At 32.8% G+C, this 144,179-nt stretch overlaps 11 protein-coding genes, 1 non-coding gene and 1 pseudogene across 28 annotated transcripts in view; 6 read left to right on the plus strand and 7 right to left on the minus strand.

Annotated features, from left to right (window-relative positions):
- Positions 1 to 2,082: 2,082 nt before the first annotated feature.
- LOC107950205 (laccase-4) lies at positions 2,083 to 5,193 on the minus strand. The gene is made up of 5 exons (XM_016885014.2): positions 5,004 to 5,193; positions 4,461 to 4,612; positions 3,994 to 4,367; positions 2,639 to 3,556; positions 2,083 to 2,509 (listed from the first exon to the last, which is right to left on the minus strand). Exons 1-5 carry the CDS (start codon positions 5,097 to 5,099, stop codon positions 2,379 to 2,381), a joined length of 1,671 nt encoding a protein of 556 aa, XP_016740503.2. The 5' UTR covers positions 5,100 to 5,193; the 3' UTR covers positions 2,083 to 2,378.
- A 24,331-nt stretch (positions 5,194 to 29,524) lies between these two features.
- Positions 29,525 to 31,610, minus strand: LOC107950206 (thylakoid lumenal 17.4 kDa protein, chloroplastic). Of its 6 annotated transcripts, none has more exons than XM_016885017.2 (4): positions 31,107 to 31,610; positions 30,709 to 30,827; positions 30,161 to 30,407; positions 29,525 to 29,850 (listed from the first exon to the last, which is right to left on the minus strand). In XM_016885017.2, exons 1-4 carry the CDS (start codon positions 31,189 to 31,191, stop codon positions 29,825 to 29,827), a joined length of 477 nt encoding a protein of 158 aa, XP_016740506.2. In that variant the 5' UTR covers positions 31,192 to 31,610; the 3' UTR covers positions 29,525 to 29,824. The 6 variants fall into 6 exon arrangements, with proteins under 6 accessions (XP_016740506.2, XP_016740504.2, XP_040946184.1 ...); XM_016885015.2 differs by having other exon boundaries at positions 29,525 to 29,856; positions 31,107 to 31,577; XM_041090250.1 differs by having other exon boundaries at positions 30,709 to 30,820; positions 31,107 to 31,575.
- A 7,383-nt stretch (positions 31,611 to 38,993) lies between these two features.
- LOC121215522 (protein NRT1/ PTR FAMILY 8.1) lies at positions 38,994 to 42,316 on the plus strand. Of its 3 annotated transcripts, XM_041090253.1 has the most exons (6): positions 39,022 to 39,359; positions 39,555 to 39,676; positions 39,758 to 39,975; positions 40,534 to 41,087; positions 41,267 to 41,892; positions 42,019 to 42,316. In XM_041090253.1, the coding sequence occupies exons 2-6, from the start codon at positions 39,571 to 39,573 to the stop codon at positions 42,099 to 42,101; spliced, it is 1,587 nt and encodes a 528-aa protein (XP_040946187.1). In that variant the 5' UTR covers positions 39,022 to 39,359; positions 39,555 to 39,570; the 3' UTR covers positions 42,102 to 42,316. The 3 variants fall into 3 exon arrangements, with proteins under 3 accessions (XP_040946186.1, XP_040946187.1, XP_040946185.1); XM_041090252.1 differs by having other exon boundaries at positions 38,994 to 39,359; positions 41,267 to 42,316; XM_041090251.1 differs by having other exon boundaries at positions 39,042 to 39,479; positions 41,267 to 42,316.
- A 1,983-nt stretch (positions 42,317 to 44,299) lies between these two features.
- Positions 44,300 to 45,918, minus strand: LOC107950209 (acyl-coenzyme A thioesterase 13). The gene is made up of 3 exons (XM_016885020.2): positions 45,510 to 45,918; positions 45,270 to 45,410; positions 44,300 to 44,668 (listed from the first exon to the last, which is right to left on the minus strand). Exons 1-3 carry the CDS (start codon positions 45,699 to 45,701, stop codon positions 44,498 to 44,500), a joined length of 504 nt encoding a protein of 167 aa, XP_016740509.1. The 5' UTR covers positions 45,702 to 45,918; the 3' UTR covers positions 44,300 to 44,497.
- Positions 45,919 to 65,133: 19,215 nt separating this feature from the next.
- LOC107950210 (probable anion transporter 4, chloroplastic) lies at positions 65,134 to 70,160 on the plus strand. 7 transcript variants are annotated; one of them, XR_001697966.2, is made up of 10 exons: positions 65,134 to 65,626; positions 66,012 to 66,238; positions 66,385 to 66,748; positions 67,076 to 67,120; positions 67,220 to 67,366; positions 67,532 to 67,669; positions 67,764 to 67,797; positions 68,339 to 68,518; positions 68,787 to 68,889; positions 69,527 to 70,160. XR_001697966.2 is itself a non-coding variant. In XM_016885022.2 (9 exons), exons 1-9 carry the CDS (start codon positions 65,174 to 65,176, stop codon positions 68,795 to 68,797), a joined length of 1,599 nt encoding a protein of 532 aa, XP_016740511.1. In that variant the 5' UTR covers positions 65,134 to 65,173; the 3' UTR covers positions 68,798 to 69,211. The 7 variants fall into 7 exon arrangements, 3 of the variants coding, with proteins under 3 accessions (XP_016740511.1, XP_016740510.1, XP_016740513.1); XR_001697965.2 differs by lacking the exon at positions 69,527 to 70,160 and adding an exon at positions 69,094 to 69,211; XR_001697968.2 differs by having other exon boundaries at positions 65,135 to 65,626; positions 68,790 to 68,889.
- An 8,822-nt stretch (positions 70,161 to 78,982) lies between these two features.
- Positions 78,983 to 81,592, plus strand: LOC107950211 (peptidyl-tRNA hydrolase, chloroplastic). 2 transcript variants are annotated; one of them, XM_016885026.2, is made up of 5 exons: positions 78,983 to 79,406; positions 79,518 to 79,602; positions 80,928 to 80,986; positions 81,103 to 81,153; positions 81,230 to 81,592. In XM_016885026.2, the coding sequence occupies exons 1-5, from the start codon at positions 79,326 to 79,328 to the stop codon at positions 81,245 to 81,247; spliced, it is 294 nt and encodes a 97-aa protein (XP_016740515.1). In that variant the 5' UTR covers positions 78,983 to 79,325; the 3' UTR covers positions 81,248 to 81,592. The 2 variants fall into 2 exon arrangements, with proteins under 2 accessions (XP_016740515.1, XP_016740514.1); XM_016885025.2 differs by having other exon boundaries at positions 80,928 to 80,978.
- Positions 81,593 to 83,188: 1,596 nt separating this feature from the next.
- Positions 83,189 to 86,108, minus strand: LOC121215523 (serine/arginine-rich splicing factor SR45a). The gene is made up of 6 exons (XM_041090254.1): positions 85,912 to 86,108; positions 85,144 to 85,247; positions 84,944 to 85,040; positions 84,670 to 84,819; positions 84,168 to 84,231; positions 83,189 to 84,071 (listed from the first exon to the last, which is right to left on the minus strand). The coding sequence occupies exons 2-6, from the start codon at positions 85,245 to 85,247 to the stop codon at positions 83,320 to 83,322; spliced, it is 1,167 nt and encodes a 388-aa protein (XP_040946188.1). The 5' UTR covers positions 85,912 to 86,108; the 3' UTR covers positions 83,189 to 83,319.
- Positions 86,109 to 86,946: 838 nt separating this feature from the next.
- Positions 86,947 to 89,345, minus strand: LOC107949953 (zinc finger CCCH domain-containing protein 40-like; annotated as a pseudogene).
- Positions 89,346 to 97,533: 8,188 nt separating this feature from the next.
- On the plus strand, positions 97,534 to 109,851 carry LOC121215524 (DExH-box ATP-dependent RNA helicase DExH11). Of its 2 annotated transcripts, none has more exons than XM_041090256.1 (23): positions 97,534 to 97,895; positions 98,053 to 98,310; positions 98,500 to 98,760; positions 98,856 to 98,924; positions 99,157 to 99,232; positions 100,098 to 100,249; positions 100,374 to 100,481; positions 101,145 to 101,246; positions 101,437 to 101,637; positions 101,779 to 101,889; positions 102,263 to 102,330; positions 102,538 to 102,919; positions 103,702 to 103,857; positions 103,938 to 104,048; positions 104,262 to 104,315; positions 104,657 to 104,914; positions 105,675 to 105,784; positions 106,401 to 106,554; positions 107,226 to 107,688; positions 108,184 to 108,398; positions 108,513 to 108,751; positions 109,205 to 109,331; positions 109,417 to 109,851. In XM_041090256.1, exons 1-23 carry the CDS (start codon positions 97,761 to 97,763, stop codon positions 109,627 to 109,629), a joined length of 4,023 nt encoding a protein of 1,340 aa, XP_040946190.1. In that variant the 5' UTR covers positions 97,534 to 97,760; the 3' UTR covers positions 109,630 to 109,851. The 2 variants fall into 2 exon arrangements, with proteins under 2 accessions (XP_040946190.1, XP_040946189.1); XM_041090255.1 differs by having other exon boundaries at positions 97,535 to 97,895; positions 100,083 to 100,249.
- A 351-nt stretch (positions 109,852 to 110,202) lies between these two features.
- Positions 110,203 to 112,002, minus strand: LOC107950213 (uncharacterized). The gene is made up of 4 exons (XM_016885029.2): positions 111,480 to 112,002; positions 110,787 to 110,879; positions 110,537 to 110,674; positions 110,203 to 110,436 (listed from the first exon to the last, which is right to left on the minus strand). The coding sequence occupies exons 1-4, from the start codon at positions 111,702 to 111,704 to the stop codon at positions 110,395 to 110,397; spliced, it is 498 nt and encodes a 165-aa protein (XP_016740518.2). The 5' UTR covers positions 111,705 to 112,002; the 3' UTR covers positions 110,203 to 110,394.
- On the plus strand, positions 111,368 to 111,439 carry TRNAG-UCC (transfer RNA glycine (anticodon UCC)). Its single transcript has one exon. It is a non-coding gene; the product is annotated as a tRNA-Gly (tRNA).
- A 20,969-nt stretch (positions 112,003 to 132,971) lies between the features above and the next one.
- Positions 132,972 to 134,763, plus strand: LOC121215525 (proliferating cell nuclear antigen). Its single transcript, XM_041090257.1, has 4 exons — positions 132,972 to 133,491; positions 133,855 to 134,007; positions 134,154 to 134,251; positions 134,353 to 134,763. The coding sequence occupies exons 1-4, from the start codon at positions 133,173 to 133,175 to the stop codon at positions 134,581 to 134,583; spliced, it is 801 nt and encodes a 266-aa protein (XP_040946191.1). The 5' UTR covers positions 132,972 to 133,172; the 3' UTR covers positions 134,584 to 134,763.
- Positions 134,764 to 143,397: 8,634 nt separating this feature from the next.
- Positions 143,398 to 144,179, minus strand: part of LOC107950216 (neutral ceramidase 1) — a 5,525-nt gene continuing 4,743 nt past the window's right edge. For both annotated transcript variants that reach the window (XM_016885031.2, XM_041090258.1), the window contains exon 10: positions 143,398 to 144,138. In XM_016885031.2, coding sequence (XP_016740520.2) covers positions 143,590 to 144,138 — 549 coding nt within the window. In that variant the 3' untranslated portion in view covers positions 143,398 to 143,589. The remainder of the gene's footprint in view (positions 144,139 to 144,179) is intronic.

The raw sequence follows: 144,179 nt of genomic DNA on the forward strand, positions 1-144,179 counted from the left end.
ATTAGTCCATGACACTATGCATCAACAAGCTCCCCTTTGGTATTTTTACAAAATCACTGTAGTAGCAAAATAATTTCATAACAACACAATAACTGAATCAACCGAGAAAAAAATATTTAAACAAGCAAATATAACATTACACAATTTAAAATAGAAATAATTATAACAAGACTCCCCCTAACAAGCACCATACCAAGCATCGTACCAAGAAGTCTACCTCCCCTTAAATGAATACTCTTTCTCCCTATATTGACAAAACTCCAAAAGGAGAAGAGACACATAAATACTCCTATCATAGTGCTTTAAACAAATTATCAATTCATCAACAAGAGCTGTAAACACCATCATGTTAGTTCCAAGCACTATCATGTTAAAGTCTCAATCTGCAATCAAATAAGAGACATAACAAACATAAAACTTATTAGCTTTATCCCTATTGTAGCAATAATAATGCACTCTCCCTTACTCAATTATCAAGTTCATTAAAGGATGTGATAAGGTGCTATGTCATTAACAAAAGTCGTAGCTAATGGAACAACCGAGATCCTTTCAACCTTTGTGATATTAGCTAATCTGCACTATTTTATTCTTACAAGACTTTGATGGAGTATTCATTCCAATCCTTTTATCTTTAATATGATCTATAAAAGCAACTTCATGTTTAATTCGAGCGCCAATCGCTCGTTGATCTTCATAATTGACACGAGGTTAAACTTTTCTCACCCGCACTTTCTTATAAAGTCTATGTGTTGCTTGTCTTACTAAAATTATGCATGCAACATCTTATTTTTCTTCCTTCTAAAGATCTAATGTGACTTGCAACACCACAATAATGACACATCGATCAATGGGTGAATTCCACATTTGTCAATGCAATTGATTTCAACTTGTGGCAATGTGTATTAGCACATGATTTTTTTCTCCTTAAGCTCTTCATCAACCTTTCCTTTTCTCCTACCATAAAATTGATTAGTATCTAAATTCTTACCATTCTTAGAGAACTTCTTGAAAGTTTTGCTAAAACTTTTGGCAAGATGTGCAAGTTCTCTTTCTTAACTCTATCTCTTGGTCTTCTTCAAGGTTCATCTTAAACATCTGTAATGAGACATTCAACTCATTTATTTCCATATTGTTGATCTATTTTGCTTCTTCTAAAAGTAACCTTGATAGCAAATATTTTCGGCAAGGATCTCAGCACCTTCATATCAAATTCATCTTAGAATATTGTTTACGAAAAGCAAAAGCTTCATTAATGATTTCACAAAATCTAACATAAAAATCAAATAAGGTTTCATCATTTGGAATTCTAAGGTTTTCAAACTTGCTTGTGAGCATTTGTAGTTTTGACAATTTCACCCTAAGAGTACCTTTATGAGTTGTTTTAAGAATGCCTCATACTTCTTTTGCAAAAACACATTTAAAAATTCGCCTAAATTCTTTACTATCTACACTATTATAAATATAACTTTAAGGGCTCTGGAATTGCAATTAATAACCTTTTCTTCCTTGGTAGTCCAAGTTGTTTCTAGTTTTACTTCTCAACTTTCACCACATTTTCTAGTGTTGGATCGCTTCAAACCAATCAAAACAACCTTATATGTCCTTTCATCCATTACCTTGATGAATGCTTTCATATGAGGTTTCCAACAAGCATAGTTTGATTAGTGGAGCAGTGGTGGTCATATTGTTAAGCTTCTGTTTTTCACGAAGTCCATAGCTATCAACCAAACATTTGGATCACACCAAGTATGTTATGCGGTAGGTTATGATAACAATTGAAAAATCCAGAGTCTAGTAGTGAAGTGTGGTAAGTGAAGTAGGCACACCTTGGCACAAACAAAGCTTAAACGATTGTACAGTTTAATCATGATTTTTGTATAGATTATTTTTCTTATTTTTAATATATTATGACTTTTACTTAATAATTATTCATTTATATGTATTTTTTAAATTAGATAATTAAAAAGTTGAGTTCAACTGAACTTGAAACTAAAGGTTGAACCAATTTGATTTTCCATCAGTTTTTCAACCATGAATTATAGCATGTAGTTCAATATAGCTAATAGTTTTAGCAATGAAAAATGAACAATACTTAATCTTCACTTCAAATTGTCATTGTCAATACAACGATGATTTGGAACCTTCAAATTAGATTTGTAGACCATATTATAAGGAAACCAAATTTAAGAGAAAAAGTAATAAAAAGAAAAAACAAATCCAGCTCTCTTTTATTCCATATGGAGCAAACTTTCCTTGGCTTGCTCAAAATAAACTCTTCTTATTAGTTATTATAGCTTTAAGCCGTTGTATAAAAATTCCATTTCCTTTTGTTTCCTTTTAGCTACTTCTCCATTCCTCAGCATTTTGGTTTGGTTAATTCAGCACTTGGGGAAATCACTTGGAGGTGGTAGAAGAGACTCATTTGGGCCTTCTCCATTGTCCACAACAAACGCCATCTTAAGCCCCCATGTTGTATGCACTTCCAAATGGCAATGCATGAACCAAACCCCTGCAAACCAAGGAGTAATCAATTATACATATATTTAAATATAAATAAGAGAAAGTTATCGGTCTAATTTAAAGTCTAAGATTTAATAGTCCAAACTGATAGTACTATTAAATGTCTTCATGGCCTTACCTGGATTATCTGCCCTGAACCTTATGGCAGTCCATCCACCAGATGGAACCCCAATGGTGTTCCTCTCAACAGGGTCAACGAGATTGAACTTTTTAGGATCCTCTTTGGGGTTGAAATTCCCCAATCCCCTCCCAACCTCAAAGAAGTTGAATCCATGCAAATGAAGAGGGTGATTCTCTGGGGTAATCATCCCAGTATCTTGCAAGACCAGCTGGACGGTGTCGTTATACGCAAGCCTATACAGTCTTGTCCCTTGTTTGGTAGCAAAGTTCGTTACTTGTGTGCTTGTGTAGTTGAATGAAACAGGCGGATTCCCGGGAAAATCACTGGTGAAAACGCCACTTATGTTGAAGAAATGGGCTTGAAGCAATGAAATCTTTGGCATAACAAAGGTAACATTGTTGATGGAAGCCACAACACGGCTTCCGTTAACGCAGGTAGGACAAGGGTTAATGCCAAGTCCAACGGTGAAAAGCAGGGAATGATCGATCTTCAAAGGGACATTAGCTGGATATTGTTTGGAATTCAAGCTTCGTAATGAACTGATGAAATTTGTTGCCACTGAGGTAGCGTTTTTCGGTGGGGTTGACGTGAGGGTGGTGGCGGCACTGGTGAGAGAGCCGGAGTAATGTAAGGTGGCGGTGGCGGTCACGTTGTCGATGGCGATCGGTGCGTCCATGAAAGGTGAGGCTGCTACCATGTACTTTCCTCCGCCGCGGTGGGTGGTAACGAGGACGTTTGTGGTCTGCCCTGGGGCTATAACGATGGTGTCTGTTTTGAAAGGTTTCACGTACGTGGCATCAACTTCGACTACGGTGAGTTGATGGCCGGCGATTTTGAAAAAGAGTTCTTCATTCAGTGCAGCGTTGATGATTCGAAGCATGTACGTCTTCCCTGGTTTAACTGGCAACGTATACCCTGCAAAAAAAAAAACACAACACAACACAAAACAAAAACGAGAGATTATTCATGTTGTTGACTTGGTGAAATTGTTATTTTGATCCTTCTACTATATTCATGTTTGAGATTTAGTATGTAATTTAATTTGACACAACTTCTTTTTATTAGTTAGTCCAAAATAGGTAAAAGGTTTAACTATTCAACTTAAAATAATGAAGCGAAGTTTTTAGAAAAACATCCTCCAACACAAAAATTTCATGTCAAAATCATGAGTTAAAATGAGTGTCTTTAAGAAAAAAAATCTACATTCGTATTTTAATTGATAATATTATAAAAATAGATGATTAAATTATGACATTAAATTATAGGAATTAAATCTTAAATATATTAGAAGGACCAAAACTATAATTTGTCCGGGAATTATCTTTTTAATAGCAGAGGTTTTGTCTATTTACCCTTTGAAGGGCAGCCGGGGACAGGTCCAGGGTGACCATTGATGGTGTGAGCATCAGAGACATTAGGAGCCAAACCAGATTTCAAAGCCTCATTAATGACGGCTTCAACATCCGATTTCCACCATTCACCTAACACAACAATCTCTTCCTTGTGGGGTTTGGGGAAAGGATAAGGAACATCACGCTTGGGCAAGATAACAATTGCACCGTGCACGGTGGCTCTTAGCCATAGGATATGTGCATGATACCAAAGGGTGCCCCTTTGGCCAGTGAGGGTGAAGGTGTACACATAGTTCTGCCCCGGTTGAATCGGGCATTGGGTTATATATGCCGGTCCATCTGCCCAACCCGTACGTATTTGCCTAATCCCATGCCTTCACCACACCCCCAAAAGAAAAAAACAAAGTTATATAAGTACTATTAATCTTCAAGAATTGATATCAATGGTGGGCAGCTTGGAGTCTCACCAGTGGATGGAGAGATTGTATTTGACATGGTTGACCACTTTGACAAGAATGGTATCATCTTCTCTAGCAACTAAAGTGGGTCCAGGATAACGTCCATTCACAGTGACAATAGGCTTGGTTGAGCATAATCTTGTTGTATTTTTCAACACCACCTGCAATTATTTTAGAAAACCTTTTTACAATAGTTTATAATTTTGTTTTTTTTAAGTTATTAATAATTTTTTTGTATTTTAATTTTTGAATTATAAATGGATAGTTTTTATCCAGTTAAAAATACATTAAAAAGGATCGAAATTGATCATTGAAGAACAATACGTGCATGAACATGCAATGTATATAGGATTACAAAACATACGAAAATGAGTGAAGTTGACAAGACTTTCGAATGTGAAAGATATACCAATTTAGTTGCTAATTAAACAAATTAAGGAACTCGACCAGCTAGCCAACACCATGTCAATGAACCAGCAAGGAACTCGACTATGGACATTGATGGAGGAAAGTGAGCATTATAGCACCCATTTTGAGCAAAGTATAACTTACATTGAACTTGTAGTGGCGAACCATGCACTCCACCGAAGCTGGAAACCATAAGCAAGCTAAAAGCATTAGGACTCGAATCCATGGTGCCATCTCCATGAATTTGTCTCTATAGCTGATCTCTCACTCAAAGCCAAACCCAAATTAAAATGTTCTACTCTAGAAATTTGGCTCTTTCTTGGTGTACTGATGGGGGTGTTAAAAGACCAACCCAAACTTATAAGAAGCAAAAGCTTATGTTTGGCCTCCGCTGCCAAGTCGTTTTTGCTTAGTTAGGTGGAATGTAAGAAGGTTAAATTCTATTTTTAGTCCCTCTACTATGCTTAAATTTGAAAACTAGTCTTTATATTTTAATTTGGCATAATTTAGTCCTCTACTTTTATAACATTGTTAGGTAGTCCAAATATTAATAGTGCAAACTAAAATTAAACACTTCTTCCAACAACAACAGCAATAACAACAAAAAAGACTCATGTCAATGGGTGGTTTTCAGAAAGAATTGACAACATTTTAACTGAAATAATTAAAGGTGTAAATTATTTGGATTAACTAATTGTATTATTAAAGTAAATAGACCCAAATATGTCAAACTAAAGTGCATATGGACTAGCTCTAAAGTTTTACAATAGTATAAGGACCAAAACCAGAATTTGACCATGTAAGAATACTTGAAATTGGAAATTGGAGAAATAGAGGGAGAAAAAGGTAAAGAGAGATTTCTTGTGTATCACACAAAGTAGTTATCTATCAAACTAAAACACATTTGGAAGCTAAGCTAGTTGATATGGTGATGCCATTTTTCAATTGACAAAGTGGTCAGCCATTGGGTTGGTCCAACCGTATTGGGGTAAAGTACACCCGACCTCAACCACAATGTTGATAGATTTACAAACCCCTCAATCAAGTCAAGCTGGTGACAAGAGCAACAACAGACGAAATCAAAGAAAGAAAGAGAAACTGCCAGTTCTTTTCACTTTGTTTTTTACCCTTTTTTGGGCATTAGTCGTTAATCTAATTGACAATTAATTAGGGTTATGATCAAAGCATTTTATTGGCAGATTAGTACAACTAAAATCTCCCTAGAAAGTAGATGGATTGGTTATCTTTTAAACCATTATGATGACAAACTTTTACTAAAAGAGACTGTTAATTATGAGCCTCATAATTCCGGTTTAAAATATTTATAAAAATAAAATTGCTACTAATATAATTTTAAAGAATTTGCATTCGGGTATAATTTTTTTAAGGGTAAATTCATTGATAAAATTGGATAAACAGAACAAAAACAAATCAATAATTGAGAGTCGTCTAAATTTTAAGCTAAAAGATTTACCTTCTACGTCCGAACTTATGTCCTCATTATTATTGGGGATAAATAAAAAAGGACCTAAATTTAAGATAGAGGAGCCTCCCATGTTTGATGACCAGCATAGGATAAGGGCGCTTGAGCAAGCTTTTGAGCTGCATTATTAGCAATTCATCGTGCTCAATGGGAGGACAAATATTGAAAAGATGAGCTTAACACGATAGAGTCTTGAAGAACTACACCAAACTTGAAAAGATTCAGAATTGACGAACTAAAAGTCATAATGACAACCTTACACTCATTTGAATATAAATTCATACATTAATAAGAAGTACCATACTCTAAAATCTCATATTCTCATTACAGAAAATTGAAATTTTAAAATATAATTTTTTAAAATTTATTAAAAAAGAATCATTATAATAATTAAATATTTTTTATTGAATACTAAAAAGCATTCCGAACCCTATTATGATGGGATTACTGCCATAGAATTGAGATTTCTTTGGAATTTTCTTCCATGGCGGTAATACTAAATAATATATAGGCAAAAGTTTACTCTAAAACCACAACATTGAATATCTTTATGACATTTTCACTTTATAATAATTGAAATCAAACATTTTATTTTTCATGTTAAAATTATTGTTAGTATCAGTTATGTCTTAGGGCATGGATTTAATAATATGCATAATAATTGTTCTACTTTTAACATAAAAAGTTTAAATATCATTTAATATTCTTTTTAATATTTATTATAGATTTTGATCATTTTTTTAACACAATACTTAAAACTATTCATAGCTTTTCTCCTATGTACGTACTCAAACTTACATTCTCTTATATTAACAGCAAGACTTATACCAATCAAATTAAGACTCAATCTTATTAAATAAAGGACAACATGTACTCTCTTCCTTTTCTCATTTATGGGAAGAGCAAGTGGGCAACATATTTTTGAACTATATGGTGATGGATATAAGAAATTTTAAGGGCAAACATAGTGATCAAATTAAATTGGAAAAGGAAACATATATATAGTGGAAATTAATATGAGTTAGGTTTAAAATATTAATTAACTATATCTTCAAGGTTTAGTGTCTATATGGTTTTAATTTTAGAATGAGGGTTTTAACTTTTATTGTTTTTTAGCTTAAATGTTAAAATTTTTTATGTAATATCTTTTTTTTAAAATTAAATAACTCTTAATTGAAAACTATAATCAAGTGAGTTCTTAATCAAAAGTTAAAAACCAATCAAGCTTTTCAAATATAGTTTTCCATCAAAATCCATAACAGACCATTAAATGATAATGTGGTGGTTAATGTAGTGGATCATTAAATTTTATATAATTTTTAAATATACTTTATATTTTTATCATTTTAATATTTTTTTATACTTTTATATTTTTAAATTTTTAATAAATTTTCTTCAATTTCAAATATTTAATAATATTTTTTATAATTCTTTTATATTTTTCATAATATATTAATAATATTTTATAACATTTCATGAATTTAATACATTTTTATAATTTTTCTATAATTTCTAAATTTTATAATATGTTTTATATTTTTTTTCATATGTTTCATAATATATTTAATAATTTTTTTTCTAAGTTTCCTATAATATTTTAACAAATTTAGGCTTAAATAATTAAAAATAATTAAATCGTTGTAAATAATTTAAAAATCAATCAAGGTCTCGTAAAAAAATTAAAAAACCAATTAAGCTTTCCACTTTAGCATTTTTTTTACATTAAGGGTCCGTTTGTTTACATGTAAAAAGTTTTACGGAAAATATTTTCTGCATTTTCCTGTGTTTGTTTCACAGAAAACAGCTTGGTCAACGGAAAATGACTTACAGGTCAACAGAAAATAAGCTTTTTTCCTTGTAAAATGACTTACCATTTTAAAAAGCGTAAGTCATTTTTCGGAAAAGAGCTCTTCAATAGATAATTTTACTTTTATATAAAAATTAACTTAAATCAAGTTTAATATTATTATATTGATAATAAATTTTATTTTTATTTTTAAAAATATTTAAAATATAAATATAAAATATTATATTTTTTAATATTATTAAACATACGTATTTAGTTATTTATATTTAGTCATATAATAAATTATTAATATAATTAATATAATTTATTATTTTTAATAAATTATTTAATATTTAAATTTTATTTTAATAGTAAATTTTAAAAATAATAATTTTAAATAATATTATTCACATATTATTGAAAATATTAATATTAATATTTTAATACTAAATATTTATTACAATTATAAATATATTAATAATAAATATTTTGTAGTATAAATGTTAAAATATGTCATAAGTCTATATACTCTTCACAAATTTGCAATTTAGTTTATGTACTTTTATTTTCAAGAATTTAGTCCATCTACTTTCCAGATTTGAAAATCAAGTCCAACAGCTGACATTGTTGATTTTTTTGTCAATTTTGTTAAAGTCACATTTTTAAATAAAAAAATACTCAGTTGGTAGTCATGTAACTAAAAAATAATCATTGCAATGAACCTAAATTTAACAAAATATTTTTAATATATGTAAAAACAATGTAAAATATAAAATTATAGATATAAAATAAACTCAATTAAATAATGAAAAAATGAAAAAATCCCAAATGTATGTTTGTTTAATTGAAAACAACTTTTATGAAATATTTTTAAAGTACTTGCGAAACAAAAGAAAATATTTTATACAGATTCATCCAAACACCAAAAAAATATTAACTTTTTCAGAAAAGTAAGTCATTTTCCAGAAATTATTTTCCGAAAGCTATTTTCAATGAAACAAACGGAGCTTAAATGTCACATCAATATTTTTTCACATCAATCATCATATCAATTGTCATGTTATTACTTAAAAACCCATAATAAATTTCAATTGCTAATTTTTTATTAAAAATTCAGTTTTTAATTAATTTTTAAATTATTTTACAGCGACTTTTATAGGATTTTTTTTTTTCGAATTTGATTTAAATCTTACTTAAAACTGTATGTCAATGAGATGCCAAATTAATACACATGACATGAAGAGCTATGCAATATCTAAATAAACCATTTGCTGTGTATATGATTATTACATCTCGTTGGCATTGCACCCCGTAAACTAGATTGAAAGCTAGAGCTAGATAAGATTTTGACTGAGACGTGTTGGTAATGGAAAGAAATTAAAATATATATTTTTAAACGATTTGATAAGATCAGAATTTAGCTTTTAAACAGTTACGATTTAATAGAATTAGAATTTAGTTAGTGAGATATTTTAAGAAATTGACTCTGTAAATTTATAGTTTTACCCTTATAGAAAATAATTTAAATTTTGGTGTTTTGTGAAATTACATGAGAAAGAAATTTTGTTTAGGTGATTATGTTTTAAACTGGACCGTATGTGGCCCCTCCAGTCTTTCCTGAGAATTGAACCTAGTGTGATTTTATCTGTTTTCTTTCATTTTATTTTCCGATCAGATTTCTGACCCTTTTGTTTTTTCAGTTTCTCTTCCTTTTGAAAAGAACAATATCAATTGTGTTCCATCTTCTTTATTCGAGTGAACAAATAATAAATAAACATGTATATTAATTAATATATTGTTTTATGAAAAAAAAACATTGAATATTGGATAATTGGTCACTTCGCTTTACTTTCTTTAAATCCCAATTGGGTCCAAGAATCTGTTGAAACCCTTCGAGAAGGAAAGGAGTGGAAATGGGTGGGTAGATGATAGATGCAAAGAATGGTTAACCCAACAAAATGTTTTTAGTTGAGAGATACCTTTCATGGATATACCTTTATATGCACACATATTATTTATAACATATATAAATTTATATAAATGTATAGTGGAGTTTGTTTCTGAAAGCTAAAGCTTCTTCGGGGTTAGAGGGATATCAATAACAACAGCTCATCCAACTTCTCTTCACTTTAAAATATATGCCACCAAAAATATGTATTAATCAAATTTTGGGTACATGTATACATATATTCTTTAAATAAGGCAAAAAAAAAACACTTAATTATTGTTATACCCATACAAAAATATCAAAATCCAAATAATTCTAAGAGAAGTATCAAAAAGTCTAGTAGTTCACATAATAAAACATTAAGTATCAAAAAGCATCTCAAAACATTAACTTTGACCCTTAATTTCCTTGTATTGCAGATAATCTAGCTAACAATCCAACCTAGCAAACCCAGGCATCAACAATTTTATTTTTATTAGTATGGATCCTACCACTCTTTGCATTGGGTTATTTATTAATTTTTTTGAATCAAATTATAGAGTAAATATTTGAATATTAAAATATAATTTAAGTCTCTCTAAAGAGATGCCACTTCCCCATGATTTATCTTGAATCATGATCTTTTGGCTCAACTTTATCCCAATTTTGTCGAGAGAGCAACCCCATTTTTTTACCTTGAATTGGTGAAAATATGCAGAATTTCTTACTTTTCGTGGAGGATTAGATTCAGTGACAGGGGGTCTATGGTTGATTGATATTGCACACCATCATTTAGCTATTACAATTATTTTTCTAATATTGGATCACATGTATAAGACCAACTGGGGCATTGGGCATAGCCTAAAAGATATGTACTTTTTCTATATTTTGAAATTTAGTCTTCATGCATTTATTTTTAAAAAATTAGTCTCTCTAATTTTTAAAATTAAAATTTTAGATCCAATTGTTAACATCATTAAATTTTTTTGTTAAATTCGTTAGTATGACATTTTGAAATTAAAAAAAAAAAGCCCTCACTTAGTAGGCCATGTAACAAAAAGATGGCATTGCAATAGACTTAAATTTAACAAATAATTTTAATACTGTTAACAACTCTTAAAAGTCACATCAACATTTTAATCAAAATAAAGTATTAGGGCTAATCAATGAAAATATAAAAAATTGAGGTACCAAATTATATTAAAAAGTTGAAGTATAAAGATTAAATATAAATTTGAGTAGCATAGGGTTCAAAATTAAAAATTGACTATTATTATATAATTTTAAATTTGAGTGTAGCCTAGGGACTAAAACTCAAATTGACCATTTTGCTATATAATGCAAATAGAGAAAATCGAATATTTGATTTTTTTTTTCCCTTTTAAATTGTTTTCATATTAACAAAGGTTGTTGAATTGAACGAAGCCTTTTTCCTAAATCAACAAGCAATGTACGACCAATCCAAGTTGAAAGTCTAGAAAAAGCTTTTAAATATGTTAAAATATTTTATGGTTCTGTTAGACATTCAAGATCATTGAGGAAAAGTCCATTTTTATTTTTTTAAGTAACAGTAATTATGTATTTGAAAAGAAAGAGTAAATTATATTGGTAGTCACTTATTAGCGTATTTTAGTTTTGGTCATCCAGTTTTAAATTTTTTTTAATTTAATCATTAATATTATCAACATTTGATATTTTGATCACTCATTCATTAAATCATTAATGGAATGTCGGCGTGGCCTTTTTATATTGGTGTAATAGAAAATATAGCCCTCTAATATTTATAAATTCTATCAATTTAGTCTTGATTCTAAAAATTTCAACAAATTTAGCCCTCATTCTTACACATTTTGTTTATTTTAGTCATGATTCTAAAATTTCAAAAAGAAATATATAAATAAATTCAAAAAAATTTAAAGTGGAAAATTATTTAAAAATAATTTTTCAATAAAAATACATAAAATTTTAAATATATTTTTAAAATTATTATGGAATTGAACTTAATTACGGCCACCATGCCTGCATGTTTGATATTTTTGTTGGGTCTGGGAAACTGAGAGAGGCTCAAAAGTTTATGAAGAACGTGCCTATTGAACCTAATGCCTTCATTTGGGGAACACTATTGGCTACATGTAAAGCTGGCAGCCAAAAAGGTTATTAAGTTAGAAGGATTTTTTATACAAATGATCCTAAATTTTTGATTAATTATGAAAATGACTTTTTTTATTTTATACATAAATGATTTGAAATTTACAGTAAAAATTGATGGAGTCAATGTAACAGCCAGATTTTTCAGTGGTGTTGGAAACAGTGGTTTCGAGGCCACCAAATTCAGCGAGTAAGTTCATAAATATTATTATTTAATATTTATGAGTCAAATAGGGTTTTTTAAAAAAAAGGTTTTTGAATTGGTAATTTGTGTTTTATAATGATTTATTAGGTCAAGTGATTTTAAAAATTGAGGTATCAGGACCTCGTTTCTATAAACCGAACCGAACCGTAAATATTTTTATAAATATTTATGGAGTGTCATTAAGGTAGTATTAAAGTTTCGTTGAAAAATTTTAACGTTTTGATAGTTAATTAATTAAAAAGGACTAAATTGAAATAGGTGCAAAACTTGCTAATTATAATAATTAAGTGATTAAATGGCTTGATTAATAAAAGAGGAAGGACTTAAGTAAAAATAAACCTAAATTAAAAGATGAGGCGGCATATGAAGAGAAAATAATAAAATAAAATGATTCAATGGTAAAATAATAATTTTGATGAAATTAAAAATAAAACAAATTGAATTTAAAGGTTTTCTAGACATTTCTTCTTCAACTTTCAGCCAAAAAAGTCATAAGAGAGAGAGCTTAAGTTGTTTTCTCATACTTTTGCTTTATATGAGTTCAATTCTTACCCGTTTCTTATAATTTTATGTTTTTTAGATTGTTAAGTTCAACTAAACCATACTTTTGTTTTTTATTTTATTAAAAATTTTGGAAGTTTCCATTGATAAATATTAGATGTTTTTGATGAATAACATGGATTTAGAGTTTTAATTATGTTGTATGATGATTTTATAAAGTGATTTTGTTAAATATTGATTTTAGGATTAAATTGTGAAAAGGTTAAAATATTAGGGTTTAATAGTGAATTTTGGGTTTATTAGGGACTTTATGAAGGCCTAGAATATTTGGATAGATTATTGATTGAGAAAAATTAGTTAATTTGATAGATTAACTAATTAAGGGATTAAATTGCAAAAAATTATAAAAGTTTGGGCTAATTGTGTAAATTCAAAAAATAAAAGGGGATTAATTGTGAAATAAATTGGAAATGGAATATATGCTAATAATGAATAATTTTATATTTTAGATCAAGATTTCGTAGATATTCGTGAAAAAAATAGCGAAATAGTCCCTGAACTTCTACAATTACTACAATTCAATCCAGGTAAGTTCGTACGATTAAAATTTAATAATAGTATTAACTTAACGAATGGTATTATGCATTTATTTATTGTTAGAAATAAATTATTGTTGGAATTATAATATTAAATTGGATATTCGGTTTGAATGGAACGTGGGATTTAAGTACATTCTTGATTTGGTGTATGATGGTATTGGAGGGAGATATCAGCATTTTACCCAAGTAAACCGGGGTTCAACATTTGTTGCAAACTCTTGTGTTTTATTTTCTGTTTGACGTAATCGGGTGAATTAGCTCTTACGAGCTTCTGTTTAACTTTTGAGCTTCTGTTGGTGTATTCGGGAGGCCCAACTCTTATGAGTTTCTGTTGACGATGTACTCTTATCCGTAAGTCGTTCTTTGAATGGAAATATTTCAGTAAAGTGATTTATTTAATGAACTTGAAAGACATGTTATTTATTTCTGTATTGATTTGAATACAAATGTATTATTCAAATGAAGTTGTGAATGACAGGGAATTGACATAATGATTTTATTTATTTGATTTGTTATAGTAGGTTCAGTAAGATTTTTATTTAACCCGTCGAACTTACTAAGCTTCATTAAGCATATTTGTATTGTTTAATGTCACTGTAGATTTTTGGAAGGTTGGACGATCGGATCAGCACTCAAGCCACACTGTCCAGCTTATCTCGGTAGTTTTTAAAATATTAAATACGGTTTATATGGCATGTATAGACTTTCGTACAGACTTAGTCAAAGTTTAGCTTATGTAAATATTATGAATAATATTTTGTTTATATAACCAACTTACATATTAGTATGAAATTAAGGTATGATTTTGATGTTAGTATAAGTGATATATGTATGTATGTAATTGAGTTATAGTGAACTTTGGTAACTTGGTAAGGTTGGATACTTGGTTGACATTTTTCTAAGTTGTCATTTGAGGTGCCTAAGGGTTTATTAGTTGTATGTGGTGATAATACATGTTTAAGACTTGATTTTAGCTTGTGTTGAATGCCTTGTTATGGCTTGTTGATGTGCAATTTGTTGAGGCTAGGTTGGTGTCAATATGGGTGAGAAATGTGGCTTAGAAAATTGCCTATTTTCGTCCACACGGGTAGAGACATGGGCGTGTGTCTCAGCCGTGTGTGACACATGGCCAAGTGACATGGTCGTGCATCCCCTGCATCTACTTAAAAATGCAAGTCAGTATGCTCACACGGCCTAACACACGGGCGTGTGATTTGGCCCTGTGACCCAAGTCAGAGAGTTACACGGATATGGACATGGGTTGGACACGGCCATGTGTCCGTATTTCGAATGCCCACATAGCCTGAGACACGGGCATGTCTCCTGACCGTGTGAGTCACATGGCTTGGCCACACGGGCGTGTGACCCCTAGAGCTTTGAAAAATTTCAATGTTTTCTAAAAAATTCTTTGAGTACCCGATTTAATCCCGACTTGTTTCTAACACGTATTTTGGGCCTCGATGGCTTGTATAAGGGACAATATGTTTGATTTCGATTGGTTTCTGACATGAATGTTATATTATATGAAATATCTTTTTATTGATCTGTAAACTCCAATAATGCCTTTTAACCCTGTTCCAGTGATAGATATGGGTTAAGAGTGTTACATCCAAAGAGTTTGGCACCACCAAATTAAATATTATTTTTTATTCTTAAACTAAAATAATTTTATTTTAAATTAAAAAACTAAAAAATAATAACTATAATAAAACTTTAAAAAAACTATAATAAAAAAAACACTAATGTTGGGAGGTGGTGACGCCATTTTAAACAAGGGTGAGCAAAACTCGATTCGACTCAAAAAAATAAAAAAATTCGAATTTCGAGTTAAACGAATCGAGTTATTCGAATCAACTCGAATTTTTTTTCAAATTTCGAGTACGAATTGAGTTGAGTTTTCGAATTCGAATAACTCGAATAATTCGAATATCAAACTATAATATTTTACATTTTTACCCCAAACTCTCAAACCTTTTTACTTTTCCCTCAAAACTTTTACTCCTTCCCACTTTCCCCCCAAAACTTTTACTCCCCTCCCCTCCCAACCCCCCAATCTACCCAAAATCCATTTCCCACCAAAATTTTACTCTCTCATTTACTTTTTCTCAAAATTTTACTCCCAAAAACCCTCAAAACCTTTTATTTTCCCCCAAAATTTTTACTCCCTCCCACTTTCCCCCTAAAACTTTTATTCCCTTCCTATCCCACCTCTCATTTACCCCAAACCCTCCCCCCTCCTATTTTTTTTAATATTTTCCCTCCAAAATTTTACTCCCCCTATTTACTTTCCCTCAAACTTTTGTTCCCCAAAACTTTTTATTTTCTCCCTAAGCTTTTACTTCTCACCCTTTACTCTCAAATAAAAAATCAAAATTATCCAAAAAAATCAATAAACATAAATAGTAATAATTTTATTTATATCTACTATTTATATTATTAAATTAAATTTCACATTTTATATTATTTATATTATTGAATTGTTTATCCATATTGAATATTTATATTAAAATTGAATTATTAATTATGCCATAAAATATTCTTGTTAAAATTTTATACTGGTATCAATTTCACATTTTATTTTTAAAATAACTTTTATTAAAAAAATCATATTTTTACATTTAATATATTTTTTAATTCCAAAATACATAGTGACAAGAAATCTGAAGATAATTAAAACAACTAAGAAAGCAAAGAAGCTAACCAGTATATAAAAAATTAATAAATAAATTACGAGGTGATGAAAGTTAATAAAAAAATTGATTAAGGTGGACAAATTTTATTACGATGGGTGACAGTGGTTACAAGGACCCAAAATTATTTTTTAAAATTTAACTCGAACAAATATATTCGATTCGATTCGATTCGAATTCCATCTCACTCGACTTGATTCGAGAAAACTTCAAATAAAGTTAGGATGATAAAATGAGATTCGAAAACTCGATTAACTCGAAAATTTTCGATTCGATTGAATGCTCACCCCTAATTTTAAATAGAGCCATGCAATAAAATAATATATTTTTAAAAAAAATTTAAAAAAGAATTGCCTGTGAAAAAGTGGTGGTGCCAACCTTAATGGCTCCACCAAAGAAAGGATTATTTTTTAAAGCTCTCCAACTTTTTAAAAATAGCAGTATTTCTTTAGTTTTTATATAGATGACGCCATTCTACATGGCTCCATTAAAAAAAGAAATTTTTTTATTGGGTTTCTTGATGTGGCATGTTGGTGGTGCCAAACTCTTTGGCTCCACCAATTTTTACCTGAAATAATTTTTTTAAAAATAGCAGTATTTCTCTAGTATTTATATAGGTGACGCCATTCTACATGGCTCCACCAAAAAAATAATTTTTTTATTGGGTTTGTTGATGTGGGATGTTGGTGGTGCCAAATTCTATGGCTCCACCAATTTTCACTATAGATTTCAGGTTATTTACATGTATAATAAAAAAAAGTTGGTCATTTTCATAATTAATCAAAATTTTAATGTCATTTGAATAAAAAAAAAGCCTAAGTTAGAACTAGAGGTGCTCATGGGCCGGGCCGGGCCGGGTCGGGTTCGGGCCGGGCCCATAAAAATATTGGCCCGTGTCCTAGGCCCGGGCCCGGCCTGAAATATGGGCCTGAAATTTTGTCCAGCAAAGTATTGCACCGTTCACGCTGTAAATTTCTGACATCGCGCTATTGTGCAGATTTCATTATCAGCGGTTAACTCGAGCATATCCTGGTATGATCATACAAAGACATCTTTGAACTCTAGAGGTAACTCAACATGGCCTTGCTTCGTCTTTGCAGTCAGGTCAATTCTAATCTTCACCAAGCTCATAATTTCTAATGATTCCTTGAGAGGTAGGATCTGTTTCTCCTCTTGTTCTAACATCCTCAACAAGTTCGGAGATAAGCTACGATCTACGTCATTTCCAAAGTCATGAGATCCGTCTAAACACATGTCTCGCTCAAGAGGAAAATCTGAGTCTGTAGCAGTGTCACTCATGTCATTGATATCTAGGGACTCATAATAAGTATCAAAGAATATACAAAAGAAAGTATAAATTTATGAATAATTATTTATACAATATGATTATGAATGAATGAATGATGTGGAAGAAAATCTAAAAGAATGAAATAATCAGACATAATTATTCAAAAAGAATGAAAGAATATTGGCTCAAAAGTGAATGCAAAGATGTATTTTATTAGAATAATAACGTTCAGACATTAGCCTATTTCACAAAAGAATTTCTATCTCTTTAGGGTAAAAACAACAAAAATGTTCTGAACATTACTCTAAATAAGCTCTGATAACTACAGGGATTTCTTCCACAAGCTAATTGCTTAGAACACTCCAGATTTATAAGGGCGGATATCTACAAGGTCCCTTTTCCTTTGTGTCTTCATATATGCCATTGATGTGAACGCTTCCCCACATTTCTTCATACATCGCATTCATCCCGTTGTCAATATGATTGGGTAGATGGCTTTCTGCACTAGATGAGTCACCCAACTTGACAATACCCATGTTGATGAATTTTTCGACTAGCTTCTTGAAGGCAATGCAATTCTCTATTGAATGCCCCGTAATTCCCGCATGGTAGTCGCATTGTGTGTTCGTGTCATACCATTTGGGATACGAAGGTTGTATGGGTTTTAAGTAATGAGGAGCAACAACATACGCATCGAACAAGCTTTGATACAGCTCATTATATGACGTTGGAATTGGTGTGAACTGGAGCTTCTCGATACCTGGTTTCACTCCAGATTCTTGCTTTAAAGGACTCCGATGTCTGGTGGTTTCTGTCTTTGGCCAGCCCACAGTGATTGGTTTTGAGTGGCCCTTGTTATATCTGTTTGCATTATCCCCCATATTCCCCTTCTTCCTTGGAGCCTCTATAGTATCTGGGTACTCTGCCTTCACCTGCTTCATTTCTACTGGATCATCACGAGCAACAAGAAAATTGTTCCTCAAATTGGACCTTGGGCCCGTCAAGCCACTCTCTGGTGTTAATGTACCAGTCTGATAATGTTGGGATCTGATAGTAGAGAGTGCCCCTTATGGATGCCTATCTGGTTGGACTTGGACACTTATCGGAGTATAATCTGGGGAGTATGCAAGATCCTCTTTATCAACCCCAAAGTGGATCACCGAGTTTTTCACTTCTTCTAACTCTCCAGCTAGCAATCGGTTGAACTGGCTTATCATAGTTCTCTGCAATTCTAGCATCCGGTCTCTCATCTCCTGTTGAAATTTGGTCAATTGCTCATGCATCTGTATTTGCATTCGCTCTAATTTCTTTAACCTTTGTTCCATTTCTCTAGTCTTTGCTTGGATACCATAAGGGTGTTTGGTTGGTTGGTTTTCCAAATTAGCTGAAATAAATTGACTCAATTAGACTCTTTCAATGGATTTTAATGCATGTAATGCAGATGCATAAAATGAATGCCTAGAGAGACATTGATTTTGATTCAATTACATTTAGGAAACTTTTCTAGAAAGCAAATTCCTTTACATAAAGCAGATGCATGTACGGCCTCGCCCTTATATTCCAAGAGACAACATCGATCTTTTTCTTTATCCGCATGTTTGTGATAATCTCACCAATTTCCAATAGATGCCACTACTAGCTCCTTTTCTTGATCTTGATCGTGATCCATCATCTGCCGATCTTCATAAGGCTCGTCAACTTCTCTAAGGGAGTTGGAACGTCGAAGGCTCTTAGACAATCGCCTTGAATCTTAAGGCCACGAAGCAAGGTCACGAACTCTTCTATCGTCCTTCTTGTGTTTCTCAGAATATATTCAGGCAATCGTATTGTTTTCCACTTTATCAAGGAATTCGTATTCCATGACAAGCTTTCTAATTTAGTAATTGGATTTGAATCAATATCTCTTTCCTAATATGCAAATGCAATGCAATCATAATCAAAACAAAACAAGATGGGTTAGTACAAAACAGAAGTAAACAAGGAAAACAAAAGTACCTAGTCGGGTAACCACTAGGGATTTGGAGTGGCTCTACCTAGGTTAAGTTCCTAAGTCCACTATATGAGGTTTGGTTCTAAAGTCAAGGTACCCGAACCAGCAGATTCCTCGATCCTCACCCGTTATAGGCTCATACAGACCGAGTTCGGTTCAGGGGAATACATTTCCTTATGGCTGCACGGAGATGAAAATCTCACGAAGACATAGGTACGGATGTATCTCGAAAGTGATCCACTATCCTGCACGGAGGTGAAAACCTCACGAAGGAGTAGCTTCTCACTCCCACTTAAAAAGGGTAAGACTAAACAGTCTTTATGCAATATGATGACAAAATATAGAACTCAATCCATAGTAATCAATCACAAACAATGCAATGAGAGGATCGTAATTTTTTCAAATCAAATTTTTAATTTTCGACAATAAGACCAAAGACAATCAATTTTACAGCTTGACTCTCTAAGTCCCCAGTGGAGTCGCCAAGCTGTTGACACCATTTTTTGAGGAAAACGAGGTCGACTTGGATTTTGAAAATGAAAACAAAAACGGGAGTCGCCACCGATCCTTTTTTATAAGGTGTGATCGGATCACCTCGTAAAAATGGTTGTTTTTAATAAACAATTTAATTTTATTAAAACAACGAGTTTGGTCCACGAAATTCAGAAAACAGGTTCGTGAGTCGGTTACGCACGAGGAAGGATTAGCACCCTCGATACGCCCAAAATTGGTACCTAGTTGATTACTTAATGTCTTAGTGTCGAAAAAACTGAAAACTTTAGAGAGATTTAAAATACGATCCTAAAAAACACTTGAATGACATGGATTAAGATTTAAGAGGATATTTGGCTATTTGGTCGAACGAGAAATCGAAACCCAGCACATTAGGGCACATTTCCTCAAATTTCCAAACGCAAAATATTGTCTTACTTCGAAATTTTAAAAGGATATTTGGCTATTTGATCGAACGAGAAAAATCGAAACCTAGCACATTAGGGCACGTTTTCTCGAATCTCCAAACGCAAAACATTGCCTTTATTATTTTTTAGAAAAATCCTCATCTGGAGAAAACGACATGTCATATCCAATGCGTTAGGACACAACGTATCGAATTCCCGATACGAGAATACATGCCGAAAAATTTACTTTTTTAAAAAGACATTTAATTATCTCGGGTTTAGAAAAGGGATCATGCACAGTAAGTTAGGACACGATCTTTTCTTAATTCCTGAGATCGTTTAAAACTTGAGTTTGAAAAGATTCGTATATTTAGATTTATCGTGAAAATCGAAACCAGTAAGTTAAGGTACGACCTTCTCGAATCTAAACACGAGATTTTGCTTATTCAAAAATCATAATTTATGCATCGAATAAAATTAATCTAACATGAAGTAGTAGAAATGAAACTCGATATTAATACACGTAACAAGATAATGAATACAATAATGTAAGCATAAAGTTAAAACATTCATTCTAAATAATGAAAATGTAAATAAAGAAATAAACAAAGAAAATGTATAAAGCTATAAAAACATATAAAAAATGTGTATATACATAAAATTATGGAAATATGAAAAATATATGGGGACGTATATGTATATATAGATAGATCATAAAAATATGCATATTATATATATATATAACACATGTATGTATATATGTATGTAAATTATAAATTCAAAAATACATAGGGATATGTATATATAAATATAAATATGCATAACTTTATATATATATAATTTATAAGGTATGTAAACATAAGTACGTATATATAAATAAAAATACGCATGTGTATATGTATATCACATAAAAACAAAAGAGATACAAATATGTACATTATAAAATAAAACAATGTAAGTATATACATATATATATATATGCATATAAATAAAAAATAAAAATATGAATATGTACGGATTTATATATATATATGAATTATAAAATATAAAAAATGAGTAATTATATAATAATAATTACAAACGGGTTTAATCAAATTTTAGAATAAAAATTAGGGGTTTAAAACGAAAATAAACAAAAAAATGGGTCCCAAAGGACCAAAATATAATGCGCCCAAAGAATGGAGGGCTGATTGAGCAAATATTCCCAACCTTTAGCGCGTCATTTCGTTGAGGACCAAATTGGAATAAGCGCAAAAATCGAGGGGCCAAATTAAAAACAATAAAAGACTTTATTATAAAAACCATTAAAAAGCGGAAGGGCTAAAGGTGCAATTACCCCTTCCGTCAAAAACACGCGGATCCTCTTGGAGCGGGTCGGGTCGGCCAACGGGTCAAATCAAAACGGCGCCGTTTTGGTGCCTGAGAAGGCTGCTCAAAACGACGTCGTTTTGAAAGCCTATTTAAGCCAAGTTTTTTCTCAAAACACTTCACTTTCAGCCCTCTTTCTAAAAAAAATTTCTTTCTCTCAAAATCTCTCCCCTTCCCCTCTCTCAACCCAGAATCTGGCCAGAGGACGGGCCGACCACCGCCACGCCGGCCGCCGGTCACCGGCGACGACGCCGCCGTCCACGGTGGCCGGAAAGTTGAAAAGGTGCGTTTTTCTCCCTTTTTTTTCTTTTTTATAACTCTTTTTCAATATATATGTATAACAGTTAAAAAAGAAAACTAAAGAAATATATGTGTGTATATAAACAGTTTCAAAAGGAAGGAAAATAAAGAAAGAAAATAAATAAATAAATAAAAGGGAAATAGATCTTATACCGAAACAAAGAGTCCTTTAATCCGTTTTTTTTTCTACTTTTTATTTCTTGAAATCGTTCCCCCCTTTACAATGGTTTTTCAATCGGTTTTGTACCGAAAATAATACCCCCTTTTAGATCTGTTTGAATGGCTTTTAAATAGCCATTTTACAATTTTTCTATTATTTCTACTACTGTTTTGTCCTTCTTTGCTTGCGTGTAGGCCTTGATAGAGCAGGTGGCAGAGTAGGTGGGGCGGAGCAGTGGGCAAGTGGTGGCATCGGCGCGCAGAGGGCAAGTGGCTGAAGGGACGTGCGGCGCCTAGGTTAGGGGCTAGGGTTTAATTTTGGGCCTGTAATTTGGGTTTAGGTAGGTTTAATTGGTTTGGGTTTGTTTTAAGTGTACTGGGCTGATTTTTGGGTTAGGTTTAGGTGGGTATTGGGTTTTGGGTCTGCTGAAAATGGGCTGGGTAAAATTGGTCTGTACAAAAATATTTTAAAAATAAAAAATAAAAAAAAAAGTATTTTTAAAATATTTTTAAAAATAAAAAATAAAAAATATATATTTATTATATTCGGGCTGGGTCAAAAAAATGGTGCCCGAGGCCCAGCTCGTTTTCTAAACGGGCTTCATTTTTTTGCCAAGCCCATATTTTGGGCCTATATTTTTACTTAAACTCTCTCATATTTCGGGCCGGCCGCCCGGCCCATGAGCACCTCTAGTTAGAACCATGTGTTGCTGGAGCTTATGTTTCCTTGTCTAATAGGTCAATGGGAAGGAGCCCTAGTGATCAAAACCCTGATGGAGGGAGGAACCTGGCTGGAGTTGTACGTGAATTTCAAGTTTCCAATTATTCCTTGATTTGCAAGTTTGGTTTGATCTTTGCTTCAGAACTTGGGCTTCTTGATTGGGATTAGTCAGGCAGCTTTGTACCTAATCAGCAACCCTAATGGAATTCCTCCTCAGTGATGTATGCAACGAAGAATAATTAAGATTTATGCAAAGAAAATAAGTTTGAAATTGGAGAAATTTAGGGTTCTGGGGTTCACTGGTCTTATATGCAAATGTAGGGTGAAAAACAACTACAATTAAGCTTCAACTTTGGGGGAATTGGGAAATGAAAAAAAATGTTGAAGAAAAAACCAATGACTGAGAACATTCAATATTGGCGGCAGATAGTTATTAGTTAATGCATCAATTCAGCTATAATTGGACGTCTATTATTACTCCATCCTATTAATATTTTAACGATACAATTTTTATCAATATGTATCTAAAATATTGTTTATATTAATATATAGTTAAGAGTTAATAGTGGTTTTTTACATGAAATAAATAGACGAAAAATTTTTAATTTATGTTAAACTTAACATGCATGATCTATACAAATGAAGCATAAAATATAACTATTAGTTTGTTAAAATATTATTCATATAAACAATTACCGAAGGGTGAAAAATAATTTAAATTTTACACTGATGTAAGTGATCTATCCACTTACAACATACATCTATCATCACAATTTAATATACGGATAATATAATGCCCTTGAACATAACAACTAGGTCCACTTTAATACTTATACTTTTTTTTAGTTCACTATTTGTTCTTGAATTTGACAATTAAATCCATTTTGTTCATGAACTTAGATTCTGTCAAGATTTAATGATATGACCAATGCTATTGGAACAAGATCAGATTGAATGGACAGAGAATTGGTTGATATAACAGTCTGAACAAAGGGGTTGAATCAATTAACTCGGAAGCTACTTGAAATTGATAAAAGTAAAAAAAAAAACAACACAAAAATCAACAATTAAACAAGTTGAATTGGTTTTATAAAATTATTTATTTTCTAATTTTTTTTAGATTTTTATAAAATTTTAATTATTTATTTAATTATTATTGGTGTGGCGGTAGAACTAATCGAACTAGTTGAACCAGGAGCCAATGATCTGACTTATTTAACTACCAGTCCGGTTATTAAAACATTGAATGTGATACTCTGAGATTATACCACATCATCACTTGGAAATTTATATAAATTTTCTACTTTTCAAGTGATGATGTGGCACAATCTCATAGTGTCATATCATCAAATTTTTATATTTTTCAAGTCTAGGGACTAAAATGAACTTAATTATCAAGTTCAAGTGTCAAAGTAGATAAAAAAAGTACAAATACTAAATGAACCTAATTATCAAGTTTAGAGGCTAAAAATTATATTATTCTTATTATTTATTAGAAGTATAGAAATATATATTATTAATACATCAAATATAAATACTCTCACTATCCCAATAAAAATGTCACAAATTTAATTTTTTTTATAATAAATTATTTTAAATTTAATTAATTAAATTTTATAAAAATATATTTAAAATTTATTTCATTGAAAATTCTTGTAATATGCTTTTTCAATTTTTTATCCGTAATAAATCTTAAATAATAAAAGGTTAAAAGTTGAAATTTTTTTTACCACTAAAAATCAAAATGTGACAAGTTTAATGAGACAGAAAGAATATATGTTACTTATTTTAGGTTGATTAAGTTGATGTCACCCTTTAATCGAGTCCCAACTCAATTAAAAAATTACCAAAAGTCTATTTATTTTACAAAATAATAAATATTATCTTGAGGTTAGTTATATTTTGTTGTATTTTGATAAATTTTAAAAAAATACCTACACATAACAAGAATCATGAGATTTGAACACAAAAAAAATTATATTTTTCACTGTCTTAACTTTATCTTTTCAACTTTGCCGAAACAAAACTTTACCACTTCAATCAAAACTTCAATCAAAGTTACATTAGTTTTTACATAATTTTTTTTATAAACTTATTGCATAAATGTTTTTACTTATATGGTGAATGTGACAAAATCTATTATTATAATAAAACCTCTGGCTCACTCATTATAAAAATATTTTTTATCTCTAATAATATTAAACTCTTTACTGAGTTTGGCGTCACAAGTCAACTGAGTGCCAACTCAATTAGATAATGACAAAAATACCCTTATTTTACCAAGTAAATTATATTATTTGAGAGCGTTTTTTGTCATTTTATGTCTTTTACATAAAAAATGGAAATATAAATACTCATAATATGATTTGCACATTAGCCTTTAAAGTTTCAACATCCATACTTTGTCATCCAATCAAAACCTCATTTATTATTTATATCAATTTTTATAAATAATTTTATTTTTCACTTACCTCCTGAATATGCCATAATTTATTTTTATTAATATGGCTTATAGAATTTAAAAAGTTTATTAGCAATCTTAAATAGATCCATAAATCTTAAACAAATATGATTTGTTTTTTTTCAGTTCCAATAGTAAACCTAGTGCCAAGGGTCGCAGTTTAAAACCTGTGATCAAAGCATAAAGAGCATCCTATGGAGGTCTACATATTAAATGGGACTTATTTGACCCACGTGAACTAGCCTAATTCGAAGAACGAGTGATGTAGCCCATCTACTTGAAGCCTTGGCTGCCTAGCAAAACACTTATAAAAAATTAGAGCTACCTTGGTAAATAGGAAAAGTAATCCTAGAATATTTGTAATCTGATAAGATTTTTTTTTGTAATCTAGGGGAATATGTAAATCCCTTAATTGTAGATATGCTTCGATCTCGTCCGTCGATGTAAAGCTAGTTGTACCGTTGGATTGGGGGAGACCCTCTGAGAGCATTTACTCAAACACCTTGTGTGCTTTGCTTTTTTTGTGGTTATTCTATTCTTTCGAGATTTATTTTGTCTTGGAGTTGCTTCCGCTATATTCTCGATGCCTTGGAGAAATTCTACGAGAATTCTCACCTTACAAGAGTTAAGTTGGCTTAGGCGTATTTGAAGCGAAGTAATCGCCTAAGGCCACACGGATTGCAAGACAAAAAATCTAGCCCCATAACACTAGTAAATGATGAAAATCAAAATGGTAAATATTATTAGTTTATTTTTCAGAAAAATTCTACAGCAATTTAATTACTCTTATGATCAATGAGTATAAATAATTTATGGTGCATTTAAAAAGTCATTTGATAATTGAATTTAAATATAATTATGTGTGATTATACATGTAGCATATTTAGATAACCATCGTAATCAGTGGATTTTATAGAATTGAATATAATTAGAATATTTTAATTATGTTTTTCAATTTAAGAATTAGTCGAATTATATGGTAATTAACCTAGTGACTTTATAATTATTTTTCATTGAGAAAAGAGAAAATAACCATCAAACATGAGATAATAGAGATTTAAGAAGTAATCACATTTTAACACCTGAAACACATCTTAATAATAGACTTTCATATTATGATTCTATAGTGGACAAAAGAATTGGAGAAATATTGATTAGCTGAAGTAAGGATATTGGGTCTCTCACGTTTTGGGCAAATTAATCAAACTACTAACGCACTTGTTACTTAATAACTTGGATTGAGTCTAATTTCGTTATCATTATTTTATGGCCTTTAATTTATTGGCTAACTTTATGAATTATTAGTGACTAGCAAGAGGGAAAGGCATTTGAAAAAGGTAGTGGTCCAGCCTTCTCTTTTTAAAAGGGATTGTGATGATTTGTTGTTATAAGTTTTAATTATATATTTTTTTATACAATACCAATAACTATTTATAACTCTTCCCCAACCCTTAAATAGGAAGATAATGCGCTTCAACGCACTTAAACCTATGTCCTCCTGTACTGGCAACAATATCCATACCAGTCAAGCTAAAACTCAATCGGCAATTAACAATTTTTTTTTCATTTGTGTTGCAGGTAAAATCCACCTTTAGTTTTGTATAAAAATTATATATAATATTTAATTTAAGCTTAAGGGTGTAAAGAGTTCTCAAATTTTTTCAAAAAAAGCAATTGAGTACTTGAACTTTCAAAATGCATCAAAAAGGCCCTCAAACTTCTTCAAAAGAAAAGCAATTAAGCCCCTACTTTTTTTTTTCACTCAATTGGGTACTTGAACTTTCAAAATGCATAAAAAAATCCTCAAAATTTTTCAATAAAGCAAGTAAGTCCTGCTCTTATTAAAAATTAGAAAAATTATTAAATTTTAATAAAAATATGAAAAAAATTAAAATTTATTAAAAATTATAATTTTTTTTATAAAAATCATAAAAAAATTTAACAATTGTAAAATTTTATAAAAATCATAAAAAAAGTACCGACTCCTAGTTTTTTTTTTTCAATTAAAGTCATCACGTGTCGCAACACAGCACAACATGTGGCGAAAAATGATAAAGAAAAATAAAAATCAATAAAAGTTATAGAAAAATTATAAAATTCTTCTTTTGGAACGATAATTTTTATAATTTTTTATATTTTTTTATAATTTTCTTACAACTTTATAAAAATTTATATTTTTTATATTTCCATATATTTTATATTTTTTACGATTTTTATAAAATTTACAATTTTTTTTATATTTTTTACGGTTTTTATATTTTTTTTCTAATTTTTAATATTTAAATTTTTTATTAAAATTTAATAATATTTATAGCTTTTATTGATTTTAATTTTTTATATATTTTTCTAATTTTTAATAAAAGCAGGGGTTTAATTGCTTTTTTTGAAAAAGCTTGAGAGTTTTTTTGATGCATTTTAAAAGTTCAAGTACCCGATTGGGTGCAAAAAAAAGTAGGGGCTTAATTGCTTTTTCTGAAAATGTTTGACGGCCTTTTTGATACATTTTGAAAATTTAAGTACCTAAATGAGTGCAAAAAAAAATCAAGGGCTTAATTGGTTTTTTTTTTTAAATGGCGGGCTTTTTGCACCCTTTAATTTATTTAATATAAATAATTTTATATAAATAAAAGAAGTTTAAACCATAATTTAAGCAATGGTATAGAGGTGTTCATGGGCCAGGTGGCCCGGCCCGGCCATGAACACCTCTACAATGATACAATATATTAAATTTATATATATTTACCGGATGGACATAATGTAGACCATATTTTCTATTCTTCTATCTCTATTGTTTTGAAATGTACAAAATTGATATAAATAAATTAGTTATATTATAAATAAATTTAATATTATTATTATTTTCAATTATAAAATAAATTATTTATATGTACTTTCTTTTGCAATAAATCTTATTTTGTATACTATTTTTCTCGTGTACGTCTCTTCTTATATTAAATATTGAATTAATATATAAAACTATTTAAAAATAATATAGAAATTTGAAATATATAAAAAATAAATTATAATATTAAATAAAAATAAAGTAATATATAGCAATTATAATATTTCATGATAAATAATAAGTATATTTATATTAAATTATTAAACACATTTAATAATAATTAAAAAATAATGACTGAAAATGTTTCATACTTGCACCAAACAAATAAAAACGATTTTACTTTTTTTTTCTAACAAAAAATAAAATCATAATATTTTATTACCTTATCATCGGAGGGTGAGTTTGGATGGACGGTGTGTTTACCTCCGGTGAGGTTAAAAAAAGCGGTGGCGGTGATATTAGTTACTGTAGCAGTGAGATTGGATACTGTAGCGGTGAGATTAAAAACAATGGTGGAGTGTGTGTTTGGATTCAAACGCAGCTGTAGGGGTGAGATGAGAATAAAAAATGACTATTAAGGACATCAGATTAGAACTGATATATAATATAATTTTTTAAAATTATTTTAATTTTTTAAAATTATTAAAATATGTGAATTTATAAATTCATTTAATAAAATATTAAAATGTATCTTCTAATATTTTAATGAATTATATAATCAATTTAAATTATTTATTAGATAAACGCACCGCCTATCCAAAGGGAGCCTATGCAGTTAACGCCAATAATGCCTTAATCGACTTGTTTATTTTAGATGGCTTTTAATCCCTTTTCTCAAAATTTCCTAAGATGCAAGTATAAATTGATATATTTGCTATAGTTTATATAGGTATAAATTTCAAATTTATACACAAATTTTAATCCAATGTGCAATTTAATACATAAACTTTGATTCAATGTAATTAAATATATTTTTTATAATTTATAATGTATTTATTTTTTAAATATAGTTTTGAATTTTTTAAATTTAAAATTTTAATTAATTACTGGTATTACATCCACGTACATGCCCCATCAACAAAAGTAAATTTTTCTATCAATTTTGAGATTTTACCAAATAATGCAAGTTTAAGGGAGTAAAAATGAAAAATAGAAATTTTCTTTTAAATAGCCATTGTGCCTTTAAATAATAAAGCAAACTTTCAAATCAGACATCAGCCTGAGCGCCGATTGACCCAAATTCCTTTCCACAAATTTTTGATCTGTTTCATTTGCGGCCCAAAGTAGATAGAAGACGCAGCAAAACCAGAAATAACTGTTTTCCAGTACCATTTTTAATCTCAACATGAAAATTAAAAAAGAAAAAGAAAGTAAGAACATAGAATATATATGTGTATATAAATCAGTCATCGGCAACCCAACTCAACTCTTCCTTCAGCACTGATGCTTGTGTTGGTAAAAAGCTTCTGAAGATCAATGTAACCGATGATGGTATCTTCGAAAACTGCATCTTCAAGCTACGCATTGTCGAATGTTGAACCAGATAACACTGTGTTCTTGAATATAGCTCCTTGTAGATTCGCTTTTCCGAAATTAACTCAATCCAAAACCGCATTCGAGAAGTCTGTACTTGTGTTCATTATATTTTAGATCATTTCCCATTTTTATGCTAAACTTATTCACCATGATTTCCAATACTCAACTTGGATGTGTGTTGAATACACACATGTACTCGGTACGTGTATGCTTAATTTTTTCTAAATGTTTTCATGTATTTTGAGGATCATACTCGTATATCTGTATCTAAATATATACGAGTAATTGTGCCAAGTTTATCAAATAGATAATTTGCACAAAATTATAATTGTCTCAAAAACACTGAGTTACGATAAGATGTATGATTGTAGAAAATGCAAAACATAAAGAAGATTTACCTTTGAAGCTAGCTCCAACAGCATAAGCCTTTGACATCACAGCTTCAGACATGTCTGCACCATCAAACTTAGCATCCGACATAAGTGCAGCTGCAACAGATTTCCCCTTCAGGTTCGATTTCTCGTTAGTGTAATCGCAGAAGCGTAGATCGAGCGGCTTATTGTACACACCATTTGCCTGACATATGGTGTTACCAACGAATGCACGCTCGCATCGGTTTGGCTCCGTTGACAACGGAGGAAGCCTCTGCATGACAATGCTTTAGTAATTAGACATTTTTAGTAGCCTTTTGACAGTGTTAATTTGAATCGTCAGACGGATATAGGAACATTTATTCCCCAATCCCAATAGTCATCCTTACCCGAGCAAGCCAGTTACTAAATGACCTAAGGTAACTTGGATAGACAGTTTGATTGAATTAACTAGGCTAATTTACGTATGAATTCCATTATTTCTTCTTTCAGGCTAAGATACAAACAGCTACCGTGCAACAATTTATGTGTTCCTGGCAATTCTTAACCCAGAAGGAGTGGTGAAGGTTTTCAACCTGATTGGCAGCAATTACAAGCGAGGCAGTGGCAACGGTGCATACAGCAAGAAGGCTACAAGCTACAGTCCTCAGTGGAGACGAGCTTTCCTCGGATTTGGGAACACGTTTGCTAGTTGCTTCGATGGAAGAAAACATATCAGCGGTAGTAATTAAAGAGAAAACACAAAGCTAAACATGGCTTCCCCCATTAAAGTTCCAGACAATAACTCAACAACATAAACCCCAAAACATGACTTGAACTGAAGACATCACCGGCAATTGAGATTTACCCACATAATGGGAATTACTTTCAAGCTTGAATCCATATTCCAAACATTCAAAAAGAGGAAAAAAGGAAAAAGAATTTGGAAGCAGTTTAAGAAATAAAGAAAGAAAAAAAAAAGCAAGGGCCATACCAGAAGAAGAACAGGTGACTCTGAGAGGTACATGGGTTGATGAAGAGGACAACCATGGCATTTTGTTGATAATTCTGGAGAGCATAAAGAGTTATGGGAGAGTGGAGTTGAAAGGGTCACCATTTTTGAGGGTATATATTTTTTTTTGTCTCTTTTATCTCCATTTTGAGAGCTTATCCATTGACATGGTTCTAGTTGCAGCAGGGTATTTTTGTCGGTTAAAAATACCAACAGTTCAATTGATTTCAATTGCAGCTAAAATCTACAGTTGATTTTCAACTGAGCAGTGTGGTGGAGATGCAATCTCACTGCACTGATTTGCTGAACCAAACAGCATAGTAGTGAGATTGGTACCATTTCCCACCCCCCAACTGCACCTCACTGGCTTTTACAGCCAAACCAAAGGAAGCCTAAAATGATAATGAGAATAGAAAAACATTAAATCAATTGATGAACAATTTTGAAGCACATGGCATGTAGCTATGGCATATGACGTTATAATATAATAATTATCACTATGTAATCTACTTTTTAAAAAACTACCATAATCTATTTTTTTAAAAGATAATTTTTTTATTTATTTTTTATTTATTATAATTATTTTTAAATGTTTAATTATTCTCAAAAAAAATTTCAAACTCATGTTTTTGTATATATATTATAAATATAGATATAAAATTATATTTTTATAATTTTAACATTTTCTATAATTTTAATATTTTATTTTAATTTTTTTTATAATTGAAAAAATTTATAATTTTTTTGATTTTTTTATTTTTATTACACATACCCATATATATATATATATGTATATATGTTTGATATGTATTAAGCCTTTAAGTGAGATGGTGTCACGAATTGATCAGACACCGACTCAATTTGATAATGACTAAAATACTATTATTTTGCATAGTAAAATATGTTATTTTGAGGATTTTTTTTATCTTTTATACGAAAAAATAGAAAAATCCACACATATAAGATATTTAAACTTAAAACACTATAGTTTGAAACATCTTTATTTTATCATTTCAATTAAAGCATCGTTTATTATTTATATAATAAAATTATAAATATAAAAGGTTCTTTGGTGGAGAGAGGTAGTATTGCAAACAAATGAACATGATGTACAGGAAGAAGGCGAAGAGGAAGATTAGAGTAGATCCGATAACACTGAGCGCAATAACAAGTGGTGGTTAATAAGGTGGAGAAAGAGAAATGTGACAAATAATTAGGTTCAAAAAAGAAACAAGATAAGAGAAATTAAGAGAAAATGATTTGGGAGTTCAAAATGCCAAAAAGTCTTCACCAATTGTGAAAAACTCCTATTTATAGTGTCTCAAGAATGAGAGTTATAAAGCCGACAGTTAATAGGAGTAATAAATTAATATTTTCAGTTACAATGATACTAATGGTTAAAAAGGGATGGTGAAAAGTTTTGTTGGTGACGGTGATGATGAATAGGGAAGAAGAGTTCATCATGTTTCTAAAAGAAGGGAAATGCACTCAGGGGGAGTTTGGTTCGCCAAATCTTAGATTATGTATCGTAATAAGATTATGAGAATGTAACATTAGGGGTGAAATATGATATTGCCTTATTTGATTCATTTGGCAAGAATGCAAGATTCAAGTGTTTGATTGACCAAATGTAAGATTACATAGAAACACATTTTACTCAATTGTCCTTGTTATAGAATTTATTTTTTAACAAGTTTAGTTCCTTTAATATTTTTTTTAGTCTCAATTTCCATAAAGTTATGATAAATTATTACAATTCTTACTTTTTATTACAATTTATATATTAATAAGTAAATATACTATGTTGAAATAAATTTATAAATCATCATTATAAACATAATTAATAAATTACTAAATAAATTATTAAATAAAATATAATAATTATAAATGTAATGTGTGATATCTACTAGTTCACTATTAAGAAAAAAAAAATATTTTGATTTTAATTAGTCTTAAACTTTATTTAAGAAAAAGAAACCTAAATTGATTAGAATAATAAAAACAAAGGGTAAATTGGTCTAAAACTTAAGATTATGCTCATAATCTAAGATTACGTAAGGAATAGGCCATAATGAGATTACACCCTATATTATGGGATGACTAGAATGTTGAAATCCAAACATCGTAATCTCATTCCAGAATCTAACATTATGAGTCATAATATTACAATCGGCGAACCAAACGCCCTCTTAGTGTTACAGGAAAAGGTTAAGAGGAAACCTCTTAACTACCCTATATCTGATCCACCAAACCAAACTCTTCAGAACATTCCATGAATGCAGATAACCCAAGAACCCTGCCATATTCCGAGGTAACTTCAACTACTTCTACTTTGGTGAAGTGGTACCATGTGAAACATCTTTCACAGAACATCTCTTGGAACACAAAACATTTGTTTTCCTTGGATAAGAGTTGTTCCCAAATAATGGTTATTTTGACTTACTCTAAACGTAAGTTGTTCCCAAATAATGGTTATTTTGACTTATTCTAAACGTGAGTTGTTCCCAAATAATGGTTATTTTGACTTATTCTAAACGTGAGTTGTTCTCAATATAAAGGTCGAACAAAAGTTGTTTTGTGGTGATGCTTTTCTTGGTAGAGCTTGTTTTGAATAATGATTCTTTTGGAAAAATAAAATCGCTCTAAATACAAGTTTCTCCAAAAAATTGTTGTTCTAAATATAGTTATTCCTAAAATGTCATTATTCTAAACAATAGTTGTTCCAAACTTTAGCTTTTCTTGTTAAGCTCAATAATCACCAAGAGGGAGGTGAATTGATGTTTTAAAAAACTTTTAAAAAAATATGGCAAACAAAGGAGACTCAAGAATTTATAATGGTTTGTCTCCAATTGCCTACCTCTACTACCTTAGCTTACCAGAACTAAGGATTTCTCACATTCACTATATTTGAACCTTTCAAGGATAAGGTTTAACCTTTACAAAATACTATCTTTTCACTAGGCAAGATAGAGCCACTTCCCTAAAGGCTTTCTACCAAAAAACCTTAAGCAAACCCTTACAAATATGAGAAATAAGAATAAGGATTAAATACTCCTCTTAAGGGAAGATATTACAATGATAAAGCTCAATCAATAACAATACAACACTTGAAAAGAATAAGAAAGATTGTTACTCAAGTGTGTGTATAAAGAACAAAGAAAATATCAATGAAAATATTGGATTTTTGTGCAATTGACTTTACAAAATTGTTTCTTGTCTTCAATATGGAGTTATTAACTTGTATTTATGCCTTCTAACAACCTTGAGGGAGTTTGGAAGCATAGGGAGACAATTAGATTAGTTGTTGTAATTAATTCGAGCATTAATTGTAACCTACAAACCATTTATATCAGTAAAAATGGACTTCTGCTGGTAGAATTCTTCAAAATATGATCATTAGAGTCTGATGTATCGGTAGAAGTCCACTTGTAGAAGTCTGAGGGTTTTAAGGGTTTAGATTTATACAAATAGTTGTATCCGTGAAAGGTGTAGGGGAGACCAAAAATTGCTCACTGACTTACTTGTATCGGTAGAAGTCCCCCTAAGTATCGGTAGAAGTTTGATGCTTGACTTGGAATGCTCACTGACTGACTTCTACCGGCAGAACTCCTCCCAATTATCGACACAACTAAAATTTTATCAGTAGAAGGGCTCCCAATTATCACTGACTTACTTCTATACACTCGTATCGGTAGAAGTGTCCCATTAAGGTAAAATTTGACTTGAAACAATATTTTTCAAAGGCATTTTACGATTTTGAGTTTCTAAACACTTTGCAAATAATTTTAAGAGCTTTAAATCAATTTATTACTAATTTGACTGAGGAGAATTTATAATTTGATTTTGTTATAGCAAAACATTTGAAAAATTAGGGCTAACAATTTTGAAGAGGAGTTGTTATCTAATAACAACTGCACTGAATGACAGTTGTTCTAACTAAAACTTTATTCTGAACATAGCTATTCTCGAACAACAGTTGTTCTGAACAATAACTATTCTAAACAAGAGTTATTACTCCGGAAGATATATAAAATGTAAAGACAATATTAGTCATTTCTTGCTTGATAGCACAATTTCCTAAAATATAGTATTATTCAGTGTAAGAAAGAAATGAAATGTTAGTAACCAAAACCAAATATCTACAATAAATATATTTGTTACGCAATTTTATTTTTCACAAATGTGAGATAACTTAATATACTTTATTTTTTAAAATGAATTCACATTCATATTGGACTTTGATGTGTATTTTATACAAATATGATGCTTTTTCTAACTATATATTGCAAGTTCAATGGTTTTTTTTTAACATAAATAAATGATGGGGTAACGTGCACGACGAAATGAAAATTGACTGAAAATACCTTTTTTTTTGTACTTGTACAGGCCTCATGCGATACATTATGTTATATTATTTAATCATATTAGTAAGTTTGAATTAAGCGCCCCAGCGTTTCATACATTTTGCGGCACACTCCGACTTTTTTTAGTAAAGAAAGATTACAGTAAAATATTAAGATAAAATCATTCCAATTTTCCATCAATAAACTCAACACTGAAATTGGAGTCGTATCGTTGATACCAGCGATTGGGACCTTGGTCATGTAATCTGCTACACTGTTATGAAATCAAGGGATGTGTCGAACACGCACCATCCAATTGCGGCGAAGGAGTTGGTGAATGTTCCGCAACTCCTGTAATTTGCTTTTGGATGCACTTCCAGCAAGGATTGTTTTCACCAGCATAGCATTGTTGCACCACTTGCTAAAAGCCTGAATCCCAAGCAATAATGAGTTCCTCTACTCAACCTTAAAGACAGAATCATTAACAATACTCGTCAAGAAACCGCATATTCATTCCGCACGGGAGTCTCGAAAGACCCCCTCCCATCGAATTACCAACACCATGTGTCAAGGCACACTCTGACTTTAAAGGTAATGGATAAATCTCAACTAATAAATCATCTTTAATTAAATATTTAAGGTGAGAAATGAATTTTTATTTTGTGTAAATATATCTAAATTTGACTTATTGAATTTTTAGAAAAGCATTAATATTATTAGAGACGTAGTATTATTATTTGTATATTATATACGTAAATAATTGTGTTTAATTAATATAAAAATAAATGGATGTATTATTTTTTAAAACTTGTAAAGTTAAATCAAAATCAAAATTTTATGAATATGACATGAAACCAAAATTTATATATAAAATTAAGAATTATCCCTAAAATTAAGAATAATAAAATATTTCAAGCCTGACGGATTTGGGTATGATACAACATGATCGTATAAGGTGTTTGGCTTAAAATTGGTTAGTTTAGGTCAGGGTCGAATTTTGATTAAACCTTTTAATTGTATAACTAATTTCATATTTTTCAATTAATCTTTTTTTTGTAAGATTTTAGTTATTTTTTGTTTATTTTAAATTTTAATCAAATACTTTTTATTTTAATTAAATTTTATAAAATGTATTTTATTTAATCTTGAAATTTTAATATAATATAAAAAATATTTAATATTTTAAGGCAAGCGGATCAAAAATATAAATCTTTTTAAAACCAAATTCGAATACTAAAGTTCTAAATAATGTCAAAAAATTAAATTAATAATTTCAAATTGTGACTTATTGATCAGGTGTTCACTTTCTTAAGAATAGCCAAAGTCGAATTCAAACTTGAAACCCAATTCTCCAACCTAATATTATATAGCTTAAGGATGTAAAAAGCCCTCAAATTTTTTTAATAAAATAATTAAACCCCTATTTTTTCACTTAATTGGATACTTGAACTTTCAAAATACATCAAAAAGATCTTTTGACCATTAAAATTAACCACTCTTAATTTTTTTTAGTTAAATTCACCACGTATCACAACCACAATGATAAATAAAAATAAAATTCAATAAAAATTATAAAAATATTAAATTTTAATAAAAAATTAAAAATTTGAAAAAAATATAAAAAATTGTAAAATAATTATAATTTTTTTTATAAAAATCGTAAAAAAATATAAAATACATAGAAATATTAAAAAATTATAATTTTTTATAATTTTTATTGGTTTTTATTTTTTTATAATTTTTTGTCACATGTCAAGCTGTGGTTGTGATACGAGATTACTTTAACTGAAAAAATTAGGGGCAGTTAACTTTAATGGTCAACTGTTAAAGTTAACAGTCAAAGTACTCTTTTGATGCACTTTGACAGTTCAAGTGCCCAATTGAGTGCAAAAAAAATGACTTAATTGCTTTTTTTGAAAAAAAGTTTGAGAGTCTTTTTTATGCATTTTGAAAGTTCAAGCACCTAATTGAGTGAAAAAAATGAGCTTAATGGCTTTTATTTGAAAAAGCTTTAAGGCCTTTTTGATACATTTTGAAAATTCAAGTACCCAATTGAGTGTAAAAAAAACTTAATTGCTCTTTTTTTTTAAAGAATTTGAGAAATTTTTACACCCTCAACCTTAAAAAAAAGTTAATACAAACAAAAAACCTTCTAACTGCACTTTCTTGCATGCCATCCCTGCTTAAAACTTAGTTTTTTTCAGCTAAATTTTTTTTATATAATGAAATGATATTAGCTTAAAGGTGTAAAATACTCTCAAACTTTTTTAAAAAAGTAATTAAGCTTTTGTTTTTATTTTTTTTCACTTAATTTGGTACTTGAACTTTCAAAATACATCAAAAAGGCCCTCAAGATTTTAAAAAAACCAATTAAGCCCTTTTTTTTGCACTTAATTGAGTACTTGAACCGCCAAAATGTATCAAAAAAACCTTGAAACTTAAAAAAAAAAATTAAGCCATTGCTTTTGTTTTTTTTTTCACTCAATTGCCAAAATGCATTAAAAATGTTTTTTGATCATAAACTTTAATAGTTAACAGATAAAGCTAATTGCCCCTAATTTTTTCTAGCTAAAACCACCTGTTGTCACAACCACAGCGTAACATGTGACAAAAAATTTTAAAGATAAACATCAATAAAAATTATTAAAATTTAATAAAATTATAACAATATTTAAATTTTATTAAAAATTAGAAAAATATAAAAATTGTAAAAAAATATAAAAAAGTGTAAAATGTTATAAAAATTATAAAAAATTATAAAATGCATCAAAAAGGTCCTTTAACTATTAACGTTAATGACTCCCTGTTTTTCAATTAAAGTCATCACGTGTCGCAATACAATGTGACATGACATGTGGCGAAAATGATAAAAAATAAAAATCAACAAAAGTTAGAGAAAAATTATAAAATACTTCTTTTGGCATGATAATTTTTATAGTTTTTTTATGAATTTTATATTTCTTTATATTTTTATAATTTTCTTATGACTATAAAACTTTATAATTTTCTTTCTATTTTATATATATTTTGTAATTTTTTTAGTATTTTTATAAAAAAAATTATAATTATATATATTTTAAATTTAATATTTTTATAACTTTTATTAATTTTTATTTTTTTATCATTTTTTGGTACATGTTATGCCGTGGTTGTGACACGCGGTAGCTTTAACTGAAAAAATTAGGGGCAGTTAGCTTTGACGGTCAACCGTTAAAGCAAGCGGTAAAAGGGTCTTTTTGATGGATTTTGGCAATTGGGTGCAAAAAAGAAGTAGGATCTTAATTGTTTTTTTTAAATATTTTGAGGACCTTTTTAATATATTTTGACAGTTTAAATACCCAATTAAGTGTAAAAAATAGCAAGGGTTTAATTGTTTTTTTGAAAAAGATTGAGGATATTTTTTTTATGTATTTTGGTAGTTCAAATACACAATTAAATATATAAAAAAAAGGCTTGCTTTTTTTCAAAAAAATTTGAGGGTTCTTTTAATGTAATTTGAAAGTTTTAAGTAAAATTTTTATAACTTAAGTCAAAGATATTATACAAGGTGAATCTGCAAAAATCTCAATGATCATGTGCATATTCTCGCCATTGATCTTTTACGATTTTCTACTATTAAACAACTTCAAATCCAGCTTTCCCTTCATTACTATTCAAGTATACGCAGTTCTTTCTTTTTGTTTGTTTTGTTTCAGATTAAAGTATATACAGTTAATTAACTTATTATACACACCCTTTCACCGATCATCATTATGAACACAAATTCAACTATTAAAGTCAAGCTTCCTTCCAACCTTTCAACTCGTTGACTAAGAAAGCATAAACTCTAGCTGGATCCATCATCCACCTCAAGTGGCTTACGCAACTTGATGAAGATTGAATAACACCCCTGGTTTGTTCACACTCTAATTTTTAACTCTATTTTAGCTTCGGTACTGAGTGTGTTGTGTTTGAACAACTTTGTCTACCCTCGTTTATTAGTTTCAGAAACTCGGGTTTTGTCATATTCAAGGTGATTATGAGGTTGAATGGGTTTAATTGGTTTTAGATTCTTGATTACTGAATAAATTCATTGTTGAAAGTGCAGGTACTGGAAAAAATTCATGGCTGAAAGTGATTTTTACACGAAAGATGGAACAGTGGATCACAAGGGAAACCCTGCAAACATAAAGAAAACTGGAACCTGGAAAGCTTGCCCCTTTATTATTGGTAATTTTATGAAATTAACCACTGGTAATGTGTGAATCAAATTTGGATATGCTTATCGAGTTTGGTAATTTATTCAAACAGGAAATGAATGTTGTGAAAGATTGGCTTACTATGGGATGAGCAGCAATCTAGTGCGATACTTCAAGCACCGACTAAATCAGCATACTTCTGTTGCTACTAGAAATAACCAGAACTGGAGTGGGACATGCTACATCACACCGTTGATCGGAGCGTTTTTGGCTGATGCTTACCTGGGAAGATATTGGACGATTGCCCTTTTCTCAATCATTTATGTTTTTGTGAGTTCTAATCACATTAAAAAGAGAGAGTTTGTTTGCTTATAATTGCGTCACACAACCCAATAGACAAAGTATTATCTTTTCTTTAGGCTGTGTTGTGAGTCGAATATCGGTATTTTCCTCTTCTCACTGAATTATGCTCACAACGTTGGCACAATGCATCAAAGTTATTGTTGTCTTTTCGGGTACCCGTCGACCCTTGAACGATTTGTCACCTGAAGGTATGTCTCCCTTAGTTTGAACCGAGGATCTCTCCCATATGAGAGATCTTCCACAGCACAAATACTGATTGGAGGCACAACTTCAGATGACAAATCCTTGAGGGACTAACGGTTGCTCAAAAAAGACAGTACTTTTGATATAAATGCACTAGGTGATTGAAGTTTATTAGTTGAATGTTAAGGACTATGCTCAAAAAGTATAAATAATGGTACCCTGTATCAGCTTAGTCTAGTATCATCAATTTTTATCATACCGGAGTTAAGATTTTGAAATAAGCTTTTCATTAAAATCTGTATGTTCACAAATATTATAAAACCATTTATGATTCTCATACAGGGAATGACACTTTTGGCAATGTCTGCAACTGTACATGGCATCAAGCCAAGGTGCTACACAGAAGACAACTGCGACCCAACAGTGACTCAAAGTGCTGTGTTCTTTGTAGCACTTTACCTGGTAGCACTAGGAACAGGAGGAATTAAGCCTTGTGTCTCATCATATGGAGCGGATCAGTTCGATGACACCAACGAGACCGAGAAGAAACACAAGAGCTCTTTCTTCAACTGGTTTTATTTTTCCATTAATATCGGTGCTCTAATTGCTTCCTCTGTGCTGGTCTGGGTGCAGGATAATGTGAGTTGGGGATGGGGTTTTGGAATTCCAGCCATTGCTATGGCAATAGCTGTTGTATTTTTCTTTTCAGGTACTCGTTTGTACCGAAACCAAAAGCCTGGAGGCAGCCCTCTCACACGCCTCTGTCAGGTTGTGGTAGCCTCCTTCAGGAAATGCCGAGTGGCCGTCCCTGCTGATAAGTCTCTCCTGTATGAGACCATGGATGCTGAATCTAATATCAAGGGAAGCCGGAAGGTCGAGCACACAGAAGAGCTTAGGTTAGAGCCTGAACATCAATCTCAAACTTGAAAATTACAATACAGTCAAGTCTAAGATAACTGGAAAAATATTGTTCAGCATGCTCAGTGCGTGTAAATAGATAGACTCTACTGCCAAGTGCTTGTTTTTCTCTTGGTTTCCATGTTCAAGCTCTAAGTTAGCTGTTGTAATCTTTCAGTTTCTTTGACAAAGCGGCTGTGGAAACCGAATCAGACGACATAAAGGGTACAGTAAACTCATGGAGACTTTGCACAGTTACTCAAGTAGAGGAGCTAAAAGCTGTAATTCGCTTGCTTCCCATATGGGCCACCGGGATCATCTTTGCTGCAGTCTACAGTCAGATGAGCAATTTATTTGTGTTGCAAGGCGAAAGAATGAATACGCACGTTGGCAATTCTACGTTCAAGATCCCACCAGCATCGCTTTCGATATTCGACACCCTCAGTGTGATCTTTTGGGTGCCAATCTATGACAGAATCATTGTCCCAGTGACGAGAAAATTCACCGGTCACAAGAACGGCCTAACTCAACTTCAACGGATGGGCATTGGCCTCTTCATATCAATATTTGCCATGGTAGTTGCAGCGATTCTGGAACTCGAACGACTCCGGGAAGTGAGGAGGCACAATTACTATGAGGTTAAGGAAATGCCTATGACAATATTTTGGCAAGTCCCACAATATTTCCTCATAGGGTGTGCAGAGGTTTTCACACTCATCGGACAGTTGGAATTTTTCTACGAGCAAGCGCCTGATGCCATGAGGAGTTTCTGCTCGGCTCTGCAACTCACTACCATAGCACTTGGTAACTACTTGAGCTCTCTGCTTGTCACCATTGTCACTGCTATAACCGCTAGGAATGATAAGCTTGGGTGGATACCGGACAACTTAAATTATGGCCATATTCATTACTTCTTCTTTCTCTTAGCAGTGCTGAGTGTGCTTAACTTAGGAGCATTTCTCTTGATAGCAAAATGGTACACATACAAAAAGGCAGTGGGAACTCTTCGTTGATTCTGTACCTCTTTACCATGCCAAAGCAAATGTAAACAACTGTATATGTATCTCCACCACGCCCTCCCCTTTACACAGTTAAAACATGAAATGCTTCTCATGTCTGGTTTTAAATGAGTTAATAAACAATGAAACAAGGTGAGAAAGATATAGAGGATATAATGTCTTAGCTCCTTTTTCCTGACAAAGTGAAATCCCAATGCAACTTAGTAGCACCCAATTTTGTTTGGGATATTTTGAACTGTATGTATATAAATTGATTCGCATGGTGTGCCAAAGTGAATGTTGGAGTAATAATAAAATGAAAAAGAATGATGAGCTGTGGTGTGGTATAATGGTTGCTCATATTTCATGGTAAACTATTTATCTCTTTGAAAAGTACCTGCAACGAAAAGATTAGTCACTACTATTGATGATGGATACCTTAGTTGCGATAAAAAATAAAATAAAGAGTATCATATTAAAAGGAAAGGAAATTATATAATAAGATTAAATAAAAATATTTAAAATAATCTAATAAATAAAATCGAGCATTTGAACCTATCGCCTCAAGCATTTGAGCTCTCGTCAAAATCGAGAGAAAAAATTCTAATCAAGGATAATATTAAACTTGTTAAAAGGTTCATCGGCTTTCTAAAGAATTAACCTGGGTGAAACCAGATATTTAAAAAAATTTACTAGACAAAACTAAAACTTCAAAAATACACTCGAGCAAAACCAAAATTTGATAATGGACCTGGATGAAATCAAAACTTTTTAAATGAATATGAAAGAGAATACTTATTGGACGAAACCAGAACTTTGAAAATAGACTGTACAAAACCAAAACTTGGAAAAATTAACAGACAGTAAAAAAGAAAAAATCCTGAATTGTTGGCAATTGCACGTTCCCAATTATAAATGTACATACCTACCAATAATGCAAGAATGGTCACACGCTTCTAGAAGGATTGTTGTCAATTTATATCACTGCAACAATGCATATGCTCTTGAATGATGCAAATGTATAAGGCGACTGGTGCCTTGATCACTCTTCTCCAATACGCCTTCATCTTCTTGATTCATTTCTATTATAAATCAGAATGCATCATGAACCAAATTGGATACTTTTGTTGTGGCCGTTGTTTATATTTTTGAGGTGGTAGACAAAATAATAAAAATTGGGTTTTAGATTATTTAAAAAGTTAGAGAAACATTTTTTTAGGTCCCTTAAAAATTGAAAAATAATATTTTAGATCCCTTACAACTTTGGACTCTGGACAACTGCACCTTCAAACGACCTCCAAAGCACAACAACTTTTTATGCGGAATTTTCTTATTCTCTTTTCTTGACTTATGTCAACCATGGTCTTTTTTTGAGCAACATTCTAAAATTTCTAAAACAAATTTTTATCTAATGAAATAATTTAAATTAAAAATAAAATGGAGTCTCTCGAAAACATGTAATCTCTGTGTAGAAAAACTTTGGTCTCAATTGTAGACTTTTCAAAAGTGAGGACTTTAGTTGATTTTGGAAAAAGATAGTCAGAAAAATAGGTTCATATCCTAAACTAACAATAAAAACATGAATTTCTTTGAAACCAAGCAAATGAGAAGTTCTATTTTTCAAAGTCAAGACTTTTAATTGTCTTCAAAATTTTAAATTATTTTCATTGGCAATCAGAATCTACAATCAATTTCGTATACCAAAAAACCTATAATAAATTTTAAAGGGATCATGAATGGATATGGTGGGGATTTTTTTAAATATAAAATTTTACAAAAATATAAATTTTCTATAAAATTTAAATTTGTATTTTTTTTTGCTTTACAATTATACCTCCAATAAACGTTAAAAAAATAGTCAGTGATATCAGTTTTTCCTCCAAAAGAAAATGGAAGATTATTTTTCAAAAATAAAAATCTTAAAAAGGGTTTTTACAAATTGTTATATTTATAATAAAGAATTAATAAGTTCTTTATCGTCATTGGATGACTCTTCCAAGATCTGTTGTTTTTCGTTGAATCTGTGTTTCTCTTTTAAGAATTGAAAAGGGATGGAAAATTTTCAAGCTTTCTTTCTAAAATGGTGGGTACAAAGATATATGAATTTTCTGATCTTTAAATGTTAAGTAAAATAGGAGGATAATACATTTCAACACACTCAAACTCACGTCATTTCGTAAAAGTAACAATGCTCATGTCAGTCGAGCTAAACCTTAATCAACAAAATGTAATCTTTTTATAAATAAGTTTAGGATAATTCTAAATAAAATAAATTTACATATCTTTCTCATATAAAATTTTGCATATAATATATCGGATTGGCATCCAACAAGTTACAATAACTCATATCACATGCCATGCTTCCAAGAAAGCATTGAGTTTAGTAAAATAGTACGGCATCCAGCAGTGGACTAGAGTTTGCTAGATTGATTACCAAACAGGAGTTTGCTAGATTCATTACCATACAAGGAATGACGACCTTCGGCAATTAACTCCCCTGTTGCTTTGTTTCTGATATGAACAAGTGTTCCTGCATATCCTCCTCTTTCTCCTAATGCCTTTGAGGTAATCTCTAGCTCATCCTGCAAACCGGATTACAATCCTATTAAAACACCCACTAATTCTGCTTATCTGAATCCACAATATCTACGTAAAAAAGTTTGGATATCTACAAATATCCGAATCTGTATTATCCATTGTCATCCCTAGCTAAACCCAAAATGACTTGATCCCAAAGTGATTCACCCAAAAACTCATTTAACAAACCTAATGATATAAATCCCATATGACCAAACTTGAAACAACCCAAATTCAAAATGATCTAGAATCGAAATTAGTCAAAATACCTTATTAGAAACCTCTCAAATTCATCCAATCCAAAAACCAAAACAACCCGCTTTAGATAGATCCAATCTCACATCCTCTTTTACAACTTTTAACTAGCATACCTTTCTATTATTCCCAAGTCGGATAGTGAAAAAGTCAATCTGACTTAAATTCATCATCAAATTGGCTAACAGACTCAAGCCACAGAAATCAAGAAATAAGTAACAGAGTTGGATTACTTTCTGAAAACATTCAAATGCACTACTATATGAAATTATTAGTACTAAATCCAAAGCAACTCACAACATTAAAAGCCCTAGAAATTCTTGATTGAATTCATGAAAAAAGATTACTTACACCGAGCTTAGCAGCTCCCAGAAACGAAATGGACATATCCACTGAAACTTTCATAGGAACACCAATGACAAAGACCGCTGACCCACCGACTTCATCCACAATATTCGCAATTGCTCCCGTTGCTAAATTTCCATTTTTATCCTGCCAAAGTTCATTTATTCAACAAAAACAAAATCAAACCCAAATCATATGATTCTAATTCAACAGAATCTTAGATCGGGGGGTTTTTGGAAAGCTTACGGTGAGGCGAGGAGGAACTTTGAAAGTGCAGGAAACGAAGCCAGGCTCGACCTTGTCGACACGGATGCCGCGTAAGCCGAAATCGTTGTAGAAGCTACGCTCGTAACCGACTCGGTGGGGGTGAATAGTGAGTCGTGACACTGTCTCCTCTGCTTCTTTGTCTAGTTGCAGGAGTTCCTTCACCTTTTCCATGTCTGATTTCCCTTAGATCTCGTGCTGAGATTGTGAGAACTGAAAATCTGGAGATTCAACGGTTAAAGCTTAAAAAGTCGTTGCTCTGTTACCTGTAATTCAATTGGGGCTGGGTCAGTCGGATTGGACTTCACTTTTGTCCTTTATGCTGGTTTTTGAAGTCTTTTACTAGATTGGGCCAAGAGAAAACAACTTACCATTTACCAAATACTAATATGAGTCTAAGAAATATTTGAATATATTAATATAGATTTTATTGTTGGAATTTTTCTTTTCTTTTATTATTTATAAGACTTATGACTTTAATTTTACTAAAATATTTGGTTAAATAAATTTATTTTATAAAAAAATTTATCATACTTATAAATAAGAATTTTAATTCTATTAAAAATTTTATTAAATAATAAATAAATATTTTAAATTTCATATATTAAAATTTTTATATTTCCGTTAACTAAAAAATAAAAAAGAAAATTATATTACTTTTATTTTAAAAGGATTTTTTAATTATTTATATAATAAATAATTTATTTATATAATCTAATTTATATTATCTATCAACTATTATGGTCAATTTATTGACTATTAATAAAAGCAAACTTTGAACAGTGTAGTACAAATGTCATTTTTGAATGGTACAAAATAACTTTTATTATTTTGAATAATTTTATTTTTTATTAATTATGTGAAACAAAATTATATTCAACACTGAATATAATCAATATTCTTATTTATTATTTGATTTTTTTATATTATAACATTTGGATTTTTAAATAATATATTTTTAATTATTTCAACAATTCAAATAATGAATATTACTTTATATATATTAATTAGAGTATTTAAAAAAACTAATTAAATATTTAAACGTGCAAAATCATGTGCAACGCTGTATGGCATTAGAAACTAGTAAATTTATAAATTGATAATGAATTATATATAAATATCTTTATAAATTCAGATTTTTAAAGGCTTAATATATCATTTGGTATATAAATTTGATACTTTTATTCTGATGTAGTACCTATATTTTTTGAGATTCATTGTGGTACTTATGTTTGACAAAAATTATACATCAGTAAATAAAAGTAACGATGTTAGTTTATTAATATTTAATTTAAAATTTAAAATTAATTTAATCAAAATTTATAATTAATTAACAATAATAAGAATTAACTCTCTTCAAAATCTTGAAATTTAAAATAAATAAAAAATCACAACCACCAATGAATTCCTTGAAAAAGAGGAATAGACCTATATAAAAAAATGTTATAAAAGTCAATTCAATGTTATAAAGTTAATTCTGCAGTTTCTATTTGGATCTAAAAATTATATATTAATTTGGTATTTTTTTTAACTTGGTACTTATTCTTTTTACTACATACCAAAATGCAAGGTTGTATATCAAGTATTGGTTGTCAATGTCACATCAACATATTTTAATAATGTTACCCAGGTATCTAAAAATCGTATCGAGTTAATTTACGATTTTCAAGTTTAGGTACCAATTAAGTCAAAAAAAAGTTTAGATACCAAATAGGTATAAGTTACCCAAGTCTAGGTACCTTTATATATATTAAACTTTAAAAAAATTCACAATTAACACTAAATGTATTATATTAATAAAAAGGTAAACTACCAAAATAGTCACTTTTGTTTACCTTAAGTTACATTTTAGTCACTTATGTTTGAAATGTTACATTTTAGTCACATATGTTTGTGTGCTGTAATATTTTAGTAACTGAGCCGTTAATTGTCGTTAATAGTGTAACGATAAGTTGATGTGACATGTTAAATTATCATTTCAAACAAAAAATTTAGGTTAAATTATACAATTGGTCCCTATATATTTTTTTCTTTTTGAGCAATTTAATTTTTTCTTTTATGTTCTTTTAACTTTTCTTTTCTTTTTCTTTATTTTCCTTTCTCTTCTGCTTCTCTCTCTCTGTTTCCCTCCCTTCTCTATCTCTTTTAACGTAATTTTTTTATATTCTTCACTTGTTAAAACTTTTTTATACTTATGAAAAAAGAAAAGGCGAAAGTTGAAACCAAAATAAAACTTGCTTCGCATATTCTTACCCCCACAATTACAAACCCTCATCATCCCTTATCGCTTTAACAAACTAATTTTGATATCTCAATGACTTAGTCCACAAGCTCGCCTCACTAGAAGACCTCTCCAGTCATGGCTTATGGCAGTCCACCCTCAACAAAGTTTCCTGAGCTCATTCCCTTAACCTCCTAACCAACCCCATGACCATCTTATATATCTTACCTACAACACTCTCGCCCTCTCGAAATTAAATTGTTTTACAAATTCTTCAAATGAGCTCTACACTCTCAATGACTAAAATGACCATCATACGAAACTTATCCTAAACTTTACCTAAACCGGTTTGGTTCCATGCTCCATTTCTCTCTTCGGTTCATCCATGCCCGACTTCCAATCAAGTTTGCTTGGGAATATCTAAGAAGGTTTAGATCAAATTTATCGTTTGCTTAATTTTATTCATCAGAAAATAGAAGAAAAGGAAATAAATAATATACACAATTTTGTAAAATTTTGGAAACGAAAAAATTTTTGTTTTGAATATAAAGAATTCAATTTATGTTTAGATTTTATTAATGATATGGTTTTTTATATTGATTAATTAGATCCAATTTTATTTTCAAAATTAGGTTATATTCAAACAGAGATTTGATTAAGAATGATTGATATTTGGTTTTGAGTGAAATTCAATTTAGGAATCATGTGAAAAAAAATAAGGACTTGTTTATTTGGTGAGAAAAGATTATGTTTTTGCAGTGAATAATAAGAGAAGGGAGAAAAATAAAGAAAACAAAGGGGAAAGAAAAAAGGATAAGAAAAAATTAAATTGTTCAAAATAATAAAAGTATAAGAGCTGATTTTAACAAATGGAAAATATAGAAAAATTACGTTAAAAGAAATGATAAATGGAGGAAAATAGAGGGAGAAGGAGAAGAAAATGGAAAATAAAGAAAAAAAAATAGGGAAAGTTCAAAGAACATAAAATAGAAAAATTAAATTGCTCAACACGAAAAAAACATAGGGATCCATTGTATAATTTAACCTAAAATTTTTGTTTGAATGATGATTTAACGTGCCACGTTAGCTTACCGTTACACTGTTAATAACAATTAACACTTAGTGGCTAAAATGTTACAACACAATAAAGTAAGTGATTAAAACCTAACATTTCAAACATAAGTGACTAAAATGTAACATAAGACAAACAAAAATGACTATAGTTTTCCCTTAATAAAATCATGAGAATTCAAATATAATAATATTTCTAATTAACTTTTTCAGCCAATGAAGTTTTGGCTTGATGGTAAATTTAAGGCCTTTGGAACTTTGAGGTCTTAAATTTAAATTTCACCTTATGTAAATATGTGGATTCTCTTCTAAATTTATTTTAGGAGTCCCACCTTATGTAAATATTGATAATCTCGTACATGCATGCATCATTCACATAGACATTTAGTTGAGTTTCAGTTATCTTTGCTATAACTAAATACTAAGTGGTTATAGGTTGTTATGATTGGTTTATAGGAGTTGACTTGGTCAAATCAAGAAGCCAAGATGATTTGTGATAGGTTATAAATACTCTCTCTTCCTATGACTAAAGAACAATTTTTTAGAATAGAATAAATAAAACCATACAACATTTCTTATTCATCTTACCTTTTTACTCATCTTTTTTCTTCTACTTTCCTTTTATATTCAAACTTTCTTCTTTGTCAAACTTTGTACTAGACTGTATTATGGTATCAGAGCTTTAAGTTTTACAGCGTTAGTCTCGATCCATGATTTTTTTGTTCAAAGGTTCTCAAGCTATTTTTTTCATGAAGATTCTAAATCCTCCAATTGCAAATTTTAAAAATGAATATGTCGAACCTCAAGTACTCTAATCATTAAAGTCATTCTCCAACAAATCTATAATTCTTAACTTAGATTAAACAAATTACCTTTTGGCTTCAACAAGTGTTCTTTACGCAAGTCATTCTGTAACGCCCCAAAAATCCCTTATATATTTGTTTTCTTATGTTTATGACACAAATATATGCATGTTTCAGTTTATGTATTCTAGAAGTGTTTAAGAAGTATTGGGTTCAAGCCTTGGTTTGGGCAAAATTTTTGTTTTAATTGAATAAACCCCTATCTTTAGTCAATAGGCTTAAAAATAAATATTGAAAAAAAAGTGTAAGAATGGACCTACTGGTCTGGTGGTTAAGTGGTGTGATGTAGTGTTAGGGGTCTTGAGTTTGAATCTCTGTATGTGCAAGGAGGATTTTTTTTTGTACATGTGCGGTGAAGGAGTTTGAAATATGGTAAAATTCTAAGTATTTGAGGAGTGTGGGGATGTTGTGGCCGATTTTTAGGAGTTTGTTGAGGGAATTTTGATTTTTGAGGGATTTGGGGGATTGAGGGGAGTGTTTTGGGGAGATTTGGATGGAAGAATTTGGATAGAACCTAAACTAGTAGTGGTAATTTCAGTTACTCTCTCTTTCTCCCCAATTTTCTGATAGCTTTTGGTTTTTCTCTTTACTTCCATCTTTTATTTTTTCTTCTTATTTTTTTTTACTTTTACTGTCGTTCGGTTCTTCACAACCTCCACCTACTGCCGAAATTTTGAGATTTCCATGCTCTTTTTTTGTTCTCTCCAAACTGAATGATAACTACTTCTTTTCTAAATCTCGGTTGCTCCTAATCTTTGGACAATTTGAATTTATTCTCTTTGCTGCCGAATTGCTGCCAAAATTGCTACAGAAAGTTTTTTCCCATCATCTTATTCTTATTTTCTTTTCCTATTTGCTTCATTGTGTTCATTCGTTCCGTGAGTAAGCGTACGTTTTCGTGGTACAGTAAGTTTTGTTTCTAGTTCTTGATTAACTTTTGTTTGGTTAAGTGGTTTAAGGGGATTTTCTGTCAGTTGTTTAGGAGTTGACCAAAGGGCTGGAGGTCTCTGATTGACGTCTTAAGTGGGCGAAACCTCCCTCCTTACTCTAGTGAAGGTATTGTTGTTGTGAGTTTAACACTTGGTCAACTTTTATGTTTTTGATTGAGTAAATGTTTAAGTGAATAATTGGTGATTGATTGGTCAAATGTATGTTTCAAAGACTTGGGGCAGTTTTCTTAACAAATAGAAATCAGGTGTGTAAACCCTGCCTAAAACGTAAACCGGCAAAAGCCAAAAATTATGGCAATTGACGTTACACGAGCGTGCACTCGCTCGTGTGGTAAACCGAATGCATAAAATGTGGGCATTAGATTGTTGCGGTCCCCATGAGTGATTTCGTGTTCTTAGGTCGTTTTGGGCCACGATGAGCCGAAATGGGTTATGTGGGCCCAACAGGCTTGTAGACCCCATACGGGTAAACCACACGAACGTATGGAAAAAATTGGGCCAAACTGTGTAATTTCATGACCGTGACCAATTTTGGGCTTTGAGGCCCACACAAGTGTGTGGCCTATATGAGCCCACATATGGGCCTTGAGCCCAATTTCACTGTTTGACTGTTAAGGTTGCACGGGTCGCTTGAGACGACTGTGAATCTACTGATGGGTCAGTAAGTAAACCTAAACTCCCAAACTGATATGAAATGACTGTTATGCCCTCACGTGGTAAAATGCATGTTATGCCTTATGTTATAAAATGACTGTATGTTTTATGTTATGTATGATTGTATATAAGCATGCCACGATATATATATGTTGCATACAGGTATGTTATATTACATGGGAATGGGATTATTATGATTGGAGGAAGTGTACTGTACTGGCAGCTCTGCTGCAAATACTGTTTAGTGCCGCGACCGGTGCTAATTTTGGAGTGAAGGGATGGGTGGGTGATATTATCCCCACATGGAGTGCTGGGCTAGATGGAGTGGAGTGCAGAGGCTGGTTGGGTAAGATTTCTAATTGCATGTCTGAACTGTTACTATCACTGTAATGGGCTAAGGCCCACATTGATACTGATACTGTAATGGGCTAAGGCTCAACGGAACTAAACTGTTATTGAATTGGGCTTAGGCCCAAACTGCACTTGCTTAGGGCCTAATTGGCCATTTTTCTTATATGAGGTTACACACTGAGTGTTCATAAACTCACTCATTTGTTTATCTTACAGGTAATCCCCAGTCTTAGGGACCGGCATTGCGAGAGACTCGGAGGTGACCACACAACCGCACCTACTTCTATACTCGATTTTTACTGACAATAATTTAACTTGGGTATTTGTTGTAATAAGGCCTCTTTAAATTGTTAACTTTTAATTTGAGATTTTTTTTAAAAATCTTACTAATAGTAGTAGGACGCGGATTTTCAAAAGATGAATGCTTTTCAAGACACCACGTTTTCGTAAAATACTGTAAAAGCTTCCGCATCAAACAACGTTTTAAATATAGCAACAAACTAATATGATCAACAAACTGCTAAAAACAACTTGAGTTTTCAATAAACGAGGATTAATATAGAACGGGTTTTCTTTTCAGTGAAACTATATTTTCGAAAAAAAAACACTTCAATGTGATATCGCCAGATACTAACATAACGTCTAGGCCGATTTTGAAGTGTTACACATTCTTTTTAAAAGTATATTGAGAATGCTTGCACTTTTCAAAGTTCATTGTTGCTAAAATTGGAAATAAGGTGATGAATTCTGAATATATTACTTTTAAACAAGATAGTGCTTTAGCTTTGTGGTTACTTGTATCGATTAGCTCAAGTATATTGCTTGCACTTGTTAGATGCACATCCTCACATGAGATTTGGAAAAAAACTTCAACAAATATTTTCTACCTCATCCATGACATGAGTTATGCATCTTCATTGTATAATTAAAAAAGTCTAAGAAACCAGGATCAATCCATGCTTGAGTATCTTGCTGAAGTACAGACCATTTATGATAATATTGCAAGTTTTGGTCATCCCCATTTTAGACACCGCGTATTATTTAACTATCCTTATCGGATTACCTATTGACTATGAGTTTGGTTGTGGCGGTTATAACCTTTGGTATGCAACCATGTACCTTACAAGGAGTGAACGATGTTTTGATTGAATTTGAAGCTAGGCAAAAGATACTATTTTGCAACAAAGAGAAAAATATACGAGAGTGCAATGTTTACTTTTAGTTTATACTTTTGAAAGTTATGTTCCAATGATTAATGATTTAATTTTGTTTTAAATTTTTTATTTTAATTTCATTTTAACGTTTTAATTTTCTCTAATTTTTCATTTTAAATCAAGCCATATAATATCTAACGTGTTATTTAATGGTTAAATTTAATTTATATAACCTTGAAACATTTTAAAATTTGAAAACCAATTTAAAATAAGAGTCGTAATTTAAGGACAAATCATTTAATTACCTCTTATGAAATATAATTTGAATTAGAAAAGCATTAATCAATTTAATTGACCACCAATATTAAATTGTTTTAATTAAGTCGATTAAAATTTATATGAGTAGATTAATAGATTAAGTTAATTTGAAGTTGACCACCAATTGTTCTCTCCTAATCATCTATACCATACTTAAAATTTTTTATTAAAATGACATCAATAATTAACCGGATAACAACTAGTCCGTTTCTACTCACTTCTGGAAACCTATAACAACCCATTAACTGCCGTCGGACTTCCTTAAAGGACTCAATAATTACATCAATATAGTTGCTAGAGTAGACTGTGATAGTAGCGTTGACATTGGAATTCCATAAAAAAGCCAAGCTTCCATTACGACCAATTTTATCTACATAAAGGCAATTATCAGACTGAAGAGCAATACGAATTTCCTTTTTCTTTTTTTTTTTGTAATGAACTAAAGTTTCTATAAGAAAACCAAACTTGAGGTTTTTTACCCAAATAATATAAAAAAATGCCAAAATGGTATGTTGCAACAATTATGTACCAAAATGGTACATTTAGATGGATGGAGAGTGGTGCATAGGCAGCACCACCCTGATATTCTGACACAATACAGTTTAAAAAATAATAATAAAATAATGGTGGAGGCATGTAGATAGGCAGCACACATATAAAAATACGGGTCAAATATAGGTAGTATACAATAAAAATCAGACTCGAAAACCGACCCGCTGACACGATGGGACAAAATACTAGGTCACTCCTTGGGAAAAGGTGGCACCCAGTGGTGGAGGAGACGACACTGGTGGCACCTCGGTGGTAGGTGATGGGACGGCTGCATGTAACAGTTCATTTGTTTTTTTTTTTGTGTTTGGGGACCTTATAATGGTCTCTAAGGTTCATTTTTGCCCGGTGAGTGAAGGAGAAGAAAAGAAAAGAAGAAGAAGAAGGAGAATGGAAAAAGAAATAATAAAAAAAAGATGGAGAAAAGAGAGAGGGAAGGAGAAAGAGAAGGAAAAAAATAGAAAAGAAAAGGTAATTTTTTTTGTTATAAATTAATTGATTAATGAAACATTTAATTTGTTTTTGTTGTTATTATTGTTGATTTAATTCAAATATAATTTTTAAATTTATTTTTGTAAGGTATTATTTGGTTAAAAAAAGCTATTAAGGTATGTTTGTATTTATTTTATATTTTCATTCATTCATATTTTATTTTTAATGTTTATTGAAGTAAAAAAGCCTATTTATGTTATGTACAAAGAATATTTTATTATTTTATGTAATTTATTTGTTATGAGTGTTTTAGGTTGATTATATATATTTTTATGAAATTTATTTGGCATGTTATTTTGATTATTTTAATATTTTTTTATTTTTTATGTAGACAAAAGATGAGACCATTGATATGGAATTTGGAATTTATGAAATAAATTAGGAATTAGTTTGTATGTTCTAATTTTTTAAGATTTTATAATTGAGAATAAGAGTTTATGTTTTTAAATTTTATTTTATGTTTTTTATAAATATTTAAAATGAAATTTCTTTTGAAATTCTATGAAAAAATTATATTTTTTGACAATAATTAAGTTGGCATGTTATTATATATTATATGTTAAACCAAAACATTTTACTTATTATCATTTTAAAATAATAAGAATATTTTTATTTATTATGTATCGTTTATGTTATGTTTTCGTTATATTTTTTATTGGCATGTTATTTTTAGTATTTTAATATAAAATTTTTGTTTTTTATGTAGATAAAAGATTAAACCATTGAGATGAAATTTGTGAATGGGACCATTGAGTTGGAGTTTGAGTTGGAATTTATAAGATATATTTATTTTGTTAATGTAATATAGCAAAAAATATGATGTGGAAAAAACTGTATGGTATTTTTTTGTAATTAAAAGCAATATATAAAATTTAGGTATTTCGATAAATATTTAAAATCCATCAAACATTAAAATTAATAACAGAAATTTGTTTTGAAATTGCAGGTATGCAATGACTCCATTGATTAAGAATAATGGTCACATATTAAACACAGTTTAATATATTATTATTTGTTAATTACAGGTTCCCTTAAAAAAGATCTACGTAATTTACGGAAATAAATTATGTTATTATAACTATTTTCTGTAATTTATCACTATCAGGGCCTGTACTGTGCATTAAGGGGCCGGGTGAATGGTTTAGGATATTCCCCGGATGAACGATTGATGCCATACTTGGAGTTAGCTGGATTCAGGTCAGTAGTATTGATCTGGATGTTTGATTTGCGGTATGATTTAATATCCGCATTGGTTCATTTGCCGTGTAGGGAGTGCCGTAACGGGAGTAAGTGCGATAGCTGAGCCGGCTGCCCTTTGTTATAGCCTATTAGGAGTCTCGCCCGCCGATGTTAAGTCCAATTTTACGGGTTTGAAATTTTCATGGCTGAAAGCCAATTTTCAACATTTATCAATTAATGCCACTGAGCATGAGGTGATGTGCGCAGCTCGAGCGTACATTATGCATATTATAGGGGTGTACTGATGCCTGATGCAAACAACAACATGGTTCATTTGATGTATTTACCCTTATTAGCTGATTTGCAGAATGTTCGCTCGTATAGTTAGGGTTCCGTAGTTCTGGCTATGTTGTATTGTGAGTTTTATCGGACAACAAAGCCTGATGTCGTAGACATAGGCGGATGCCTTGTATTGCTGTTGTCATGGGCTCTTTATCAGATGTCATTCTTGGCATCGGTTAGGCACCAACCATCTGTATTTCCACTATTGAACAGGTGATAAAATTTAACTTCTTATTAATTGACATTTTTTTTTTATAATGATACTATTCTAACGATACTATATTTACTTGTAATTTGTTTTCGTAGATGGAGTTTTTATCCGAGTATCAGGAGGTCGTACACTGTCCCAATATATCGTCTGATGATTGAACAACATGCCGGGAAAGGGGTAAGCTATTCCAATATTCGTGACATGTAATTACTTTGTATATCTTACTCGAACCATGTTAAATTTTAACCATGTTATTAGTCATGCTATTTATCTGGATGTCGTATTAGAGACCAGAAATTGTGGTTGTTATACCCTCGTCTGCCCACATTTATTCTCACCTGTGGTGTATTAACGCACCAATTATCAATTTCTAGACAGTCGAGTGGTATAACGGGGATCGAGTACTCCGGCAGTTTGGTTACATCCAGTATATCCCAGATCCACCAATACAGTTGGGAAAGATTCACTTGATCAACAAGAGAGGAAAACATGGAAATAATTAGGGAGTTATGCACCGAAAATATATTGCAGTGTGGGATAATCAGATGGCGCGAAGACCTCAGATGGATATTTCTTCCGATTTGCAACCATAGTTAGAGTACATACAATTGTACTCTAGTACGGGAAAACCATATTTACTTAGTGGGCAGTCGACTGTAGTCCCCTCGCAGATTTATCGACCCGGGGCATACGAGCTAGTGCCCAATATAGAGGCTGAGCCAGAGCTCGAGCCCGAGCCCGAGCTACAACCGGAACCCGAGCCCGAGTGATCACATACACATTCGACTAATAGTTCTTATCATCCGGAGTTACGGGTCAATGACTATTTCCTGGGCTCGTTAGGACACGAATATCATTCCGGGTTTGATATCTTTGGGTCGTATCCATCACAATACAACACTCCTCCTGACTTGTATCCACTGCAGTACTCCACTCCTCTTGGGTTGTATCCACCATAGTATGGCACTCCTCCCAGCTCAAGTTCATCGACGACGTTCGGGGCATATAATTTTTCTTCCATATTTCGCGCACCCCCACCTGTGACTGAAGAGGATGTTGATCGCTGCAATCACCCACAACGTGAACATCGACCCCCGCAGAAATATACCCCTATGACCATACCATCAAACCATCAATTTTAGGGGTTTCTTGCAATTTAAATATTACAAAGTTTACACTTTTTTATTCTAAAAAAATATAAATCAAGAAAAAGACAATCTTTGTATTTATTTAATTATATTAATTCCAACGTTAAAACTTCGAACAAACTTTGTGGTCATAAATTAAATTAATTGCAACATTACAACATTAAACACTAAAACTTGTAACAAACTTTATAATATAAATTAGGTACATTGGATTACATAAGCTCAATTTTTACCTAATCGTGACGATTGTCCAACATGGTAGTTTTTTTGCTGGCATTTACTCTGATTATGACCAGCTAATCTGCATAATCCACAACTCTTACCGTTAGATTTCTCCCTAATGTTAATTTCATTAAGGATTCTTGATGATTGCGGATGACCTTTTAGATTCCTACGCAACCCTTTGTCTGGGACAAGCTCGAAAGTCATCGGAGGCACCTCTCACGTAGACAGGTCAGGTAGGATGGAGAACCCAATCTCCCAGACATGCAACGTGTGCTCGAGTGTGTACACATCATTGACAAATTGTTCAACATTGAGCGAGACTTTAGCACACGCTGCCACAACATGTGCATATGGATAATGAAGTGTTTAGAACCTCCTACAATCGCACCGTCTGTTTCAAAGATCAACTCCATAGGACTTAGGTGGTATACTGGGTCGACGACCGATGGTCTCCGTAACTCGAAACGTTCAAGACATCGTGAATATACTTCTACATTCATCGACCTCGTCATCCGATGATTTACAACCATTGCATCCTTGACATCTTCAACAAACATGTGTCCCGCCTCCATTTAGTTGACTTGTTGCTGACCCATTCTTGGCATCAAGGTAGTCAACCTGTAGAATATAGCCGAGAGAACAGATGAAATTAGAAGATGTCGTGTTTTTAACAACACAACGTTAATCCCCTCCACCAAGTTTGTGGTCATTTGACCATAACGAAAGCCCTCGTCAAAACTTTGAGCCCATTGCCACGGCTTTATGGTACCCAACCACTGTCGGAAAGATGTGTTCGTTTGATCCTCCATGTCACTATCAAGTCAAGTCATTCTTTGGTGGAAAATGTATGGTTCTAGCTTGTGCGCTGTATATGTATTAAGAAAAGATAAGTTACAATATTGCTTTAAAACATTAAAACTTATATTGAAAAGATAAGGTTACCCTTTACCCATTCTCACAACTTGTCTCCACCAGTCTGCATTCTTATAATCTCGATGGAAGTTAGACGCGATGTGCCAAATACAATAAAAGGATTTCTATGGCACATCGAGACACCTAATAGCGGCAATTAATCATTTCTTTCTATCGAAAATGATGTAAATATTATCATTGCTAATAACATACATTTGCAAGTTGGTAAGGAAAAATTCTCACGATTCCATGTTCTCCTTATCTACGATGATAAATGTTATCGAAAGCACGTTCTTGTTGTCGTCTTGAGCAATCGCAAGAAGAAAGATTTGTGTATATTTCCATATAGCTAGGCCTCATCTACTTGCATAAACGGCTTACAGTGGATCAAACGTCCAGAACATCCTATGGAAAAAAAAATTTTTGGTTGTAGATGGTCATCCGGGCCGTAATAAGGTCGTGTCTGTAACTCAATGACAGTCCCCAGTATGTACTCCCACATAGCGGCTATCCATCCTTATAGCTTATTATAAAACACATCGAAATCCCTATACAATTGCTTCATTGCCATTTATTTAACTATCGATGCCTTTCAGTATGATACTCGATATTGGAATTGTGTTTGCATTTCGGTAATTAGTGTCAAACTTTAATGGTAGGCATGTCCTTCACCATTGGCATGATATACGTACAGATAGTTTTGGAATCAAATTTTCGATAATCTTCTATCGTACGTGTTGATGTGCACGTGTGAGGCCCAACAAATTTTCGTATCTATAACAGCCCGATTTTGGGCCTAGTCGGAATAGTGGTTTCGGGACCACGAATTCGACGAATAAAAATTTATTTTTCTTATATTTTTATGGTATACGATTTCACGGAATGATTTTGTGAAAATTTCGACGTTTGGGCACTCAATTTAGTCAAAAGGACTAAATTGTAAAAAGTGCAAAAGTTGAGTTCTACATGTTAGATGTGTTCAATTGTTATGAAACTTTAAATTGGAGGTCCTTATATGGTAATTAGACCATTGGTTAAGTTGGTAGACAAAAATGGGCATGAGATAAGTGAAATAGGAAATTTTTAAGTTAGGGGCAATTTGGTAATTTAGTAATTAAAATGAATTAAAAGGGAAAAAGATGGCAAATTGGGCTCATATTCTTCATTGGGACGAAATCAGCAAGGGGGGAGCCATTGTTAGGGTTTTCAAGCTTCCAAGCTCCATAGTAAGTGATTCTAAGCCCCGTTTTTAATGTTCTTTACGTTTTTAGAGTCTCGGTAAATTGATTTTGCTTATTCTAGCAATAATTTAATCTAGGATTTATATTTGGAAAAATACCCATATGTGAAATGTGTTTATTTTGATGTTTTATGGTAGAATATGAAGCTAGAAATTATGTTAAGCAACTTTTGCTAAGCGATTTTGAGTGAAAACGAGTAAAACGACATAATCGATAAAAATACTAAATGTTCATAAGTAAGTGTTAGAATGGGAATTTGGTGTTGTCATAGAAGGGAAAAATGTTCAGCATGTCATAATACATAAGAATAAGGGATAAAGTTTAATTTCCGAGCCTAGGGGCAAAATTGTAATTTTGTGAAACTTTAAAGGCAAAAATGTAATTTTGCCAAAATGTGATTTTTGGACTGTATTGAATAATGTGAGTGTTAAATAAGTTAAATGTGTTATTATAAGTCAAGAAAGACAAGGAATTGACTTTGATTAGTGAAAAAAAATGAGAAAAAAGTGAGAAATTTCCCGATTGAACATTCGGAATAAAAAGGGATACGAATGAAGTGACAGAAATGATCACATATGTGGCATGGACTGTGTGTAGGCTACTATATGAAAGTGAAAGTGTTGGTCACGTGTGTAGTACTATGTGAAGGCTACTACGTGAATCGATAAATAATGGTCACATGTGTAGTACTAAGTGAAGGCTACAATGTGTACCGAGAAGCTTTGGTCACGTGTGTAGTATTGTGTGAAGGCTACTACGTGAATCGATAAATAATGGTCACATGTGTAGTACTAAGTGAAGGCTACAATATGTACCGAGAAGCTTTGGTCACGTGTGTAGTACTGTGTGAAGGCTACTACGTGAATTGATAAATGATGGTCACATGTGTAGTACTAAGTGAAGGCTACTATGTGTATCGAAAAGCTTTAGTCACATATGTAGTACTATGTGAAGGCTACTACGTGAATCGTAAAACTTGATCACGTGTATAGTACTATGTGAAGGTTATTACGTGAACCGTAAAAATTGATCACGTGTGTAGTACTATGTGAAGGCTACTACGTGTATCGAATGATAATAGTAACATGGGTGGTACTATGTGAAAACCTCAAAAATTTGTTGTTATATCGACATGTTTAACGAGATATGAGAATGTGATTGAAATGTGATAAGTTACGAAAGAGTGACTGAAGTGATGAAGTCTTGCATTGTGTTATAAAATAAATGGTTATAATGCTATGTGAATGAGAGATATTGGAATAGAATAGATTTGGACAGTGACGGTGACATTAGTTTGAAAAATCACCAAACATTGTAAAAATAGATTTAGTGGTTGAATAAGATATGAAATTAAAGCTTATTGAGTCTACTTTCATATAAAAGAAACAAAGAAAGCAAAAGAGTTGTATATTTTGAGATATTTGATTCTTAGTGAGACAGGATCAAAATGATTTCGGAATCCCCTGTTCTGACTTTGGAAAATCACTAAAAATTGTAAAAGAATAATTATGAGTTATAATTTATATTATTAGAATACTTGATGAGTCTATTTTCAAATGAAATAGATGAAATTACCATCCAAATTTTGTACAGTGAGATAATTCATTTTTAGTGAAGAGAGGTCAGTGATGTTGAGCAGTGAAACAGGGGTGAGTTTAAAGAATAAACTGTACTAATTGGCCGAGTCAAAAATTCTGAAAATTTTATGGTAAGAAGACATGTGAGTCTAGTTTCAGGGAAAATTAACGGATCTTAAGTTGGAGCTCTGTAGCTTCAGATAAAAATGATTTGGTGAAGCTAACTCAAATAGACAACTTTGAATTTAAATATAAGTGAATAGTGAAATTGTGTATAATGCTATTTAAGCATGTTTTATACATAAAGGATGTGGAATGGAGAGGAGGAGGACAATATAATGTATGAAAGAATTGTGTGTAATGGTCATATGCCCGATTATGATTGGTAAATGTTAAATTGAATGGTAAATACGTATTGGTACCGAAGGAACTATTGCGGTGTTGAAAAGCAATTGATCAAATATATATAAGAAATTTAGTCTTGATATATATATATGATAATAATGATATATGGATGATTATATCATTGAGTTGCATTGATTAATTCGGTTTATGTGATGGAAATGTCAAGAACATTTGTATTTAATATGTGATGATCATGGTTTAAGCTCATATGGGAAAATAATGTTTCATAGTATGAGAGTGTGGTATTGAAATATATATATATTGGATTGAGAAATTAATTTGAATTGTGAACACGAAATATTGTGAATTGAATAAAATAGAAATGGAGCTTTGAATTACATAAGTAAGAATCGGGTCTCGTAGGCCCTATTTGTTATGAATATAATATTTTGAGGATATGTTATAAAGAATTATAAAAGCATGTTAAAAATTTGAAGAGTTTAAATTTGAATGAAATTTTGTAACTCGGTTTAATACGTTTACATGTGTAAGTGTTCTAGTAATGCCTCATACCATATTCCGGAGTTGAATAAGGGTAAGGGGTGTTACAGTATCTCCCACATATGTGAATTTTGAATAAATACAGCTCGTGCCCACCAATTGCAGCTTTTCGTCGACTTCCAACACTCTCTAATATATAATGTCGGTTTAGACACTGCGACTTTGTAGTCCATTAATATATTCATGCTATACCGCTTCATAGCAAATACGCATTCTTCCTTACTTTTGAATCTCTGGCCTACGAACAACTCCTCAGGATCGGAATTTACGGCTAACTGGTGAGCAGGTAGTATTTCAGGGTACTCCAGAAACTCGGCTACGTGCGCTGCATAGGGGTCTATGAGTGACATTTGTGGCCTAAGATTATTTTGTATCACAATACGTCAAATCTGGTTCCCGACTGAAGACGCGTTAATGTTTTCATCGTCATTCACGTCTTCATCGTCAATATCATCGGGAACCTCGTTCACATCGGGATCACTATCACTATCGACCTCTTGATCACAATGATCACTATTATCGTATCCATCATCACCAACCACATCAATATCGGGTGCAACATTAAGATCGATATCGATCCCGCTTATAGTCAATTCACTATGAACGTACGACATTGGAGCCACCACGCACGATTCTTGAGCTCCATGTTCTTCACCATATGCAGTGTGATCTTCATTTTGCTCCACACCGGCTAACTCAGCAAATAAGTGAATCGTTGCATTTTGGTCACTCCGATTCCCACAATAAAGAGCGATCATTGTCTCTACGCTTCCATCGTCTACAAGTTTCATTTCGGTGAATTTGATGGGATCTGTCGAAACTGGAAACTTGTAGAAAAGTTTCGAGATCCTTCTCCCACAACGTCTAACAATTTTTGCGCTAATCATTTTCTTCATATCATCGAATGAGACATTTCTATTAAATCTCATTGCTATTTATTGCCGGCATTCAAATATACATCCAACGGTTATTATCAAGATGATTCCATCGAAATAAGCGCATACAAAAAATTGATTATCCATATTCAATACTCAATCTGTTAAAAAATAAACAAAAATTCTCAAAACAATTTCGAACAGCATAAAAATACTTACATAAAAAATTAATGAATGAAAAGAGTCTATTTCTAACTCTATCAAATTTATTGTCATTTCTAACAATATCTATGACAAAAATATTTTCAGTATTTATCTATTCTTTTCTATTGTTATCACTAACTAACAATTACTTTATAATAGTTAAACTTTCAAATACATTAAAAAATTTTACAACATAACATTGTCAATAATCTAAACACAAAATTTACTAACAAATCACAATAAACAAAATAACTTTAAAACAAAATATAAAAATAATACTAAACAAACTATATAATACTAACAGAATAATTTTTTCTTATCATAATCTATTATATTTGAAAATAACAATAAAAATAATAATACATTTTCTTTTTTCTCTTTTCTTTCTTTCTTCTCTTCTCCCTCTCTTGTTCTGCTAATTTTTTTTTCAAACTGATACGAACCGGATGGGAGAGTGGGGGGAGGAAATATACTAGGTGTGCCACCTATTAGATAGGCACCACCAGTGCCACCTATCAGATAGGGGTCACTCGTGCCGCCTATCAGATAGGCACCACACTCCCTTCGTATTTTTGTACCAGTGTATACCAGAAAGGAAAAGTGGTGTCGCCTATCCCTTTGGCACCACTACTAAATTATTATTATTATTATTATTATTATTTAAAGTGTATTGTGTCAGAATGAGGGTGGTGCCGCTTATGTACTACTCTCCACCCATCTAAATGTACCATTTTAGTACATAATTGTTGCAACATACCATTTTGATTATTTATTTATTTATTTATATTATTTGGGTAAAAAACCCACAAACTTGAGCTTATTAGAATTTATCACCTCCTTCAGAGATAAAATCGTACGCCAGTTGCCCAAACCTCGACAGTTCCAAGATAAACAATTCATGGCTCCTAGCAGGTCCCTTTTAAGAGACCGGCTGATAACGAATGAGCAGAGACAGAAGAGGGAGATAGATAGGCAGTTTCTCCAGACCCGCCCACCTTGCTATACTAACCTGTGATTGAGGAAAAGAAGACTAGTTAACTTAAACTCTAGAGTGACGTCTCTATTGCACCGATGATCCCCTCATCTTCCGACAAAACTCAGTTGTAATTTCTTCGGGCCATCCCCTAACAGCCACCCCATCCCACATATCCAAAAGTTTACGACAACTTGTTTCACTATGGCCTATTCGACAACACAGATAGCAAACCAATTCATAGCTAAAATAAATCGTCAAAACATTGTCCACTTGTCTTTGAATCTTTTTCTTTCTCATCAATGGTTCTCTTATGTCAAGCGGGACGTGAATATGCATAAAACTATTAAACACATTCCGTTTGTTACTTGCATCATAGTCTAGAGAAGTTCCTATAAGACCTCCTAGGCTTTTAGCAAGATTAATAGATGCTAACCTTGGGGGCAAGTCATGAACTTGGACCCAAAAATTAACAAATGAAAACTCAATATTTTCAGGATTCTCACCCTTAGCTAACTGATAAGTAATAAACAATTACTAAACAATCATGGACCTCTTGAAATCATCTTTTTAAGATCTACAAGATGATAGAACTTAATAAGATAAAGGCCCCCAAACCAATAGGTTAGATAATAGAGTATGCCTATCGTAGCAAAATTAGTGAACTGTTCCCCAAAACTTTGCCAACAAAAAAAAAAGATCATAGTTGATGTCATCCTCCAACACATTTTCCACGTTAATCACCAGTTCGACTTCTTCTTTTTCCTTCAAGGGAAGGATCTGAAAGTCGGACTCCATAACAAACAAAACAATGAAAACAACATAATAAGATAAAAGCAAACAATGAGAAGAAATTGACAAAGCAATACTAAACATGCACAAAGGCATGCTCCCGAAAAGAAGAAAATCAATTAGAAAAAATTAACAAAGCAATCCCAAACATGCACAAAAGGCATGACTTGCTCGCGAAAAAGAGGAGGAGAAAAACTACGGCAAGGCTTTAAAATCATATATAATTTTTTTTTTCATAAGGGTGGATATGAAACAATCTAATAAGGAATGAAGTTTTTATCTGAGGTCCAAATTTAGCCCTATAATTGCCAAAAGTTCACCAATAATCATTTATAGTTCACGGAAATAATAGGGGTAATTAAGTCATTTTGAAGGATTACTATATATAATCGAGGCAGCTGTTGCTTGTGAAGTCTGTGGTCGCCGTTCATTTCAACGATGAACTCAACACTCAGTTTAAACCGACCAGTTCGAAATTATACTCTCGGCAGCTTTAAAAACCCTAAATTGATCGAAGCTAGGCCTTCTAGACATCAGTTACGTTCTCATTTGATCGACTTTTCAAAGCTTAAATGGTTCGGAAATGTAAATTCGAGGACCGGTTCGAGTGTTCAGCAGCAGCTACGAGATTACTCGTGTGAATCGAGAAGAATCACGTCTCGTCGAATTAGGGTTTCGTCCAACGATGCTCAGTTCGGTTCGTTTCCTAACAAAGGCGGGGCTGAGTCATCGAGTTTTGCCGAGTTTATCACATCCGAGCGTGTTAAAGTGGTGGCGATGCTGGCTTTATCTCTGGCGCTTTGTAATGCAGATAGAGTCGTGATGTCAGTGGCGATTGTGCCGTTGTCACTTGCTCATGGGTGGAGTCGGTCGTTTTCCGGTATTGTTCAGGTCGGGTTGTTTTGCTTCTCTTGATTTTCATTAATTCGACAATGAAGAAAAGGAAGTTGTTTTTTATTGGAATTTAGTTGAATTTTGCGGAAAATGTAATTTTTGGAGCACAAAACGCATAATTTTGTATGCTTTTCTCTTCAATCATTTATGTTTTAGTTTTGAAGACTTTGTAGGAAACAAAGTGAATGTAGCAAAGGTAACGACCAAAGAGAGCCATAATTGCAGACGTGTTTGTTAGTTTAATTTCTCTAATTGGAAGAACAACTAAGCTCCTTGTCATTTGGGTTTTATGTGTGATCAATCTCGGGTTGCATGATTTTTTTAGAATAATGGTTTAAAATTAAGTGCCTGATTTCACTTGCTTATTTAAAATTTGTTGCAGTCATCCTTTCTGTGGGGTTACTTAATTTCACCAATAGCAGGAGGGACATTAGTGGACTATTATGGTGGTAAGGCTGTAATGGCATGTGGTGTGGCATTGTGGTCATTAGCTACATTTCTTACACCCTGGGCTGCTGAAAACTCTTTATTGGCATTACTTTTTGCAAGAGCTATGCTTGGTGTTGCAGAAGGTGTAGCTCTTCCTTGCATGAACAATATGATAGCAAGGTATTGGTGATCTGATTTTATTTACTGTTTGATGCTGATCACCTTAAATTGATGATTTAAATCATATGCCTTCAAGCAAGTTCATCTTTGTAGTAACAGTATGCGAGCCCAATTGTTGAAGTATTCTTCAAACTTTTTTCTTTTAGATGGTTTCCATCAACAGAACGTGCAAGGGCTGTTGCAATGGCAATGGCTGGGTTTCAGCTTGGAAATGCAATAGGACTCACTTTGTCCCCAATTCTCATGTCCCAAGGTGGTATATTCGGACCATTTGTGATATTCGGACTATGTGGATTTCTTTGGGTTTTAGTATGGTTATCTGCAACCTCAAGTACCCCTGATCGAAGTCCCCAGATCTCAAAATATGAGTTGGATTACATAATGAACAAGAGACAGAAATCCCATGCAGTGGAAAGCAAGCCTAAGACCAAAATGATCCCTCCATTCAGAAGATTGCTTTCTAAAATGCCAACATGGTCCCTAATTGTTGCAAATGCCATGCATAGCTGGGTAATGCATATTCCTTTCCCTGTAGCTTATTACATGATAATTTGGTAAATTTCAAAATGTGCTTATGCAGCTTGTGAGTACTTTCTGAATATCTTCTGTATGCTTCTTTCCAGGTAGAAGCAAGACGCTGTTGTCTTGCCTTTTTAGAATTTAGTAGTTTTTGGTCTTCTTTTTTTCAGCCAATGCACACTTTTTAAGAATTTCAACGCATCATACATTAATTGACAAGGAAAAGTAATTCAACAATGGGAAATTCTCATTGCAGTATCTATTTTCAGTCAGTTTTGCATCTCTCCTAAAACACTAACCTCTTTAAATATCATCCAGGGCTTCTTTGTTATTCTCTCATGGATGCCTATCTACTTTAACTCGGTAAGGGGAAAAAAACTTAACTACGAGCTGTTCATTCTGTGATGTGTGCAAGAATATAATCTTGTTTTAAGTTGCAAATAAGGAACATTTTGGCAATAGGTCCATCATGTTGATCTCAGACAAGCAGCATGGTTTAGTGCTGTTCCATGGTGCATGATGGCGCTAACAGGATACTTAGCTGGTTTATGGTCAGACACATTGATAAGGAATGGTACCAGCATCACTTTGACTCGCAAGATCATGCAGGTAAGGTTCAAAGAAAATGACGCTGTTGACTTTAAAAATTGAGTGTCTCATAATATGTTTCATTGTGTTTTTTGTTCATTTTCGTTTGGTTGTCATTTGCTTGTCTTCATTTGGTTCTGACTTCTTTTCTGCTCCGTAAGCACCCAATCTGTTTCTTATCTGCAGTCCATTGGTTTTGTTGGTCCTGCGGTTGCTCTTGTTGGCTTAACTGCAGCAAAAACTCCTTCAACTGCATCTGCTTGGCTTAGTCTAGCTGTTGGACTTAAAGCATTCAGTCATTGTGGTTTCCTTGTCAACCTTCAGGTCAGATTGCTGAGTAATCGTGAAATGTTAAATAATATGATTGAATGTCTTTTTTCCCCTTTTCTCACTGTCTCTCTTTTGTTTCCGTTACCAGGAGATTGCTCCACATTATTCTGGTGTTTTACACGGTATGATATTTTGCTTGCATCAAGTGTAATTTTTGTTTAATTTCTTTCTTCAATCGAAAAGATGGGTAGCAAACTTTGTTAAGCAATAGACTTCACGGTACAATGAAAAAGTCTGCATTAAATTTTCCACCAAAAGAGTAGTCTTTTGTTATTACTGCTTTCAACAATTGCGCTCTTAATATAGATGTTGATTCCTCTATGTGTTTTTTTTTCATTGCCTGGTATTTGTGTGTGTGTGTGTGCATTGCTTGTCTTTATTGACAAGAAAGTAAATTGTAGAGCACTTCAAACAATTATCTTGGTACATGAGACTTCCAGTACTATTTCTGAACAAATGGACCAGAGCATGACAATTAATTCTATTGAGTAAAAGCAAATTTATTAGGAGCATATTGCTTTTCCTGATTCTAGTTAAAAAAGAGAGGTTTCCCTTTTTTCTTTTTTTTTTTTCTTTTTTCTCGTTTTTGGGAAAGGGTTGGTGGAAGGAGAAAGATACAATTCGACTATGTTTAACTAACTATCCCTTTATTTCTGACCTTAGGATTGTCAAATACTGCCGGAACATTCGCTGCTATTATTGGAACGGTTGGAGCTGGTTTCTTTGTGGAGCTGGTGGGATCATTCCAAGGATTTTTGTTGCTTACATCGCTCTTATACTTCCTTGCTGCTCTATTCTACATTAAATTTTCCACTGGAGAGAGAGTCAACTTTGATGAATCTGGTCAGTATCATAGCCACCATATAAATACTTAAGTCTCTACCAGGCTTCAGATATGAATGAATGGTAATTTGTAATAACAGGGTGCTCAAACTCAAGGTATAAATACTTACCTGACTATTAGAAGGCTATAAAGAGAAAGATTATCCGTGTGAATCAGTTTTATAACCACTATAAGATGTGTGATTATTAGCTGATAGTTTCTTTGCTGACTTAACCCTGCACCATTGTTTTAATTTTCTAATCGGTTGCATGCATTATTCGTGATCAGCAGATTCATGAACAAGTTTTTAGACTTGTGGTACTAAACCTTAGTTGTTGAGGATGGCGTGTGGAGCGTGAAGTGTGAAATCATCTAGGGCAACAAGAGAAGGGTGAGCAGTAAATCTTGTAAATAATAATAATAATAATAATGGTGCTGTTAGTTTCTTGTATAAAGCCAGAGAAATGTATAGTACATGATTTTTACTATTCGAGTGTGCATCAAAATCTGATTATCTGAAAGATAAAATCTAGAAAGTTATAAATGCTGAAAGCTGTCATCAATCTCTCCACCTTGCTTTCTGATTGATTTGTAGGCTTTTCACAATGAGTTGCTGTAGATGAGCGCCATCAATGGAATAGGTGTAATATATACACTCAAATTTGTTAGTATTATGATATATGGAATATATAAGTTTAAATTATAAACAAAAATTATAATTGCTCGTATTATTATTTTTACATGTTATTGTTAGCCTAAACAAGGCATATATGTCGTTTTTTTTATTTAATTGGCTTTTTAGTCTTTTTTTTTAATTAGGGAAATAGGTTGTTTTCAGAGATACGCATTCACAGTCTCTCTCTTTGGATTTTTTAAGGTTTAGGTTTAGGGTTTTAGGATGAAACAGCGAAAGCATATAGGTAGATTTGAGGGGTCAGGGGTGCGATAAGGCTCTTCAGAGCACATACATTTCATATGTTTTGCCAAGATAGGACTATTAGCTCATAAATTCATCTTATGGAAGTCAGGTTTCGGGGTGACTGCTTGATACGATCACAAGTCGAAGTCTAAATGGAGGTTTCAGTCGACGATCGTGAAGTGGTCACGGGTTCGAGTATAACCGGGAGCCAGTTGACTGTCGTTATGCAGTCACAAGTTCAAGCTTTTTGGACACCCACAGTCATTATGTTTTTCGGTATAATCAACGTAATTGTTTTCTCTATTTTTAGGCATTTGGTTTTTTTAACCTTTCATTCTTATCCGAACGCTGACAACGAGGTGGACACAAGAGAGCTCTCAAAAGGAGAGCAGATATTTCGGCGGAAGTAGAGGTCAAACTCGGGTCAACGCGGCAACGATTGTAATTATTAGTGGGTTGTTTAATAACGGCAACTGTTGTCGCCCAAAAAAAGAGGATCACTTTTACTCTACCGAAATAGTCACTCCCCGCCTAAGAGTCCTCTTGAGTTCATAGTGGTGCCAACCTTCGGATAAGAAGGTTAAATATATTAGTTGTGTGGAAATGGAGAAAAAAATTACGCCGATTATAACGGGAAGCCTCACAGTTTTTCTCTATGATTATGCTTGTGTAACGATCGTCAACTAGTTCCGTTATTATACTCTGATCCATGATTACATAACGATCGTCGATTAAGACCTCTACGTAGACTTCCACCTGTAATCGTAAAAAATAAAATAACCATAGAACCCAACATCCACAGGATAGGATTTAGAGGTAATGATTTCATCTCCACGGGATATATGAAATGTGTTCGTTTTGGAGCGATATCGCATCACCGACGACTTAAGAATACTTCAAATCGGAAATTTTATTAGTGACGAAAATTTTTAACATTGAAGCGGGGAAGAAAATGAAAAGAAATATTGTAAAGTGTCAGGATGAAGGTTACGAGTGATGATGTTTTAGGGATGACGGAGTATGGAGGGAGAGCCTTCTTTTATAAACGCGGGAGAGGGTGAGATTGCAAAGAAAAATATCTTCATGGTCAAAAATACGTTGCAGTACCAATGTTTTCATTGAATATCTTCAAAACATGAGTCAAATTTGTAAAAAAGTTCTCGGGATCAGGTTTTTTTTTTTGCAGACTTAATGAAAATGTTTGTGAAAACTCATCCAATTGGGCGAGCTTCCCTGCTGACATGGCAAGAAAGCGCGTCTAGCTAGGTACGCTTTCCTGTCATGTCATTAAGGAAGCTCACCTAGCTGGATGAGTTTTCACTAACATTTTCATAAAGTGCAAAAAAAGTACTTGACCTCAGGGATCTCGGGTAAAATCTTTAGCACGTTTTGAAGCATTGAATATCCTCTGAAGCATGTGTCTGATGAAACTATTTGATTTGTGAAATGGGTTTTCAAGCACCGAAGAGCGTTTCATTATCATTATTAACAAAAGTGTGTCCTCAGAAACAGATTTTGAAGCACGCATTCCCTCTCTCTTTGTTCTATTTTGCTATTAAAATACTGAAATATTCAAAACTTAGGCACGCAACAATTCAATCAAATATCGAATAGTTGAGTTACGAGAGTTGTATGCATTTCTTTAAATAACTCGTCTAAAGATTTTTTAAATATCCAATTCATTTTAAATTGAAATGAGTCGATGAGTGAAATCCGTTGTTTACTACAACGATCAAATCTATAATACAAAAGCCCAAGTCATATTTGCAAGAGCCATATCTGTGGAATCGGCTTTTAAACGTACCATTCAATTACATAAGCTACGGACTAAAATCAGGAAAAAGTCGAGGGTTCGAGCCGATGAAGAATTTTGAGCTTACAATGTAGATATCTAACATTGATTGACCCCTTTAAGTATAAGTTATTTGATGTGAAAGGCGAGCTCGAGTTGGAGGTGATCATATTATCGCACTCCTCAAACGGAAATGTTGTAATGGAGTTATATGTCAAGTTTTCCAAGGCTGATAGAGCTGGTCAATCTTCAGTCACCATTGCGACTAATGTTGGAACCGAAGTTGAAGTAAAAAGCCTTAAACGGTTGTGCGGTGAGTTTACTGGTTTGTTACAAAGGTCCTATTATGATGTCCTCAAAACATTAATGGGTAAACATTCTTCGATTTTCGACGTCGATTTTAACTTCGACGGCCACTACCAATCGGGGTATGTGTAACCCGAACCTCGACACTTGGGCATGACATTAATTAGTACGTTCAATTTCAACTTCAGTTGATCAATGTCCTGGGGAATAAGCACTTATATATGGAGGCCATCAACCTAATACCAGTTTGCAATCTAGTGCAGATTTTGTCGGGCACATGGGGTATAGAAGAATCGATGACTTACTCTTTACGATCAGGTCCGGTGAGGGTATATCAAACCCTTTGGTTGAATACGACAATGAAAGCGTAGATGAGGAAAAAGAAGTAGCGAATGCAGTTGGTGGATCAAAATCAGACCCCTATCCAATTCGACAGTCCAGTCGACAATAACGGTTTGGATAATGCTCTAAATCCAAGGTCCGTGATTTAGGGCATATAAACTTCTACCCTACATGACCAATACCGACCTCTCTATTGAGAGTGGTTTAGAGTTTTAGAAGTTACTGCACAAAACACTTGGTAATGCAAGTTCATCGTCAGATATCCAAGTGTTGGAAGTTGGCATTGAATACCCCAACAAAAATATTTTTCTTGCTGCATTAAAGCGATACAGCTTTAAAAATAGCATAAACTATCACGCCACAAAATTTCGTTTAAAGAAATTTGATAAAAAGTGCGCAATGCATAATGAAAGGTGCAAATGAAAAATCATGGTATCTTTTTAAAAGAAGAAGGGCTTGTGGACGATTAAAAAGTATTTCGGTCTAATACTTGTGTTACATCAAGTGCATGATGCAATCACTCGATTTTCTGACATAATGTGACCTGATTGGGTCTTCATTTTTCCAAATAATGTAACTTTAACTTGCAATTTGCAGCTGTAAGTCAAGATCATCTGAGGCTAAACTCCAACATGATATTTGACATTATTCTACTTATAGTGAATACCAGTCCCAAGATTCTCGTCTCGATGTTGATTGCCAACATTTATAGCCAGCACGATTACACGTCATCGTACTACAAAGCATGGGTCGCAAAACAAAGGATTATAAATAAGTTGCATCACAAATGGGAAAGGTTTTACAATGATTTATGGAAATGGTGTTAGGTACTGGATCGGTACGTAGTAGGTTTCATAACCGATCTGGAAACACACTTAGCATACTTCAAGGATCGTCTAGTCCCTAGGAAAAGAGTAATCCATTGAATCTTTTAGACCTTTGATCAATGCAGGGAAGCTTTCTGACACTACAAACCTTTGGTGCAAATTGATTGTATCTGGCTGTATGAGAGGTATGAGCATCGATTGTTGATAGTCGTTGTCTAGGATAGTAATCAAAAAATTATGTCGATAGCGTTTGCAATAACTCCAAAAGAAAAGTCAAATGATTGGGATTTCTTCCTAAGTCGATTGTGTCGTCATGTTTGCCCCCAACCCAACATATGTGTCATCTTCGATAGGGGACCAGGAATTTTGGTCGTTATTGAACAACATGGTAACTTTTAGGATCACACACACCATAAGTATTGTATACAACATGTCAGCTACAACTATCACTCAAAATGGCCTTCGAAAAGTGAGCGAGATTAAGTTATTGACATGGGTATGTAGTTGTCATTATTTCCACAATCATGTTATACCATATTTTGTTTATTATTTGCATTCATGGGTATACTTCTCTCAACAGAGTACGAGTTTGTCCAACATTGTTTCCATGAAATGTTGGATAATTTGCGTGCCATCAACAATTACGATGTAGCATACCTTGCCAATATACCCTTCAAACAATAGATGTAATAGTATGACAGTGGTCTACGGTACGAGCATATGACGAACATAGTTGAATGCATCAATTCTATACTGAAAAGGACATGTCATTCTCTAATAATCTTGGTTGTCAAAGAAGTATACTTTTGTTTGGCTGTCTTATTTCCAAAGCGGGAGGTGGCATATGCTGGAAAAATAACGAGTGGTCATGTTCGGTACGAAGATGTCATAAAAGTAATTAGACGAAATACGAGAGTGAACACTATGTATGTAGTGTGTCATTCGCATTGAAAACTGTAATTTTAGGTCACGAAATATGCTAGGCCCAATTAAGGCATATCAGGGGCATCATATTGTATCGACCTACCAGAAGGGACTTGCGATTATGGGAGATTCCAGGCACTTCGATTCTCATGCGCACATGCAATTGTTGCATGTGCGAATGTACGAATTGAGTATACACCTTATATCAACAATGTGTACAGACTAGAACACATGCACAATGTATGGAGACCTAAATTCCCATTCGCCCCAGATGAGAGTGTGTGGCTGCTAGTGTCCAACGCCCCGTTTGAGTTGGCCCCAAACATGAACTTGCGTCGCATTTCGAGAGGTCGTCTGACTTTCACTTGGATACACACCAATATGGATGTTCGGGAGAGGGACAATCAACAGAGGTTATGCAAGTACTGTAGAAACTCAAGGCATACGAAGGAAAAAAGTTCTATATTGAGGGGTACATTAGGTCTTCAACATCGCTAACATTCATTTTTTTTTACGATAGAAAATTTATTACACTGCTACATTTTTTTCTATAATAAAATTGTTCTTTCTTTTTAACTTACATTTTAATTGTATTTATGTAGTGTAAGAATTGTTATTTTAAGTGTATATTCAAGTACCAATTATAATTTCTCGAGGAATTGAGCTTTTTCCATTTTTACGAGTTAGTCTCTGTACCTTTATTAATCACTAGTTCGATAAATGTGTCTATCCAAAGTTACTTATTTCATATTATATATTAAATATATGGAAATTTACGTATAACTTACGTTAGAATGGGTTGCAATAGAAATATACAAAAAAAAATATTGTGTATTTATTTATGTCATTCATACTTACATCGCAATAGGTAAATAGAAAATGCATCATCGGCGTCGTTGGGCCGAATGTGTGTTGTAAGGCGCTGGCTGACAGGTGCACACAGGATTTCTATATACAACTAGTGGTGTCGGCTCCTCCACTTGATCGTGATAATTATCATCATCTTCTTCGTCTTTATTTCTATTGTCGTCTTCATCATCTTCATCTTTATCTTCACATTCGGCTTCGTCTCCATCGCATTCCTCCGTGCTTGAGTGTGGTGTCGTCCTAGCCTCCTATCGTGTGCTCTCCACTCCACGAGAAGATTGTTACGCCGATGACCCACCTAAATAAAAAATGACACGATAAGTGTTTGTGACACTATCGGCGAATAATCGTACGATGTTGCAAAACTCGAATACGTTGGTATTGACCCTAGCATCAATATTGGCATCAATGACGACATCGGTGATGGTACTAGTGTTGAGATTTGGCTCAACGTTTGCATCAGCATGGGGGGCATGGGGGCATAAAATACTAAGGACAAAAGTTCCCGAAATATGTACCTACGGGAATAGCAGAAGCAAGGTGTTGCGATGGTGCACAATGTGGTGCTTGTGAAAAAAATAGGGTTAGTAAAATTAATATGAATAAGTGGAGTGGAGTGAACTAATCGGGATGTGGCTTAGATGTTGCTGGCGCTTATTGTGTCAAAGTCGGTGACGAACCCGTCGTGAAACCTCTTCTAGACCTACGATGTTAGGCCGCTCGTCATTACCTCTTCTGATGAAGTTTCCTACTCCTCGTCTCCAAATAGGCCGTTGTGTCTGATGAGAACAAGGGTTTGCGGATGGGTAAGACTTTCATCCTACGACTACAAATGTCTTTCATCCTACGACTACAAATGTCAATGTACTACTTTTGTTAATCTTGTCAATTCTCGTCGTTCTTCCTCCAAAGGTCTAGCTTGTGCAGTGTTTTCATATCTTGTGTGTTGGGAAATGTGTCCATATTGTAGTAAACTTGTAACTGCTTTCTATTTATTTAAACGATAGATAAATAAATAGAGTTAATTTCACATTTCACTATTATGTCTTTTGTATTTTCTGTCTTTTATATTTTGCATGCATAATGAAATTGTGACAAGCAAATTTAGCTCATTAATTATCCAAAGTTCAAAAGCTGAAGATAAGTAGCATTGTAAAAAATATTTACATTGCGAGAATGACAACTTAGTTCAGTATATAATCTAAATGAGTCTGTAATCCCGTAAAAGAATCAAAGTAAGTATTTGATTCAAATACTAAGAAGGATTATTATGTCATCGAGAATTCCAATTGGGGAGATGGCTAGTCTTGACTATTGGAGCAGTTGACTCAACGAGTAGAGACATAGATGTATTCATTGGTAGAATGATACATTAGACTAAACTCAAGATGAATTAATTTTAAATCCATTTGTGAATTAATTCACTTGTGACGTTCATAGTGTGATTTACCTAAATCCTAAGTTAGTCATTAACCATGCATATGCAACTCATGTGCTTTTATATAAGTGGAGGCTTATGCTCTAAAGATGATCGAGCTCATAGCCGGTATGTTAGGTACATAACTTGTGTATGGCATGGCTTTACTAGCAATAGTGAAATTCATAGCTCAATTAAAGAGTTAATGATATCTCTCATTGGCATTTTGTAGATTGATAAAAATGGAACATGGTCACTAGTTGCTAGTTCTCGAACGAGCAATTTATCATAGTCATTTGTTGATAGTGATCATATTAATCATTAAGAAGACACAATGGTGACAATGAGATAAAATAGGATTTTATTGAGCGAACGGATTTAACTCAAAAGAATCAAAGATATTATATGAGGGTAACACACATGATGAGGTCATGGTTCAAAGTAATTAGATGAATTACTTCCGTGAAGGGTATAAAATAAGGAATTTTCAATCATGGTACTTCTTGTGGACTGAATCCATGATTAAGTAATTACGAATTATCAAAATAATGCTTCTGGACATAATTGCAATCATTAGAGCCATAGGTCCGATTGGTCCATCCACTAGCTCAACAAAAGCTCGATCAGACTGTATTTGAATCAGAAGAAAATTCTACGACTTTGGGAATAATTTAATTGAGTCGATTTATTCGATGTGAAATTAAATTAGGTGGTCGTAAGGATTGTTCAACTAGATAATTTGATTAAAGAATTTTCTTGAAAAATTATTTTGGAAAAATTAATTTTGATGAAGTAAAATTAAATTAATCAAATCAATTAAAATTAATATGATATTTTTGGAAGTTAATTTTCATGTCAGTCATTGGCTAAATTGGTAATTGAACTTGAAAATTGGACTTGATATCATAAATTGGGCTTGGGAGCCCAAAATCGAGATCAAGACCTAAAAAACTGGTCAAATTGGGCCCTATATGTGAAATCGGGCCGATGGTCCAACCGGTGGCTAGACCGGACCGATCAGGTTGTCATTGACCCGGATCGAATCGGCTCGGGATGTCGTAAGGGTGTCGCACCTACACCAATGGACACGACGGTGCTGGCGGCAGGGATGACAGCATCTCAGTGGCCAACGGCGATTTGTTGTTTATGGTTGAGCAATGAAAGTGTTACACCCCTACTAGGATTCTACCAAAGAATTTGATTTCAGATTAACTATTCTAAAAATAATGTTATTTTAATAGTTTAATATTAAATTTAATTTAATATTTATCTTGATAAATATTATATTAATTTAATATTAAAGTGATTAAATTTAATCATAGTTGAACTCTCTAAACTCTCCCTGTAGAAAGAGAGTCTCTGGTCATTATTTATACATACTTGAATTTAAGATAAAGTTGTATAAAGAAAATTTTCTGAAGAGATTATTTTAGAAAATTTTTAGATATATTTTTCTGATTTATAACTTGATCCAAAAGTTCAAAAAAATTGCAAAATTACTCTATTGGTAATTTTTGTGAAATTTTTTTTTATTCGAAGTGAGCCCACACTCGGCAAACGTGAGCTTGAGGATAACGAAGAAGACTACTCGGTTGAAGCACTCATTCTAGATGAATCGAAAATGTACAATTTTGATTAAGATTTTGATTAAGTGTTTATCACTTTAGATATCACAACCAAGATATTGTTTTGGAAAAATTTTAAAACTCTGGTTTTTCCTTAAATTTTTTTTTCGCTGCGTTTTCCAAATCCGTTTTTCCAACATCGCAGTGGCGGCGGAATTTGTTGCCTCCACCTGAACTATTGTATCACTCGATCCGATTCGTGCATCTCCATCTTCGCGTCCCACATACTTCGATTGGCCAAAAATTTCGGCGAGACACATTTTATGATATCTAGCTCAACGTATGGTATCCATTCAAACTACAGTGTCCAATTGTAAATTTTGTTATGTACGGAATTTTATTTTACAAATCATTTCGTAATTATTATATGTTTGAAAAATAAGTAACTAACTTTGGCTTCCAAGCGTTGATCTAAAAGTAGCCGGATATCTTCGAGCTGCACGAGTAGTCCCACGTAACTCGGCTCATGGTTCCACATATACAAGCGATATGTTAATCCAAACATATAATAAATAAACAATATTTACCATACAAACTACATATATGAAAACATATGGGTCGTTCACTCGGGTACGAAAAGATGGTAGTTGCCACTAGGCCCATGACTACAGCAAGAGCAGGCAACCATCGATTGGCATCTTATCCGATTCTGTCTCCCGACACAAATCCCGGTACAACGTGGCCAACATGACGAATCCCTAACTCAGTCGTCTGCTTTCTTTGAAGTTGACTAGGTGTAGTAGCCACCTTATGTGTACTAAATTTTTAGATTTATCGGGCATTAGAATGTCCCTGATTAACCTCAGGATGAATGTCGAGCGTATTATTCTTTAATGACGCCGTGCGCGTCCTTAAGAAGATTTTTTTAAATTGATTTTCAATCACTTTATATTTATCCGACCACAATAAAACTTTTATTCGACATCTTCCCCAAAAACATCTCGCAAAAGACATCTTTACCAGGAACGACTGTTGACCCTGTGGCAACTAGCCCATTCATCGATAAACTAAGTTGTAAAGCTACATCCTCAAGTGTGATTGTACAATTGCAGTATGGAAGATGGAAAGTGTGTCTCGAGCCTCCATCTTTCCACCAACGTGCTGATGAGTATATGATCAAGTTTGCAGCCCCCAAGCATATAAGACACATGCAAGAATCTTATGTCTTACAAGTAACCACGAATTTTAATGTTTGGGCTCTTTAACAAGTTATGTATGAACCCCTTCAAAACATGATCATCCGTCTTATTTATATCGACAAAAAAATTTTAAAAATAAAATATTTTAAATTTAACTTAATTAAAAATAACAAAATTTAAAATTCTCGGAAATTTTAAACTTACATTTGTGTTTTGAAAATTACTTTAAATCGGTAATTTTAAACTCCCAACAGTGCCAAGAAGGCTATTGAATAATCTTAACTTTAACAGCATGTTTGGTTGGCATGAATAGCCATTCTATTCCTTGCCTATTCCGCGCGCTACAGTGATTACACCCCTATTACACTGTTTGGTTCACCGTTTACTATTCCACCGTTTTGCTATTACTTGTTTATTCCCTCAGCACCTGTAATAGGTATTCAGGGGTGGGGGTAAGGAATTGGTATTCACCGTTTACTGATTTCTTCTCCCCAAAATTTTGAGACCAAAATATCCTACTTTCTTCTACCCAAAAAGTTTGCTCCAGATTTCATATCCCCAGATCTCATCCTTCCTTCAAAATTTCTGCCGCTACCAAAAGAACCATGACTCAATTCCCTAATTTTTCCACGAAAATTTCAAATTCTTCTCTCGCCAATACGGCGGAAGATGCCCAGGTGTCGCTGCCCGAGCCCAGGCCGCAGTCTCTGCCTCGCAAGCCGTGGCTCATCGTCAGTCTCGGTAATCCCGGTAAGAAATTCAATGGCACCAGCCACAACGTATTAATACGTCCTCGTTTTAATTTTTTTAACGAATTTAATGTTCTTTTAATGATTTTTTGTTTCATTTTTTTACCAACAGGTGGTTTTTATGATGGTAGACGCTATAGCTAAGGCTAAAGGGATTTCTATTAACACAGTTAACTTTAAAGCTCAGATTGGAAAAGGTACCTTTTAAAAAAAAGTTCAATCTTCGAATGACTTTCACTATTGTTAAATTCAAGAACTTCAATATGCTTTGATGTATTGCATGCCTGTTGAAAATATAATAGCCATGGAACTTTGCTGGAATGGGTTATTGTTTCTTCATAAATTTATCATTTAGACATGATAGAGTCCCAAATTTCTAATTCTAGACTAGTATATTGCTTTGATATTAAGTTGATTCTACTTCTTCCAATTTTGAATAACTGTATGTAGTGTATTTGAAGGGTATATTTCGTAATGGGTACTTAATTATCTATCCATACTAATATAATGTCTTTGACTGAGTTGGTCTCACTTGTTAAACAGATTGTTTTATTGTTTTATTGTTTTATGGTTTTGGTGATTGAAGGATATATTTTGCAATTGAAACTTCTAACTGATTGTTTTATGGTTTTGGTGATGAGATGTGCTGTAAAACACTAATAATTATATATTCTTTGATGTTCATAATCTACCACTAGCCTCCCACATGTCATTAACGAACCTAAGGGAGACATTACCTGCCTGAGGCATCTTGAGAGTGTTTGTAACTTGTATGCCACTCATACCTTAAAAAGTTTTAACTGCAATTGTTTGCAACTTTATTCTTGATTTTGAATGCTTTAGATGAAGATACTGTTTTACATTGTAACCTTGAAGAGTGCATTTAGATTACTCATTGGGAAAAGATCCTCCCTTCTACTACAAAAATAATGGAAGTTTCAACTACTTTGTTTAAAGGGAGTAATTTACCCTCAATTAAAATTATGGCCGAAATTTTAATGATTTTTAAGATATATAAAATTTAACTAAAAAAATATCAACCTTAGATTTAGTTGAAAGTGGATTAGTGACCCTTGGATAATGGAAACTAATTAGATTAAACAGTAAAACAAACAAGAGTGTATTGGATAATGGAAACTGATTAGATTAGAATCCCACCTAAGTTTATCTTTGATTTGGATGATGGCAGACAATAGCAGCTGCAATTCTTAGTGACTTCACAATTTTCATATTTTTTGAGAAACTTATTTAATACGTGGCATAAACTATCCAAAAACCTTCTATACTTCATCTTCTTCCATATTAGTTTAAGCATCAAGATTGGTATTTCCTTATGCATAAAGATAATAAAACATAAGTTTTAGCCTGATAGATGGAAAATAAAAAGTAAAAGTTTATTCATTTCAATGAAAATTGTAGGTAAATTACAAATGAATTCATGTTCTAAAATTTTCTTAGGCAACTCAGAATGTCCCATTATGCAATATTTAATTTGAGATAGTTACTTTTTTCGGATTTATAGGAAATGTTCCTGTCATGCTTGCCAAACCGCAAACGTTTATGAACTCAAGTGGTGAGTCTGTAAGTGAGCTATCTCAAAGGGCCTATATAATGTTTTAGAGAGACTAAGATTCTCACCTGATTGAAATTACTATAGTTCTAATATCCATTGGATGGTTTCACTTTACATATTGAAGGTTGGGGCCATTGTATCATATTACAAGATTCCATTGAAGCAAGTTCTGGTGGTAATTTTCTTCCTTTATTATGACTTAATGATAATCTTTTCCCTCCCCCCTTCGCACTTACAGTTCCCTTCTACAGATTTTTGTGCATCCTTGATCCCAACCCACCGCATGAAAAAGTTCCAGATTTGAAGCTTAGAGATTTCTATTTTGTACTTTATATAATTGTTTTTTGATTTGTTGTCTTGCATGAAGTGATCTACTACACTTTCAATGGAGAGAATATTTGCTTAAAGTGTAGGACACAAATGATTAAATTGTGTTGTTTAAGATTCGAGAATCAAGAGGTCTTAGTCTCCCAATTGACTTCCTTGAGCTAGTTTGATAAGCATGCAAGTCCTATTGTTTCTTGATGATTAATGTGTTGTTTTTTAAGGATAATTGAATTTCTCAAACACTAGTAAACTGTTTTAATCGAGAATTATTATTTTTTCTGTTTTAACTATTATTTTTCATTTATTATTCAAGTTTTAATTTAATTTTTATGGATTGATGTAATAGATTTGTTTTAATTTAATTGTCTAAAATTCAGTACAATATTCAGAAGATAATAGTAATGGTTATTGAATTTATGTTTATTAAAAATTAATCAATAATTGAGTTGAAGTAAACCGGTGAAATGCTTACAAATAAATATTCTTTTAAGTTTGGATTCAATCTTTAAAATTGCATATAAAAATACCAAAAGATGAGAACACCGTTATATAAATATTTAATTATTTTATTAAAATAATTAACTTAGAAACAAATATTATATTTTTGTTCATGTAAATAATTCTTAAATTTGAATCTAGATAATTATTTTAAATTTTATTAAATCATATATTTTAATTAAAATATATTTAATATTAATTATTTCAAATTATATTTTATAGTATCATATATTATGATTTTAGTAAATTCATATAAGAATATTGATTATTAGAATTTTATTAAATTATATATTTTAATTAAAATATATTTAATAATTATTATTTTAATTTATATTTTACAGTATCATATATTATGATTTGAGTAAATTCATATAAGAATATTAATTATTAAGAATTTTATTAAATTATATATTTTAATTAAAATATATTTAATAATAATTATGTTTAAATATGAGTAAATTATTTATTATTGATATTAATAATCTTATTAAAATTTAAATAAAATAATTTACCAAAACAAATTTCTGCTAATTATTAAGAATTTTATTAAATTATATATTTTAATTAAAATATATTAAATAATAATTATGTTTAAATATGATTAAATTATTTATTTTTGATAATAAATAATCTTATTAAAATTTAAATAACAATAACAATAATCATTTACCAAAACAAATTTATGCTAAGGGTATTCTGGTCATTTTAGTTTTCTCCATTATGCTATTACACCTCTATTACATTCAACCAAACACAGTTTTACTATTACGCTTCTATTCCATTACATTCAACCAAACAGTTGATTTGCTATTACACATCTATTCCATTACACCTCTAATCCAATACACATCTAATCCAATACACCTCTAATCCAATACAGCGAACCAAACGTGCCCTAAGTAAAATGTTTAGTTTAAAACAACTTCATCTTTTACTTTAAAAATTTCTCCCGTTAAATCAGAAAGGAGAAAAAGGAACTTTGATTTCTTTGCTTCTTTCCCCTAAATTCGAATAAAACCAAGATTTCTAGTCAAATTAGCATGTGCTTATAATTTAAAAATTTATACACATAATAATTTTTATATAATGGACTTCTACTCAATACTTCATCATAGCTACCTTTCTTTCTTTCAATAAATAAATATATTTTGCAGGAAATATTATTTTACTAATTTATTCGTAAACTTCAAACATTCATAGAAAAAAATAAATTTGTATGCTAATAATGTTCAAAATTACTTCAATTAAGTAATCTTACATTTCATCAATAAAATAACAAAATCTTAATTCCAATCATCAAATCAAAAAGATCTTAATACGGAACGTTAAATTCCCACATCCAAAGTCCAAACAGGCAACTCAAAAATAAACGACAGTAAACAAAGTTGAGCAAATTTGTAGTCGTATTTAATTAAACCACTTCTTAAGTTCACAAACCAATTATTTAAAAGGTTCTATTGAAACTACAAGGACAACATCATTCATCCAAAATATACATCAACTAAAGCACTACCCTTCACGATGAAGAATCAGACCTGGGCGTCGCTGATCTTGAAAACGATCTGGAAGACGGGCTTGCACTTCTACTTCTAGAGTGGCTGTGAGGGGTAGTTTTCTTACGTGGTGTAATGCTCCTCCTTGACCTCCTCTCTACAGGTGATGCACTGCGCAAGTAACTCCGTCTTGAGCTGCTCCTTTGCTTGGGGCTCAAACTACGTGAGTAGCTCCTCCTAGAACTTTTCCTTAACCGAGATGGTGTAGGGCTTCCAGAAGCAGAGCGGTAACGATAACTTCTACAGTCAGCTGAATCATAGGACCGGTCACGCCTTCTATAGTATCGATCATCAGGTGAGTAGGAACGGTCCCGCCTTCTGTAGTATCGATCGTCAGGTGAGTAGGAACGATCCCACCTTCTGTAGTACCGATCATCAGGTGCATAAGAACGGTCCCGCCTTCTATAGTATCCATCATCAGGTGAGTAGGAACGGTTCTGCCTGCGGTAGTAACAGTCCTCGGGAGTGTAAGATCTATCACACCTTCTGTAGTATTGATCATCAGGAGAGTAGGAACGGTCCCATCTTCTATAGTAGCGATCATCTGACGATCCGCTGTAAGGGGAGGGAGCACGGGAGTACGACCTGTGCCGAGGGGAATAAGATCTACTCCTACCCTTACCAGATGAATAACGAGGAGACCGACTCTGACTTCTTGAATAAGAAGAATAACTTGGAGATCGACGAGGTGAGTTGCTTCGAGATCGATGACGAGCTGGATGCAGATGAGAAAATTAAAAACATAGTCTAGCATACTCTAAAATTTTAAATAATCCTGATAACAAGAATATTCATCAACTACAAAACATACCACGAGAAGTTCTCAACCCCAAATATCTTCCTGGAGTAGGAGTTCTCCCCCTCCGCCTCTTGGCCTGCAGTAAACACAAACTCAAAGAATGAGAAAGTGAAATTACAAGAAGTTCACAAATAATATATGATAGATGAGAGTATAGCTGTTTTTCACTTTTTCTCAGAAAAGGTGTCATAAATTTGAATCAACATGCAGAATAACTGAAACAGCAAAAGACATAACAGTTAAATAAAGAGAGAAATTCAGGGCATACAACCCTAACAGTCTGATTGTTGTTGTTGTATTTGAATTGTTTGTTTAGATGTAAGACTTTTGGAGTTTGGTGAAGAGCTGCAACACACAGCTAACCTGCTGCCACAAAAACTTCAAGTGGAAAGAAGCAAACAACTTTCAAACTATAATAACTGACCGTCCATAATTCTTATACGATTAAGCAAGGATCAATTACTACAATCAAAGCAGCTACTGATGAAGATAAACCGAATTATTGATCTTTTACCTTCTCCACTGTAATGACACGTCCTTCAAGAACAGAGCGGTTCAAATACTTAATGCAACGTTCAGCTTCTTCTATAGTCGACATTGTAACGAACCCAAAGCCACGAGATTCCCTTGTCCACGGATCAACCACAAGATGAACATCAACCACCTATACATTAAGTTCCCCATTGTAAGAACTTTGAAAGCACATACAGATATTGCTTAACCATACAGAAATTGTATACTCAAATTCAAACATAACAATAGACATGCAAAGTTATACTCAACCATACTTTTCCCTCACTGGAAAAATGCTTCTCCAGCTCTCTCTTGGTGATCCGATGTGACAAGCCTGTCACATACAAATTGTTCCCAGGATTTTCAACACTCCTACCAATAAAAAAACAAATGGGAAAATTAGGTATAAAATAATTGAGACAAAAAATAAAACCAATAACCAGCAGCAAAGCAGAACGAGATGACTAAACAATACCTTGAGCGACTCCTTGACCTTGACAAAGATCTCGAGACAGACCTCCTGTACCTCTTGTATGGGGAAGGAGAAGGAGAATAGCTTGACCTCCTAGAGTAGGACATCTGACAATATGAACACAATACACAGCTCAGTACTTACTTAATTCACAAACAGTAACTTTTCAGTTACAGCCTCTCTTTTATAATATAAATACATAATTTATTCATACTTAGAAGCATTTACACTAAGAAGAAACCCATTTTCTTAACTCAAAATAACAAAATTCACCACGTTCTGAAATAGTTCTTCATAATCAGATCTTCAAATTAATCTTTCTATAACCGATTGGTTAGAATTTTAAACGCTCAATTTCCTTTAATTTCACCTACCAGGTTAAATTAGAAAAGTACCAACATATAAAACAATCAGAATTGAAATATAATGAATATGCTATATAAAATTAGGCCTTCTAATGCAGCAACGGATCATAAATCAACATAATTGTTGCTACATATTATACAAACATTCAATTTTTTTTTTAAATTTAGTTCTTTAGAAAACAAAGATTCAAATTAACTTTCAATATAGCACAGTAATCGAAAATATTTTAATTTGATCACAGACCTATCTCTCTTATCATAAAACGAGGGCAAACTCAAACTCAAAATCAACAAACAAATAATTTTTTTTTTTAAAATCCCCTACCAAGAATTACAGATAAATTATGAAAACAGCGTATAAAAAATGAAAAAATTTATGAAAAAATTAATTGGAAGGATAAGTTACCTTAAACAAATGAACAGTTAAAGGTAGAGGATGGAGTGTTTTAGATCTATCGTAATTTTTTCTTAATAGCGAGGGTTTCTTACGTTACGCAGCGAAAGATGTAGAAGACATTAAAAAAAAGGCAGGTAAAGCATATAGGAACGAGGTTCTGAAGTTTCTAGAGAAGCGGGCGTGAGGAGTGCATTAAAATTCGGTTGAATCCTTCCCCTTTAAGGTCCGTGGGCCTTTTGGTCACTGCATAGCGTCTGTTTTAACGTTTCGGGTTAGGGCCGTTAACCGTTAGGCACTTAGGCTCTAGAGACTAGATGATAGGACAGTGAAAAAATCCATCAAGAAATCGAATCGATAATTTGGTTTGAGTTTTTTATACTTTAATTCGGTTTTAGTTAGATAATATCATTAAATTATATAATTCGGTTTGATTTCAATTTATTATCAGACATTGAAAAGTTCAAAAACAAATTTTTAATTTTTTTAAAAAATAATATTTTTTAAACATATAAACCTAATATATAAACTCATTTAAAACTCAAAACAAACCTTGGTTTTTTTTTTACTTCTAAACATAACTTTTACATATGCTATAATTAAATAAAAAATAAACCCTAAATCTAATTTTAATCTCATGATCCTCTCACAGTTTCATTGCTTATTTATTATTATTGTTAAAACTTTCAAGAATTCAAGTGTTCATATATTTTTTACTTATTATATATCATGTGATCTTTTTATTATTATCGTTGTTGTTAAAACTTTTATAATTTTGGTTATTATTATTAACATTTTCAAGTTACGTGCTTTTTTGCTATTATTATACGTTGTTTGGTTATTTGTGTAGTCATATGAGAAAAAAAACTTATTTATAATTAAGTATGTATTATAATAGTTACATATAATAAAATAAAGAATAGTTAGTACAAGTTAAACTTGAAATTCTAAGTATCTTAATAACTTATAGAAAAAATAAGATTTCTTCAAAATAAGTGAATAAATTTTCTTCTCTTTACTAAAAATAAGTTGTGAGAGTGGCTATATATTACTAATTAAATTAGTTTATTGAAAATAAAATAAAATTATTAAATAGTGTTTAAGAAACATAAAACAAAGATAATTTTAACTACTTAAGGGTTGATCAGTCGTAATCCAAAGACACTATCTTGGATGGAACAAGTGCGCCCATTCTTTGAGAATCCATGGAGGGGTAAAAGGCTCTCTCTTGCTGAAGTGGGGGTGGGATATTGAAGTAGTGCATTGGTTGTGGTTGACTGCCAGATGGTTGAAACTAGTTCTGCTGCTGAGATATAAGTGCTCGTGGTAACATTCCGCTATGAGCTACAGTTGCTGGCTGCTTTGCTCCTTCCGAAGTTTCTGACTCAAGTTTTGGAGCTTCTGGTTTACCCCACATAAGCTTCAGCCTCAAACCCTTAATAACCGGCTTATTAGAGAGCTCTTCTGCAACCTTCTCTGCACCTTCTCGGGTTGTATAGGTCACAAATGCACATGCTTTGTTAAGAACCATCTTTATGGACTCGATTTCACCATGGGCAAAGTTGTCTCTTAAATCCTGCTCATTGATCCTTTTATCAAGCTCACCCACGTAGGGGGTTCTTATGCTTTCATCCTAGGGAGGTTCCAAAGAAGGCATCTCACCAGCCTTGTTGAGTAGCTCCAGTGCCACCGGATCATTAACCTTGAGATGTTTAGAACAGAAAGGAAAGAAATGAATGGGTAAATAACGGGCTTTTAACCAATCAAGCATGCCAAGCACTAGAATATAGGTTGCTCAGTTGTGTAAGCTATGCTTTCTTGAGGTACCCATGTCCGACACATTGGGATATGACCTCCAAGAAGACTCCAAATACATGGAAACATTATAAGTCTAATCATAGCCAAGCCAGACCCATGCCTATTTCCGACACACCCATGTCCAAGGAACATAGGTTGTAAGCATAGGTCTTTAATAGGAAATGAAGTTTGTCTTCATGTCAAAACATCAGCAACAACATTTTTATAAAAAATTTCATTAAACTGAAGTTTACCTAATCACATGAAGGAAGACAGGTTGACTGGACTATCAGTTTATTTACTGGAAAGTACTATAAATAATTCTAATGTATTGCCATCCTGAGTGATTGGCCATAAAAAGGAGGGAAAAAATTCAAGAGGCATCTGCCAGTGCATTAGCATGCAACAAAAACTAGAACAAATGTCATGGATAATTAACTGAGCAAATCGGATAGCTACAGTCCACCTCAGTCATATATGAGTAATGCATTTTACTTATGTACGAATACTCTACTGATAGCCAATACATTGCAAGCACCTTTTATGCACTAGTCAACAAAAATATATAAATCACCAACAATCGGACTTACCCATAGTAACAATCTTTAATATTTTGCTAAGACAACTCCCCAGTTTCGGGCATCTCATGCCTGTAAATGCCTGTAAGGGCACTCAACACCTCTTGTGCACTCATCCCCCACATAGAAACTGCAAATATGCGCTCGATTTCTTTTGTAGTAAGATGATGTTCTTTGCAGTTTCAGGATCGTGTCACTTGGTCGTACTTTTCCATAAGAGGACTCATAATCTAAACCAGCTCTTGCCTGCACTCCATGAATTATTTAAGTTAGCATAAAACGAAATTATGAAGAGGAAAATGAAATAGAAGTGATTATGGTGATCAATTAAACAGACAAGTTTAACATATTGTGCTACATCGACAAGATATTTATATCTACGTACATATAGTATAAGGCTACAAGGTTCATACACATATGAATTGAGGCGGGGAAGGGTGCACAGATGGGTAAAAGGAGAAATGATGAAGCACTGGCTCCTTACTTTTGTCAAATACAATAAAGCTGAAATCGTACTGTTACTCCAATACTTGAATTCGTTTCAGTTTGCCACTAGATAATATACAAGGAAGCTTATTCTAAAAGTTGAATATGTCAAGAAATTAACCTCAAAAGGGGAAAAGAGCAAAAATTTCAATCACAAAGCAATCAAATGGAACAAAATCATACTCCCATTCAAACTTCAACAGTCATTGTTAATTTGACAAGAAATATACAAGTGAAACTATATATAAAAAGGAAAGGTAATCTCCTAATTTCCTAAATTTTAGCTTGTTGTAATCTTAAATCAATGTATAATCAATGTTTAAGATTTATACATATCTTAACACTCCCCCTCAAGCTATACGCTCTTAGCTTGTTACATATATATCCAATCTAAGGTTTCCTAAGAGCTTTAGTGAGGATATTTGCTAGCTGATCAATAGAATCAACGAATCTAGTTGCAATACACTTCGCCTCAATCTTCTGTCTAACGAAGTGATAATCAATCTCTATTTGTTTCGTCCTCTCAAGAAACACTGGATTTGCTGCAATATGTAAGGCAGCTTGATTATCACATATCAACTGCATTGGACTGACAATCTCACACTTTAATTCTTGAAAAAATTGTTTTAATCACAAGTGACTAAAGCCATGGCCCGATACTTCGGTTTTGCACTTGACCTTGCTACAACTTCTAGTTTTTACTTTTTCAGGATATTAGATTCCCGCCAAAGAAAACACAAGATCTTGAGGTAGATCTTCTATTAGAAGGATATCCTGCCTAGTTAGCATCAAAATATTCGACTATTTGTGTATTGCCCTTATCTTCGTATAACAAACCTTGTCTAGCTGCACCTTTGATGTATTGAAGGATACACATCACTGCATCCTAATGATTGTCATAGTGAGTTTGAAAATTTTACTTACTACACTTATTGAAAAAGAGATGTCCAATCATATGATAGTAAGATAGTTCAATTTTCCAACCAACCTTCAATATTGACTAAGGTCTCTAATCGAATCCCCCTGTCATGGAACAAGTTTAACATTAAGGTCTATAGGCGTATCAACAAGTTTACAATCCAACATCCCTGTTTCTTCCAAGATATCCAACTATGAGTACTGTTGGATCTAATGCCTTAAGTGTAGTATTTTCGTCTAGGTACACTTGTAATTTTTCGAACAGATTGGTTAATAAAATTATTCATGAATTACATTAATAATTTGTAGATTGTCCTCGTACGATTTTTGCACCCAAAGCAAAATGGAAGCAAATGTTATTCACTGGTTGTCTAATGTTTAACTAATATTAAGCGGTATTATGTGACTGAGTCATGATACAAAAAGATAACTTATATTAGTAGATGAACTTAAACATGTCCTTAGTCTAATCGAAAATGAGCAAACCGATTGAAAGACTAATATGTCGTCTATAAAGTCCAATCGGGGAGATGCCTTGTCTTTAGCATCGAAGCGAATGATTCCCAAAAGATAGAGACATAGATGTGATTGACTAGACTCAAAATACATCGAACTGGACCCAAATAGAATAGATTCTAAATTCGTTTATGGATTTTTTCACTTGTGACGTTCATAGTGTGGTATACCTAAATCTTGAGTGGATGGCGGACTATGTTTATGTGACTCGTACACTTTGATGTAAGTAAAAGCCTGAGTTCGAATAGATAAGGAACCAAAAGCTGGTGCGTTGCGTGTACGACTTCTGTCGTACGTAGCGGCATTCACAACAATGGAGTTCATAGCTCAAGACATGGTTAAATGATATCCTTTTATTGGCATTACATGATTGAATAAAAAGTAAACGTGGCCACAGGTTGTTCGTCTTTGTGATGAATGACTTGATTACTATTTAATAGTAGTTGATTTTTCATGAAGGAAAATGTAATGGTTACCATGAGATAAAATAAGATCATATTAGGAGAGCAGATATTATCTCAAAGAGATTAAGGATATCCTATAAGGGTAACACACTTATGACAAGGTCATTAGACGAGTACTAAATAGATGCTTTCATAATGACACGTCATTAAGGAGAGCTCAGTCATGATACTATAGTGGAATGACTTCATGACTAAATGAGTTTATAATAATAGGTAAAAAATTAAAAATTAATTATAAATCATTTGATCCCTAATTAAATATGTCCAATTGGTCCCTCCGCTAGCTTGTTGAAACCAAAAATGAATTGCACTTTTAAATCGAAATGTATAGAATGAATAGAAATAGATAAATGGGAAACATTCAAGAATAATTATGGTTTTCTCCGAAATAGAGAAATTGAATCATTTAAAAATAAATGTAAGTTTCTCAAAATGGAAATGAAAATGAAAATAAAAAAATGATACATTTGCAAATGTACATGGATTACTCAGAAATGGTCAAAAGAATGAGTTTATGTTTTTAAGCTATTTTGAAACCCAAAAATGAAAAATAAATCATTCGATGGCCACGTTCCATATTTATCAATTCACACAATGTCAATATGAGGATATCATTAACTCTTTAATTGAGCTATGAATTCCAATGTTGCTAGTAAAGCATGCCATACACAAGTCATGTACCCAACATACCGGCTATGTGCTCGATCATCTTTAAAGCATAAACATTTACTTATATTAAAGCACATGAGTTGCATACACATGGTCAGTTATTAACTCAAGATTTAGGTAAATCACACCATGAACGTCACAAGTGAATTAATTCACAAACAGAGTCAGAATCAATTCATCTTGGGTCTAGTCCAATGTATCATTCTACTAATTAATACATCTATGTCTCTACTCGTGGAGTCAACTGCTCTAATAACCAAGACTAGTTATCTTCCAGATTGGAATTGTAGACGACATAATAATCATTCTCAGTATTTAAATCAAATGCTCACTTTGATTCTTTTACGAGATTATGGATTCATTTAAATTATCTACTGAAGTAAGTTGTTTTTCTCGCAATGTAAACGTTTTTACAATGCAACTTATCTTCAGTTTGAACTTTAGACAATCAATGAGCTAATATTTGTTTGTCACAATTTTGCTATGTATGCAAAATATAAAAGATAGAAAATACAAAAGACATAATAGTGAAATGTGAAATTAACTTTATTTATTTATTCATCATTCAAATAAATATAAAACATATACATGATTACTAAAATATTGGCACATTTCCCAACACCAAAATCTACCATTTTACACCATTTCATGATGTCAAATACCAATGTTTCCATATCACTTATTAAGTCAAACAATATATCATCCCAAACACATTATTTCAACCTTTGAATCATTCAAATTTTGGCCATTCATTTGCCACAAATATAGCTTACCACGATGACCTTATACTTATTCACATATTAAACATCATACTAAAACATCCAAATCCAACATCAATATTGGTTCAAACTCATGAACCTACAAAGTAAACACATTTATGTTACAAGTTCCATATGTATATCATGAAAACATTCCAAGCAAGCATTGCATATATGAACCATTCTCCTTGACATTCAAAGATAGACTCTTTTATATATCAAAACCTATATACATGCCACATAACCCAGCCTAAAACGGTCAAAAGCCTACCGAGACTAAGCTGGATAATGTGAGCCTTGAAGATGATCCAATAGACACGTTTCACAAAATGCCAACAATAGAAAACATAGAATGAAACAGAGAAAGCATTAAATATGCTTAGTAAGTTCATATAATCTAAAACAATAAACTCACCTTAAATCACAATTAACATAACGAACTAGCTAATTATACAACTTTCTTGTCACCACATTTCACATATACAAGGTGAGTATACCACATTCCATCATATAATACTTCATTTCAGTTCATACTATATAATTCAATACCAATCCATCATAACATCCATTTAATTCAATTAAATGTTGTTTGATCAGTATCATCAAATTTTTATCTATTATAGTTACATTATTCAATCATCATATAACTTATCAATCTAGTTCATTGCCATTCATTTAGAATCATTCATTGTATCTTATTTATATCATTCCAACAACATATAACATTTCCAATTAAACACATATCACCATTATGTCATTTCCCTATTTCATTAATTGATTAACCCGTTAAACTATATCAAATGTAACTTGAATACTCGGGTACCTACACCACACCAAAGAGCATTGTAGTGCTAGCACCGAAGTGCAAATAGAGACACCAAAGTATAAATAGGGGCACCGAAGTGCAAACAGGGGCACCGAAGTGCAATCTCCTACGAGCGCGCAACTAACCCTATTGGCATGTAAGTCGTATCCTAACTGTTTACTAAGTTCAAACGAGCAATTATATAGAACTCAAAACCTTTACATTGCCGTAGCATTATCATGAACCATATCATATATCAACAGACTATATTCATTCAATATTTCACATTATTTGTAATTATCACATTCGTAGAACTTTGCAATTTAGTCCAAAACTCACCATATGTACCATTTTGCAAATAATTCAAAATATAATATATGTTCAAAAGTCTCTAATCGAGTAAATATCCATTAAAACATAAACTTCCCATATGAAATTACCTAATAAAATCAACTAGCAAATTGAATCGTACGGACTATTCAGCAACTTTTTGTTTTTCCCAATTATTCTCTCGTCGATCCAAATATTGATCTATAGGATAATTAATTTCAAATAATCAATTCAAATACCTTATATTGTCTAAATATATGCATATTCACTTTTAATTTCATATTACAAAATTTTCCTAAACTTTTACATTTTATTCAATTTAGTCCTTAAAATCGAAATTATCATGTCTTTCACATTTAAACCCTATTTTACAACCCTATTTCAATTAGATCCTTCTAAAACCCTCTAAATTTAATAATTATAGAAATTTCGAGACAATTTTGAAATAATTACATTTTAGTCCCTAAACCCAAAACTAACAAACTTTATTTTACAGTTTAGTCCATAATCAAATCTAAGCTTACAATCAAGCTATTTAACATCAAAAATGTAAAAAAAACCATCAATGGCAACATTTTAAAACTTTGATAGTTTTACGATTTAATACTTGGGTTAGCTAGATTAAGCTACAATGATTTCAAAAACATAAAATTTACGAAAAACGGGTTTCGTTTTAACTTACATGCAAGAACAAAAGCTTAGTCGAATTCTTTAAGTTTCAAAATTGGTGATTTCGGCAATGGAGAGAATAAAAGATGAAGATGGCTTGGTGTTTTCATATTTTTTTTTATGTTTAAACATATCTTAATTACTTAATAACTTATTTTTAACATATATCTTAATACAAAACCAAGCACTAACCTTCCCACTAACTTAAAAGTGGGTAATTTTTCACTTAAACCCTCAAACATTTATTAGTTAAGCATTTTAATTAATAAAAATTAATATAGATTAATTTTTATGATTTTTATAATTTAATCCTTATACCTTAATTAACCACTAATTCAGTAAGATTACCTAACCAAAATTCAATTCAATTATACAATCACTCAGTTAGGGGTGAGTATTCGACCGAGTCAAATCGAGTCAAAAAGTTTCAAGTTAGTTGAGTTGACAAATCCTATTTTAGCAACTGAACTCAATTTGAATTTTTTTCGAAGCAAATCAAATCAAGTCAAAAAATTTTGAGTCAAGTCGAGTCGAGTTAACGAATCCTATTATTTATACTCAATATTGTGTTTACATGGACTGATTATTTAACTAGTAGACAAAGTACAAGATTATTTAACTACATAAACAATATAATGGTTTTACCTTTTAACTTAATAGGTAAACATTTATCAAAACGATGTAGTTTTGCCTTTTAACTTAATGATTTTGACTTTTAACTTTAGAAAAGGTAAATATTTATCAAAACGACGTAGTTTTGCCTTTTCTTATTTAGATTTTCGGATAACTCGAATTGTGTAATTCATATTCGAGTTTACAATTCGAGTTAAACCGAAAAACTTGATTTTTTATTCGAGTTGATCCGAATAACTCAATTAACTCAAATAACTCAAACTAGTTAATTCAAAATTTGAATTTTTATCGAGTTTTTCGAAACGAATCGGATTTTGCTCACCCCTACACTTAGTAAGTATTTAATAAAAAATTTTACGAGCTTGGTTTATGGAAATGAGATCCTGATACCTCAATTTCCAAAATCACTGACTTTAGGATCAAACTACTTATACTTTAACTAATTGCCCAATTAACAAATTTACCAGATCAAAATCCAATATAACATTCTAGTAAACTAGTAAATATTATTAAATTATACTTACTGACTCGATCATCAAAATACGGGGTTTCAAAACTACCATTTTTGGTATCACTAAAAAAAAGAGTTGTTATAGTCCTCTTGTGGTTTCTTGTCTCCTTAATATTAACTATTGTCGCACTGTTATCACAATACAGAGTGATAGCTTTTCTTATACCAAAATCGAGTTCATGATCCGTAAGGAACTTTCGAAGCTATATTGCTTCTTTGGTAGCCTCAGAAGTAGCCACATATTTGGCCTCCATAGTGGAGTCAACATTACAACTTTGCTTTACACTTCTCCACATAATGGACCCACCGCCTAGGACAAAAACATAGTTTGATGTCGATTTCCTCAAATCCCGACACATTTTGAAGTTATAATCAAAATATCTGATAGGAGTAAGATCTCTTCCGAAATACATTATCATATAATCCCTCGTTCTCCGTAAATACTTGAGTATATGGTTATGTGTTTGTCAGTGTCTTGGTATTGGATTAGCCTGATATTGACTTACCAACCCTATTACAAAACAAATATTTGAGCGTGTGCATAACATAGCATAAGGAACATTGTGCCTGAGTTGGGAAATTTAATGCATGAGTTAATTACTAGAGGGCCAACCATATCCCAGTTGTGTTGTAAAAATATTGTCAAGTATCCATCAGAACTTGAAGCTTTAAGAGATCCTAATTCAAACATTGTTTTTTTTTTAAATCTCCTCATAAATGAATGGGGGATTTAACATATATTTTAAATTCTCCACTATCCTTGGAATCTCTAATCCATCTAAGAAGTTTTCAATGTCGTGTACACTATTTGGATCTAGTTGATTATAAATGCTTTTGAGATAACCTTTATAAGATTTTCCAATATTCTCTTGATTCTCACATAACTTACATTTATGGTCCCTAATTGTATATATCATATTCTTATTTCTTCTTTTATTAGCTATAAGATAGAAATATATGGTGTTCCTCTTTCCTTTAATGATCCAATTTGTTCTTGATTTTTGAAGTCACGGAATCTATTTTTCTTCCAGTACTTTCTCCAACTTTGATCTAATGTATCTTTCATCTTCAATGGATTTAAGGTCCTTGATACTAGCTTGGGCAATTTCCAATTTCTCCATTAAGGCTTGTTTTCTCTTATTCGTGTCTCCAAAACTTACCTTGTTCAATTCCCTCAGTTTATCCCTTGTAACTTCTAATTTGGATAGGAGTTTGTATGTCAAGAATGCATTTACTCTTACTTCTTAGGCTTTTTTTAATTATATCATTACAAGTGATTCGCATAACCATATTGCTTCAAAGTGGAATTTCATCTTTTGAAGCTTGTTCTTTTGTTCACGTCAAGTATTAGCATGCTATGGTATGATTCTGCGATGGGTAGATTGGCCAAGTGTGCTTTAGGGAGATTCTCCATCCACGCCACATGACATAAAGCTTGGTCCAATTTCTCTCATATAATGTCCTTTTCACTCCTATTGTTTGTCCATGTATCTGTTCCTCTATGCATTATGATTTCAATGAGGTTACTTTCATTTATGTATCCTGAAAAGCTCTCGTAACTCATGATCTCTTTATGGATCGTTGAAAATTTTTCTTCTTTCTCGACACTTGATTGAAGTCACCAATGATGATGGCACGAATTTGTGTTGACTAGTTTAGCTACCTACAAGATTTGGTTCCGAACTTGTCTCCTTTTTTGTAGTATTGGATGCCTATAACATTCGATGAACCAACATGGTTTAGAGTTTACATCGTAGACACAAACATAGATAATATTTTCAATAATGATTATAGGGCATGATGCAATAAATATATATTTTATTAATAAAGCATAATTTCTATAATTAATGTGATATTTATTTTTTATTACTTGGTATTAATTTTGTAATAAATTTATGTGTTTAATTACTAGATAAATTTTTTTATTGAAACTAAGATATTGCATCCAAATTCCATGAAATATTTTCTAAAAATTTCTATCTCACCATGGTAAATTAGAATTCAAAGGGACTCAGTATTCAAACTTGAAAACTTTTTTTTTGATTAATGAACTTAAATCTAATAGAATTTGATTTTACTATAGAAAGTCAACAATTTAATATTAAATAAACTAAAACTTAAACTAACTCAAACTTGAAAATTTGCACGAATTTAAAATAATTTGAATATAAACTTTTCAAACATGAAGTTATTAGAATTCAAAATCATTTGAATAAGTAATCCAAAATTACCAAGAATTGTAACCTAAAATATCTTTAATATAAAATAAATTAGTAATTCGAACTTGAATTAACCAAAAGTTGAACTAACCCAAACTTAAAACAGTATGAATTTTAAATAATTTGAACCCAAAATTATTCAAATACGAAATTAGTAACAACTAATCCAAATAAACTGAATAAGTAATAATTAATTGAAAAATCCAAACCCTAAATTCAAATAGCACAAAATCCAAAACAACTTCAAAGTTATCTGATTCATGAGATAACCAAAACTGAAATATTAATTTCACACCTAATAAGTTTTGAATTCATAGCAGCCAAACAAGGCCACAAGGTCCCAAACTCTGCTCAATGCACGCACACACACAAGCAAGCCTGCACTCAGAAAATTATGCTTTCCCTTGTCTGACTTTACTCAAAACCCGCGAAAAAGCTTTCGAATCAAAATCACACATTAAACCGCCCTACAAAACGTTCAATTCCCGGAACATCTCACCAACGGCAAATGAAACCGATCCAAGCAGCAAACGGGTTCAGTTTCCGAGTCGGATTCTCCGGCTACAGCGGCCACCTCAGAGTCGAGCCTCTCTACACCGAGGAGCGTGATAACCCTATCAAATCCCTCCCCGACTTTGTTCTTGTAAGTTCCTTCTTTTCACTTATATCATATTCAAACAGCTAACTATTGTTTGAATTTTACATTCCTTTAATTTTTGTCGAAGTTCAGAGTTGCTTTGCTGGTGTCTAGGGTTTCGTAGTAACTTCTTTAAATATATATATATATATTTGTGTTTCAGCCACCTGCGTTTCCGACGGAAACACCTGAATCGATTGAGGAGCACATAAAGGAGAAATATCTTTTGCCAAGATTAGACGAGGATGCTTTCTCTCCTGAAAAAGCTGGAAAGCAATGGGATTTTGACTGGTTTGCCAGGGCAAAAATACCATTGGAGCCATCAATGCCAAGAGCTATAATGGTTCCAGTTTGGGAATTACCTTTTAGACGGTGTAAGGAGGGATCAACTGAAGGAAAGTGGGAGCCTAATTCAATGCAGGTAGGATTTGCATTTGCTACTATTATATTTTGTATGCATTCCCTTGAGAAAGTAAAACCAAAAAAAGGGCTTATTCTACACTTCAGTTTTTGTCCCCTTTTTTATGGTTTTGAGACATTGACCAGTGGTATAGGATTATTTATTTATTTATTTCATTAATAAGTAGAGCTGGAATCTTATATTGTTTAGGTGGACGTATCAGACATAATAATTGGAGGTGAAACTCGTGGCTCTTTTCCACGAGCGTCTAATGGTGCAGCCAATGATATTGTGAGAGGAAGCATTAATAACCGCCCTTTTCGTCCAGGAGGCTTGGAGGATCAATCTTTAGAGAGGATATTTCCTGATGGTGCATCTAATGGTGAGTGGGTTCGTGAGGTGCTAAATGGTGGTCCTGCTCAGACAATTCCTCCAGGCTTTAAGCAAGGGTTAAAACTTGGTGATCTTATGGTGATCTTCTAATTAAACCATTGAACTTGAATTTATTTTCTTTTTAGATCATAACTTTTTCCTGTTCCTAATTCTTTTGCATCTCCAATTCGAAGTCACATCCTTGCTCATGGAATGTTTACAAGGACCAAAGTGCACCTGATGACACATCAGTTGGAAATTTGGTTAGTCTTCTGCATTGCTGTATTCTAATCCCCTTGAAACTACTACCAGTCGATTTGTTATTGGACTTTGTTTTGCATGTATAGTGTCTGGACTGAATGAATTTCAACCTGGTGTATCTCATGAAAATAATACAAGTATCATATATATGGTGTGAGTTTCCGAAAAACATTTATGAAAATCGTTACATGTCTTATGTATAATCCGTGCCTTGCATCTTCATGGTGTTTGCAGAGTGAGTTGTCTGTACAATTTGATGACTTGTTCAAGAAAGCTTGGGAAGAGGATGTTGCAGAACTTGACAAAGATGGTATGCATCACTCAAACTATCTTCTCTTCATTTGTGCAGATATTTGTAAAGTTGTGGTCTCATGGGCAAAAAAGTATGAAAGTACTTGAAGAGCTTTTTCTTGCTTTTGTTGGGCTAATGAAAAACAAACTGTATCTAACTATCTATGCATGATTGAGATTTAGTTGCCATTAGAGAAGCGTTCATGCATTATTCTTCTTTTATTTTTTCTGGGCTGCGGGTGGCAAAGTTAGCAGATGATAGTAATAGGTCTTTTCATGTTCTTGGAAACTGACTTGTGGTGCATCAGGGTTGTTCTAGATCTGGAGGTTGCCTACTTGCTAAAAAAGTTCTAACCCTTTTTGCAATTGTGGATTGTATATTCACTCGAATTCATTTGGGCAAATGTTTGAAAAAAAACCCTATATTGTTATCATGAGAGGAATTTTGCATATGTAATCAAGATATTTTTATTTTATTTTATTTGGAATGACATTAAGTTGCTTGTGGTTGTCACAATCCTTTGGATCCTTTTAACAGTTGGGTACTCTATTTGAATCTACCTTGGAAAAAAAAGTGCTGGTCCATGTCTACCTTGCTAAAGAGTGACCTTTCTCAATATATATGACCCTGCCCCTTTAGAAGACAAGTTGTCAATTGAACATCTTGCTTTTTTCCATTTTGGTTTGCTAGTTTACCCATGTAAGAAATGCTGTGAACTTTTAACCTATGAATGAAAATTTCACTTCCATTTTACTCATGTTCAAACATGATTTGCAAGCTAGAGTCCAAGAATATTTGTTTGATTGATATATTTTGTTCCCTCTTATTTGTTCATGTAATCCATTGGTTTTGTTGCTAACTTGTATAGAAGGGCATTCAACAGAATCAGATTCTGTTAAGTCAGAAGCTGAAGCAAACCAAGTTGATGTTCTCAACACTCTTGATACTGGATCATCTGCTTTGGATGAGATTTTGTCAGTTGAAGCTGAAAAAGTAGATAATGGCAGGGATGAGGGTGGTCAGCAACAAAAGGAGGTAAAGTAGTTGAGAAAGCAGTTTCCAACATCTTGTCACATATGGAGCACTCCCTTCCTGTGCAACCTTTATTATTTTTATTACCTTTTGGCAATGATTTGTTACTTAAACCATTCATTTACAGGCTTGGGCTGTTAGTGGAGGTAGTGAGTGGATTGCTGATCAGTTTTATGAACTAGTTCCTGACATGGCAATTGAGTTTCCTTTTGAGTTGGATACATTCCAGAAGGAGGTACGTACCTTGAAATTGATTTATCATTTGATTGAAATAGAATTTTTATGGTTAGGGTCGAAAATGATGTTTCCATACTTCTGAAAATAATTGATCCTTTAACTTCTAATAAAAATGGATTCTTTTACATGATTCATATTCTACTAAGAATCTGTTCTTTAGTGGATCCTGTCTGGTCAAGTGATCCAAAGTACATCTAAATGTCAATGCCATCCTTTTGGTTTTTTTATTGCTCAAGCTTGTACGCTGCCAAAGTGTAATATCTCTGTTGCACTTTTCTCCTCATTTACGAAGCATTGAGCAGTGCCCTTTTGCAGTTTTACCTGACTGGATTAATTTTTGTTTTTTTCCATTTTTGAGGGCTTGATGTATTCTGTTTATTTGACATTTTGATTTGAATTATCTGTTGAACTGAATAGAAATAGGTTTTCACAAGTGCTTCAAAGAAATCCTTCTTTCTTTGGAGTTTGTTTCTATTAGCACATGTGGATAATATAATTGCCTTAAGGTCATCCACTTATAAAACCTTTGTATGGGTTGCTTCTCTCTCTTTTCCCCCCCAGCTTATGATTTGCAGTCTGTTTTGCCTACAAGGACATCTCTTTATCTTCTATAACAAACTACTCACATTAATATTTTGATTTTTTTTGGTGATGATTACAGGCTATTTATTATCTGGAAAAGGGGGAATCTGTTTTTGTGGCGGCACATACATCTGCTGGAAAGACAGTTGTAGCGGAATATGCATTTGCTTTGGCATCAAAAGTACGTTAATTATTTTGGTTTTTGCTTGTGAATCTATAGACGTTTTGATTTTTTGATAGCCGGAGATGTGACAAATTGCTCACATTGATTAAGAACCTCAGGCCATATCTTTTTTATTTTCAAGTTTCTGAAGTGCTATGCCGAATTTGGTTTAGTTTCAAGATTTTTGATAAGTTTTCATGTCATGCAGCATTGCACTAGAGCTGTGTATACTGCTCCAATTAAAACAATCAGCAACCAGAAGTATAGAGATTTCTGTGGGAAGTTTGATGTTGGCCTTCTCACAGGTGATGTTAGTTTGAGACCAGAGGCTTCTTGTCTCATCATGACAACTGAAATATTAAGGTCAATGCTTTATCGAGGTGCAGATATTATTCGCGATATTGAATGGGTAAAGGGGTTGCTTTTTGTAGCATTACTTTACATAGTAGTTTCATTACTTTTTCTGCTGAACGCTCTTGTTAGTTACTTTCTCTAATTTGTGAACATGATATTTAAGATGTTTCTTTCTGTTGTGACTATATAAATGTAGGTTATATTTGATGAGGTGCACTATGTGAATGATGTTGAAAGAGGAGTGGTTTGGGAAGAAGTCATAATCATGCTTCCAAGGCATATTAATATCATCCTTCTTTCAGCCACGGTACTTTCTCCTCTAGCATTAGAGTTCGCTATAAGCTTAGTGCTTGTATGTATTACAAACTTGGAACTTTTACACCTTTCTTTTGGGATCCTCTATCTTGAATAGTGGAGAGAGAATTACGGTGACTGGGTGAAGCACCCTGTACTGTTTGCCTGATGAAACCTGATACTATTGGTGATGATCATCGGCAATAGATTATAATCTTGATGATTTCCCTCTTGTGGCTTTAAAAAATTAACAATTAAAACGATCATTCTTGACGTTTACCATTCGGTTCTTTAATATATTTTGTTTCCTTAATAAAAAATTCCATTCTTTGTTTATCTTTATACCTCAATTCGACATCCTGATGTCAGTGTAAAATAATATATAGGTGCCTAATACAATTGAGTTTGCTGATTGGATTGGTCGCACAAAGCAAAAGAAAATTCGTGTCACTGGGTAAGTAGTAAATCTCTGTTCATGGCTGAAGCTAGATGTATCACTAGTTTTTTTCCGTTCCAAACTATTGGTATTCACTTATTTCCTTTGCTCCTGCCTTCTTTGGTTTCTTTTTTGCTGAAAACTTTAGATACTGCCGAAAAGATCTATGCTATCCGTAAGGGTTAACTTCTGACACTAGCTTCCTGTTGGATATTCCATTTTCAGAACAACAAAAAGACCAGTCCCACTGGAGCATTGCCTGTTTTATTCCGGAGAACTTTACAAAATATGTGAGGGAGAAACTTTTATACCTCTGGGACTAAAGGCTGCTAAAGATGCTTACAAGAAAAAGAATTCCAGTGCAACTAGTGGTGGGACTGGTTCATATAGTGGATCGTCTACAGTTCAGGATGGGGCTAGAGGTCAGAAACGTGAACCTTTTAACCGAGGGAAACAAAATAAGCATTCTGGTCCCCAAAATTTTGGGAATTATACTGGAACTGGTTGGGGGAATCAAAGTAATGGAGGTGGCCAGAATAGTTGGGGCTCTAGGAGAACAACTTGGTTGATGCTTATTGACAAGCTTTCAAAGAAGTCACTATTACCTGTAAGTTTCATTGTACTATCATTTTGCATATGGTCTTTAAGCGTGCAGCATGTTTGGTTTAGTTTGTATTTTAAAAAGATGATAATGACTTCTTAGTTCGTTTCTTTGTTTCTCCTGTCTTAAACAAGAAATGGAATGCAAAACACAACAATTTAAAAGAGACTAACAACTCACAAAAAAACTTCTAGAAGCAACAAAGAGGCAAAGAGTGCTGTCAGATATATATCTGCAGTATTGTTCATTTCTGATATGTAAACGCTTTTTTTAATGGGATTGTATTTCAGTTCTAATAACTGCCAGAAAACTTGCAATGTTCACTGCAATCGACCTTCTTCTAGAAGCAATAAAGAGGCAAAGAATAGGAAGAAAGTGCTGTCAGATATATCTCAGCAGTATTGTTGATTACTAATATATATTTCTTGAAATGAGAGTGTGTATTTAGTTCTAATAACTGCCACAAAAATTGCAATGTTCACTGCAATCAAGCATCCAGTTTGATCCATTGTATCATTGATTTCTTGATCTCAGTGACTGTTTTAAGTGGACATCACTTTCTGGTGATCACGTCTGAGAAACAATAAGTCTGGGGTGTTCATGCTACTTTTATGTTCATCCTTAATCAATGCACTTTTGCATTGCCAATTTTACCAGGACTGTTTGAATTTATTCCCTAGATGCCTTCATTAGTTATCAAAAAATGTTTACAGAACCACGCAACGTTTCTTCCTCCCCACATTTTTACCCCTTCTTTCTTAACAGTTTTACTATTGCCAATTATGTAGGCGGTTATATTTGGTTTCTCAAAGAATCAATGTGATAAATCTGCTGACAGCATCTCAGGAACTGACCTCACTAGTAGTTCTGAGAAAAGTGAGATTCGAGTATTTTGTGATAAAGCTTTTTCACGGCTGAAGGGATCTGATCGTAACTTGCCTCAGGTTTCATATTCTACATATTCAATTTTTACTTTTGTATAAATCCTTTTTATTTCAGAAGTTCTAATTTGATTGAGATGTAGGTTGTCAGAGTTCAGAGCCTTCTTTGCAGGGGAATTGGCGTACATCATGCAGGTTTGCTTCCAATTGTTAAGGAAGTTGTTGAGATGCTCTTCTGTCGAGGTGTGATTAAGGTAAAAGCATTCAAGTGCTGTACTGGTTTGATGCAGTGTAAGATCTACATTTTATTGCTTGGCTTTCAAAATGATGCTGCATTTTGTGTTTGTAGGAAACTATTTTGGAGCCTATCTTGGTTTGATGTTATTAGGAGTTTGTTTTAGCGTGTATTTTGCTTTCTTTTGGATAGTTTAGATGGGCAAATTTGTAATTGCTTGTTATTTTTGTAGGTTTTGTTTTCAACAGAGACATTTGCAATGGGGGTTAATGCTCCAGCCAGAACGGTGAGTGATATTTGATGTTGTCCTATTGGTGCCAAATAGGATTGCAGTTACATATCGCATAGCCTGGACTGCCATCTTGGGTTGCTTAATTAGATGGACTCACGACTGAGTTTGTCTATTCCAACTTTTGAATGGAATATGAGCCTACAAATTGTTATTTTGCACAAGATGTCCTCTCTTTTTGTGCTTGTATTTTATTATTGCCAAATGCTAATATGTGCTTTTACACAAATTAGCACATTTTATTATAGAAGCATAAGTCTTCTTTAACCTATGCATGTTGGAATACTTCTAGATGCTTTCTTTAATGTGATTTTGACTTGGATTAAGATTTTTTGAAGGTTGTATTTGATACATTAAGGAAGTTTGATGGCAAGGAATTTAGACCGGTGCTTCCTGGGGAATACACTCAAATGGCAGGTCGTGCTGGCAGAAGAGGACTTGATAAAATTGGTACAGTTATTGTGATGTGTCGTGATGAAATCCCTGGAGAGCGTGATTTGGAACAAGTTATAACTGGAACTCCAACTAAGCTTGAATCTCAATTCCGATTGACATACATCATGATCCTGCATCTCCTTCGTGTCGAAGAACTGAAGGTACTTCATAGTTTTGGAGTGAACAGGAGCTATTTATCCACTGCATGACTGTTTCAGTTTTTGCTGGGCATGGATGATTGACTTTTTTTAATATAGGATATTGCACATCTTCGATTTTTTTCATTCATGCTCCATGATCTCTAGTATATTATGGTTTAGTTTTAGCAGCTTTCCTTGATTTTCATTTTTCTTTTCTTCTGCCAGGTTGATATTTGATTTGATATAAACCCCTTTTGGGTTCTGTTTAGACCTTGTGCAAGTGGGGGGGGGGGTTTCTCCTTTTTTTGGAGTGGTGTGTTTATTAACGACAGTAATGAGGATGCTTATCAGTAACTTGTATTTTTTTTTTAAATATTGAAAAAGGAACTTATATTACTAATGAACGAAAGAAAAGTATCTCTTTTTGCGTTAGAAAACTAGACAGTAACATGCTTTTTTATGTCCTAGTGAAATAGTTTGTCACTCTTTAAGGCTAGATGTGAGGTTCTTTTAATACTAATCCTAGAATATTGTTGACAGTAACATGCTTGGCCTCAATTTTTAGGCGTGTTGGGTCCAAAGGATCTAATTTAACGTTGCAAAGGATCTAATTTAACGTTGCATAGTAAAAAAGTTGGTGCTCTCTTTATCTGCAGGCATGTACTGATCTTTAGGGATTTTATCATTTTTCCCGGATAAAATATAATTATACTATACAAAGTTTAGCTATCTGTTTGTTTACTTGCATTGATTGGAAAATATAAGTGGACTTTGATTCCAGGTAGAGGACATGTTGAAACGAAGTTTTGCTGAATTTCATTCTCAGAAGAAACTTCCAGAGCAACAGCAACTACTATTGCGGAAGCTTGCACAGCCAAAGAAAACTATAGAGTAAGTGTTTGCATGGTAAAAACTTGATTGCCGACATGTCTGTGAGGTTTGAATGTTTTCCTCCTGCAAAATATGCTTTTGTTACTTGTGTTAGTGCACATTTTGGTAGTTCAGCTGTTTTATAAACTGATACTAATCTAGCTGTACTGTTTCTGTTCTGTGATTTGACCAGTTCTATATTTGGGGATTATACTGCATTGGTCATAAATCCTGTGTTGCATGTTTACTTCATTTCAGCTGACAAAATAAAATAAAAGGCTTAAACCACTTTTCTTACTGCTGAAATAGCATAGAAAGACAAACAGTTTTGATTCATAAAGTGGATAAAGTTTTGATTCTTGCTGTAATTTCAATGGCATTCTATGAAAAGGAATCCAAGTCATTTAAATTTTGATTTCTGATGTAAGTAGCATTATCATAATGCACTAATTTGAAATCATTTTTGAAGTTTAATAATTGGTGTATGGCTTTCAGCATTATCTCTTTGTCTATAGCTCTTTTCATGGTTGATATTTATCCTCATTTTTATTTGTTGCAATTTGCATGTATAATTAAGGTTCAGCTCTTTTGAAGTTTGGTATTTATCCTCACTTTAAAAGTCTCCATTTGCTTGTAGATGTATTAAAGGTGAACCAGCAATTGAAGAGTACTATGAGATGCGTGCTGAAGCTAAGGCACACAGTGAACAGATATCAAAAGCTGTCATGCAGACTTCTGCAGCACAAAAATTTCTTACCCCAGGGAGAGTGGTTGTGGTCAAATCTCAGTCAGTGAGTTCTTTCAATTTAGTTCTTTGCATGTTTGAGTCAAGTCATAGTTAGGTGCTCCACTGTTTGTTATGCTCTTGTAACCTCTGTCAAGAACATATATTTAGAGAAAGATGCTTTACTTCTGACTGAAGGAAGCTTGTCTCTGTCAGTATTAAAGCATTGATTTTGGGGCCAAGTTTCATTGTTCATGCAGCTGAAAGTTGGTACACTAAGAATTTCTCATGTATCTTTCCCCTCCCCAACAAACCAAGAGAAATTTTGTCTTGTGCACTTATTGTCTTGATGATTATCATCCTACTTGGAGCTTATATTGTTTGGAATTTTTTTCCTATAAGATGCATAATTTTTGCAACCTTTGAAGCAGAGAATGAACTAATCATACAATAAAAGCTGGTTGATTTTCAGCATGGTCGTTTATGCTTCTTCTACATTAACTTACATGAAGTGAAAGTGAAATTAAAATCCAGTCATTTTGATGTTGTGGAATGTTCTTTCCACCTGTATAGTTTACTGCCGCTACAGCATTCTATGCCATATTTAGGTTTGGTTTTGCTGTTATCTCTTGTTTGAGGGTCTTATTTGTCTTACTCACATTGAACCATCTAAGGTGTAGCCTTTTTCATTTCATTGTTTAGTCATGGATACTAAATTTATGCACTTAAAATTGACAGGCGCAGGACCATTTACTAGGAGTTGTCCTGAAATCATCTTCTGCCAATAACAAACAATATATTGTGCTACTTCTTAAACCTGATGTGCCATCAATGACTCAAAGTCCCTCAGACAGAAGTAACTTGCAAGACAAGAAAGGTGCCGACTTCGATCAAGGTTATGTGCTGCCACCAAAATCCAAGCGTGGTCTTGAAGAAGATTACCGCATATCTGCTGGTCCACGTAAAGGGTCAGGTATCATCAACATAACACTGCCACACCATGGTGCTGCTGCAGGAGTGACTTTTGAGGTCAGAGAAGCTGAAAATACAGAATTCTTATGTATATGCACTAGCAAGATAAAATTGGACCTACCTGGACTTCTTGAATTTGTTAGCAATGCAGCTTTCTCCCACACAGTTCAGCAGCTCTTGAAATTGAAGTCTAATGGAAACAAATATCCTCCTGCCTTAGATCCAAAAGGTATGGATGTTATTTTATCCTTCGGAATGTTGATATTTGGGGGGAATTTAGCTGCATTTCTTCCTTTTGATAGTTTCTTAGAGTTGCAAATGAAGCTAGGACGTTCAGCAACTTGCATGCTCTGCTTTATCTATGAGATATTTTATTGTACATGTTCTCAGAAACTTAGGAATACCAACAAGCACTTTTGCAGCTTTGTTGACTTAGGACAATGATAGTGTTTCAGCAGATCTGAGGTGAAAACAATCAAAACACGTGGCCTCTTGCTAGTTGCTCTCTGTTTCTCATAGGTTATTCTCCCTACCTAGTGGACACAATGATTTCCAGCATTTAGGATAATGATTCTCGTTGAGGGTTTCTTTTAAGCCTCGTCTACTAACTCCGTTTTGCTTTTCTTTCACTAAGTATGCTCCTTTTGATGTTGTGATCTGTGGTCATGGTTTAGGATTTTCTGTTAATCAAAAGAGACCTTTCTAATAGTAATTCTTTTCTCAGATCTAAAATTGAAAGACATGGATCTCGTTACAGCATACGACAAATGGACCCATCTACTGCAGAAAATGTCACAGAACAAATGCCATGAATGTATAAAGTTGGAGGAGCATATTAAGTTAGCCAAAGAAATTAAGAAGTATAAAGAGGAAGTTAATGCTCTTCAATTTGAACTATCTAACGAAGCACTCCTACAGATGCCAGAATTTCAGGGCCGGGTATGCCCTTGCAATGTGCATATATCTTAGGCCATTCTTCTGCTATGAATAAGATGGATTTTCTGATGTGGATATTTATTTAGAATCTTTTATAACGCTTAAAGCTTCTTGCAGATTGATATTCTGAAAGAAATTGGTTATATAGATGAAGACCTTGTGGTTCAAATAAAAGGTCGTGTTGCCTGTGAGATGAATTCAGGGGAGGAATTGATATGCACAGAATGTTTATTTGAGAATCAACTCGATGACCTTGAACCCGAAGAGGCAGTGGCTTTAATGTCTGCCTTCGTGTTTCAGCAAAAGAACACTTCCGAACCTTCTCTTACTTCCAAACTCTCTCAGGCCAAACAAAGGTTATCTTCATCTCCATTTTCTCTTTATGCATGTGAAGTCTTGCATGAAGTTTATTTTGCAGAGATTATTTTGCTAAATATTCTCATTGCAATTCTGATGTAATAAATGTGCCAGTTTTATGCTTGAAATTTCTTTTACAATATTGGTTTGCTTAATATCCCAAACACTTACGTAAATACATAAGAGCTAAGTTGTGCTTCAGCTGGTGTCCTTGCAAGAAATTATAGATAGCACTTCTGAGTCATTATTGACACTTAGATTGAATCAAGGGTTCTGTTGACTGAACCACAGCTGGAGTGGCAAAGGACTTGTGTTTAAATATTGGGTCAATCCCTGGATAACCCCTACCCCTTATTTTAAAAAAGAGAAAAAAAAGAAGAGAAAAGCTTCCATCTGTTCATTCCTTGCCATGATATGGGTGAGAATTTAACCTTGATAATTTTTTCCTCCAGGTTGTATGACACAGCTATAAGACTTGGTGACCTTCAAGCAGAGTTCAAATTACCAATAACGCCCGAGGAGTATGCACAAGAAAATCTCAAGTTCGGTCTCGTTGAAGTGGTTTACGAATGGGCAAAGGTTTCATAACTTAAGCATGCTGATTAGACCTTGATCTGGGTTTTAGTTTGTCATCCTAATATATAATTATATATCCTCGTTGCAGGGAACCCCGTTTGCAGATATTTGTGAGCTCACGGATGTTCCTGAAGGCCTTATAGTGCGAACAATTGTCAGGCTGGATGAGACCTGTCGTGAATTCAAAACTGCCGCAGCTATAATGGGTAATTCATCGCTTTACAAGAAAATGGAATCTGCTTCCAATGCCATAAAACGTGATATCGTTTTTGCGGCTAGTTTGTACATTACTGGAGTGTGATATGTATATTGTTCTGTGATTAATGATTCACATAGTTAAGTTGATAGATCCTTAATCAAAACGATTTTTAACCATTTTACCTTAGTTCTAGAAGCCTACATATTGAGATTTATTTCCCCTTCAGATCAGGATACCATTGACCTAGTTCGCACGACCAACTTTGATCTGTACATTTGATGTCCTTAAAATCATCATAAATTTTTCCTTGATCTGTTTCAGAAAGGATTAGTCTTTGATATACTGGCCATTTTTAACTCCAATAGCCGGGTTATAAAACTGCCACGTCTCATTTCTTTATTATTATTATTATATATTTATTTGTATTTTAAACTAAAAGTGTGCGTGTAGTCTAAAATTTGTATCGATAATGTATGAAATAAATTTTTATGGGTAAAATATAACCAAAGAGTGAAGAGTGTCTACCATCCACTTTCGAATGCTTGAATGCTGAATTCGAATTTCAAACGCAATGCGTTAGAAATTTAGATCGATTTTACCAATTTATTACGTATTGAAAAAGTAAAATGATTAAATTATTTCACTTTTTAATGGTATAAGGATTAAACAAGTTACTTTACCTAAAAAACACATTCTTTTATATTTATTTTCAACAACATACTGTAAGCAATACTTGATCAACATCATCTAGTTAAGATAACATAACCGTGAATACCGGTTCTTAAATTATTTTCGACCTCGTAATCTAGAAACACATTACAGGAGATAAAAGAAAGACAATTGAGAAACACTGCTGGTTCATCAAATTCATTGATCACTCCTGTTGGGCTTGTCTGAAGCAACATAAGCCTGGAAAATCAAAGGGATAGAGTAAACGTAGTTAAGAGCCAGTCATTTTCATTAGATGCTAACTAATGAGATGAATCAAAGCTCTGTTGGTAATTTTTACCGCATCCAAAGCAGCTGGAATCCAGTCGTTAGTTGCTGGATTTCCCTTACAAGAGGCATGGCAGCTGGTGTCTGAATCTGGTTCCAAATTAAAGTTTCTGCCATTGTCGTTCTCTACCTTTATGAAACCTGTTCCTGTCTGAAAACCGAGACCCATCATAATTAGTCTTTTTTCCCCCATTTTTTTTGGCTTTTGATCATAACTGGAAGAGAATAAAAAGGGGAAAACTTATGAAAGGTTGTCATTGTACCGTGTGGTGGTGTTTGTCGACGCAATTGAGATCCTTATAATATTCAGTCTCCACAAATTCTTCTCTCACTTCACTTCCATTGTAAACTATTTTCTGGTTTCAAAATTTGAAGACAAAAAAGAAAATCAGGGAAGAAAATTTGTAGAAGTAAATCTGCACCCAACAAATGAGATAGATAAATAACAGCACAGTAGAGCATTTGATTAAGAGTTAAATTATATTTTGTCCCCTCTATTTAGAATATTGACAAATTGATCCTTATATATTAGATTAAAAAGTAAATAGATCATTCTATTAAAAATTCATTTATTTTTGCTATTTAAAATAGATCTTTACATGTACACATGATATGTTACGTGTCATTGTCCTATTATTCTGACAACCACGTTGTTTTTAATAATATAAATGGATGAAATTTTGAATAAAAATAACTAATTTATTCTTTGATCTAATATATGTAGATCAATTAACTTATTTTTAAGTAAAATAACTCTTAGTGCTGAACTTAATTGAGGCTGCTAGGCAATACAAGCATTAGTGTTTATAAGAGAAAATTAACATCTAAAGCCTTATGTCAACAAGCGTTTGTAGTCCAACGGTTAGGATAATTGCCTTCCAAGCAATAGACCCGGGTTCGACTCCCGGCAAACGCAGTTTAAAATTGTTTTGGGTTTAAGAAGGAAAAAAACAGACCTGGGGATCATTCTCTAGACGTTGAAACTCGAGGTATTCAGGGATACCGGAATCAGCGGCGGCAAGAGCGTCGACGTAGTTGGAAGAATAGTCGCTTCGTTGAGGCTTAGTGTGACGTTTAGGTGCTGTGTGATCAAAGTAATCCCTGGTCTGCTCCTCCAATTTGGCCTCTTCTTCCACTGACAAATGTATATCACTCCTATTAGGCCTCCTACAGCACTCCATTTTGCTTCTCTTCCTTTACTCTTCTGAAGACCTATAAGGTCGGCTTTTATTGGCGAATGGAAAGAAAGATATTTTAATTATTGCTTGATATTTTCCCCTTTTCTAGCTTTCATGTTGGCACCCAATTTTTGACCCATAAAATATCTTCACAACCATACCTTATCCACTTGCCACCTATCAATCTTGTATTTTTCAAACCTAAATGTGTACCACTTTTTTGTTTCCAGAAAAAAAAATTAAAAAAGTCTACAGTTTGGACCCATAAGTTACTGAATATCGTGTAATTGCTTTTTCACGCTCATCTTGCATCTAATTATTCAATTTTATTTATTTCAATATCTCAAATATAATTTAATGGTTGAAAATATTAACTTTACATTAATCATTCATTCAAATATTTTTAATGTAAATCATACCACTAAGCTTTTATTTCCAATTAATTGAAATTCATTTTAAACATTATGTTAAATAAATTTAAAACTCAAAAATATAAAAAAAAACACACTAAATGATTTCGTTATTCAATAATCATAATATAATCTAAAAATATAAATTTTATTTTCTTTATCTTTTATAGTCATATATACACCTTAATAACAATCTGACTAATGTGACTCGAATCTAAACTACACTTGAGGTGATGAATTATTTAACCATCAAACCAATATACAAGTTCTTTTTACATATTTTTTATAACCATATTTTAACATCAAAATAATTACACAACTATAATTACTGAAATAAAAATGTAGCTAAGAGTTGCGAACTATATTTTGAGGTTACAACATTATAAGTAAATATTCAGTAATTGTTTTCGAGGTTAATGCAACTGTAATTATTGAAATGAATGAAAAGAGATCCATAATTACGAACAAAAAAGGATTTACTTCATAACAATAAATAAAAATGTTGATGTGTCGCATAAATGATAATATCATCACTTACCAAAAAAAAATTCACTAACTAATGTTTCCTAAAATGTATGAAAATCTTACCTTAGATGATATATATGATATGATGCTGAAAAAAATATGGTAGGATGTAAATATTACATATTATAATTTACATAAATCATTTTTTTAAGTAAACTCATATATTCAAAAATCGGCAAACAAAAAATCACCCATGAGAAAGTCGTTTGCTTTTTATTTTCTTGTTTTTGCCTAGTGGTGGTGTTAGCCTCTGGACTAGTTACCACCCGCCTTTTTCTGCTGCCCATCAACCTTTTTTTTCTTTCTTCTTCTCATTCATTCCGTGTGTCTTCTCTCTTTTCAGTTTACAGATCTATTTTGTGGGTATCTTTGTTGTCTTCACAAGTTGTAAAGGATAGATGACAGTGCCTATCATCGTTCAAACACCACTAACCACCGACAATTTCTTTTAGAAAGCTCCTCGTTGACTTCTTAATCTGTTTATGTTTTAAGAGTATTTTAGAATAATAAACGATTACACAAGTCGGTTTGGACTTATGTTGTCTTAAGATTTATATGTTTCTGTTTGTTTTTCCATTGTTTAATAAATATTCACTTTTAGAAGTTTTTGTCTACTATTGTAGTACGCTTTTTAGTCTTGCTTTTGCGAGTGATTTTAGGGTTGGTTTTGTCACCATCCTCTCTAGTTTGGTAGATGATCGGTTCTTTTGCCGATTTATGTCCGCCGCTTTGGACCATCCGAGGGTGATTTCCTTGTTGTATTAAGTATAACAGCCTGTTTTCATTGAAATCGGAACAGTGGTTTCGGGACCACAAATCTGTGCTCGAAAGAAAATTTATTTTAATAATATTTTATGGTCTGCATTATGATAGAAATATCGTATGAAAATTTTTTTAAGAAAATTTTTACCGATTACATGATTAATTGATAAAATGACCAAATTGCATGAAATGCAAAAGTTGAGTTCTAGTAGCTATAAGTATCAAATAGCTATGGAATTCAAAGTTTGAGGTCCTTATATGACAAATAGACTATTAAGAGAAGTTAGTAGATAAGGATGATGATTCATCCATGGAAATTTAATTAAAGAAAAGGATGAAATTGGAAAGAAAAGATATTAAAAGATGATAAATGATTAAATTGAGAAAATATCATCTTTTTCATCATCTTTCCCAAATTCATTCCATGGAAACCCTAGCTAAGAGAAAATAAGCTTAAGCAAGCTTTCTTGGTTTAATTAGGTAAGTATTCAAGTCCCATTTTTAGTAATTTTTATATTTCCGAGATTGTAATAACTTAATTTAGCTATCTCAGGAATTAATTTGTAAAGATATCAAATTATTAAATTTTTTCCATGGATGAATATAGTTGAATTATGAAGTTTTATGGTAGAAAATGAAAGGTTGTTGATAGATAAACAACTTTTGTTAAAGGATTTTTGATGAAAACATGATTTAGGGACTAAATTGAAAAGATATAAAATTCATGAAAAATTATGATTTTCGTGAAATACATGGACTATTATTGTTATATGTAAAATTTAGCTAGGCTTAGAATAAGGATTAAATTGCATGAATTTCATTTTCCGAGCCTAGGGACGAAATTATCATTAATTAAAAGTATAGGGGCAAAATGGAAATTTTGCCTAAGATGTGAATTAGATTGAATTGGATATGAATTGCGTTAAATTGATGTTAAATTTACTCGCATAGATCCGGATGGACCAAATATGGAGCTAGATCGAGGTAAAGAAAAAGTAACAAATTAGTAGTGTACAAGTTCACGAACATTGTCAAGGTAAGTTCGTGTAACTAAATTTGTATATTTATATACTTGAATTGAATGCTATGTATGAGAATTATGTAATTGTCATGTATATGAATTGGTCACGTGTCTGATAACAATCGATAAGTATTAAATCTTGTATGAATAAATGAGATTTGAAGGATACAGGGTTCTATTCCCGAATTGGTATTGGTCTTGCATATGTTGCAGACATACCGTAGTTCGAAAGAGCGTCCCAATATAAGCCCTCTCAAGCTTTCCGTTATATGGTTCTTGCGAGCTTCCCGTTAATAGCTTTTGGGAGCATCCCGATTGGTTGTGATTCTGCATGTGTTGTAGACACACCACAGCTCTTATGAGCGTCCCAATATATGGCTCTTCGTGAGCTTCCCGATTAAAGGCTCTTTGTGAGCTTCCCGTTAAAGGCTCTCCGGAGCTTCCCGATATGACTCACTTGAACTTCCCAATAAGGTTATCTTGAGCTTCCCGTTAATGGCTCTTCGAAGCTTCTCGTTATTGGCTCGCACGAGTTTTCTGAACATGGCTCTTATAAGCTTCTCGTATAAATCCCGGATATGTTTCCCGTTACATGCTCACATGAGCATTCTGTTATAAGACTTGAGAGAGTGCTTCCCGTTTAAGTGCTTTTATGGACACTCCTGATTATGAATTGACGGATTTACAGTATTGTACACTTTATGTGTATTACCCACGTATCCATCGAGATTTCAAATGATTCAATGGGTGAAATTCTGACATGAGAACAAATTGATTCAAAATGAATCATTATCCGTATATACAAGAATTACATGGAACTTGATATTTGATGAGCTCATCCTTATTATTGATATTTACATGAAATAAGTTACTAACATGTTTGGTGAGGTTATGTGTGTTAGGATAATTGCCACATTTCTTTGGATGCATTTTGTATGCTTACTTTAAGTATAAATGTATGGTAAGTTAAATTTCGTTATACGAACTTACTAAGCACTAAGTGCTTACTCAGTTTTATTTACTCTGCTTTATAGTGCTCGGAGGCTTGTAAAGATTGGAAGCTGGTCGGAGCTACATCACACTATCCCTCGAAATTTTCGGTATATATATAGTAATTTAAATTTTGGTTATAATGGCATATATAGGTTACCTTAGCCAATGTTGGCATATAAATATTTTGGTTGTAACTAGCCATTGCTAAGGCTTGTGTTTGGTATATTTTGAGATGAATACATATGGCCAAAACGTGTTTGTGGTATGAGTTGAAATAGTTAAATAATGGTAATTACATAGATGAATGGATTCGAATAGCATATTTAATAAAATATGCATATATGTGAATTTGGTCAATTAGGTAAGTTTGAATACATGTACATATGTGAGGACATGTTATGAATAAGATTTGGTTTTGATTGGTTTAAATGTCTTGAATTGGTTGATGAATGTGTTTAAATGTTTATGTAGGTGAAAAATAAATTTGAGTGAGGATTAAGGTTTGGGAATGGCCTTATTCTATCCACATGGGCAGAGACACGGTCGTGTGTCTCAGTCGTGTGTGACACACGACCTAGCACATGGACGTGTGTTTTGGTCGTGTGTCCCTTGTATCTTAAAATTTCAAAACAGAATACTCAGAATTGATCACACGGCCTGACACACGGCGTGTGACTTGGCCATGTGACCCCTGCATTTAAATAAAGTGCAAGACAGAGAGTTACTCTGCCTAAGGACACGACCGTGTACCCTACTTCAAATACCACACAGCCTAAGACACGGGCGTGTCACTTGGCCGTGTGAACCACACGGCCTGACCACACGGGCGTGTGTCCCCTACACCTAAGAAAATTTTTAAAGTTTCGGGAAAAATTCTCTGAGTACCCGATTTAGTCTCGACTTGTTTCTAAGACATATTTTGGGCCTTGAGGGCTAGTATAAGGGACAAAATGATTTATGTATTATTGATTTTTGATATAATTGTAAAATGTTACGAAATGTCTAAATATTGATCTGATTATTTTGGTAATGCTCTATAACCCTATTTTGGAGTCGGATATGGGTTAGGGGTGTTATATTTGTTGGTATAAGAGCTACGGTTTAGCCGATTCTCAAACTAACGTAGCATGTATGAGTCTAGCTATACATGCCATTATATAACCTATGATAGTGTGATATCTCTTGACCATTTTAAATATGTTTTTATATAGTAATGTCATCCTACCGAGCTGAATCCGAGGAAGTTGAGAGCAATGCTCAAGCTTCAGTACAAAGAGCAGCCTCGAGTAGTAGAAGGCTCATATCTGGAGGATGAGGAGGAGAAGCTAAAGAAGTCTTCTTCCAAATGATGAATGAATGGTTTATAGAATTTGAGAGAATAAATCCGGCTGTACAACAACCTCCACCCCCTCCTATTTCTCAACTGGTTCCTGACATGCCACAAGGTACAGAACTGGTAGGCCTCATGTTGATAAAATCTGTAAATATGGGGCAGAAGAATTTAAAGCTACAGCTGAAGATGATCCTGAAAGAGCTGAGTTCTGGTTAAAAAATACTATTAGGTTTCTTGATGAATTGTCATGTACACCGGCTGAATGTCTGAAATGTGATGTATCTCTGTTAAAAGACTTGGCTTACACTGGAATACCTTAATTTCTGCTGTGCCAAAATAACAGGTTATATAAGAATTTTTCCAAGCAGAATTTAAAAAGAAATATATCAGTCAGAGATTTCTTGATCAGAAACGAAAAGAATTTCTAGAGCTTAAGCAGGGGCACATGATGATATTCGAATATAAAAGAGAGTTTGTCCGACTGAGTAAGTATGCTCGAGAATGTATTACGACTGAAATCGCCATGTGTAAGCAGTTTGAAGAGGGTCTGAATGAAAGATATAAACCTGCTAGTTGGGATTCTTGAATTAAAAGAATTTGTAGTTTTTGTTGACCAACCTCATAAAGCTGAAGAGCTAAGTAAAGAGAAAATACAGGTTGAGATGAAGGCCAGAACTTCAAGTAAAAGATTTATCGAGAAGTCATATCAGTTAGCCTCAAAGAAGTCAAAAAAAGATCATGATCATTCTGTTACCTCTGTGGGATATTCTGAGAGAGATAAAAGTATTCGACGTCCCAACTCGAGATCTCAGGACACATTTATAGCGAGTGCAGACAGTGTTAAAAATACTAAACCTAGGTGTAAACACTATAATAAATTTTATTTTGGTGAGTGCCACATGAGAAGCGGAGCATGTTTTAGATGTGGTTCTTTTAACCACTATCTTAGAGACTACCCTAAAAAGCCTAAGAATGATACAGTACAGACTTCAAAGCTTAATAACTTTGCTACAAAAGGTAGACCATCTCGAAATCCTAGCAATGTGAGTAGTAGTTGGGGTATGACAAAAGATTCAACCGTTAAATCTGAAGCACGAGCACCGACAAGGACATATGCTATTCGTGCACGTGAGGATGCCTCTGCACCTAATGTGATTACTGGTAATTTTTCTCTTCTTGATACTGATATAATTGCATTAATTGATCCTAGTTCAACATATTCATATATTTGCACGAATTTAGTGAATCATAATAATTTACCTGTCGAGTCCACTGAATTCGTGGTTAAAGTCTTGAACCCCCTAGGCCAGTATGTAATAGTGGATAAAATCTGTAAGAATTGTCCATTAACGATATGGGGTTATTGTTTCCCAGCTGATTTGATGTTATTGTCATTTGATGAGTTTGATGTGATTCTGGGTATGGATTGGTTAACTCAGCATGATGCTGTAGTAAATTGTAAACAAAAGCATATTATGTTGAAATGTCAGAATGGTGAAATACTCTGTATTGAATATAATAAAGTAGATGGGTTGTCTAATGTGATATCAGCCATGTCAGTATTGAAGTATGTCAGAAAAAGGTATGATACCTATCTTGTTTATGTGGGACACTAAAGTATCTAAATCCAAGATTAAATCAGTGCTAGTAGTCTGTGAGTATCCTGATGTGTTTCCAGAAGAATTACCTAGATTACCGCCTGTCAAAGAGGTTGAATTCTCTATAGATCTTATTCCGGGACAACACCGGTATCTATAGCACCACACAAAATGTCCTCTATAGAATTAAAAGAGTTAAAAACACAGTTGCAAGAACTGACTGATAGAGGTTTTGCTCGACCTAGTTCATCACCTTGGGGTGTACCGGTTTTATTTGTAAAGAAGAAGGACAGACTATTGAGATTGTGTATTGATTACCAGCAGCTCAACAAAGTCACCATTAAGAATAAGCATCCACTGCCTAGTATTGATGATCTGTTTGACCAGCTGAAAGGTGCTACAGTGTTTTCAAAGATAAATCACTGTTCTGGCTATTATCAGTTACGAGTGAAAGACTCGGATGTACCGAAAACGGCCTTCAGAACTAGGTTCAAACATTATGAATTTCTTGTAATGCCATTTGGTTTTGAAAAATGCACCTGCGATATTTATAAACTTGATGAATAGAATTTTTAGACCGTATCTGGATAGATTTGTGGTGGTGTTTATTGATGATATTTTAGTATATTCCCGAGATTAAAATGAACATACTGATCATTTGAGAATTGTACTGCAAACTTTTCGAGAGAAACAATTGTATGCTAATTTCAATAAATGTGAATACTGGTTTCAGGAAGTTGGTTTCCTTGGACATATAGTATTGACTGAAGGCAACAGGGTGGATCCGAATAAAATTTCAGTAATTATTAATTGGATGCCACCGAAAAATGTGTCTGAAGTCAAAATTTTTCTGGGATTAGCTGGTTATTATCAGAGATTTCTAAAATGATTTTCTATGATAGCTTCACCGATGACACGGTTATTACTGAAAGATGTGAAGTTTGAATGGTCTGACAAATGCCAGCAAAGCTTTGATCGGTTGAAAGCCCTGTTAACTGAAACACTAGTTTTAGTTCAGCCTGAATCGGGTAAGAAATTTGTGATTTACAGTGATGCATCATTGAATGGCTTTGGCTGTGTTTTAATGCAATAAGGTAAAATAATAACCTATGCTTCTAGATAGCTTAAACTACATGAAATGAATTACCCGATACATGATTTGGAATCCGCAACTATTATGTTTGCTTTGAAAATTTGGCGACACTATTTGTTTGGTGAAAAATGTCACATATTCACCAATCATAAAAAGCTTAAATTATTTGATATCGCAAAAAGATTTGAATCTGAGATAGCGCATGTTGCTTGAATTGTTGAAAGATTATGATCTAGTTATTGATTATCATCTTGGAAAGACAAATGTGGTTGCATATGCTTTGAGTAGAAAGTCTCTGTTTGCCTTACGAGCAATGAATACCCGATTGTCATTGTCTGAAGATGGCTCAATCATAGCTGAATTAAAAGCTAAACCGACATTTCTATAGCAGATTTGTGAAGTTAAAAAAGTGATAACGAGTTACAAGCTAAACGAGTACAATGTGAATCGGCTTTTGAATCATAATTTCAAATTGGATCTGATGATTGTCTGTTGTTGTAACAACCCGATTTTAGCTAAATCGGAACAGTAGTTCCGGAACCACAAATCTGAAATTATAAAATTATTGTAATATTATTTAAAGTGTTTACAGCATGTGAATTAACATGTGTGAAAGTTTCGTGAAATAATTTTATCGATTGGTTGTTTAATTCGATAAAAGGACTTAATCGCGTAAAATACAAAAGTTGCATACTATTTGTTTAAAGTGCTTTATTGCTATGATTAATTAAATTAAAAGTCCTTATGATGATATTAGACCATTGGTAGTGTTAATGGACATTAATGGACATGCATTATAAATTTCTATGTTTATTCATTAAGGGTAAATTAGTAAATGAAATATTAATATGTAATAAATACAACAAAACATAAAAAAATCATGCATGTTCATCTTGTTGGCCGAAACTCAAAGAGAAAGAAGCCATTTTTTTTGAAGCTTTAAGTTCGGCACTTGGGAGCTTGATTTAGGTATGTTATTTGCATTATTTTTGATAATTTTTATGTTTTTGAGATCGTTGCTTTGTATTCTAGCTAGTCCATGCCTTAATTTTTGGATTTGTTGATGAATTTGTGAGTTTCCATTGATGATAGCTTGATGTTTTTGTTTTTTTATGATGAAAAATAAATATTTGTTGATAGATTATCATATTTTATTAAATGGTTTTTTTGATAAGAATGCTTATTAAGGATTAAATTATGAAATTTGTAAATTGAGGGGTCAAAATTTGAAATAAATGGAATTAATGGGCTGCTAGGGGCCTAGGGAAAATTCGACCTAACATGAGCACAATAAAATTTTGTGTATTTTGAGTTGTTTTGAAATAGGGACTAAATTAAGAAAATGTGAAATATTAGGGGATAAAGTGCAAAATGCCCATTTATGTGTTTTTGGATGAAATTAAATGAATATGTGATTAAATAAGTTAAATTTGAATTGATTTAGATCAAGAAAGAAAGAACTTAGAGTTAGATCGGGGAAAGTTGAAAGTTGTCGAATAGTCATTCTGATTCGTTCATTTCTGTATTAAGGTAAGTTTGTAGGTAATTAAATGCTCTTAAATTCAAATGTATTGATATATATTTTCGAATTGATCTGAGCATAGGATGACCTGTTTCGAGTTTGAATTGATTGAATTACGACGTCCGAAAGCCCCGTATTAACCATAGGAATAGTATAGGATACGTATGTCATGACATTAGGACTTCCGAGGTATGATTTTGTGTAAGACCATGTCTGGGACATTGGCATCGTATTTGATTCATGTAAGACCCTGTCTGGGACAAAGGCATCGATATGTGATAACATGTAAGACCATATCTGGGATATGGCATTGTATGTGATATATGTGTTTCTGAGCATCCTTAACGATTCCGAATGGTTCAACGGGCAATGTCAAAACGAGTCCAAATGTGAATTTGAGCTAAATGACTCAGGTACATATAAAGTTTATATATTCATGAAATATCAAGGTAAGTGTAATATTTAATGTGGTAATATGTAATTATATAAGTAAGATAATATTATATGTGTATGAAATTGATTAAATTTGGCCTATTTGAATTGAACTATTAATGTTCTTGTGATAAATTAATTGCTTATGACTTACTAAGCTTTCAAAGCTTACTTTGTGTGTCTATTCATTGTTTTATAGATTTTGAAAGCTAGCTCGAGTTCAGGGATCGTCCAGGAACATCGTCACACTATCGAATGCTATTTCGGTACTTTAAAAGTTTGTACTTTTGACATATGGCATGTATAGGCTAGTTTTGATACGGTTCATTTTGATCTGTATATATATGTAACCATGCGAAAATGGCTTGATAATGATGCTAATGTTTGTGTATATTCGGTCATGGTATATATATATGGTGTTTTGGTTATATGTTTTGGTTGAGTAACGATTTAGTTGATGGATGTGTTTTTACTATAATATATAAGTTCCCATAAGCTAAGTTATGTATAAGTGTCTGTTTGCATATTGGTTGTTTAGGTACGGATGGTGATGGCAAAAGGTGACTATGTTTTATAGAAGTTTGGTCAGTCATTTGAGCAAGTATAATGTGTTTGGTTAATAATGTTATTTATTTATGAAATGGTACCTAGTTGAGAATTTGTTTTGATATTGGTATGACCTATAAAGGTTAAATTGGATGACCGATTAATTGATTAATTGATTGGTTGAATATATGAAAATTAGACATGCTATTTATCATGCAAATTATGTGTACATTAATTTGTTATTTGTATACAAAAATGTTTAATGCGGTTGTGAAATGTGCCTAAGTTGGTTATGGTTACAACTGTATTTGGTTATTTAGTGATGCTTGTTTATGTTTTATATATATATATATATGTATGCCTATCAAGTCGTATGGGATAGCCTTAAAAGTAATTTTGACTATGCGGTAATGTTAACTAATGTTTTATAGGTGAATGAATATTAGGCCGTGTATTATATTTTGTTTTGATAAATATGCACATGTGCAAAAGCTTTTAAAATTGAGGTGTTTGACATTTAGCCAATGAGATAGATGTATACAATTGAGTGTAGTGTTATATATATATGCTCGATATATGAAAACGCAATGTAATAAGTTTATTTATAATTTCGATTATTCGAATGACTTGATTGTTGATCATATGATTCGGCTACTGGATTTATAAAGCATATGTAATATGCTATGATGTATGTTAGTTGGCTCGAAATTTGAATAATTGAATGGTTATGACTCGGTTAAATTTTAGAGCATGAATTGTAATAAAGAACTGTGTTAGACTGTGTTGTGCTCGTTAATGCCTCGCAACCCTTTCCGGAGGTGGATACGGGTTAGGGGTGTTACAGTTGTATAGAGGCAGAGTATGTGTACCGAGGAATTTAGAGCTTGTACAGAAGATTTTACACGAAGCTCATAATGGTACTATGTCAATTCATCCGAGGAGTAACAAAATGTATAATGATTTGAAGAAGATGTACTGGTGGCCTGGAATGAAGTGTGACATTTTTGAATTCGAATCTAAATATTTGATATGTCAGCAAGTTAAAGCTGAATATCAGGTACCTTTGGGTTTGCTACAGCCAGTGACGATACCGGAGTAGAATTGGGAGAAGTATCTACCTTTAGTCGAATTCGCATATAATAATAGTTATCAGTCAAGTATTAAGATGACACCGTATGAAGCTTTGTATGGTCGTAAATGTAGAACTCTATTGTATTGGACTGAGCTTAGTGAGAAAGAGATACATGGAGTCGATCTGATTTGTGAAATTGAAGAGAAAGTGAAAGTAATTTGCGATAGTTTGAAAGGAGCTTCTGATCGTCAGAATCCTACGCGGATTTAAAACGAAAAGACAGAATTTCAAGTGGGTGACAAGGTATTCTTGAAAATTTTGCCTTGGAAGAAAATTCTTCGGTTTGGCCGTAAAAGGAAACTGAGTCCACGATTTATCGGGCCATATGAAATCACTGAAAAAATTAGACCCGTTGAGTATCGATTGGCACTACCACCAGAACTTGATCAGATTCACAATGTCTTTCACGTGTCTTTGTTACAAAGATATCGGTCACATCCTTCACATGTTATCTCCCTAACAGAGGTTGAGATCCAGCCTGACATGACCTACAGTGAGGAACCGATTAGAATTCTAACACGAGAGACGAAAGAGTTAATAAATAAAAAGGTAGCTTTAGTAAAAGTCCTCTGGCAACGACACGGAATAGAAGAAGCTACTTAGAAAACGGAAGAAACTATAAGAAAGAAATATCCAAACCTCTTTACTGGTAAGATTTTCGAGGACGAAAATTCTTTAAGGAGGGAGAGTTGTAACAGACCGTTTTCAGTGAAATCGGAATAGTGGTTTCGAGACCACAAATCTAAGCTTCGAAAGAAAATTTCTTTTAATAATATTTCATGGTTTGCATTATGATAAAAATGTCATATGAAAATTTCGTTAAGAAAATTTTTACTGATTACATGATTAATTGATAAAAGGACCAAATTACATGAAATGCAATAGTTGAGTTCTAGTAGCTATAAGTATCAAATAGCTATGGAATTCAAAGTTTGAGGTCCTTATATGGGAAATAAACCATTAAGAGAAGTTAGTAGATAAGGATGATGATTCCTCCATGGAAATTTAATTAAAGAAAAGGATGAAATTGGAAAGAAAAGATATTAAAAGATGATAAATGATTAAATTGACAAAATATCATCTTTTTCATCATCTTTCCCTAATTCATTCCATGAAAACCCTAGCTAAGAGAAAATAAGCTCAAGCAAGCATTCTTGGTTTAATTAGGTAAGTAATCAAGTCCCCTTTTTAGTAATTTTTATATTTTCGAGATTATAATAACTTAATTTAACTATCTCGGGAATTAATTTGTAAAGATATCAAAGTACTAAAGTTTTTCCATGGATGAATATAGTTGAATATGAAGTTTTATAGTAGAAAATGAAAGGTTGTTGATAGATAAACAACTTTTGTTAAAGGAATTTTGAAGAAAATATGATTTAGGGACTAAATTAAAAAGATGTAAAATTCATGGAAAAATTATAATTTTTGTGAAATACATGGACTATTATTGTTATATGTAAAATTCGGCTAGGCTTGGAATAAGTTGTAATGGCCTAAATTCAAAGTTATCGGAACAGTGGTTTCGTAACCATAAATCTGATTTAAAGAGAAATTTATTTTAATATTTTTGCGTGAATATTGATATGATAGGAAAATTGTATGAAAATATCGATAGAAAAATTTTATCGATTTAGTGGTTAGTTAGAAAAAGAAATTATTGAAGAAATTGGGTAAAAACAAGGTATCGAGACCTCGATCTCGTAAAACCGAGTCAAAAGTATTTTTATAAATATTTATGAAATGTTAGTAATATGGTATTAAAATTTCGTTAGAAAATTTTAATGTTTGGGTAGTCAATTAAGTGAAAAAGACTAAATTGAAAATTGTGTAAAAGTTACTAGAAGGATTAAATAGCTCAATTGTTAAATGAGGAGTGACATAAATTGCAAATAAGCCCAAAAGGAGATATTTTGGGCGGCATAAGCAGAGAAAAATCAGGAGAATTGGAGAATTAAGGGTAAAATTGGAATATTGCAAAATTTACTTTAAAAGTTAGGACTAAAGTGGAATTATCTAGATTTCTCTTTATTTTTCTGCATTTTCATCAGCCAAAGCGTCCTAAGGGTTTATTCGAGCTGGTTTTTCATAATTTTTGCACCAAGTGAGTTAATCCTTGCCTTTTTCTTGTAATTTTTGTGTTTCTAAGACTTTTACCACTAGGTCCTATTACTAAATTCATTAGTTTTTGATTTTATGAATGAAATTGAAAGTTTTTGTAATATGTGCTGGAATTTTATGATGAAATAGCATGAAATTGAAGCTTTAATTTGTTTATGAGATGATTTTATTGGGTAATTTCAATAGAAATTGATTTGTAGGACCTAATTATGAAAAGGTTTGGAATTGAAGTCTAGTGCTAAAATTATGATTTCCAAAGGTTATAAAGTAGTTTAAAGTGATGGTATAAAGTTTTAATTGAGAAAAATCAACTTAATTGAGAGGTTAATTGAGCAGGGATGAAATTATCATTTATTGAAAGCTTAGGGGAAAATGGTAATTAACGTCATGCACTAAAACAATTTTGGACAGCAGTAGTAGTCTAACTTTGAAAAATCACCAAAAAATTTATAAATTTAAGTAGAGGATGAATAAAATATGAAATTAAACCTTATTGAATCTAGTTTCTTATAAAAGAAATGGTGTAAGCAATGGAATTGTAAATCATGAGATATAATAGATTTTGTGAGACAAGGTTAGAATAAATTCGGGTTCCCCTGTTCTGACTTTGGAACATAATTAAAAATTGTAAAAAAATGATTATGAGTTATAATTTATATTCTTAGAATCCTTAATGAGTCTATTTTCAAAATAAACAAATAATAACATCATCTAAATTCTGTACAATGAGATAATTAATTTTTAGTGAAGAGGGGTCGGAACTGTCGAACGGTGAAACATGGGAAAATTTAAAGAATAAACTGTACTTATTGGCTAAACCAAAAATTCTGAAAATTTTATGGTAAGAATATATGTGAGTCTAGTTTCGGGGAAATTTAGGAGATCTTAATTTGGAGTTCCGTAGCTCAAGATATAAATAATTTAGTGACTATGACTCAATGAGACAGCTTTGAATGCGCTATAAATATTAGTGGAATTATAGAGAATGTTACATATGAACATGAAATGTAGTAGATTAATGATTAAATTTATTTATTTAGATCCAAAAAATTCAAATACGAAGTTAGATCGAGGAGGAAAAGAAAAAGTTCGGGATTAGTAGATTTTTGTTTACGAACAAGTATCGAGGTCAGTTCGTGTAACTTGAATTATATTCTTAAATGCTTGAAATGTTTGTTATTGATGTGAACATGATTTGAATGTTTATTGTATGAAAATTGATGAAACATTGATATATTTGATAAAAGAGGAAGAAATCCCGGTTGAATGAAAGGAAAATTTGATGGATATTTGAAAAGGAATTGACGGTAAAAAGGATCTAGTCCGGACGGGTGATCCTATCTTGATATAGCCCTCCTGAAGAATATGTGGAAAATGGATTTAGCCCGGACGGGCAATCCAAATTAGGGTCTAAATTTAGCCTGGACTGGTAATCCCAACAATACTCTATGAGTTTATATTATAGGGGATTTAGCCTAGACAGGTAATCCCGCTGTAAGGATGAGGTTTGCGGGAGTGTGCTCTCTGAAATGGAAATGTGCGCACATGAATATGAATTGACGGACCTGGATTTGTACACTAAAGTGTACCCCTGAAAATCCATCGAAATTCTAAGAAGTTCAATGGGATAAATATGGAAAAATAACAAGGGAATAAAAATCATGGTATTGATGAGCTCATCAATCGTGATATATATATTATTGATACATGTAATTATTGAACTAACTTAAATGTTGAGTTTGTGCATGTTAGGGGAATAATGTATTGAATGGATGTATGAATGTTTATTGCATTGTATTGAAAATATTAGGTAAGTATAATTCTTGTTAAATGAGCTTACTAAGCACAAAGTGCTTACCCTGTTTCTTTTTCCCCTGTTTTGTAGTGTTAAGAGCTCGGAGGTCGGTTTTGGTCGGAGACGTATCATACTATCAACCTCAAGATCTTGGTATATAAAGAAACTTTATTTTGGAAATCAATGGTATGTATAAGCTAGTAAAGTAAATGTTAATGCGAAAAAATTCTAATGGTTTTGATTTAATCTCGATTTGGTTTTGATTTAATCTCGATTTGGTCCCGATGTATGTTTTGGGCTTCGCAGGCCCAACCAAGGGACGTCATGACATGTTTCGATAAATGAATAGTATTTAATTCGTAATAATAGAAAAATCTGGTAATGCCTCATACCCTATTCTGGCGACGAATACAAGTAGGGGTATTACATAAGGATTGAATTGTATGAATTTTATTTTTCGAGCCTAGGGACAAAATCGTCATTAATTAAAAGTGTATGGGCAAAATGGAAATTTTTCCTAAGATGTGAATTAGATTGAATTGAATATGAATTGTGTTAAATTGATGTGAAATTTACTCGTATAGATCCGGATAGACCAAATCCGGAGCTAGATCGGGGTAAAGAAAATGTAACAGATTAGTAGCGTACAAGTTCACGGACATTGTCGAGGTAAGTTCATGTAACTAAATTTGTATATTTATATACTTTAATTGAATGCTATGTATGAGAATTATGTAATTGTCATGTATATGAAATTCGTCACGTGTCCGATAATAATCGATAAGTATTAAATCTTGTATGAATAAATAAGATTCGATGGATATAGGGTTCTGTTCCCGAATTGGCATTGGTCCTGCATATGTTGTAGACATACCGTAGCTCGAAAGAGCATCTCGTTATAAGTCCTCTCACGCTTTCCGTTAATAGCTTTTCAAAGCATCCTGATTGGTTGTGATTCTGCATGTGTTGTAGACACACCACAACTCTTATGAGTGTCCCGATATATGGCTCTTCGCGAGCTTCCCGATTAAAGGCTCTTTGTGAGCTTCTCGTTAAAGGCTCTTCGAAGCTTCCTGATATGGCTCGCTTGAACTTCCCGATAGAGCTATTCAGAGCTTCCCGTTAATGGCTCTTTGGAGCTTCTCGTTATTGGCTCGCATGAGCTTCCCGAACATGGCTCTTATAAGCTTCCCGTATAAAGCCCGAATATACTTCCTGTTACATGCTCACATGAGCATTCTGTTATAAGGCTTGAGAGAGTGCATCCCGTTTAAGTTCTTTTATGGGCACTCCTGATTATGAATTGACGGATTTACAGTATTGTACACTTTATGTGTACTACCCACGTATCCATCGAGATTTCAAATGATTCAACGGGTGAAATTCTGACATGAGAACAAATGGATTCAAAATGAATCATTATCCGTATATACATAAATTACATGGAAATTGATATTTGATGAGCTCATCCTTATTATTGATATTTACATGAAATAAATAACTAAGATGTTTGGTGAGGTTATGTGTGTTAGGCTAATTGCCAAATTTCTTTGGATGCATTTTGTATGCTTACTTTAAGTATAAATGTATGGTAAGTTAAATTCCATTATACGAACTTACTAAGCACTAAGTGCTTACTCAGTTTTATTTACTCTATTTTATAGTGCTCGGAGGCACGTAAAGGTTGGAAGCTAGTCAGAGCTACATCACACTATCCCTCGGACTTTTCGGTATATAGATAGTAATCTAAATTTTGGTTATAATGGCATATATAGGTTACCTTAGCCAATGTTGGCATATAAACATTTTGGTTGTAACTAGCCATTGGTAAAGCTTGTGTTTGGTATATTTTGAGATGAATACATATGCCATAACATGTTTGTGGTATGAGTTGAAATAGTTAAATAATGGTAATTACATGGATGAATGGATTGGAATAGCATAGTTAATAAAAGATGCATATATGTGAATTTGGTCAATTAGGTAAGTTTGAATACATGTACATATGTGAGGACATGTTATGCATAAGATTTGGCTTTGGATTGGTTTAATTGTCTTGAATTGGTTGATGAATGTGTTTAAATGCTTATGTAGGTGAAAGGTAAATTTGGGTAAGGATTAAGGTTTGGGAGTTGCCTTATTCTGTCCACATGGGCAGAGACACGAGCGTGTGTCTCAGTTGTCTGTGACACATAACCTAGCACATGGACGTGTGTTTTGGTCGTGTGTCCCCTATATCTTAAAATTTCAAAATAGAATACTCAGAATTGATCACACGGCCTGGCACACGGGCGTGTGACTTGGCCATGTGACCTCTGCACGTAAATAAATTACAAGATAGAGAGTTACACGGGTTGGGGACACGGCTGTATGCCCTACTCCAAATACCATATAGCCTAAGACACAGGTGTGTGTCCCTTGCACCTAGGAAAATTTTTGATGTTTCGAGAAAAATTCTCTAAGTACCCGATTTAGTCTCGACTTGTTTCTAAGACATATTTTGGGCCTTGAGGGCTAGTATAAGAGACAAAATGATTTATGTATTATTGATTTCTGATATAATTGTAAAATGTTACGAAATGTCTGAATATTGATCTGATTATTCTGGTAATGCTCCGTAACCCTATTTTGGAGTCAGATACGGGTTAGGGGTGTTACATTAAGTGCTTGCAATCACCCCTGATATGTTGTGCTTGAGTTGTGACAGAGCCAATTATCAACGTGCCATAATGTTCTATTGATGTAGAAGCTGAAGCTTTTGTTGTGTTAATGAAGCTTGTCCTTCATTGAATGGATTAATGAATTTTCCTTTCAAAAAAAAAAATCACCCATGAAAAAGACCTCAACCAACTCCTAATTAATAGACTAAGCCCCATACATCCAATACCTAAAACCTTTCATCAAAGGTTACACTATGAGCATCAACTGAAAGAAAAGGAGATAAACAAGATGGAGCAATAACATGTGTAAACAAGCTAGCATAGACATGGGCTACTTGTGCCAACTAATGAACGACTTGATTAGCTACTCGTGATGTGGGTGAAAAGAATATAAACTAAATTTATAAAAACATAATATATATACTAGATTTATAGCATACTCATGACGTGGGTGAAAAAAATCTACATGATAAATATAGTTATTAAAAATTCATATAAAAACTAAATGATACTTTTGTTGCAATGATAAATATGCATGGTTTTCTTGATTCAAATATTATGGGTAATTTTTTTATTGATTTATATAGTATAAAAAGATAAAATAAAAATCATCATAATATAACATGCTTTATAAAAAGAATGATTTTTCGATAATTTCTCAATTAAGTTGGGCTCAATTGATCGGTGATACTAACTTAACTAGAGACTTTATGATAGTAGAGATACCATATAAAAAAAATATCTTGTCTAACTTTGAACTCTAATAATTAAAAATCTTGTGAACATTGAGAAGCAATGATATATAATATGATAGGCTTTACTTGCATGACAATCTGTAATTTTCATTAAGAAGCATAAATACCATTATTCGCATTATAGATACTCTTTTTTGGTTACTAATTGTTTTGTCCACAGCGATATCGAGAAATATTGTTCCTTGCAAAAATACTCATTAGGAAAGACACTCCATTTGAAAGATGTGAAATTAAGTTTAAAAAGGTTGGTAGGATCCTTAGGTTTGGTCCAGCGTTAGATGTCTAGGAGAATATAGCGGATATTATTGAAAAGTCTACTTCTTAAACCTTTCTATGGAGTACAAGTGTTTTCCCTTCCTCTTTTTCTTGATCAAATTGCACACTAGTACTTGAGTTTGCAATAGTACTCTCTTGGACAAAATGAGTTACATGAGTGGATCAAAAAGCACTTTTGAGCAAAATCTAAAATTATCTGCTTTTGCTTTTGGCTAAAAAGGTGGTTTTGCAAAACATTTTTTGTCCCCAAAGTACTTTTGAAAAGCCTTAAAAGCATTTTATTTACAATATTTTTATCTCAAAAGTATTTTTTGTCCTAAAAGTGCTTATTAAAAGCAATGCTAAACTAGGCTTAACAACATAAATATGATTTCATTCGCTTTAATTCCCAGTCATAATGCATACTTTTTTGAATTAACCCACATCTCTCTCACGTCCTATAAAATATATTATTCTTTTGTAATCGTTCTTTTGATAACTACCTTAGAAAGACTAAATAATGATCTAAAAATTTTATTTGAGATTTTTTTTATCTTTTGACAAAGTTAAATATATTCAATTTTCTTTCTACACGTTTCTTTCTACAATTGCTACAAGCATTACAACCTTCACCATCCTTAGTCACTTACCACCATCATCCTGACCATCTGCCACTGCACTTATTCTCTAGAGTCCATTCCAATCTTCTTTTCTATCATTTTTCCAGGACATTTTAGTTTGCTACTTTTTAACATTTCATCACCTTAACAAAAGAACTTATATATATATATATATTCATTTATTTGAATAAATAAATTATCTACTTAGAATTTTAGAAATTAATGATATAATAATATTTATAACTCAGTTATGAAAATTACATAGCATTACCAAAAGGGTTTTGGTAACATAATGGGGTCGTTAACCCTAATGATTCTTGTGTTCAAAGATTTTAATTTTCGAAGGACTAGGCCCCGTTATATTCTGTGTTCGTTTGTTGGATTTCCTGATCAGATTGGACTAAATAGTAAATAGGGCTTAAAGTTGAAACACAATCTAATAGAAGGACCAATGAAGCCCTAAGTTGTTGGATAGTTATATGAACCCCCATTAATGTCCTACATGTAGGTATGTATCTAAGAGATTGACGACTTGAATGGTTGTAGATCATATTATATATAGTATATAATATATTAATAGTTTACATATATATCAATGATTAAATATTCTAATATTATGTAATATCTATTATTATACTTTATAATATAATAATAGTTATATATGTATTAATATTTTTAATAATAGTTATATATTATATTATTATTTTATGTATTAGTAATATTTATTTATTATATTATTACTAGCATATATTACACTATTATTTTATTTATTAGTAATATACAAATTTAGTATATTGAGGTTATGTAATCGATTTCGAGAATAGGTATATAATATATTATTATAGTATTAAAGTTTAATTTTATATATTTATTATACATATATAATTATAGAATTGAAAATATTTTATATTAAATTAATTTTTTTAAAAAATATTTTATTTTATATTTTAAAATAAAAATTATTAATTTCACCAAAAAATATTATTAATTACTTTTTATATTAATAAAAATTTAATATAAATACATTATGCTTATGAATACATTTTAAAAAAATAATTATCATTTATTTATATTTTATTTTTATTTTAAGTAATAACATAAAATTATATTAATTATTAATATTTATGGCTATTTTTTCGGGCTTTGAGTTGGATTTTTCTCAGGTTCAGGCTAGATTTGTTTTCGGACTCGAATTTGTTACGGGCTCGGACTTTATCGGGCTTGAATTCTGTCGAGCTTAGATCTGATACGAGCTGAGTTTTGTTGGACTCAGATTGTTACGGGCTTGGATTAGCATGGGCGGGCTTTTTGGGCTATGGCCTATTTTGCCAGCTCTATAAGGATTATATCCACAACTTATAGTACATGGACTAATAACGAAATTCAACATTTATAAAAATTCGTAATATTTCCAGAAAAATATTAACAATGGTAAAAGCTAGAGGTGTTCATGAGTTGACCCGACTAATTCAAAAAGCCCATATTACTGTTAAAATTATTAAAACATATGATTTTATATTAATGTTGATATATTTTTATAATTAAATTTAAATAAGAATTTCAAAAAATTCATTTAATTTAAAATTGGGCCAAAGAAACTCGACCCAAATAAAAAACCATTGTCTAATGGGCCGGGCTGACGTAGCCGGATGGACCACCAAGTCAAAACAGAGTCCAAAGTACTAAATGCTCCAATCCACATCTAGCGGAAACACAATGGCGGGAACCAACGCCACACAATCCCGCCAGTTGAACCCTCCCGATTCAAAATCAAGTCCCCATTTTATATAAACTCTCAACACCCATCTCTTTTTCGCTCAAAACCCTAGGCCTTCGCTCCAATTTTCCCATCTCTTTCGCAAGAGAACCAAAAGAGAAGAAAAAATAACTACTAAAAAATGCTTGAGCTTAGGCTAGTTCAGGGTTCGCTTCTAAAGAAAGTCTTGGAAGCGATTAAGGACTTGGTCAACGATGCCAACTTCGACTGTTCGGCGACGGGGTTTTCTCTGCAGGCCATGGATTCGAGTCATGTTGCGCTGGTGGCCCTGTTGCTGAGATCGGAAGGGTTCGAGCACTATCGCTGCGACAGGAACATTTCCATGGGGATGAATCTCGGTAACATGTCCAAGATGCTGAAATGTGCCGGAAATGATGACATCATCACAATCAAGGCTGATGATGGCAGCGACACTGTTACTTTCATGTTCGAGAGCCCCAGTAAGTCTTCTATTTCCCTGGGTTTTGCGGGTTGTTTAGTGTTTTGCTTGAGTTTAGGGTTTATGGGATTTATTGTTAATCGGGTATTTTTGGGTGGTTAACAGTTTCGACTTTTTTATGTTGGAAATTGTGTCATCTGTTTGGTTGCTGGGATTTGGTGGAAAGCTGAAGGGAGCTATATAAACTATGAGGATATTGTTTATTTTCACTAGTCATGGAGATTGATAAACTCGTTTGTGATTGTTCAATTGTAATGAGATCACTCTCCCCAATTTTTGTATCAATGACTTGCTGATCTGTTTGTTATAAGATTAACCTGATATTTAGTGTTCATTTCTTTATGCATGTGCTAATGGATTAAAGCCCAAGACAAGATATCAGATTTTGAGATGAAGCTGATGGATATTGATAGTGAACACCTTGGGATCCCAGAAGCAGAGTACCATGCTATTGTTAGGATGCCTTCAGCTGAATTTGCAAGGATTTGCAAAGATCTTGCAAGCATTGGTGACACCGGTACTGCTCCAATATTTTAGCATTCTATAAATTTAGTGTATAGATTCTTTAAGCTTTTCCATATATTTGGAGGATCCTTACAGCATAGTTTCTTCCCATCTTTTTTATTTGATTGCAAATGTTAATTCCTTTTGATGTTGTTGCAGTTGTTATCTCTGTTACCAAGGAAGGTGTGAAGTTTTCCACAAGGGGTGATATCGGAACTGCAAATATTGTTCTTAGGCAGAATACCACTGTAGATAAAGTAAGTCCTTTGTCCAATAATATTTTTCTTCTTCCTTTTTTCCTCTGCAGGTATTATAATTTGCACAACACTTTGTTGATATTTTAATAAACAAATGCCAGCCTGAAGAAGCAACAATTATAGAGATGAATGAGCCAGTATCATTGACATTTGCATTGAGGTACATGAATTCATTTACAAAGGCTACTCCATTGTCAAACACAGTGACAATCAGCTTGTCATCAGAGCTGCCTGTTGTGGTCGAGTATAAGATAGCTGAGATGGGTTATGTTAGGTTCTACTTGGCACCCAAGATTGAAGAAGATGAGGATGAGACTAAGCCACAAGTTTAACTTTGAATTTGGGATGGATTTTGTTTCCTTGTTGACTACAATATGTGTTTGATTGTCATTAATGTTTAAGGCTTTCAACAAGTTGCCAAGCATATTAAGTTTGTTTAGATTAGGTGGATGATTAACATTTCTCTTTTGCTTGGATTTTCCCATATTGTTATAAATTATGTGTTCCATTTTCTTGTGCGTCTTCATTATTGTTGTAAATTTTGAGACTTGAAAACTTGAGCTTGACTTGAAATATTATCAAACTATTCAAGTTAAACTCAATTACAAATTAACATATGCAATATTTATATTAATTTTTTAAGATGATGTGATAATGAAACAAAAAACTTAATCAAATTTATATATGTTTTCCCACCAAAAAAAATCCATATATTTTTAAATATAATTATAAAATAAATCTTAAACGTTTTAGTTTTTATTATATATAAATATATATCAAGGTTAAAAAAGTATTTTAGTAATACTAGTTTTTTAACCCTTGTATGCATGAGATTTATTGTTTTTATTAATTTAAATATATTAAATTATTTTGTATATATGTTTATTTTATAAATAATATACAATGAAAATAAATTAGATGGTAAGATAAAAAATATATATTAAAAAAAATATTAAATCATTATTATTTAAATAAACAAGTAATATTATTCTAACACATCAAAATTTAGTGATTACATACTAAAGGTTTGTGGTTAATCAATAAATGTTCATTATAACTAAATGTTATTTAGATTGATCCAATATATTTATAATATTCATAATCATAAATAATGTTGATGAAAACATTATAGTTTTGTTTGGTAGAGCGAAAAATATCGGAAGGATGAAAAATTGAAGGAATAGAAAATTAAAAAGATGAAAAATATAATTTTTCTTTGGAAGAAATTTTTTTTCTTTCCATTCATTACTTGATAAAGGAGAAAAATGAAAGAAAATAAAATAAAACATTTCAAAAATACATAATTTTGAACTAATATGCACATCTCTCATCATTTCAATTTAGAAGGATTGATTTTTATGCATTAGGAAGGGAAATGATCAACTTTCTTATTTTCTTTCCTCACTTTTTTTCTCAACCAAACACACTTAAATTTATTTACTTTTTCCATTTTTCTTTTCCTTCCTTCCCATCCTTCCACTTTTTTGCCTAATCAAGCACACCCTAAATTTTTAATATTGGTGTAACAACCTTTGTCTCATGCTGACACGACACAATTTGTTATATATATCACATCAACAAATAATTTAAAATTTATAAAATATTTAAAACATTCAAAAGTAAAAGATATAAATAGTTCATAGAAAATAAAAAACAAAGAGCATAAAGTACATTTAAATTGCTATACAAGCTACCATGTTTAAACATTTAATATTTTAATCAGTATTTTCTCTATAAAAATAATTTAACTTTTTTTAAAAAGTTGATAACTAAATTTAACTAAAAAAATGATCAAATTAACAACATATATAAATATTAGGGACTAAATTTATCATTATACCTTTATAATATTGAATAAGAGATAAAATAATCTAAGATTTTACATATGGGAATTTGATATGTTAATAATTATTAAGGGAAAATCAATATTTACCACATAATTTTTATGATATATTTGTTTAAATCAATTAGAATATTTTTGTATCATTCATTATTAGAGTAAGGGTAAATTGCACTCAAGGTCAATGAATTATTAATAAATTTACATTTTGATCACATAATTTAGAAAAGTTACAAAATAATCATTGAACTATTCAAAAGTTTTTAGTTTAAGTCACTGAGTTATTAAAATCGTTATTGTGTAGCCTTCTCTATCGCACTGCTTGCATTAATCGAAAGCTCTCATTCCTCTTCTCTTCTACAGTTCATTTTTTTCATCAAACAGTTTTGAACATCACGAATCACTGAACCAAAATCCATATAACTTTCTTATTCGATCTCCAACATTGATCATCAGATCAAATTGGATCTAATGTATGTTATTCTACATTTCTACTCCTCGATGAGTATTAATCAATCGTCGAATTATGGCATGAAGTTCACTTGCCGGACTTTTTTTTAAAAGATTAGTAGCCCAATGATTTAAATAAAAACTTTTGAAATAATTCAGTATCATTTTGTAACTTTTTAAAATTGAGTGACCAAAATATAAACTTATTAATAATGTAGTTACATGTATTATACCCTTAGAATAAACAAATAGTAAATAACTTAAATATTTTTACATGTAATAATCAAATCAATCAAAAACGTTATGAAAAATTTATGCACAAATATATACATGATATGATATATATAGGGCAAAATACTAAAAAAAGCCAATTTTTTTTAAATTTACCGAAATGGGTCCGGTATTTTATTATTTATCGGAATGAGCCATTTTCCCCTAAATTGCGTTCACGTCAGCGCGATGTCAGGGGACGTGCTAGCAAATCGTGGCCACGTCAGCGCGCTTTGCTTACATGGCAACAAAGCGTGTCCACGAAAGAGCGATTTGTGTCCATGTCAGCAAAGCGCGCTGACGTGGACGCGATTTGCTGTCACGTAGCGCGCCCTTGGGGACGCGATTTGCTCCGCGCGTGAACAGTGCAACGATCATTTTTTTTACCGTTGAGGACCGTTGCCCCCTCAACGGTAAAAAAAATCTATAAATACCCTCACCCCTTATTTTTTTTTCACAAACTAATCCTCTCTCAAATTTCCTCTAAATTTCCTCTCAATTTGCTCTCAATTTCCTCTTAAATTTCTCTTAAATCCCTATTTTTAATTATTTTTAAAAAAATTTAAAATTTTTTTGATTTTTTTTAAATCGTAAAAATTTGTACGAATTTAGCAATGGCCGGAGATTTGATTCGTCTTGATAACAAACACATATCCGTCGTACAAATAAAAATGGTAAGTGTTAAATTTAATTTTTAAATATTATTTAAGAATTTTTTATTTATACACTTTTAGATAATTATTAATTTATTATTTGTTATAAAAGTCTGTAGATCAGATATTGGAATGCAATATCCGTAATATGCATGCTCTTCCATCACCGTTGGTAGAGAACTACCTGCGAGAAGCGGGTTTTTGGCACATGGCGACGGTAGGCCGGGGATGCAAGGTGGACCCAAAACTTATCAGTGCGTTGATCGAGAGGTGGAGACCCGAGACGCACACATTTCATCTTCCATGTGGGGAGTGCACTATCACGTTGAAAGATGTCAGTCTGCAATTGGGATTGCCGGTGGACGAGTACCCAGTCATCGGGTCTGCCCAATCTAGCGATTGGGGAGCGGTGTGCTACGAGCTTTTGGGCGCTATTTCGAAAAAAATGGACGGAGGTAAGATCGAGATGGGCTGGTTACGAGAAAGATTCTCAGATTCGGATGATGATTCAACCAAAGTAGAAAGAATCTGATATGCTCGGACATACATTCTTCAGATAATTGGAGGTTATCTAATGCCAGACTTGTCACGGAGCCGCGTACATCTAAGATGGCTGCTGAAACTCGTTGATTTTAGAGCAGCTGGTGAATTGAGTTGGGGGTCTGCCGTCTTGGCAACATTATATAGGGAGACGTGCGAGGCGACGCGACCAACTAAAGCAAAAATCGGAGGTTGCCTATCACTACTGCAGTCATGGGCACTGTTTCGCTTTCTATTTTTACGTCATCGAGTGGACCACCCATATACATTCCCACTCATAACGAGGTAAATTTTATATTAGATTTTGCAATTATTATGTAGATTTTTAAAAATGAAAGTATGCTAAAAATTTATTTAATTAGGTGGAACCATTCGGCAAGTCAAGCTCGATTACCTACCTCTCTTGAATATATACGGCTTTTATTAGACCAACAGTTAGAAGCACATATAAGTATTAAATAAAATTGATATTTCCATCATTCGCTAGTCGATTGGTATTTAGTATTTAGTATTTAGTATTTAGTATTTAGTATTATGTATATAACTAATATTTCTATCATGTTCATATAGTTTCAATGGACACCATACGAGGATCCGGCAATTCGGGCAGTAATTTCGGATGAGTTCTTACAAAATCCAAACGCTTGGTACCCGAAAGTCGCGTTGATCACCTATGCGACTGTGGAGATGCACCAATCAGACAGAGTTTTACGACAATTCAGATATAGACAATCGATTCCCGTGGCACCTGAGGTGTTTGATGATCAGCACAAAATCGACATACGGTAACAACATATGGATTGGCCGAGATTCTAGTCCCACTACATCGAAATGTGAGAAGATCGGTATGAGTATATACCTACTATGGAACCGATCATCGTTCCGGAGTTAGCGTGTATGCCGGAATATATGCCATGGTTTAGGATCCATGGCAAGCCGTATTTACTGTCGACAGAGGAAAGGCAGCGGCAATTACGTGTCCAAAGGGAAAGACGCGAGCCTTTAAATCCAAGACGACAGGACGAAGACGCTGGCCCCTCAACGAGGCCCAGACATTCACCCGGCCCATTATCAGTGACCATTCAATCACCAGGCCCAATGATAGCACCGACATAGTCACCTGACCTAGCAGTTCAACCGATGATACCCACGGCACAAGCTTTTCAGATGATGCCTGGTGCGTTTCTTAGCCATTTTTGGTATCCTAACCCTTATATGTTTCCTTTTTCGAGTCGTATGGCAGGTTGGAGCTAATGGCCCGATTCAGCTCCATTTCTTGTTACGCCGAGTGGACCGCCGATGTATAGGACAACAGCGCACGAAGGATCGCAAGAGGGGCCGTCGGGGAGCTTTTCTTTTTACCAATCCCCACCACCGTATGGGTTTAAAACATCGTCGCCGTTGTTGATGCAGACACCTCCACATTCACTATTCTATCAAGGTGGCTCATCGTCCCAACTCCGACAACCAGATGCCCTACCGGAAGAACTAGAATCCCCATCGGAGGAACCACAACCGCCGCTGGAAGCTGGACAAAAGAGGAATCCAACGTGTAACCGTCGACGACCGCCATGTGGCACTGAATTCGGCGGGCACGGAGATTGATTTGTATTTTAATTTATTTGTACAAATATTTTGAATATTTTGATATTATTTGATGTAATAAAATAAAATTTTTTTTGAGTTATTTGTACAACTAATTCAAATTGACAAACGAAAGAACACAGATAGAGTCTAAATACCCATGTTGGTCACTTGTCGTTGTTTGCTCTTAGATGGATATTGCCTGTAGTAGTTGGAATAAATGTGCCTTAGGCAATATCGATGGTGTGTGCGCTGCCATAAACTTCCCTGTCGATCAAATGCAGCTAGTATACTGGTGCCCCGATTTAAAATAACACAGATATCAGGTTGGGGGCACACATGCCTCCTTAACCTAGAGAGAAAGAAATCCCAGTCATCAGACGACTCCCCCGGTGTTATTGCAAATGCAATTGGAAGAATTCTCCCACCGTCATCTTGTGTCACTGCAAGCAATAGCCGATGAGTATACCTACCAAACATAAAGGTACCGTCAATTTATACCAATGGCTTGCAGTATGAAAATGCGTCTCGGTATTGCTTAAAAGTCCAAAACAGGCGTTTGAACACTCGACATCCACGTAGCAATCGGTCGTTGTAGTACACATCTTCCGTTTCAAGTTCTGTGATGGCACCTAGGACATATCTCTCTAGCACTTGACACCACTGTCATATTTCATTATATGAGGCGTCTCACCCACTATGCATATTCTCCAATGCCTTTTGCTTAGCTATCCAAGCCTTGCGGTAAGAGGGCATGTACCCCACTTGTTACGGATATTGGTAATTAACACCGGCACTGAAGTCCTGGGATCTGCTTTCACCGTGGGCAGTATCAAACTAGCTAACATAGTTGAATCCATCTTGGAATGATCTTGTGAAACACCTATAAACGGAGTACATTAAATAATGCAACATTACATAATAACAGTATTATTCAAAAACCGTCAATACTGTACCTGCAGCACATGTATGTGGATCTTTGTACTTTTTAATCTCCCACAACCCTGTCTTTTTCCTTAAGAAGGCGTAGATTTTCCATGAACATGTGCCGTCTTGCACCGCACACTTCGCCTCAAACTTATCAGATTTGGATTTAACGACGTAGTAGTTAACGTCGTTTTTGATGCTATGTTGTTTCAAAGCACCAATAAAACTATCCTTGTTGGTAAACTAATTACCAACTTCAAATTTACCTGAATCTAGCCCCGAACTTGTACGATCACGCAACCATTGTGGTAGATCTGGAAACTCTAATACATCATCTGCAGAAAGATCGACATTATGCATGTGGGCTGGAGGTGAGTATGCTCTGAATCGTGGATTTTCTTCTTCATCTGAACTTCTTTCAGCATCTTCAGGTTCTGTTGGAATAGGCTCCGGTTCAAAAAATAAGCCAACTTCTGCACCATCGGGCCCGGGCTCTCGAGGTGGATCCACATCGGAGTCATCTTCTAACCCACAATCATCTGCAGCGTACGAGGTCCCCTTACCGGTTGACGTCGTAGGGAGTACATCATCCCTTCTTCTGGGTATTTCATAACGTCCCCAATTAGATGTAGATTGCCAACCAGTAGAACTTGATGCCGTTCCCCAGTACGTATTTCCAGCATCAAACATCTAGCCACTGACATACATGTCTCATCCACCGACAGAGTGTCTTACAGGGGATGTGCATTCGACACCGCTACCAAACATGGGTTGTTCCGTGTTTTGTAACCCGCTAACCGAGTGTTGGCCAGAGGTCGTGTATACATCTCGAACACCGATCTCAAGTACATCATTTGGCGATGTAAATTGTACATATAACTCAATATAAGGTGCTCCACTAGCAAGATGAGTCTGCACCATTGCCTCTAAGCTACGAGCACCTTTTATGTCGAACGAGTCATATGTCACCGGATCAACAGAAGAACAGAATCGATACGTAATAGACAGAACTTTCATTGGCGTCGTTCCAAAAATTTTACGCCTAATTCTTTTACGAAGTTCTGTCAAATCTATGTTCTGGTTAAAAACCAGTCGCACCGTATTCTCGGACAAAAAAATAACATCATTCTTGGTGTGGCAAACCTCACCATCATAGTAAATAACAACACTAATACGTTCACTCATATTTGAAACTCTAACCTTCTTAGCCTCTCTAAATTGTTTCTGTTGTGACTTATGCATTCTGAGAACATTTTCTGCCTCATTTATAGCCTCAGCCCAAACATGCTACTATAGCAAAAGCGCGTCCACGAGGGTGCAATTTCACAAATTCTTCTCAAATAGCATCCTGCTAGAAGCGTTTTTATACTATTTGCTCAGAAACGTCAACTCAAAATTATTTTTCTAGGACCTACTGTAGCAAAAGTGCGTCCACGAGGGCGCGATTTCATAAATTATTCTCAAATAGCATCCTCCTTGAAGCGTTTTTTAAACTATTTGCTCAGAAACGTCAACTCGAAATTATTTTTTCCAGGACCTACTGTAGCAAAAGCGCATCCATGAGGGCGCGATTTCACAAATTCTTCTCATAAAGCATCCTGCTTGAAGCGTTTTTTATACTATTTGCTCAGAAACGTCAACTCGAAATTATTTTTCCAGGACCTACTGTAGCAAAAGCGCGTACACGTGGGCGCGACTTCAGAAATCCTTCTGATAAAGCATCCTGCTTTGATTTTATCTTAAAAACCCATAAACTCGAAACGTAATCCAATTTTGAATAAATTATAATTAATTTAATTACGAAACCCTAAACCCTAATCCTTTATTTGTTTATTTTTTTCTTTAAAACCCTAAAAATCCTAAAAACCCTAAACCTTAAAATCCAAAAACCTAACGTGGGAAAAACGGACAAATCGCGTCCCTAGGGGCGCGTTACGTGGCAGCAAATCGCGGCCACGTCAGCGCTGACGTGGACGCAATTTAGAGGAAAAGGGTTCATTTCGATAAATAATAAAATACCGAGCCCATTTCGGTAAATTTAAAAAAAATTGGCTTTTTTGGTATTTTTCCCATATATATAAGTTATAAATTCTAATATGAAGAGAAAATTACAATAATTATATAAAAATTGGTAAGTAGTACATTAACTCTAACATTCTTAGCTATTATAATATTAATACCACACATTTAAATTTAATTTTTATTACTTATAAAAAATAACTTTGACATTTATTAATTATTATCATATTTATATATAAAACTTATATTTGTTTAATTAAAAACCTTGGATTTTTATTATTTTTAATTTATCCAATTATATTTTATGGTTTTTTATAGATTTATAATTTTATTAATTAATAATATATTATATTATTTTTAAGTAGAACTTTTAAAAGATATATCCAAATTAATTAATTTCACATAAATATACTATCATATTAATTAATATTACTTTTATCATTATCACATACTAATACTAATAAATTATTATTCTAATTTCAATTTAATATTATAATTACTAATAAAAATATTCTCATCACCTCAAAAAAGTCTCCAAACTCGTACTTTTATATATATATATATACACTATAGACTGAATCCTTGAAGTATATTAAAAAAAGTTTAATTAAATTAAGCTCAGAATTTAATAATGAGATACTCAAGTTAAACTGGTTCAATCTCGGTTTGATAATTACTTAATCAAATTCAAAAATTTTAAATCAAAACTGAGTAATTTACTAGCTCAGGTATCATTAGCTGAAGCAGAACTAGGACTAAAACTTTACGTTGCACTCCTCTATTTCTACTTTTTTAAAAGCATATTTTAACCAACTTGATGCCAAGAAGTGATGTTCTTCGATGATTACAGTTCAATTCGTAAATGAACCATCAAAGACAGATTTTAATTCATCGGAAATTTCATGTTCTGAAGTGGAAATCAAATGAGCTAGAAGAGTTTCAGCATTACAGATTCGACGTGTTATAATCTAATGGCAACTCGTTACATATAAAGCGCAACAAAAATGAAACATCTAAGCTGCCATACGTATATACATATAGTTTGATCTATTTCATCATGCTACCACGAAAGCACTGGATGTACCCGTGAAATGCTGAATCGATCCCATAAGCCGTTTCGCAGCACCAAAATGTCTTATTCTGTAAACTCCTAGTGAGGCAGATGGAGGGATTGTCCATTCGATGGTTGCTTGACTTCGGGGGCTTAGTTTCGAAGGTCTTGACCACTTAAACCGAAGGCAGAAATCGTCATCATCATAAGTTGGAACCCATGAATCCTTCCCTTGGAGTATCTCAACAAGAGCGAATGTACCTTCTGTCATGAGATCGTTCCTGGGGCAAGCTGACCAAAAGACCACAGTCACCGTGCTACCTCTCTTAAAAGTTGAGTTAGCCGGAACATCGGAGCTGACATCCCCGAAATTTACACCAGCAGGGGTAGAGTCCATTACAACAGGAGTGAGAAAGCTTATTTGTTTCTTTAGAAGATCAGGAGGTTGCGGGCCAGGTTCAACAGCTTGGCCTTTGATAAGAGCACTTGTGAGCTTCTGGAACTCCTGAATGTAGGCACTGAGTGTGTGCGGACCATACAGCGTGGAGGCACCCTAAGAAGCACAAAGAACTTGTAAAAGAACTAGACAGATCA

This window comes from Gossypium hirsutum, chromosome D03, assembly GCF_007990345.1.
Source record: "Gossypium hirsutum isolate 1008001.06 chromosome D03, Gossypium_hirsutum_v2.1, whole genome shotgun sequence".
Lineage (NCBI taxonomy): Eukaryota > Viridiplantae > Streptophyta > Magnoliopsida > Malvales > Malvaceae > Gossypium > Gossypium hirsutum.

Excerpts from the sequence above, each read along its gene's own strand:
- LOC107950205 (XM_016885014.2), bottom strand. The coding sequence starts at position 5,099 with ATGGAGATGGCACCATGGATTCGAGTCCTAATGCTTTTAGCTTGCTTA. Across the intron at positions 4,368-4,460 it reads TACAATCTCTCCATCCACTG|GCATGGGATTAGGCAAATAC; the intron begins GTGAGACTCCAA and ends GGTGTGGTGAAG. Across the intron at positions 2,510-2,638 it reads GTTCAGGGCAGATAATCCAG|GGGTTTGGTTCATGCATTGC; the intron begins GTAAGGCCATGA and ends CTTGGTTTGCAG.
- LOC107950211 (XM_016885025.2), top strand. The coding sequence starts at position 79,326 with ATGCCCAGGTGTCGCTGCCCGAGCCCAGGCCGCAGTCTCTGCCTCGCA. Across the intron at positions 79,407-79,517 it reads CGTCAGTCTCGGTAATCCCG|GTGGTTTTTATGATGGTAGA; the intron begins GTAAGAAATTCA and ends TTTTACCAACAG. Across the intron at positions 79,603-80,927 it reads TAAAGCTCAGATTGGAAAAG|GAAATGTTCCTGTCATGCTT; the intron begins GTACCTTTTAAA and ends TCGGATTTATAG.
- LOC107950206 (XM_041090248.1), bottom strand. The coding sequence starts at position 31,191 with ATGCTCTCCAGAATTATCAACAAAATGCCATGGTTGTCCTCTTCATCA. Across the intron at positions 30,828-31,106 it reads AGTCACCTGTTCTTCTTCTG|CAACTAGCAAACGTGTTCCC; the intron begins GTATGGCCCTTG and ends CTTCCATCGAAG. Across the intron at positions 30,408-30,708 it reads TTGTAATTGCTGCCAATCAG|AGGCTTCCTCCGTTGTCAAC; the intron begins GTTGAAAACCTT and ends ATTGTCATGCAG.
- LOC107950209 (XM_016885020.2), bottom strand. The coding sequence starts at position 45,701 with ATGGAAAAGGTGAAGGAACTCCTGCAACTAGACAAAGAAGCAGAGGAG. Across the intron at positions 45,411-45,509 it reads AAGTTCCTCCTCGCCTCACC|GATAAAAATGGAAATTTAGC; the intron begins GTAAGCTTTCCA and ends GAACTTTGGCAG. Across the intron at positions 44,669-45,269 it reads TGGGAGCTGCTAAGCTCGGT|GATGAGCTAGAGATTACCTC; the intron begins GTAAGTAATCTT and ends TCCGGTTTGCAG.
- LOC121215522 (XM_041090252.1), top strand. The coding sequence starts at position 39,571 with ATGGCTGAAAGTGATTTTTACACGAAAGATGGAACAGTGGATCACAAG. Across the intron at positions 39,677-39,757 it reads AGCTTGCCCCTTTATTATTG|GAAATGAATGTTGTGAAAGA; the intron begins GTAATTTTATGA and ends TTATTCAAACAG. Across the intron at positions 41,088-41,266 it reads GAGCACACAGAAGAGCTTAG|TTTCTTTGACAAAGCGGCTG; the intron begins GTTAGAGCCTGA and ends GTAATCTTTCAG.
- LOC121215524 (XM_041090255.1), top strand. The coding sequence starts at position 97,761 with ATGAAACCGATCCAAGCAGCAAACGGGTTCAGTTTCCGAGTCGGATTC. Across the intron at positions 99,233-100,082 it reads TGCAGAACTTGACAAAGATG|AAGGGCATTCAACAGAATCA; the intron begins GTATGCATCACT and ends TAACTTGTATAG. Across the intron at positions 108,752-109,204 it reads CTCTCTCAGGCCAAACAAAG|GTTGTATGACACAGCTATAA; the intron begins GTTATCTTCATC and ends TTTTTCCTCCAG.
- LOC121215523 (XM_041090254.1), bottom strand. The coding sequence starts at position 85,247 with ATGTCCTACTCTAGGAGGTCAAGCTATTCTCCTTCTCCTTCCCCATAC. Across the intron at positions 85,041-85,143 it reads AGGTCAAGGAGTCGCTCAAG|GAGTGTTGAAAATCCTGGGA; the intron begins GTATTGTTTAGT and ends TTTTATTGGTAG. Across the intron at positions 84,072-84,167 it reads GGGGTTGAGAACTTCTCGTG|CTCGTCATCGATCTCGAAGC; the intron begins GTATGTTTTGTA and ends ATCTGCATCCAG.
- LOC107950213 (XM_016885029.2), bottom strand. The coding sequence starts at position 111,704 with ATGGAGTGCTGTAGGAGGCCTAATAGGAGTGATATACATTTGTCAGTG. Across the intron at positions 110,880-111,479 it reads GTCTAGAGAATGATCCCCAG|AAAATAGTTTACAATGGAAG; the intron begins GTCTGTTTTTTT and ends TTTTGAAACCAG. Across the intron at positions 110,437-110,536 it reads TTCCAGCTGCTTTGGATGCG|GCTTATGTTGCTTCAGACAA; the intron begins GTAAAAATTACC and ends TTGATTTTCCAG.
- LOC107950210 (XM_016885021.2), top strand. The coding sequence starts at position 65,174 with ATGAACTCAACACTCAGTTTAAACCGACCAGTTCGAAATTATACTCTC. Across the intron at positions 67,670-67,763 it reads GTTTCCTTGTCAACCTTCAG|GAGATTGCTCCACATTATTC; the intron begins GTCAGATTGCTG and ends TTCCGTTACCAG. Across the intron at positions 67,798-68,338 it reads TTATTCTGGTGTTTTACACG|GATTGTCAAATACTGCCGGA; the intron begins GTATGATATTTT and ends TTCTGACCTTAG.
- LOC121215525 (XM_041090257.1), top strand. The coding sequence starts at position 133,173 with ATGCTTGAGCTTAGGCTAGTTCAGGGTTCGCTTCTAAAGAAAGTCTTG. Across the intron at positions 133,492-133,854 it reads TTTCATGTTCGAGAGCCCCA|CCCAAGACAAGATATCAGAT; the intron begins GTAAGTCTTCTA and ends AATGGATTAAAG. Across the intron at positions 134,008-134,153 it reads TGCAAGCATTGGTGACACCG|TTGTTATCTCTGTTACCAAG; the intron begins GTACTGCTCCAA and ends ATGTTGTTGCAG.